The sequence below is a fragment of the Orcinus orca genome, chromosome 1 (genome assembly GCF_937001465.1).
Source record: "Orcinus orca chromosome 1, mOrcOrc1.1, whole genome shotgun sequence".
In the NCBI taxonomy this organism is placed as follows: domain Eukaryota; kingdom Metazoa; phylum Chordata; class Mammalia; order Artiodactyla; family Delphinidae; genus Orcinus; species Orcinus orca.
In genome coordinates this window covers 101,771,212-101,915,390 of record NC_064559.1, presented here as the reverse complement: position 1 = coordinate 101,915,390, position 144,179 = coordinate 101,771,212, and the positions used below count along the sequence as shown (strand labels likewise).

General features: G+C 39.0%; 2 protein-coding genes across 2 annotated transcripts; one reads left to right on the top strand and one right to left on the bottom strand.

Annotated features, from left to right (window-relative positions):
* Positions 1–82,522: 82,522 nt before the first annotated feature.
* LOC105748877 (small proline-rich protein 2E-like) lies at positions 82,523–126,803 on the bottom strand. Its single transcript, XM_049702717.1, is given in 3 exon segments — positions 82,523–82,921; positions 82,924–83,100; positions 124,668–126,803. Coding segments are annotated over 2 exon segments (240 nt in total). The 5' UTR covers positions 83,080–83,100; positions 124,668–126,803; the 3' UTR covers positions 82,523–82,837.
* A 12,695-nt stretch (positions 126,804–139,498) lies between these two features.
* Positions 139,499–141,282, top strand: LELP1 (late cornified envelope like proline rich 1). The gene is given in 3 exon segments (XM_012539013.2): positions 139,499–139,660; positions 140,862–141,055; positions 141,057–141,282. Coding segments are annotated over 2 exon segments (291 nt in total). The 5' UTR covers positions 139,499–139,660; positions 140,862–140,882; the 3' UTR covers positions 141,175–141,282.
* The last annotated feature ends 2,897 nt before the right edge of the window (positions 141,283–144,179 follow it).

Here is a 144,179-nt window from a genome sequence, read left to right as displayed (position 1 = left end):
TTTACAATATTGTGTTACTTTATACTGTACGACAAAGTGAATCATCTATATGTATACATATATCCTCTATCTTTTGGATTTCCTTTTCATTTAGGTCACCACAGAGCACTGAGTAGAGTTCCCTGTGCTATACAGTAGGTTCTCATTAGTTATCTATTTTATACATAGATGTTAATCCCAATCTCCCAATTCATCCCACCACCACCCTTTTCCCCCTTGGTATCCATACATTTGCTCTTTACATCCGTGTCTCTATTTCTGCTTTTGAAATAAGACTGTCTATACAAACGTTTTTCAGGTTCAACATATGTGTGTTAATATACAATATTTGTTTTTCTCTTTCTGACTTACTTCACTCTGTATGACAGTCTCTAGATACATCCATGTCTCTACAAATGACCCAATTTGATTCTTTTTATGACTGAGTAACATTCCATTGTATATATGTACCACATCTTCTTTATCCATTCCTCTGTTGATGGAAATTTAGGTTGCTTCCATGTATTGGTTACTGTAAATAGTACTGCACAGAACATTGGCGTGCATTTTTGAATTATCGTTTTCTCAGGGTATATGCCCACTAGTTGGCTTGCTGGGTGATATGGTAGTTCTATTTTTAGTTTTTTAAGGAATCTCCATATTGTTCTCCATAGTGGCTTTATCAATTTACATTCCCACCAACAATGCAGGAGGGTTCCCTGTTCTCCACACCCTCTCCAACATTTATTATATGTAGAGTTTTTGATAATGGCCATTCTGACCAATGTGAGGTGATACCTCACTGTAGCTTTGATTTGCATTTCTCTAATAGTTAGCAATGTTGACCATATTCTCATATGCTTTTTGACCATCTGTATGTCTTCTTTAGAGAAATGTCTATTTAGATCTTCCACCCATTTTTTGATTGGGTTTTTTGTTGTTGTTTTGGGTTTCTTTTATATTGAGCTGTATGAGCTGTTTGTATATTTTGGAGTTTAATCCTTTTTCTGTTTCTTTCTTTGCAAATATTTTCTCTCATCCTGAGGGTTGTCTTTTCATCTTGTTTATGGTTTCCTTTGCTGTGCAAAAGCTTTTACATTTCATTCAGTCCCATTTGTTTATTTTTGGTTTTACTCTCATTACTCTAGGAGGTGGGTCAAAAAAGATCTTGCTGCAATTTATGTCAAAGAGTGTTCTGTCTATGCTTTCCTCTAAGAGTTTTATAGTGTCTGGCCTCACATTTAGGTCTTTAATCCATTTTGAGTTTATTTTTGTTTATGTTGTTAGAGAGTGTTCTGAGAAACAAAAGTGGAGTTGAAGGAATGAGTCTCCCTGACTTCAGACTATACTACAAAGCTACAGTAATCAAGACAGTATGGTATTGGCACAAAAACTGAAACGTTGATCAATGGAACAGGATAGAAAGCCCTGAGACAAACCCAGGAACCTATGGTCACCTAATCTATGACAAAGGAAGCCAGAATACACAATGGAGCAAAGACAGCCTCTTCAATAAGTGGTGCTGGGAAATCTGGACAGCTACATGTAAAATAATGAAATTAGAACAGTCCCTAACACCATGCTTCATTTTTAAAAAGAATTTTTATATCAATTCTATTTTAAGTCACTTCCAAAAGTTTTAAGGAGAAAGCTAATAAGAACACCCAACTTGAATTAGGTATAAAGAAATAATAAAATGGACTATCATAGACAGTTATTTTTATGTGGTGAAATGAGAGTTAATCTAAGCAGAAATTTAGAACATAGTATAGAAACAGGACAATATAATTGTTACTAGGTATTTGGACTCAAGCCTTCCTCTGAATATTGTTAAATACCAAAAAAATCCCAATCCAATAAAATCTAACATGTTAATTTTGTTGGTGGAAAAAATAACATTTATAAATATTTATTATTCTGTATTAAAAATATGATATAATCTCTGGTTCCTTTTACTAACACTATGGTTAGCTGTTTAAGACAATAGGAAAATCTCTGGTTTAAATATCACATTCCTCCTTGTGGCAGTTTACCCAAATGTCAGGCTAAGTCCTTATAAGAAAATGAATAGCCATCAGCACTAACTTTTCAGTTGCAAATAGGGTTTATAAATCCTAGCTTTGTATTCCCTAAATGTGAGATCAGAATATTTAAAGGAGTGATTTCAAGGGCTGACAAAAATATGAACTGATCCCATGTGGTGTGTGCTAGTGAGAGTAAGAAGAACATGAGGTAAAAAATGAAATGAATCATACACTTCTCATAGCAGTCTTTCCAAGACAGTGAAAGTACATGGGCTGTTAGGTCACTTCACAAAAAGTCATCAAGAAAAATAAAGAAACTTAGGTTAAAATGTGGGAAATTCTGAGGAGAAAAACTGTTTGGACTTTAGCATGGGAGGAGCAGGTGACTGCTTCCTGGACAGACAGGGCTGACAGAGCTGACAGCACAATAAGAGGATTACTTACAGAAAAGATAAGTGAAATATAAAAATTCTTATAGGGGGTGATCGGGAAGATGGTGAAAGAGTAAGGAATGGAGATCACCTTCCAACCCACAGATACACCAGAAATACATCTACACGTGGAACAACTCCTACAGAACACCTACTGAACGCTGGCAGAAGACCTCAGACCTCCCAAAAGGCAAGAAAGTTCCCACGTACCTGCGCAGGGCAAAAGAATAAACAGAGACAAAAGAATAGGGATGGGACGTGCACCAGTGGGAGGGATCTGTGAAGAAGGAAAGGTTTCCACACACTAGGAACCCCATTCGCAGGCGGAGACTGCGGGAGGTGGAGGGGGAAAGCTTTGGAGTCGCGGAGGAGAGCACAGCAACAGGGGTGCGGAGGGCAAAGCGGAGAGATTCCCGCACAGAGGATTGGTGCCAACCAGCACTCACCAACCCGAGAGGCTTGTCTGCTCACCCGCCGGGACGGGCGGGGCTGGGAGCTGAGGCTCGGGCTTTGGTTGGAGTGCAGGGAGAGGACTGGGGTTGGCGGCATGAACACAGCCTGCACGGGGTTAGTGCGCCATGGCTAGCCAGGAGGGAGTCCGGGGAAAAGTCTGGACCTGCCAAAGAGGCAAGAGACTTTTTCTTCCCTCTGTGTTTCCTGGTGCGCGAGGAGAGGGGATTAAAAGCGCTGCTTAAAGGAGCTCCAGAGATGGGCGCGAGCCGCGGTTAAAAGCGTGGACAACAAAGACGGGCATGAGACGCTAAGGCTGCTGCTGCCGCCACCAAGAAGCCTGTGTGCAAGCACAGGTCACTATCCACAACCCCCTTCCAGGGAGCCTGTGCAGCCCGCCACTGCCAGGGACCCGGAATCAGGGACAACTTCCCCGGGAGAACGGACGGCATGCCTCAGGCTGGTGCAACGTCCCACCGGCCTCTGATGCCGCAGGCTTGCCCCTCATCTGTAACCTTCCCTCCCACAGCCTCAGTGAGCCAGAGTCCCCGAAGCAGCTTCTCCTTTAACCCCGTCCTGTCTGAGCAAAGAACAGACACCCTCCAGCGACCTACACGCAGAGGCAGGGCCAAATCCAAAGCTGAGCCCCTGGAGCTCTGCCAACAAAGAAGAGAAAGGGAAATCGCTCCCAGCAGCCTCAGAGAAAGCACATTAAAGCTCCATAATCATCTTAATATACCCTGCATCTGTGTAATACCTGAATAGACAATGAATCATCCCAAATTGAGGAGGTGGACTTTGAGAGCAAGATTTATTATTTTTTCCCCTTTTCCTCTTTTTGTGAAGTGTGTATGTGTATGCTTCTGTGTGAGATTTTGTCTGTATAGCTTTGCCTCCACCATTTGTCCTAGCGTTCTCTCCGTCCGTTTTTGTTTTTTCTCTCTTTAAAAATTTTTTTTCTTAATAATTATTTTTTATTTTAATTATTTTATTTTATTTTATCTTACTTTATATAATTTTATTTTATCTTCCTTCTTTCTTTCCTTCCTTGCCTCCTTCCTTCCTTCCTTCCTTCCTCCATTCCTCCCTCCCTCCTCCCTCCCTCGCCCCCTCCTTCCTTCCTTTCTATCTATCTTTCTTTCTTTCTTTCCATATTTTCTCCCTTTTATTCTGAGCGTGTGGATGAAGGCTTTTGGTGCTGCAGCCAGGAGTCACTGCTGTGCCTCTGACGTGGGAGAGCCAACTTCAGGACACTTCTCCACAAGAGACCTCCCAGCTCCACATAATATCAAATAGTGAAAATCTCCCAGAGATCTCCATCTCAACACCAGCAACCAGCTTCACTCAACGACCAGCAAGATACAATGCTGGACACCCTATGCCAAAAAACTAGCAAGATAGGAACACAACACCACCCATTAGCAGAGAGGCTGCCTAAAATCATAATAAGACCACAGACACCACAAAACACACCCCCAGACTTGGACCTGCACAACACAAAGACAAGATCCAGCCTCATCCACCAGAACACAGGCACTAGTCCCCTCCACCAGGAAGCCTACACAACCCAGTGAGCCAAAGTTAGCCACTGGGGATGGACACCAAAAATAACGGGAACTATGAACCTGCAGCCTGCAAAAAGGAAACCCCAAACACAGTAAGATAAGCAAAATGAGAAAACACACAGCAGGCGAAGCAGCAAGATAAAAACCCATCAGACCTAACAAATGAAGAGGAAATAGGAAGTCTACCTGAAAAAGAATTCAGAATAATGATAGTAAAGATGATCCAAAATCTTGGAAATAGAATAGACAAAATGCAAAAAACATTTAACAAGGACCTAGAAGAACTAAAGAGGAAACAAGCGATGATGAACAACACAATAAATGAAATGAAAAATACTCTAGATGGGATCAATAGAAGAATAACTGAGGCAGAAGAACGGATAAGTGACCTGGAATATAAAATAGTGGAAATAACTACTGCAGAGCAGAATAAAGAAAAAAGAATGAAAAGAAATGAGGACAGTCTCAGAGCCTTCTGGAACAACAATAATGCACCAACATTCGAATTACAGGGGTCCCAGAAGAAGAAGATAAAAAGAAAGGGACTGAGAAAATATTTGAAGAGATTATAGTTGAAAACTTCCCTAATATGGGAAAGAAAATAGTTAATCAAGTCCAGGAAGCACAGAGAGTCCCATACAGGATAAATCCAAGGAGAAATACGCCAAAACACATATTAATCAAATTGTCAAAAATTAAATACAAAGAAAACATATTAAAAGCAGTAAGGGAAAAACAACAAATAACACACAAGGGAATCCCCATAAAGTTAAGAGCTGATCTTTCAGCAGAAACTATTCAAGCCAGAAGGGAGTGGCAGGACATATTGAAAGTGATGAAGGAGAAAAACCTACAACCAAGATTACTCTACTCAGCAAGCATCTCATTCAGATTTGATGGAGAAATTAAAACCTTTACAGACAAGCAAAAGCTGAGAGAGTTCAACACCACCAAATGAGCTGTACAACAAATGCTAATGGAACTTCTCTAGGAAGAAACACAAGAGAAGGAAAAGACTTAAAATAACAAACCCAGAACAATTTAGAAAATGGGAATAGGAACATACATATCGATAATAACCTTAAATGTAAATGGACTAAATTCTCCCACCAAAAGACACAGACTGGTTGAATGGACACAAAAACAAGACCCGTATATATGCTGTCTACAAGAGACCCACTTCAGATCTAGAGACACATACAGACTGAAAGTAAGGGAATGGAAAAAGATATTTCATGCAAATGTAAACCAAAAGAAAGCTGGAGTAGCAATTCTCATATCAGACAAAAGAGACTTTAAAATAAAGACTATTAGAAGAGACAAAGAAGGACACTACATAATGATCAAGGGATCAATCCAAGAAGAATATATAACAATTGTAAAGATTTATGCACCCAACATAGAAGCACCTCAAAACATATGGCAAATACTAACAGCCAGAAAGGGGGAAATCGACAGTAACACATTTATAGTAGGGGACTTTAACATCTCACATTCACCAATGGAGCAATCATCCAAAATGAAAATAAATAAGGAAACACAGGCTTTAAATGATACATTAAACAAGATGGACTTAATTGATATTTATAAGACATTCCATCCAAAAACAACAGAATACACATTTTTCTAAAGTGCTCATGGAACATTCTCCAGGATAGATCATATCTTGGGTCACAAATCAAGCCTTGGTAAATTTAAGAAAATTGAAATTGTATCAAGTATCTTTTCCGACCACAAGGCTATGGGACTAGATATCAATTACAGGAAACGATCTGTAAAAAATACAAACACATGGAGGCTAAAAAATACACTACTTAATAACGAAGTGATCACTGAAGAAATCAAAGAGGAAATAAAAAAATACCTAGAAACAAATGACAATGGAGATAGGGTGATCAAAAACCTATGGGATGCAGCAAAAGCAATTCTAAGAGGGAAGTTTATAGCAATACAATCTTACCTTAAGAAACAGGAAACATCTCAAATAAACAACCTAACCTTGCACCTAAAGCAATTAGAGAAAGAAGAACAAAAAATCCCCCATAGTTAGCAGAAAGAAAGAAATCATAAAGATCAGATCAGAAATAAATGAAAAAGAAATGAAGGACACGATACCAAAGATCAAAAAAACTAAAAGCTCATTCTTTGACAAGATAAACAAAATTGATAAACCATTAGCCAGACTCATCAAGGAAATAAGGGAGAACACTCAAATCAATAGAATTAGAAATGAAAAAGGAGAAGTAACAACTGACACTGCAGAAATACAAAAGATCATGAGAGATGACTACGAGCAACTCTATGCCAATAAAATGGACAACCTGGAAGAAATGGACAAATTCTTAGAAATGGACAGCCTGCCAAGACTGAATCAGGAAGAAATAGAAAATATGAACAGACCAATCACAAGCACTGAAAATGAAACTGTGATTAAAAATCTTCCAACAAACAAAAGCCCAGGATGAGATAGCATCAGAGGCGAATTCTATCAAATATTTAGAGAAGAGCTAACACCTATACTTCTCAAACTCTTCCAAAATATAGCAGAGGGAAGAACACTCCCTAATGCATTCTACGAGGCCACCATCACCCTGATACCAAAACCAGACAAGGATGTCACAAAGAAAGAAAACTACAGGCCAAAAGCACTGATAAGCATAGATGCAAAACTCCTCAACAAAATACTAGCAAACAGAATCCAACAGCACATTAAAAGGATCATACACCATGATCAAGTGGGGTTTATTCCAGGAATGCAAGGATTCTTCAATATGCGCAAATCAATAAACGTGATACACCATATTAAATTGAAGGAGAAAAACCATATGATCATCACAACAGATGCAGGGAAAGCTTTTGACAAAATTCAACACTGATTTATGTTAAAAACCTGACAGAAAGTAGGCATAGAGGGAACTTCCTCAACATAATAAAGGCCATATATGACAAACTCACAGCCAAAATTCCCCTCAATGGTTAAAAACTAAAAGCCTTTCCACTGACATCAGGAACAAGACAAGGTGGCTCACTCTCACCACTCTTATTCAACATAGTTTTGGAAGTTTTAGCCACAGCAATCAGAGAAAAAAAGGAAATAAAAGGAATCCAAATCGGAAAAGAAGAAATAAAACTGTCAGTATTTGCAGATGACATGATACTATACACAGAGAATCCTAAAGATGCTACCAGAACACTACTAGAGCTAATCAGTGAATTTGGTAAAGTAGCAGGATACAAAATTAATGCACAGAAATCTCTGGCATTCCTATACACTAATGATGAAAAATCTGAAAGTGAAATCAAGAAAACACTCCTATTTACCACTGCAACAAAAAGAATAAAATATCTAGGAATAAACCTACCTAAGGAGACAAAAGACCTGTAGGCAGAAAATTGTAAGACACACATGAAAGAAATTAAAGATGATACAAATAGATGAAGAGATATACCATGTTCTTGGATTGGAAGAATCAACATTGTGAAAATGACTCTACTACCCAAAGCAATCTACAGATTCAAAGCAATCCCCATCAAACTACCACTGGCATTTTTCACAGAACTAGAACAAAAAATTTCACAATTTGTATGGACACAAAAGACCCCGAAGAGCCAAAGCAATCTTGAGAACAATAAATGGAGCTGGAAGAATCAGGCTCCCTGACTTTAGACTACACTACAAAGCTACAGTAATCAAGACAGTATGGTACTGGCACAAAACCAGACATATAGATCTATGGAACAGGATAGAAAGCCCAGAGATAAACCCATGCACATATGGCCACCTTATCTTTGATAAAGGAGGCAGGAATATACAGTGCAGAAAGGACAGCCTCTTCAGTAAGTGGTGCTAGGAAAACTGGACAGGTACATGTAAAAGTATGAGATTAGATCACTCCCCAACACCATACAGAAAAATAAACTCAAAATGAATAAAAGACCTAAATGTAAGACAGAAACTATCAAACTCTTAGAGGAAAACATAGGCAGAACACTCTATGACATAAATCACAGCAAGATCCTTTCTGACCCACCTCCTAAAGTAATGGAAATAAAAACAAAAATAAACAAATGGGACCTAATGAAACTTCAAAGCTTTTGCACAGCAAAGGAAACCATAAACAAGACCAAAAGACAACCCTCAGAATGGGAGAAAATATTTGCAAATGAAGCAACCGACAAAGGATTAATCTCCAAAATTACAAGCAGCTCATGCAGCTCAATAACAAGAAAACAAACAACCCAATCCAAAAATGAGCAGAAGACCTAAATAGACATTTCTCCAAAGAAGATATACAGACTGCCAACAAACACATGAAAGAATGCTCAACATCATTAATCATTAGAGAAATGCAAATCAAAACTACAATGAGATATCATCTCACACCAGTCAGGATGGCCATCATCAAAAAATCTAGAAACAATAAATGCTGGAGAGGGTGTGGAGAAAAGGGAACACTCTTGCACTGCTGGTGGGAATGTGAATTGGTTCAGCCACTATGGAGAACAGTATGGAGGTTCCTTAAAAAACTACAAATAGAACTACCATATGACCCAGCAATCCCACTACTGGGCATATACCCTGAGAAAACCAAAATTCAAAAAGAGTCATGTACCAAAATGTTCATTGCAGTTCTATTTACAATAGCCCAGAGATGGAAACAACCTAAGTGCCCATCATCGGATGAATGGATAAAGAAGATGTGGCACATATATACAATGGAATATTACTCAGCCATAAAAAGAAACGAAATTGAGCTATTTGTAATGAGGTGGATAGACCTAGATTCTGTCATACAGAGTGAAGTAAGTCAGAAAGAAAAAGACAAATACCGTATGCTAACACATATATATGGAATTTAAGAAAAAAATGTCATGAAGAACCTAGGGGTAAAGCAGGAATAAAGATGTGGACCTCCTAGAGAAGGGACTTAAGGTTATGGGGAGGGGGAAGGGTGAGCTGTGACAGGGCGAGAGAGAGTCATGGGCATATACACACTAACAAACGTAGTAAGGTAAATAGCTAGTGGGAAGCAGCTGCATGGCACAGGCATATTGGCTCGGTGCTTTGTGACAGCCTGGAGGGGTGGGATAGGGAGGGTGGGAGGGAGGGAGACGCAAGAGGGAAGACATATGGGAACATATGTTTATGTATGACTGATTCACTTTGTTATAAAGCAGAAACTAACACACCATTGTAAAGCAATTATACCCCAATAAAGATGTTTAAAAAAAAAAAAACTGAGTCAAGAACTTACAGAGCTAAATATAATTTTACCATATGATCTCGTTATAGCCCTCCTAGAAATTTACCCCACGGCTTTCAAAATATGCCCACACAAAAATCTGCAAAGTAATGTTTATAGCAGCTGTATTTGTAATTTCCAAGAACTGGCAGCAACCAAGATGCCTTTCAATAGATGAATCAGTTAATAAATTGTGGTGGACCCACACAATGGAATACTATTCTGTGATAAAAAGGAATTAACTATCAAGGCACACAAAGATTTAGTTGAATATTAAATGAAAATTGCTAAGTAAAAGAAGTCATTCTGAAAGGCTACATACTGTATGATTCTATTTATCTGACTTCTGGAAAAAGCAGAACTACACATCCAAGAAACTCAACAAATCCATGTCAGTTAAATCCAAAGAAACCCACATCATAATCAAACAGTAAAAAGAGAGAATCTTGAAATCAAGAAGAAATGAGTAGACTCTAATGTACAAGGGATCCTCAATAAAACTGTCAGCCAATTTCTCCTCAGAACTTTGGAGACCAAGAGGCAGTGAGATATGATATATTTAAAGTGCTGAAAGAAAAACTCTGTCAACCTAGAATTCTATATCTGACAAAACTGTCCTTTAAAAACAGGGAGAGTATATGCCCAGTAGTGGGATTGCTGGGTCATATGGTACTTCTAGTTGTAGTTTTTTTAAGGAACCTCCATACTGTTTTCCATAGTGGCTGTATCAACTTACCTTCCCACCAACAGTGCAAGAGGGTTCCCTTTTCTCCACACCCTCTCCAGCACTTATTGTTTGTAGATTTTTTGATGACAGCCATTCTGACCGGTGTGAGATGATATCTCATTGTAGTTTTCATTTGCATTTATCTAATGATTAATGATGTTGAGCATTCTTTCATGTGTTTGTTGGCAATCCGTATATCTTCTTTGGAGAAATTTCTATTTAGGTCTTCTGCCCATTTTTGGATTGGATTGTTTGTTATTGAGCTGAATGAGCTGCTTGTAAATTTTGGAGATTAATCCTTTGTCAGTTGCTTCATTTGCAAATATTTTCTCCCATTCTGAGTGTTGTCTTTTGTTCTTGTTTATGGTTTCCTTTGCTGTGCAAAAGCTTTAAAGTTTCATTAGGTTCCATTTGTTTATTTTTGTTTTTATTTTCATTTCTGTAGGAGGTGGTTCAAAAAGGATCTTGCTGTGATTTATGTCATAGAGCATTCTGCCTATGTTTTCCTCTAAGAGTTTGATAGTGTCTGGCCTTACATTTAGGTTTTTAATCTATTTTAAGTTTATTTTTGTGTATGGTGTTAGAGAGTGTTCTAATTTCATAATTCAAAAAGAGTCATCTACCAAAATGTTCATTCCAGATCTATTATATTAACAAATTCACCAAAATAGCTCGATACAAAATCCAGCTATTTGTAGGATACAAAATCAGTTGTATTTCCATGTTCTAATAATAACATCTAAAAAGAAAATTAAGATAAGAGTTCTATTTACAAGAGCATCAAAAAGAATAAAATACTTAGGAATAAATTTAATCTAAGATGTGAAATACACATACAGTAAAAACTAAAAAATACTGATAAAAAATTAAAGATGTAAATAATTGGAAAGACATCTCAAATTCATAGATTAAAATACAATACTGTTAAAATAATAGTAATATCCAAAAGCTCTACATTTTCAATGCAATCCTTATTAAAATCCCAAATGTGTATCTTGCAGAAGCAGAAAATCTCATTCTCAAATTCATATGGAACTTAATTGAATCCCAAATTGCTAAATAATTCTTGAAAAAGAAGAGCACATAGGGAGGTCTCATGCTTCCTGACTCAAAACTTTGTACAAATCTACAGTAATCAAAACCCTATAGTGTTTGTTGGTGGGAATGTAAATTGATACAGTCACTATGGAGAACACTATGGAGGTTCCTTTAAAAAATGAAAATAGAACTACCATACGAACTAGCAATCCCACTACTGGGCATATATCCTGAGAAAACCATAATTCAAAAAAGTCATGTACCACAATGTTCATTGCAGCTCTATTTACAATAGGCAGGGCATGGAAGCAACCTAAGTGTCCATCGACAGATGAATGGATAAAGAAGATGTGGCACATATATACAATGGAATATTACTCAGCCATAAAAAGAAACAAAATTGAGTTATTTGTAGTGAGGTGGATGGACCTACAGTCTGTCATACGGAGCGAAGTGAGTCAGAAAGAGAAAAACAAATACTGTATGCTAACACATATATAAGGAATCTAAAAAAAAAAATGGTCATGAAGAACCTAGGGGCAAGACGGGAATAAAGAGGCAGACCTACTAGGGAATGGACTTGAGTACAAGGGGAGGGGGAAGGGTAAGCTGTGACAAAGTGAGAGAGTGACATGGACATATATACACTACGAAACATAAAATAGATAGCTAGTGGGAAGAAGCTGCATAGCACAGGGAGATCAGCTAGGTGGTTTGTGACCACCTAGAGGGGTGGGATATGGAGGGTGGGAGGGAGGGAGACACAAGAGGGAAGAGATATGGGGATATATGTATATGCATAACTGATTCACTTTGTTATAAAGCAGAAACTAACACACCATTGTAAAGCAATTATACTCCAATAAAGATGTTAAAAAAAAAAAAAAGACAGACATGGCTGAACAAGGTGACACTGTAAATTTACCTTGGTATTATTTTAATACACTCCAAAACACCAAAAGTTTGGTCATATTTTCTATTCATTAATAAAATAGCATTCCAATTTAATAATGAAACAGGTTATTGTGAAATAAACAATAAAACCATCATAGATTAGGAAAAGAAAAACCTATGGTACTGACATAAAGGCAGCCATATACATCAATGAAATAAACTAGAGAATCTGGAAGTAAATCTTTCCATATATAGTCACTTGACTTTTGACAAGGATGCCAAGACCATTCAGTGGGGAAAGGGACAGTGTTTTCCACAAATGGTTTTGGGAAATCTTGATATCCCCAAGCAAAAGAATTAATTTGGACCCACACCTTACACCATATGCAAAAATTAACTCAAGATGCATTAAATACTTAAATTTGAGAGACAAAACTGCAAATTCCTTAGTAATGAATATCTACAGAACGTTACATCAAAACATACACACTCTTTTCACATGCACATTGAATGTTCTCCAGGATGGATCACATGCCAGGCCACAAAACAACTCTCAACAAACTTAAGATGATATAAATTATATCAAGCATCTTTGCCAACTACAACAATATGAAACTAGAAATCAATTACAGAAGGAAAAATGGAAGAAACTAAAACACATGGAAACTAAACAACATGCAACTAAAAACCAATAGGGCAACAAACATATCAAAGAGAAAATCAGAAAATTCCTTGAGACAAATGAAAACAAAAACACAACATTCCAAAATCTGTAGGATGCAGCAAAATCAGTTCTAAGGGGGAAGTTTATAGCAATACAGGTCTACTTCAAGAAACAAGAAGCATCTCAAATGAACAAACTAACCCACTATCTAAAAGAATTTTTAAAAAGAACAAACAAAGCTGAAAGGCAGAAGGAAGGAAATAATAAAGATCAGAGGGTAATAAATAAAATAGAGGTCAAAAAATAGAAAATATTGGGCTTCCCTGGTGGCGCAGTGGTTGAGAGTCTGCCTGCCGATGCAGGGGACACAGGTTTGTGCCCCGGTCCGGGAAGATCCCACGTGCCTCGGAGCGACTGGGCCCGTGAGCCATGGCCACTGAGCCTGCGCGTCCGGAGCCTGTGCTCCACAGCAGGAGAGGCCACAACAGTGAGAGGCCCACATACTGCAAAAAAAAAAAAAAGAAAAAGAAAGAAAATATTGATGAAACCAAGAGGTTGTTTTTTGAAAAAATAAAAATTGTTAAGCTTCTAGTCAGGCTTATTAAGAAAAAACAAGAGAGAGAGGATCCAAATTAATAAAATAAGAAATAAAAGAGTTGATATTCTAGAAATACAAACAATCATAAGAGAATACTGTGAACAGTTATATGCCGACAAATTGGACAACCTAGAAGAAATGGATAAATTCCTAGAAACATACAACCTTCCAAGACTGAAACAGGAAGACATAATTTGAACAGACTAATTACTAGTATTGAAATTCAATCAGTAATCCAAAAACTCCCAGCAAACAAAACAGAATAGTACAGCTTCACAGAGGAATTCTACCAAAAATATAAAGAAGAGTTAATACCTATTCTTCTCAAGCTACTCCAAAAATTGAAGAGGAGGGAACATTCCCAAACTCATTCTATGAGGCCACAATATGCCTGATTCCAAAACCAAACAAAGACATTATGAAAAAAAGAAAATTACAGGTCAATATCACTAATGAACATAGATGCAAAATTCCTCAATAAAATATTAACAAAAGGAATTCAGCAATATGTAAAAAGGATCATACTTCCTGATCAAGTGGGATTTATTTCAGGGATGCAAGGATAGTTCAATACTCACAAATCAATCAATGTGATACCCTACATTAACAAACGGAGAGATAAACTCACATGATCATCTCAACAGATGCAGAAAAAGCATTTGACAAAATTCAACACCAATTCATGATAAAGACTCTCAACAAACTAGATATAGAGTGAATGTATCTCAACATAATAAGGGCCATTTATGACAAAACTACAGCTAACATCATACTCAGTGGTGAAAAATTAAAAGCTTTTCCTCTAAAATTAGGAAAAAGACAAGATTGCCCGCTCTCACCATTTCTATTTAACATAGAATTTGAAGTTTTAGCCATAGCAATCAGACCAAAAAAAAAGAAAAGAAATAAAAGGCATCCAAATTGGAAGGGAAGAAGTAAAACTGTCACTACTTGCAGACAGCATGATAGTATATATATAAATATATATATATATATGTATATATATATATATAAAATCATATATATATATATATATGACTCAAAAGTCTCCACCAAAAACTATTGGAACTAATAAATGAATTCAGTATAGTTACAGGATTCAAGATTAATATACAGAAATCTGTTGCTTTTCTATACACTAGTAATGGACTATCAGAAAAAGAAAGCAAGAAAACAATCCAGTTTAAAACTGCATCAAAAAGAAGAAAATGCCACAGAATAAACTTAACCAAGGTGGTGAAAGGCCTATACTCTGAAAACTATAACATGTTGATGAAGGAAATTGGTTGATGCAAAGAAATGGAAAGATGTCCCATGTTCATGGATTAGAAGAATTAATTTTCTTAAAATGTCCATACTACCCAAAGCAATCTTCAGATTTAATGCTATCCTTATCAAAATACCCTTGACATTTTTCCAGAACTAGAACAAATAATCCTAAAATTTGTATTGAATCACAAAAGACACCAAGTAACCAAAACAATCGAGAAAAAAAACAAAGCTGGAGGTATCATGCTCCCTGGCTACAGACTATACACAAAAGTACAGTATGGTACTGGCACAGAAACAGACATATAGATCAGTGGAGCAGAAAAGAGAGCCTAGAAATAAACCCATGTCCATACAGTCAATTAATCTACCACAAACAAGGCAAAAATAAACAATGAGTAAAAGACAGTCCCTTCGATAAGTGGTGTTGGAGAAACTGGACAACTGCATGTAAAAGAATGAAATTAGAACATTTTATATACAAGAATTCACTCAAATGGATTAAAGACCTAAATGTAAGACTGGACACCATAAAACTCCTAGACGAAAACATACAAAAAACAGTACACTCTTTGACATAGTTTTACAACATTTGGGGGAGATCTGTCTGCTCAGCCAAGAGAAACAGAAGCAAAGAATAAACAAATGTGACCTAATCAAACTTAAAAGCTTTTGCACAGTGAAGGAAACTATCAAAAAAATGAAAAAAAATACCCTACTGAATGGGAGAAGATATTTGCAAATGATATGTCTGATAAGGGGATATATCAAAATACATAAAGGGCTCATACAATTGAATATAAAGAAACACAATGAGAAAAGGTTATTTTAAAAAGTGAGTAGAGGGGGAAAAAGATATCTAGAACATTAAGAATTTTTCACTAATAATTTTTATTCCAGAAGCTTATTTGTGTTATATAGATTTTACTTAGGCTGGATTTTTTAAGTAAAATTAAACTATATTGTAAAAAAAAAAACTTACTTTAGAAACAATAATACTTTTATTACCTTTAAAATTATTAAAGAAATCAGAACAGTATTTTAAAATATCCCAGCAGGACTCATAAGGGATGTAAGTATTTAGTAGAATATGAATTTGAAACAATTAAGATATACTCTTTTACCCATTGTATCAGTTCCAATTTAAGCAAGATTCATGAAACATTTTATTGTAAGAGTCTGTAAGAGCCTAAAACCCTGGATCAAATGGGAAAAAAGATAAAAGATTCACACACACACACATACACACACACACACACACACACACACACACACCCCACTACTATCTCCCTCTCCACCATAACAAAAACATTGATCAACTATAGTTACCAAAAGCAAGTTTTAAAAAATAACCAAAAAAGAGAGAAAGAAACTAAATTTACATTTGACCATGAATTATATCCTTTATTCATGATGCTGAAAGGAATATACATTGCTGGAAGATTGGTATCCCACCTATATCATAGGCAGAAGGCACGCAATAGGGTTTGATCTTGCTCCTCTTTCTGAGGTCTCAGGAAGCTTGGAATCAGGGGTGGTTCTTGGTCAGAGAGAAGCTTTCTACCACTTCAGAAAAGTCACTTGTCTGTCACATATTATTCCAGGCAGAGCAGGGGCAAAGATGAGTAAGGGTACAAAAAAGACACAATAGTAGGATTTAGAACTCATGAATTACAATGTCACATTTGATCTTATTTCATGGTCCTGAAAGTTTGGGAGCTGAAACTGATGTTGGTGGGCCTTTCTTCTGGCAGGATGAGGGTTACGAAACAGAAGGGCCCTTCTCCTGGCACTGCACAGGTGGGTGCTGTATAGGTGGGCATTTGGAGGTGGGCATGGTTCAGGACTCTTGAGGAGAAGACAGGAGGAGGTTCTCAGGGCTGCCATGTCACAGGGAAAGGGTGTGGAATCCAAACAGTCATCAAGAAGGTATTAAGAAATCAAAGCAGATCCTTGAAAATCAAAAGGATAATTACACAATTCTTTACACGAGCTTTGGCTTATATGCCTATAGGAGTGTCCCTCTACAGTCATCTTATTATTTGGGACAGTTGCCTCTTTCTCTGCAACTGATGCAATCAATTTTTCTTTAAGAGTTGCCAATGAGCATACATGAGAAAAAAAAAGTTCTACTGACAAGAGAGAAGTTGTCTTAAGAGAAGAAAATGTCAGCTTCATGTGTCTCCTTGAACGCAGGAACCACCCCAACTTGTTTTTTAAATCGTATCTCTAGATACTCCTAAAATGATTATGGGAAAGGGAAGAGTCCTCTGTCTCTCACTCATTTTTATTTCCCATTCATTTATTTTCTCCTGTGATCTTTAATACAATTCTCAAAAAAGGCATGGGGGGTCGGGGGGAGGCAGAAAGAAATGTATCATCCTGCAACTTCCAGTGACCAAATGAATGACATTAAACACAATTTGGGGGCTTCCCTGGTGGTGCAGTGGTTGAGAGTCTGCCTGCCGATGCAGGGGACACGGGTTCATGCGCCGGTCCGGGAAGATCCCACATGCCGCGGAGCGGCTGGGCCCGTGAGCCATGGCTGCTGAGCCTGCGCGTCCGGAGACTGTGCTCTGCAACGGTAGAGGCCACGACAGTGAGAGGCCCACGTACAGGAAAAAAAAAAAATTGGGGAGCTTCCCTGGTGGCGCAGTGGTTAAGAATCCACCTGCCAATGCAGGGGACACAGCTTCGAGCCCTTATCCAAGAAGATCTCACATACCGCAGAGCAACTAAGCCTGAGTGCCACAACTACTGAAGCCGGCGCGCCTACAGCCCATGCTCTGCAGCAAGAGAAGTCACTGCAATGAGAGGCCTGCACACCTCAACAAAGAGCAGCCCCTGCTCACCACAATTAGAGAAGACCCGCGTGCAGCAACGAAGACCCAACGCAGCCAAAAATAAATAAAATTAAATAAATAAATTTATTTAAAAAAAACATTTTGGGCCCCCATATTAAATAAAACACTTTGGGGCACCTGAAGCATGATATGACCCCTCCACCTCACCCCACCAATCAGACTCTGTAGATTACCCAAAGCTGATCAGGAACTGAGATGGAGGCTATATTGCAGAGAACCCTAATGAAAACGAGAACAGCCCAGGCCTGGGCAGCTCCAAAACTGCACAGCTCAATTCAATTCACCTGAAATTCTAAAAAGGACTTGACACGTACCCTGTTACTGGAAGCATTCTGCACCAAGATCCTCTTCCCTGGGGCACATGCTTAGTGTGGAGTTTACCTTAACTGGAACCCTGCCTTGCCCGGCACTTTTAGGTCCTTGTCCCAATTTGAGGGTAGGGAAGTTCTCTAATTGGCAACTAATGGAGTGTTCGAATGAATGGGGTTAGTACCCATTTCACATCATCTCAGATTACCTGCATCATAAGCCTGGCCACTCTTTTTAGCTCTCCTTGCCCATATAATTGGATACCTGGCCCCATCCTAGACATCTCTCCAAGTCACACTTGTAATATATTCCTCTCCGTTCTACTCCCCTTTAGTCTCAATACTCTTTTAATGATCCCAAAGAATTTATGTGACATTGAAAATATTCTTAAATATTTTTTAATATTAGAGACATATGAATATCCCCCAACAGTGATTACTGGGGCCATATTTTCACAGGCCACATTCCTCTGAATAGAAAACAGACATGCTCTGAGCTTGGCATTGAAGTTTTAGTAAAGCCTGCACCACTGTGGATATTTGAAATTCACCAGGAACTCCAAGACCTTCTGCATTTCGGGTCTCCAATCCGCAGCCTCTGGGTCTGCCCCAGGAATAAATTTTCCTCATAGTTCTCCCCTCATTTTCCATTTTGTTTTCTCCTACCGAATTACTCCCAGGAAATCTCCTTCCACTTCTTCAACTTTTGAAGGGCAAACATACATTTTGACTCCCTGTGTCATCTCTGAAAAATTCAGTCTCCAAATTACCTCTTAAGTCAGCCACTCAAAGGACTAATATGTTTATTATTTTAATTAATCTATGTACTTAAATGACAATGTGATTGTCAGGGAAACCAGGCATAAATTCAGGAAAATGTTTATGTCAAATTATTCATAATTTGGTCATTATTACTAACTGCCATTTTATTTAAGAACATTTTAGTCATGAATTATTGCTAAATTATTGTTATTGTGACTTTCAACACTTCCTAGTGATGATATTCCTCAAAGAGACTTATCACCATCTGTTTCTAGTTCCTCTGTTTCATATACTCTGGCAATGTGGCTGAGTGGACAAGAGCCCTGGGGTGAGATCACATTGAGCCTGCCTTTGACACAGCTCAAATCCTAACTACCTCCTGGGTCTGCTTGCTTGCTAAAAGACATTGGACGCTCCTTTAGTGATGCTGCTTCCAGTCTCATCCCTGGAGGCTTGTCTCTCCCCAGAACTGCCTGTGGTACCCCAGTTCCTCAGCTTGCTCCATCTTTACTTTCCTCCAGAAAGATTACTTAGGTCTTTTCCTTTTAGTAATTTTACTGCTTATAATTAGTATAAAGGAAACATTTTTAAATATTTATTTAATAATTCCTTATAGAAACATGAATGCATGCTTTATTAGGAGCAGAACCTGCCTTCCAACAGTTACAGGCTAGTGGAGGGGCCAGGTAGACAACAACCTGGGCCTTCTTGTACAGTGCCCCTGGTGTACCCTGCGAGACCATAGCCAGAAGCCCTTCTCCATGCCTCCCTTCCTGCAGCCCCCAATAACTTCTACTGTCCCTTACTCTTCCCTGTTCCTCCTCCCATTGCTTCAGCCTGTAAATTTAATCTGGGAAGAACAGGCCTAACCCACCCCTCTTCTGGTACCCCCTTGAAATGTGCATTCCCCTGTCTTTCATTTCTACCACACACTGCAAGTGTCACCTTAAGAGAAAGGATCAAAGAAGTGAGTGACAGTTTTTTGGAAAGAGAAGAATCTCCTAGGAAGGCAAACCTCCATTTTAATTTAATTTTATTTTTATAATAGCCACCATTTGTAAACACAAATTCCTGTTGCAGCATTTCCCAATGTTTGCAATAGTATGACTTGTTACAGAAGGCAATCCCACATGGCAAACAATGTCTTACATCTTAAGTATAATCTACCTTAATCTATATTTGAAAAGTTCATAAGTTGAATTTCAAACTTATATAATATATAATACTGCCTAAAATTACTATGTTTTAAGGTCTATTGATTTGAAGGTAATTTCAATGAAAACTGTTAAGTATGTAATAATGTTGGTAACATGCAGAAATAGGAAAATCAGTATGGAATTTCGTGAAGTTTGGGAAATACCTCCCTAATATATCCTCAGGTCCTTCCAGAATAACCGAATTTCTGCTTACTCAGAGATTTACCTCCCATAAAAATCCGTGCCACAAAAAGCCCTGGTAGTTTCCTACCTTATCCTGGCTCAGAAATTCACCACTGTTGCTGTTCCATTTTTGACCTGAATGGTTGAGGATCCCTAGCTTGTTTATGAAAGTGCAGAAAGGGGGCCACCTCTATCACTGAATCTCAAGATACCTTCTGCATACCCCATGCCCTATACATCCTAAACTCAGGAAATAAAACAAGGTTCAACATGCACAAAACCTAAGAAAAGTGTAAGGTAATATTTGTTTGCACACAGACACATGTATGACTGACTGTAGATTTAAAAGGGGAGCAGGTACAGCAGAGTACAAGAGGCCTAATGCCTGTAGGACTGGTGTATGTGTTTTCACTTTCCAAACCTAGGCTCTAAGTCCCACAAAGTGAGGAATTTCATGTTTGATATTATACACTTGTTTAATATCTATCTTTTCTTTATATTCCCCACCAATCATATACACAGAGCCTGTACCACAACCTCCAAGCTAAAGCTCCAGGAGGACAGAGCTGAGACCTTGGTTACCTCTTACTAATATATCCAGATGATCGAGAATAGAGTCTGGTAAGTAGTAGACCATGAATAAAGGTTTAGTGAATTGATTCTATTAGTCTATATTTCTCTCCTCAATCTCAAAGGTAACCCTATTTGAACTTACTTGATTTAGTGAGATCATCGAAAATCTTTCCTAGCATGTAGTTTTCCAACGGGAGAAGAAGTATGGGCAGGAGAGGGCAAAGAAAGAACACCTGTGCCCCCTTGCTCTCCAGGGGAGCTCTAGGTAGGGCAGAAACACTGAATCATCTAAGCTCCCACTCAGGGGAGCAGGTACCTGACCTCATAGGAAACACAGAGTTTTGTGTGAGGTCACCATTGGTCATGACAACTGGGAATAAGGCCTCCACCCTCAACAACTTAAGAACAGGTATCTGCAAACTGAGTCATTTCCACTGAGTCCACGATTACTGGGACACACTCTTGGTTACACCAAGGGACTTTCCCTAACAGAAAGTGACTCCTCATTTCCTCATAACACACCCAAAACATAATTTTTTTAACAAAAATGTAGGGCTATATTTTAAAACTCATCTGAGAGTATGAGAGTTAGATTACTAGAAACCACTATGTTCAATCATAGGTCTGTTATTCATACTCTGCCTGGAAAATCTCATCATCATGGTTTTTTGTGGGGTTGTTTTTTTACATCTTTATTGGAGTATAATCGCTTTACAATGGTGTGTTAGTTTCTGCTTTATAACAAAGTGAATCAGTTATACATATACATATGTTCCTATATCTCTTCCCTCTTGCGTCTCCCTCCCTCCCACCCTCCCTATCCCACCCCTCCAGGCGGTCACAAAGCACCGAGCTGATCTCCCTGTGCTATGCAGCTGCTTCCCACTAGCTAACTCCCTTACGTTTGGTAGTGTATATATGTCCATGACTCTCTCTCGCTTTGTCACAGCTTACCCTTCCCCTTCCCCATATCCTCAAGTCCATTCTCTAGTAGGTCTGTGTCTTTATTCCTGTCTTACCCCTAGGTTCTTCATGACATATTTTTTTCTTAAATTCCATACATATGTGTTAGCATACGGTATTTGTCTTTCTCTTTCTGACTTACTTCACTCCGTATGACAGACTCTAGTTCTATCCACCTCATTACAAATAGCTCAATTTCGTTTCTTTTTATGGCTGAGTAATATTCCATTGTATATATGTGCCACATCTTCTTTATCCATTCATCCAATGATGGACACTTAGGTTGTTTCCATCTCTGGGCTATTGTAAATAGAGCTGCAATGAACATTCTGCTACATGACTCTTTTTGAATTATGGTTTTCTCAGAGTATATGCCCAGCAGTGGGATTGCTGTGTCGTATGATAGTTCTATTTGTAGTTTTTTAAGGAACCTCCATACTGTTCTCCATAGTGGCTGTACCAATTCACATTCCCACCAGCAGTGCAAGAGTGTTCCCTTTTCTCCACACCCTCTCCAGCATTTATTGTTTAGAAAGACAAATACCGTATGCTAACACATATATATGGAATTTAAGAAAAACAAAAATGTCATGAAGAACCTAGGGGTAAGACAGGAATAAAGACACAGACCTACTAGAGAATGGACTTGAGGATATGGGGAGGGGGAAGGGTAAGCTGTGACAAAGCGAGAGAGAGGCATGGACATATATACACTACCAAACTTAAGGTAGATAGCTAGTGGGAAAAAGCCGCATAGCACAGGGAGATCAGCTCAGTGCTTTGTGACTGCCTGGAGGGTTGGGATAGGGAGGGTGGGAGGGAGGGAGATACAAGAGGGAAGAGATATGGGAACATATGTATATGTATAACTGATTCACTTTGTTATAAAGCAGAAACTAACACACCATTGTAAAGCAATTATACTCCAATAAAGATGTAAAAAAAAAAAACCATTTACCTCAGACATAAAAATGGATATTTCCAAAATAAGAAAAAAGTCAATCGATCAGTAAGTATAACAAATCTAAGTTTGCATGACCCATATAACATAACTTAAAATATGTAAAAAACTGACAGAAATAAATGAAGACATAGATGAATCCACAATCATAGTGGGAAACTCTAACACACCTTTTTCAATAACTGATAAGATAAATAGATATAAATCAGTAAGGATTTGAAAAATATAGTTAGCACACTTGACCTAGTTGACAGGTCAAGAACATCACACACAACATTTTAAAAAGGCACATTCTTCCTTTTCTTTTTTCTTTTTTTTCACCATCACCACCCACCTCCACTTTCCCCCTTTGCTGTCCATACGCTTGTTCTCTACATCTGTGGCTCTATTTCTGCTTGCAAACCAATTCATCTATACCATTTTTCTAGATTCCACACATATGCATTAATATATGATATTTGTTTTTCTCTTTCTGACTGACTTCACTCTGTATGACAGTCTCTAGATTCATCCACGTCTCTACAAGTGACCCAGTTTCGTTCCTTATTATGGCTGAGTAATATTCCATTGTATATATGTGCCACATCTTCTTTATCCATTCATCTCTAGATGGGCATATAGATTGTTTCCATGAGCTGGCTATTATAAATAGTGCTGCAATGAACATTGGATGCATGTGTTTTTTGAATTATGGTTTTCTCTGGATATATGCCCAGTGGTGGGATTGTTGTGCCATATGCTAATTCTATTTTAAGTTTTTTAAGACACCTCCATACTGTTCTCCAAAGTGGCTGTATCAATTTACATTCCCACCAACAGTGAAAGAGGGTTCCCTCTTCTCTCCAGGATTCTCTCCAGGATTTGTTGTTTGTAGATTTTTCTGATGATGCCCATTCTAACTGGTGTGAAGTGATACCTCATTGTAATTTTGATTTGCATTTCACTGATAATTAGTGATGCTGAGCAGCTTTTCATGTACCTCTTGGCCATCTGTATGTCCTCTTTGGAGAGATGTCTATTGATGTCTTCTGACTGTTTTTTGATTGGGTTTTTTATTTTTTTAATATTGAGCTGCATGAGCTGTTGGTATATTTTGGAGATTAATCCTTTGTCTATTGATTCATTTGCAAATATTTTCTCCCATTCTGAGGGCTGTCTTTTCATCTTGTTTATAGTTTCCTTTGCTGTGCAAAAGCTTTTAAGTTTCATTAGGTCCCATTTGTTTATTTTTGTAATTATTTCCATTATATTAAGAGGTGAGTAAAAAAAGACCTTCCTGTGATTTATGTCATAAAGTGTTCTTCCTGTTTTCCTCTAAGAGTTTTACAGTGTCCAGTCTTAAATTTAGGTCTTTAATCCGTTTTTTAACATCTTTATTGGAGTATAATTGCTTTACAATGGTGTGTTAGTTTCTGCTTTATAACAACGTGAATCAGCTATACAGATACATATATATCCCCATATCTCCTCCCTCTTGTGTCTCCCTCCCATCACCCCATCCCAACCCTCTAGGTGGTCACAAAGCACCATGCTGATCTCCCTGTGCTATGCAGCTGATTCCCACTAGCTCTCTATTTTACATTTGGTAATATTTATGTGTCCATGCCACTCTCTCACTTCATCACAGCTTACCCTTCCCCCTCCCTGTTTCCTCAAGTTCATTCTCTACATCTGCTTCTTTATCCATGTTCTGCCCCTAGGTTCTTCAGAAAGGTTATTTTTAATTCCATATATATGTGTTAGTATATGGTTTTTGTTTCTCTAATTCTGACTCACTTCACTCCATATGACAGACTCTAGGTCTATCCACCTCACTACAAATAACTCAATTTCGTTTCTTTTTATGGCTGAGTAATATTCCATTGTACATATATGCCACATTTTCTTTATCCATTCATCTGTCGATGGACACTTAGGTTGCTTCCATGGCATGGCTATTGTATATAGAGCTGCAATGAACATTGTGGTACATGACTGTTTTTTGTTTGTTTGTTTGCAGTATGTGGGCCTCTCACTGCTGTGGTCTCTCCCGTTGCAGAGCACAGGCTTCAGACCCACAGGCTCAGCGGCCATGGCTCACAGGCCCAGCCGCTCCGTGGCATGTGGGATCTTCCCAGACCGGGGCACAAACCCACGTCCCTGCATCGGCAGGGAGACTCTCAACCACAGTGCCACCCGGGAAGCCCACATGACGGTTTTTGAATTATGGTTTTCTCATGGTATATGCCTAGTAGTGGGATTGCTGGGTTGTATGGTAGCTCTATGTTTAGTTTTTTAAAGGACCTCCATACTGTTCTCCATAATGGTTGTATCAACTTACATTCCCACCAACAGTGCAAGAGAGTTCCCTTTTCTCCACACCTTCTCCAGCATTTATTTTTCGTAGATTTTTTCATCATGGCCATTCTGACTGGTGTGAGGTCATACCTCATTGTAGTTTTGATTTGCATTTCTCTAATGATTAGTGATGTTGAGCATTCTTTCATGTTTATTGGCAATCTGTATATCTTCTTTGGCAGAATGTGTGTTTAGGTCTTCTGCCCATTCTTGGATTTGGTTTTTGTTTTTTTGATATTGAGCTGCATAAGCTGCTTGTAAATTTTGGAGGTTAATCCTTTGTCAGTTGCTTCATTTGCAAATATTTTCTCCCATTCTGATGATTGTCTTTTCATCTTGTTTATGGTTACCTTTGCTGTGCAAAAGCTTTGAAGTTTCATTAGGTACCATTTGTTTATTTTTGTTTTTATTTCCATTTCTCTAGGAGGTGGGTCAAAAGGATCTTGCTATGATTTATGTCAAAGAGTGTTCTTCCTATGTTTTCCTCTGAGAGGTTTATAGTGTCCAGTCTTACATTTAGATCTCTAATCCATTTTGAGTTTATTTTTGTGTATGGTGTTAGGGAGTGTTCTAATTTCATTCTTTTACATGTACCTGTCCAGTTTTCCCAGCACCACTTATTGAAGAGGCTGTCTTTTCTCGATTGTATATCCTTGCCTCCTTTGTCATAGATTAGTTGACCATAGGTACATGGGTTTATCTCTGGGCTTTCTATCTTGTTCCATTAATCTATGGTTCTGTTTTTGTGCCAGTACCATATTGTCTTGATTTGTAGTATAGGCTTTGTAGTATAGGCTGAAGTCAGAGAGTCTGATTCCTCCAGCTCCATTTTTTTCCCTCACGACTGCTTTGGCTATTCGGGGTCTTTCGTGTCTCCATGTAAATTTTAAGATTTTTTGTTCTAGTTCCGTAAAAAATGCCTTTGGTAATTTGATACTGATTGCATTGAGTCTGTAGATTGCTTTGGGTAGTAGAGTCATTTTCACAATATTGCTTCTTCCAATCCAAGAACCTGGTATTTCTCTGTATCTGTTGGTGTCATCTTTGATTATTTTCATCAATGTTTTATCGTTTTCAGAGTACAGGACCTTTACCTCCTTAGGTAGGTTTATTCCTAGGTATTTTATTCTTTTTGTTGAAGTGGTGAACGGAATAGTTTCCTTAATTTCTCTTTCTGATGTTTTATTGTTAGTGTATAGGAATGGAAGAAATTTCTGTGTTAATTATGTATCCAGCTACTTTACCAAATACATTGATTAGCTCTATAGTTTTCTGGTGGCATTTTTAGGATACTTTATGTGTAGTATCATGTCATCTGCAAACATTGACAGTATTACTTCTTTTCCAATTTCTATTCTTTTGTTTCTTTTTCTTCTCTGATTGCCATGGCTATGACTCCCATAACTATGTTGAATAATCGTGGTGAGAGGGGACATCATTGTCTTGTCCTAATCTTAGAGGAAATGCTTTCAGTTTTTCACCATTGAGAATGATGTTTGCTTTGGGCTTGTCATATATGGCCTTTATTATGTTGAGTTAAGTTCCCTCTATGCCCACTTCAAAGAAAGTTTTTATCATAAATTGGTGTTGAAATTTCTCAAAAGCATTTTCTGCATCTATTGAGATGATCTTATGGTGTTTATTCTTCACTTTTTTAATATGGCGTATCACATTGTTTGATTTGCATATATTGAAGAATCCTTTCATCCCTGGGATAAATCCCACTTGATCATGGTGTATGATCTTTTCAATGTGTTGTTGGATTCTGTTTGCTAGTATTTTATTGATGATTTCTGCATCATATTCATCAGTGATATTGGTCTGTACTTTTCTTTTTTTGTAGTATCTCTGCCTGGTTTTGATATCAGGGTGATGGTGGCCTCATAGAATGACTCTGGGAGTGTTCCTTACTCTGCAAATTTTTGGAAGTGTTTGAGAAGGATGGGTATTAGCTCTTCTCTAAACGTTTGATAGAATTCACCTGTGAAGCCCTCTGGTCCTGGACTTTTGTTTGCTGGAAAATTTTTAATAAAGTTTTAATTTCATTACTTGTGATTTGTCTGTTCATATTTTCTATTTCTTCCTTGTTCACTCTTGGAAGTTTGTACTTTTCTAAGAATTTTTCCATTTCTTCCAGGTTGTCCATTTTATTGGCATAGAGTTGCTTGCAGTAGTCTTTTAAGATGCTTTGTATTTCTGCAGTGTCTGTTGTAACTTCTCTTTTTTAATTCTAATTTTATTGATCCGAGTCTTCTCCCTTTTTTTCTTGACAAGCCTGACTAAATGTTTATCAATTTTGTTTATCTTCTCAAAAAACCAGCTTTTAGTTTTATTGATCTTTGCTATTGTTTTCTTTGTTTCTATTTCATTTATTTCTGCTCTGATCTTTATGATTTCTTTCCTTCTCCTAACTTCGAGTTTTGTTTGTTCTTCTTTCTCTATTTCCTTTAGGTGTATAGTTAGATCGTTTATTTGAGATTTTTCTTGTTTCTTGAGGTAGCATTGTATTACTATAAACTTCCCTCTTAGAACTGATTTTGCTGCATCCCATAGGTCTTTTATCGTCGTGTTTTCATTGTCATTTGTCTCTAAGCAATTTTTCATTTCCTGTTTGATTTCTTCAGTGATCTCTTGTTTATTTAGTAGTGTATTGTTTAGCCTCCATGTGTTTGTGTTTTTTACGTTTCTTCCCCTGTAATTGATTTCTAATCTCATAGCGTTGTGGTCGGAAAAGATGCTTGATATGTTTTCTTAAATTTATCAAGGATTTTCTGGTGGAATGTCCTATAAATATCACTTAAATTTTCAGATGGAATGTCTTATAAATTTTTCAGATGGAATGTCCTATAAATATCACTTAAATCTTTCAGATCTATTGTGTCATTTAAAACTTCTGGTTTCCTTATTAATTTTCTATCTGCATGATCTGTCCATTGGTGTAAGTGAGGTGTTAAAATTCCCCACTATTATTGTGTTACTGCCAATTTCCTCTTTTATAGCTTTTACCAGTTGCCTTATGTATTGAGGTACTCCTATGTTGGGTGCATATATGTTTATAATTCTTATTTCTTCTTCATTGATCGCTTGATCATTATGGTGTCCTTCCTTGTGTCTTCTAACATTCTTTATTTTAAGATCTATTTTGTCTGATATGAGTATTGCTACTCCAGCTTTCTTTTGATCTCCATTTCCATAGAATATCTTTTTCTACCCCCTAATTTTCCATTTTTATTTTTCCCTAGGTCTGAAGTGGGTCCCTTATAGACAGTATATATATGGGTCTTATTTTTGTATCCATTCAGTGAGCCTGTGTCTTTTGGTAAGAGCATTTAATCCATTCACCTTTAAGGTAATTATCGATATGTATGTTTATTACAATTTTCTTAATTGTTTTTGGTTTGTTTTTGTAGGTCCTTTTCTTCTCTTGCATTTCCCACTTAGAGAAGTTCCTTTAGCATTTGTTGTAGAGCTGGTTTTGTGGTGCTGAATTCTCTTAGCTCTTGCTTCTCTGTAAAGCTTTTGATTTCTCCATCGAATATGAATGAGATCCTTGCCGGGGAGAGTATTCTTGGCTATAGTTTCTTCCCTTTCATCATTTTAAGTATATCATGCCACTCCCTTCTGGCTTGCAGAGTTTCTGCTGAGAAATCAGCTGTTAACCTTATGGGAGTTCCCTTGTATGTTATTTGTCATTTTTTTCCTTGTTGCATTCAATAATTTTTCTATGTCTTTAATTTTTGTCAGTTTGATTACTATCTGTCTTGGCATGTTTCTCCCTGGGTTTATCCTGCCTGGGACTCTCTGTGCTTCCTGGAGTTGGGCTATTTCCTTTCCCATGTTAGGAACGTTTTCAACTATAATCACTTCAAATATTTTCTCTCATCCTTTCTTTCTCTCTTCTCCTTCTGGGATCCCTATAATGCAAATGTTGTTGTGTTTAATGTTGTCCCAGAAGTCGCTGAAACTGTCCTCAATTATTTTCATTCTTTTTTCATTATTCTGTCCCATGGCAGTGAATTCCACCATTCTGTCTTCCAGGTCACTTATCTGTTTCTCTGTCTCAGTTATTCTGCTATTGATTCCTTCTACTGCACTTTTCATTTCAATTATTGTATTGTTCATCTCTCTTTGTCTTTAATTCTTCTAGGTGTTTGTTCTTTAATTATTCTAGGTTTTTGTTAAACATTTCTTGCATCTTCTCGATCGTTGCCTCCATTCTTTTTTCAAGGTCCTGGATCATCTTCACTATCATTTTTCTGAATTCATTTTCTGGAAGGTTGCCTATCTCCACATCATTTAGTTGTTTTTCTGGGGTTTTATCTTTTTCCTTTGTCTGGTACATAGTCCTCTGCCTTTTCATTTTGTCTATCTTTCTGTGAATATGGTTTTCATTCCACAAGCAGAACAATTGTTGTTTTTCTTGTTTCTGCTGTCTGTCCTCTGTTGGATGAAAATATCTAGGCACATTCTTTTAAAATGCATGTGGGGAGGAGCTTCAAGATGGCAGAAGAGTAAGAAGTGGAGATAAACCTCGTCCCCACAAATACATCAGAAACATATCTACATGTGGAACAACTCCTACAGAACACCTACTGAATGCTGGCAGAAGACCAAGACCTCCCAAAAGGCAAAAACTACCCACATACATGGTAGGGCAAAAAAAAAAAAAAAACAGAGGCAAAGAATAGGGATGGGACCTGCACCAGTGGGAGGGAGCTGTGAAGGAGGAAAGGTTTCCACACACTAGGAAGCCCCTTTGTGGGTGGAGACTGTCGGTGGTGGAGGAAGGAAGCTTTGGATCCATGGAGGAGAGCACAGAAATAGGGGTGTGGAGGGCAAAATGGAGAGATTCCCACACAGAAGATTGGTGCCGATGAGCACTCACCAGCCGGAGAGGCTTTTCTGCTCACCTGCCAGGACAGGAGGGGCTGGGAGCTGAGGCTTGCTTGGGCTTCAGAGGTCAGATCCCAGGGAAAGGACTGGAGTTGGCTGTGTGAACAGAGCCCGAAGAGGCTAGTGCACCACAGCTATCCGGGAGGGAGCCCAGAAAAATGTCTGGAGCTGCTGAAGAGACAAGAGACTTTTTCTTGCCTCTTTGTTTTCTGGTGCGTGAGAAGAGGGGATTAAGAGCTCTGCTTAAAGGAGCTCCAGAGACAGGCGCGAGCTGTGGTTACCAGCGAAGACCCCAGAGACAGACATGAGACACTAAGGCTGCTGCTGCAGCCACCAAGAAACCTGTGTGCAAGCACAGGTCACTATCAACTCCTCCCCTCCCAGAAGCTTGTGCAGCCTGCCACTGCCAGGGTCCTGTGATCCAGGGAGAACTTCCCAGGGAGAACCCACAGTGCATCTCAGGCTGTGGCAAAGTCACGCCGGCCTCTGCTGCCACAGACTTGGCCCACAGCCGTAATCTTCCCTCCCCCTGGCCTGAGTGAGCCAGAGCCCCAGCATCAGCTGCTCCTTTAACCTCATCCTGTCTGAGCAAAGAACAGATGACCTCAGGTGACCTACACGCAGAGGCAGGCAGAATCCAAAGCTGAAACCCAGGAGCTGTGCGAGCAAAGAAGAGAAAGGAAAATTTCTCCCAGCAGCCTCAGGAGCAGGGGATTAAATCTACACAATCAACTTTATGTACCCTGCATCTGTGGAATACTTGAATAGGCAATGAATCATTCCAAATTGAGGAAGTGGATTTTGGGAGCAACGAAGTATTTTTTTTTCCCTTTTTCTCTTTTTGTGAGTGTGTATGTGTATGCTTCTGAGTGTGATTTTGTCTGTATAGCTTTGCTTCTACCATTTGTCCTAGAGTCCTGTCTGTCCATATTTTCTTTGTTTTGTTTTTTTTACTTTAAAAATTTTGCTAAATAATTATTTTTAATTTTAATAACTTTTTAATTTTAATTTATTTTACTTTATCTTCTCTCTTTCTTTTCTCCCTTTTATCTGAGCTGTGTGGAGGACAGGCTCATGGTGCTTCACCCTGGCACTAGGCTGTGCCTCTGAGGTGGGTGAGCCACGTTCGGGACACTGGAGCACAAGAGACCTCGCAGCTCCATGTAATATGAAAAGGCAAAAATCACCCAGATATCTCCACCTCAATGCCAAGGCCCAGCTCCACTCAACGACCAGCAAGCTACAGTGCTCAACACCTTATGCCAAACAACCAGCAGAAAAGGAACACAACCCCATCCACTAGTAGAGTGGCTGCCTAAAAACATAATAAGGCCACAGACATCCAAAAACACACCACCAGACCTCGACCTCCCAACCACAAACACAAGATCCAGCCTCATCCACCAAAACACAGGCACTAGTCCCATCCACCAGAAAGCCTACACAACTCACTGAACCAGCCTTAGCCACTGGAGACAGACACCTAAAACAATGGGAACTACAAACCTGCAGCTTGTGAAAAGGAGACCCCAAACACAGCAAGTTAAGTAAAATGAGAAGACAGAGAAACACACAGCAGATGAAGGAGCAAAGCAAAAGCTCACCAGGCCTAAAAAATGAAGGGGAAATAGGCAGTCTACCTGAAAAAGAATTCAGAATAATGATAGTAAAGATGATCGACAATCTTGGAAATAGAATGGAAAAAAATACAATAAACGTTTAACTAGGACAGAGAAGAACTAAAGAGCAAACACACAGTGATGAACAACACAATAAATGAAATTAAAAATTCTCTAGATGGGCTCAATAGTGGAATAACTGTGGCAGAAAAAAGGATAAGTGACCTGGGAGGTAAAATAGTGGAAATAACTACTGTAGAGCAGAATAAAGAAAAAGAATGAAAAGAATTGAGGACAGTCTCAGAGACCCCTGAAACATTAAATGTACCAACCAACATTTGAATTAAAGGGATCATAGAAGAAGAGAAAAAGAAAGGGACTGAGAAAATATTTGAAGAGATTATAGTTGAAAACTTCCCTAATATGGGAAAGGAAATATTTATTCAAGTCCAGGAAGCACAGAGATTCCATACAGGATAAATCCAAGGAGAAACACGCCAAGACACATATTAATCAAACTATCAAAAATTAAATACAAAGAAAACATATTAAAAGCAACAAGGGAAAAACAACAAATAACACACAAGGGAATCCCCATAAGGTTAACAGCTGATCTTTCAGCAGAAACTTTGCAAACCAGAAGGGACTGGCAGGACATATTTAAACTGATGAAGGAGAAGAACCTACAACCAAGATGACACTACCCAGTAAGGAACTCTTTCAGATTTGACAGAGAAATTAAAATCTTTACAGACAAGCAAAAGCTAAGAGAATTCCGCACCACCATACCAGCTTTACAACAAATGCTAATGGTATTTCTCTAGACAGGAAACACAAGAGAAGGAAAAGACCTACAAAAACAAACCAAAACAATTAAGAAAATGGTAATAGGAACATACATATCAATGATTACCTTAAATGTAGATGGATTAAATACTCCAACCAAAAGACCTAGATTGGCTGAATGAATACAAAAACAAGACCCGTATATATGCTGTTTACAAAAAACCCACTTCAGACCTAGGGACACATACATACTGAAAGTGAGGGGATGGAAAAAGATATTCAATGCGAAGGGAAATCAAAAGAAAGCTGGAGTAGCAATTCTCATATCAGACAAAATAGTATTTAAAACAAAGACTCTTAGAAGAGACAAAAAAGGACACTACATAATGATGAAGTGATCAATCCAAGAAGAAGATATAACCATTGAAAATATTTATGCACCCCACATACGAGCACCTCAATACATAAGGCAAATACTAACAGCAATAAAAGGGGAAATTGACAGTAACACAATCATAGTAGGGGATTTTAACACCCCACTTTCACCAATGGACAGATCATCTAAACTAAAAATAAATAAGGAAACACAAGTTTTAAATAAGGAAACACAAGTTGTTTAATTTAAAACACAGGTTTTAAATGTGTTTCCTTATTTATTTCTAAAACACAAGTTCTAAAAATAAATAAGGAAACACAAGTTTTAAACAAGATGGACTTAACTGATATTTACAGGACATCTATAAAAAACAACAGAATACACATTCTTCTCAAGTGCTCATGGAACATTCTCCAGTATAGATAATATCTTGGGTCACAAATCAAGCCTTGGTAAATTTAAGAAAATTGAAATAGTATCAAGTATCTTTTCCAACCACAGCACTATGAGACTAGATGTCAATTACAGGGAAAATTCTGTAAAAAATACAAACAGATGGAGGCTAAACAACACTCTACTTAATAACCAAGAGATCACTGAAGAAACCAAAGAGGAAATCAAAAAAATACCTAGAAACAAATGACAATGAAAACACAACGACCCAAAACCTATGGGATGCAGCAAAAGCACTTCCAAGAGGGAAGTTTATAGCAATACAAACCTACCTTAAGAAACAAGAAACATCTCAAATAAAAAACCTAAACTTACACGTAAAACAGTTAGAGAAAGAAGAACAAAATAACTCCAAAGTTAGCCGAAGGAAAGAAATCATAAAGATCAGAAATAAATGAAAAAGAAATGAAGGAAATGTTAGAAAAGATTAATAAAACTAAAAGGTGGTTCTTTCAGAAGGAAAACAAAATATATAAACCATTAGCCAACCTTATCAACAAAACAAGGGAGAAGACTCAAATCAATAGAATTAGAAATGAAAAAGGAGAAGTAACAACTGACACTGCAGAAATCCAAAGGATCATGAGAGATTACTACAAGCAATTATATACCAATAAAATGGAAACCTGGAGGAAATGGACAAATTCTTAGAAACGCACAACCTTCTGAGACTGAACCAGGAAGAAATAGAAAATATAAACAGACCAATCACAAGCACTGAAATTGAAACTGTGGTTAAAAATCTTCCAACAAACAAAAGCCCAGGACCAGATGGCTTCACAGGCGAATTCTATCAAACATTTAGAGAAGAGCTAACACCTATCCTTCTCAAACTCTTCCAAAATATAGCAGAGGGAGGAACACTCCCGAACTCATTGTACAAGGCCACCATCACCCTGATACCAAAACCAGACAAAAATGTCACAAAGAAAGAAAACTACAGGCCAATATCACAGATGAACATACATGCAAAACTCCTCAGCAAAATACTAGCAAACAGAATCCAACAGCACATTAAAAGGATCATACACCATGATCAAGTGGGGTTTATCCAGGAATGCAAGGATTCTTCAATATACGCAAATCAATAAACGTGACACAAATTAACAAATTGAATGAGAAAAACCATATGATCATCTCAATAGATGCAGTAAAAGCTTTTGACAAAATTCAACACCAATTTATGATTAAAACCCTGCAGAAAGTATGCATAAAGGGAACTTTCCTCATCTTAATAAAGGCCATATATGACAAACCCACAGCCAACATTGTCCTCAATTATCAAAAAATGAAACCATTTCCACTAAGATCAGGAACAAGACAAGGTTGACCACTCTCACCACTATTATTCAACCTAGTTTTGGAAGCTTTATCCACAGCAATCAGAGAAGAAAAGGAAATAAAAGGAATACAAATTGGAAAAGAAGAAGTAGAGCTGTCACTGTTTGCAGATGACATGATACTATACATAGAGGATCCTAAAGTTGTTACCAGAAAACTACTAGAGCTAATCAATGAATTTCGTAAAGTAGCAGGATACAGAACTAATGCAGAAAAATACCTTGCATTCCTCTACACTAATGATGAAAAATCTTAAAGTGAAATTAAGAAAACACTCCCCAAAATAATAAAATATCTAGGAATAAACTTACCTAAGGACACAAACACCTGTATGCAGAAAATTATAAGACACTGATGAATGAATTTAAAGATGTTACAAATAGTTGTAGAGATTTACCATGTTCTTGGATTGAAAGAATCAACAATGTGAAAATGACTTTACTACCCAAAGCAATCTACAGATTCAATGCAATCCCTATCAAACTACCACTGGCATTTTTCACAGAATTAGAACAAAAAATTTCGCAATTTGTATGGAAACACAAAAGACCCCGAATAGCCAAAGCAATCTTGAGAGGGATAAACGGAGCTGAGGAAATCAGGATCCCTGACTTCAGATTACACTACAAAGCTACAGGAATCAATACAGTATAGTACTGGCACAAAAACAGAAATATACATCAATGGAACAGCGTAGAAATCCCAGAGATAAACCCACGCACATATGGTCAACTTATCTTTGATAAAGGAGGCAAGAACATACAGTGGAGAAAAGACAGCCTCTTCAATAAGTGGTGCTAGGAAAACTGGACAGCTACATATAAAAGAATGAAATTAGAACACTCCCTAACACCATACACAAAAATAAACTAAAATGGATTAAAGACCTAAACGTAAGGCCAGAAACCATCAAACTCTTAGAGGAAAACATAGGCTGAACACTCTATGACATACATCACAGCAAGATCCTTTTTGACCCACCTACTACAGAAATAGAAATAAAAACAAAAATAAACAAATGGGACCTAATGAAACTTCAAAGCTTTTGCACAGCAAAGGAAACCATAAACAAGACCAAAAGACAACCCTCAGAATGGGAGAAAATATTTGCAAATGAAGCAACTGACAAAGGATTAATCTCCAAAATTTGCAAGCAGCACATGCAGCTCAATATCAAAAAAACAAACAACTCAATCCAAAAATGGGCAGAAGACCTACATAGACATTTCTCTAAAGAAGATATACAGATTGCCAACAAACACATGAATGTTGCTCAACATCACTAAACATTAGACAAATGCATATCAAAACTACAATGAGATATCTCACACCAGTCAGAATGGCCATCATCAAAAAATCTACAAACAATAAATGCTTCGGAGGGTTTGGAGAAAAGGGGATCCTCTTACACTGTTGGTGGGAATGTAAATTGATACAGCTACTATGGATAACAGTATGGAGGTTCCTTAAAAAACTAAAAATAGAACTAACATACGACCCACCAATCCCACTACTGGGAATATACCCTGAGAAAACCATAATTCAAAAAGAGTCATGTACCGAAATGTTCATTGCAGCTCTATTTACAATAGCCAGGGCATGGAAGCAATCTAAGTGTCCACTGACAGATGAATGGATAAAGAAGATGTGGCACATATATACAATGGAATATTACTCAGCCATAAAAAGAAACGAAATTGAGTTATTTGTAGTGAGGTGGATGGACCTAGAGTCTGTCATACGGAGTGAAGTAAGTCAGAAAGAGAAAAACAAATACTGTATGCTAACACATATATATGGAATCTAAAAAAAAAAAAAATGGTCATGAAGAACCTAGGGGCAAGACGGGAGGAAAGACCCAGCCCTACTAGAGTATGGATTTGAGGATACGGTGAGGGGGAAGGTAAGCTGGGACAAAGTGAGAGAGTGGCATGGACATATGTACACTACCAAATGTAAAATAGATAGCTAGTGGGAAGCAGCCGCATAGCACAGGGATATTAGCTCGGTGCTTTGTGACCACCTAGATGGGTGGGATAGGGAGGGTGGGAGGGAGGGAGATGCAAGTGGGAAGAGATATGGGAACATATGTATTTGTATAACTGATTCACTTTGTTATATAGCAGAAACTAACACACCATTGTAAAGCAATTATACTCCAATAAAGATGTTTAAAAATAATTAATTAATTAATTAAATAAAATGCAAGTGGAACATTTTTTTAATGACCACCTGACTGGCATAAAGTAAGTTTCAAAAATGTTAAAGTTTGAATCATTCAGAATTTATATGACCATGTAAAGTAAAGCTAGGCTTTAAAAAATAAAATGTAGCAAGAAAATCCTCAAGTGTTTGAAATTTCAACAATACACTTCTAAATAACCCTTGCATCAAAGAGGAAATCACAATGGAACTGTTTTTTTTAATTTTAGTTGAATCACTAAAATTAAAATACATCAAATACATCAAAATTTATTAAATAAGGCTAAGAACTCTTTAGAGAGAAATGTATAGCAATAAGTACGTACTTTAGATAGACTTTCTGAAGCTGGTAAAAGAACAGCACGGTTAAACCTCAACAGAGAAAAAAGAACGCAAATTCTTTCTTTGTAAGGCCAGCGTAAATAATAGACTTCTACGGAAACTAATCAGTAAAAGCGGGAGAAAGCACACATTGTTAATATTGGGAATGAAAGTAAAACACACATTAGCAACACAAGAAGAAGATATTTTACAGCTTCTGCCACATCCAGCATGCCACCTGTTTTCTACAATTTATAAAAAGTATTTTTATAAAGTTCCCTTGGGACACAGCCACAGCTATGCCCACTCATTTATGTATTCTCCATGGCTGTTTTCTTGCTAAGAACAATTAAATAGTCTCAACAGAGTCTATATTGCCTTCAAAACATACAATATTACTCCCCAGTCCTTTGTAGAAAGTTTGTTGAAAGTGTTATAAAAAATAACATCTGACGGAAAAAAAAATAATGTTTAAGGCAGGACAAGGAAATGTAAGCATAACATACTCCTGCCCATATTGAACACTCCTTAATGTGCAATGTGCATTTGCATTGTATATTAATCAGATCTCCTCTAAGGTGGCAATGCCTGCACGACCATAAAGATCAATGTAATCAGCTCGGTGCTTTGTGACCACCTAGTGGGGAGGGATACGGAAGGTGGGAGGGAGGGAGATGCAAGAGGGACGAGATATGGGGATATAGGTATATGTATAACTGATTCACTTTGTTATAAAGCAGAAACTAACACACCATTGTAAAGCAATTATACTCCAATAAAGATGTTAAAACAAATCAATGTATTTTTCCTTATGCTGATCCCAGCAATGTAACTCCTGAGAAGATTAATTTTTCTTTCCTAATTCTGTAAGTGGTCATTGTGACCTACCACTCACCTTGTACATGCAGATCTGGACTATGCATCATTAGTGAACTTTATGTAAAATATCAGTGTGTCATTTTGATGTACAATCCTTTCGTTCAAAAATGGATATGACTGTGTCTTCAACTTCTAAAAATAGAACAGTCTTCAGAATTTTCTGAAAGACTCTCTCCTGGGTTACAATCCTCAGATTGGCTAGAATAAATTTCTCTATTTCTCCTTTAAATTGGAGATATATATATATATATATATATATATATATATATATATATATTCAATTTCTATGTAAACATAAAATTTCTTTTCTCTTTTTTCTTTATCTTACCAGATAGCCAGCTTTTTTACTGCTTTTTCAAAGAATGAGTTTTTGGCACTTTGGTTTTTCACAGTTATATATTTATTGTCCATATTATCAATTCCTGATCATATTTGAATTGTGTTCCCTCTTCCTATTTTATGTTTTACTTTTCAAAAATATCTCGAGATAGATATTTAATTTATTACCTTTTCTAACTTCCTAATTTTATAATAAAAGCAATTATGTCCATAAATTTGACTGGAAACATAGCTTTCGCTGTATTTCCCTAATTCATAATGTTGTGTTTTCATTATTATTCAGTTCTACGGTGCTTTTTCCATTTTTTCTTTTTCTTTAACATCTTTATTGGAATATTATTGCTTTACAATGTTGTGTTAGTTTCTGTTGTATATCAAAGTGAATCAGCTATTTGTATACATACATCCCCATATCTCCTTCCTCTTGCATCTCCCTTTCACCCTCCCATTCCAGCCACTCTAGGTGGACACAAAGCTCCGAGCTGATCTTCCTGTGCTATGTGGCTGCTTCCCACTAGCTATCTATTTTATATTTGGTAGTGTATATATGTCTATGCCACTCTCTGACTTCATCCCAGCTTACCGTTCCCCCTCCCGTGTCCTCAGGACCATTCTCTATGTCTGAGTCTTTATTCCTGTCCTGCCCCTAGGTTCTTCAGACCATTTTTTTTCGTAGATTCCATATATAAGTGTTAGCATACGGTATATGTTTTTCTCTTTCTGACTTACTCCACTCCGTATGACAGTCTCAAGGTCCATCCACCTCACTACAATAACTCAATTTCGTTTCTTTTTATGGTTGAATAATATTCCATTGTACATATGGACCACATCTTTTTATGCATTCATCTATCAATGGACACTTTGTTGCTTCCAATCCTGGCTATTGTAAATAGAGCTGCAATGAACATTGTGGTATATGACTCTTTTTGAATTATGGTTTTCTCAGAGTATATGTCCAGTACTGGGATTGCTGGGTTGTGTGGTAGTTCTATTTTTAGTTTTCTAAGGAAACTCCATATGGTTCTCCATAGTGGCTGTATCAGTTTACCTTCCCACAAACAGTGCAAAAGTGCTCTCCTTTCTCACACCCTCTCCAGCTTTACAAAGGGCTCTCCTTTCTCACACTCTCTCCAGCATTTATTGTTTGTAGATTTTTTGATGATGGACATTCTGACTGGTGTTAGTTGATACCTCATTGCAGTTTTGATTTGCATTTCTCTAATGATTAGTGATGTTGAACATCCTTTCATGTGTTTGTTGGCAATTATATATCTTCTCTGGAGAAATATCAATTTAGGTCTTCTGCCCATTTTTGGATTGGGTTATTTGTTTTTTAGATTTGAGCTGAATGAACAGCTTGTATATTTTGGATATTAATCCTGTGTCAGTCGCTTCATTTGCCAATATTTTCTCCCATTCTGAGGGTTCTCTTTTCATCTTGTTTATGGTTTCCTTTGCTGTGCAAAAGCTTTTAAGTTTCATTAGATCCCATTTGTTTATTCTTGTTTTTATTTCCTGTTCTCTAGGAGGTGGTTCAAAAAGGATCTTGCTGTGATTTATGTCAAAGAGTGTTCTGCCTTTGTTTTCCTCTAAGACTTTTATAGTGTCTGGCCTTACATTTAAGTCTTTACTCCATTTTTTGTTTATTTTTGTGTATGGACTTAGTGAGTCTTCTAATTTCATTCTTTTCTATGCAGCTGTCCAGTTTTCCCAGCACCACTTATTAAAGAGGTTCTCTTTTCTCCATTGTATATTCTTGCTTCCTTTATCAAAGATAAGATGACCATATGTGAGTGGGTTTATCTCTGGTCTTTCTATCCTGTTCTATTGAACTATATTTCTCTTTTTGTGCCAGTACCTTACTGTCTTGATTACTGTAGCTTTGCAGTATAGTCTGAAGTTAGGACATCTGATTCCTCTAGCTCCGTTTTTCTTTCTCAAGATTGCTTTGGCTATTCGAGGTCATTAGTCTTCCCATACAAATTGTACAATTTTTTGTTCTAGTTCTGAGAAAAATGCCATTGCTACTTTGATAGAGATTGCATTGAATCTGTAGGTTGCTTTGGTTAATATAGTCATTTTCACAATGTTGACTCTTCCAATCCAAGAATATGGTGTATCTCTCCATCTGTTTGTATCATCTTTTTTAAATTTCTTTCATCAATTTCTTATAGTTGTCTGCACACAGATCTTTTGTTTGCTTAGGTAGGTTTATTCCTAGGTATTTTACTATCTCTGTTGCAGTTGTAAATGGGACTCGTTCCTTAATTTCTTTCAGATTTTTCATCATTAGTGTATAGGGTTGGAAGAGATTTATGTGCATCAATTTTTTATCCTGTTACTTTACCAAATTCATTGATTAGCTCTAGTAGTTTTCTGATAGCATCTTTAGGATCCTCTATATATAGTATCATGTCATCTGCAAACAGTGACAGCTTTACTTCTTCTTTTCTGATTTGGATTCCTTTTATTTCTTTTTCTTCTCTGATTGCTGTGGCTAAAACTTCCAAAACTATGTTGAATAATAGTGCTAAGAATGGGCAACCTTATCTTGTTCCCGATCTTAGTGAAATAGTTTCAGTTTTTCACCATTGAGAACGATGTTGGCTGTGAGTTTGTCATATATGGCCTTTATTATGTTGATGTTAATTCCCTCCATACCTACTTTCTGCAGGGTTTTTATCATAAATAGGTGTTGAATTTTGTTGTAAGATTTTCTGCATCTATTGAGATGATCATATGGTGTTCTCCTTCAATTTTTTAATATGGTGTATCACATTGATTGATTAGTGTATCTTCAAGAATCCTTGTATTCCTAGGATAAACCCCACTTGATCATGGTGTATGATTCATTTAATGTTCTATTCGATTCTGTGTGCTAGCATTTTGTTGAGGATTTTTGCATCTATGTTCATCAGTGATATTGGCCTGTAGTTTTCTTTCTTTGTGACATCCTTGTCTGGTTTTGGTATCAGGGTGATGGTGGCCTCGTAGAATGAGTTTGGGGGTGTTTCTCCCTCTGCTATATTTTGGAAGAGTTTGAGAAGGATAGGTGTTAGCTGTTCTCTAAATGTTTGAGAGAATTGGCCTGTCCAGCCATCTGATCCTGGGCTTTGGTTTGTTGGAAGATTTTAAATCATAGTTTCAACCTCAGTGCTTGTGATTTGTCTGTTTATATTTCCTGTTTCTTCCTGATTCAGTATCAGAAGGTTGTGCATTTCTAAGAATTTGTCCATTTCTTCCAGATTGTCTATTTTTTTGGCATAGATTTGCTTGCCGTAATCTCTCATGATCTTTTGTATTTCTGCAGTGTCAGCTATACTTCTTTTTTCATTTCTAATTCTATTGGTTTGAGTCTTATCCCTATTTCTCTTGGTGAGTCTGACTAATGGTTACCATTTTTGTTTATCTTCTCAATGAACCAACTTCTTTTTATTGATCTTTGCTATCATTTCCTTCATTTCTTTTTCATTTATTTCTCATCTGATTTTTATGATTTCTTTCCTTCTGAGAACTTTGGGGTTCTTTTGTTCTTTCTCTAATTCCTTTAGGTTTAAGGTTAAGTTGTTTATTTGAGATGTTTCTTGTTTCTTGAGCTAGGATTATGTTGCTATAAACTTCCCTCTCAGAAGTGCTTTTGCTGTATCTCATAGGATTGCATCATCGTGTTTTCATTGTCATTTGTTTCTAGGGTTTTTTTTAATTTCCTCTTTGATTTCTTCAGTGATCTCTTGGTTATTAAGTAGCGTATTGTTTAGCCTCCATGTGCTTGTATTTTTTTACAGATTTTTTCCTGTAATTGATATCTAGTCTCATAGTGCTGTTGTTGGAAAAGATACTTGGTACTATTTCAATTTTCTTAAATTTATCAAGGCTTGATTTGTGACCCAGGATATGATCTATCCTGCAGAATGTTCCATGGGTGCTTGAGAAGGATGTGTATTCTGTTGTTTTTGGATGGAATGTCCTATAAATATCAATTAAGTCCATCTTGTTTAATGTATCATTTAAAGCTTGTGTTTCCTTATTTATTTTCATTTTGGATGATCTGTCCATGGGTGAAAGTAGGGTGTTAAAATCCCCTACTATGGTTGTGTTACTGTCAATTTCCCCTTTTATGACTGTTAGCATTTGCCTTATGTATTGATGTGCTCCTATGTTGGGTGCATAATATTTACAATTGTTATATCTTCTTCTTGGATCGATCCCTTGATCATTATGTAGTGTCCTTCTTTGTCTCTTGTAATAGTCTTTATTTTTAAGTCTATTTTGTCTGATATAAGAATTGCTACTCTAGCTTTCTTTTGATTTCCATTTGTATGGAATATCTTTTTCCATACCCACACTTTCAGTCTGTATGTGTTCCTAGGTCTGAAGTGGGTCTCTTGTATACAGCATATATATGGGTCTTGTTCTTGTATCAATTCAGCCAGTCTGTGTCTTTTGGTTGGAGCATTTAATCCATTTATATTTAAGGTAGTTATCAATATGTATGCTCCTATTACTTGTTCTGTAATTGTTTTGGGTTTGTTATGGTAGATCTTTTGCTTCTCTTGTGTTTCTTGTCTAGAGGAGTTCCTTTAGCATTTGTTGTAAAGCTGGTTTGGTGGTGATGAATTCTCTTAGCTTTTGCTTGTCTGTAAAGCCCTTATTTTCTCCATCGAATCTGAATGAGATCCTTGCTGGGTAGAGTATTCTTGGTTGTAGGTTCTTCCCTTTCATCACTTTAAGTATATCATGCCACTCCCTTCTGGCTTGCAGAGTTTCTGCTGAAAGATCAGCTGTCAACCTTATGGGGATTCCCTTGTGTGTTATTTCTTGTTTTTCCCTTGCTGCTTTTAATATTTTTTCTTTGTGTTTAATTTTTGATAGTTTGGTAAATATGTGTGTTGGCATGTTTCTCCTTGGATTTGTCGTTTATGTGACTCTCTATGCTTCCTGGTCCTGATTGACTATTTCCTTTCCCATATTAGGGAAGTTTTCAACTATAATCCTTTGAAATATTTTCTCAGTCCCTTTCTTTTTCTCTTCCTCTTATGAGACCCCTATAATTTGAATGTTGGTGCGTTTAATGTGGTCCCAGAAGTCTCTGAGACTGTCCTCATTTCTTTTCATTCTTTTCTCTTTATTCTGCTCTGCAGTAGTTATTTCTACTATTTTATCATACAGGTCACTCATCCGTTCTTCTGCCTCAGTTATTCTGCTTATGATTCCTTCTGAAGAATTTTTAATTTCATTTATTGTGTTGTTCATCATTGGTTTTTTGCCCTTTAGTTCTTCTAAGTCCTCGTTAAACATTTCTTGTATTTTCTCCATTCTATTTCCAAGATTTTTGACCATGATTACTATTATTTCTCTGAATTCTTTTTCAGGTAGACTACCAATTTCCTTTTCATTTGTTTGGTCTGGTGAGTTTTTACCTTGCTCCTTCATCTGCTGCCAATTTCTCTGTCTTTTCATTATTCTTAACTTACTTTGTTTGGGGTCTCCTTTTCTCAAGCTGTAGTTTCGTCTTTTCCATTGTTTCTGGTGTCTGCCTACAGTGGGTAAAGTTGGTTCAGTGGGTTGTGTAGGCCTCCTTCTGAAGGGGTCTGTTGCCTGTGTTCTGGTGTATGAGGATGGATCTTGTCTCTTTGGTGGCCAAACTGCGTCAGGTGTTGTGTTTTGTGGTGTCTGTGAACTTATTATGATTTTAGGTAGCCTCTCTGCTAATGGGTAAGTTTGTGTTTCTGTCTTCCTATTTGTTTGGCATCGGGTGTCCAGCACTGGAGCTTTCTGGACACACCACTGGTCGTTGAGTGGAGCAGGCTCTTAGCATTGAGACAGAGATCTCTTTGAGAGCTCTCACTGACTGATATTAAGTGAGACCTGGTGGTCTCTGGTGGTCCAATGTCCTGAACTCAGCTCTCCCACCTCAGAGGCTCAGGCCTGACACCCAGCCGGAGCACCAAGACCCTGTGAGCCACATGGCTCAGAAGAAAAGGGAGGAAAAAAGGAAAGAAAGAAAAAATAAATAAAATAAGGAAATTAAAATTTTAAAATATTTTTATTATTAAAATTAAAAAATAATTAAAAAGAAGAAGAGAGCAGCCAAACCAATAAGCAAATCCACTAATGATAACAAGTACTAAAAACTAAACTAAGGTAACCATATAAATCAGATACTAGTCAGCTGCATACAGCAAACCCCAAGTCTACATTCTTCCAAAGTCCACTGCTTCAATTTTTGGATAATTTGTTGTCTATTCAGGTATTCCACAGATGTAGGGTACTTAAAGATGACTGTGGAGATTTAATCTGATGTTCCTGAGGCTGCACGGAGAAATTTGCCTTTCTCTTCTTTTTTTGCACAACTCCTGGGTTTCATCTTTGGATTTGTCCCTGCCTCTGCATGTAGGTTGCCCTCTGGTGTCTGTTCTTCACCCAGACAGGAGGGGGTTAAAGGAGCAGCTGATTAGAGGGCTCTGGATCACTCACGCCAGGGGGGAGTTAGGGGTACAGAATGCTGGGCAAGCCTGCAGCAGCAGACACCATCATGATACTGCAACAGCCTGGGGCATGCCGTGTGTTCTCCCAGGGAGGTTGTCCCTGGATCAGGGGACCCTGGCAGAGGCAGGCTGCATAGGCTCCTTGGAGGTCAGGTGTGTTTAGTGACCTGCGTTTGAACACAGGTTCCTTGGTGGCTGCAGCAGCAGCCTTATCATTTCATGCCTGTCTCTGGTGTCTGCGCTTATAACCGTGGCTCGCGCTTGTCTCTGGAGCTCATTTAGGCAGTGCTCTGAATCCCCTCTCCTCGCGCATCCCGAAACAATGGTCTTTTGCCTCTTAGGCAGGTCCAGACTTTTTCGCAGACTCCTTCCTGGCTACCTGTGGTGCACTAGCCCCCTACAGGCTGTACCCAATGCAGCCTGTGATCTCACCGATCCCAGGTGAGATACCTGGGATCTCACCACCGAAGCCGGAGACTCAGCTCCCGGCCCCCACTCACACCGAAGGATGAGCAGACAAGCCTCTCAGGCTGGTGAGTGCTGGTCGGCACAGATACTCTGTGAGGGAATCACAGCTTTGCCCTCTGCACCCGTTGCTGTTCTCTCCTCCGTGTCTCCGAAACTTCCCCCCTTCCCACCGCCATCTCCACCACTGAAGGGGCTGCTTAGTGTGTGGAAACGTTTCCTCCTTCACAGCTCCCTCCCAGAGATGCAATCCTATCCCTGTTCTTTTGTCTCTCTTTTTCTTTTTTCTTTTGCCCTACCGAGGTACGTGGGGATTTTCTTGCCTTTTGGGAAGTGTGAGATCTTCTGCCAGCATTCAATAGGTGTTCTGTAGGAGTTCTTCCACATGTAGAAGTATTTTGATGTATTTGTGGGGAGGAGGGTGATCTCCACGTCTTACTCCTCCACGATTTGAAGGTCCTCCTGTTTTTCACATTTTTAAAAAATTACTTACTAATCTGTATTTAAATTTTCAAATAAATGACTTTGCACTTATCTTATTTTTTAACATCCTTATTGGAGTATAATTGCTTTACAATGGTGTGTTATTTTCTGCTTTATAACAAAGTGATTCAGTTATACATATACATATGTTCCCATATCTCTTATTCTTGCATCTCACTCCCTCCCACCATCCCTATCCCACCCCTCTAGGTGGTCACAAACCACTGAGCTGATCTCCTTATGCTATGCGGTTGCTTCCCACTAGCTATCTATTTTACGTTTGGTAGTGTATATATGTCCATGCCTCTCTCTCACTTTGTCACAGCTTACCCTTCCCCCTCCATATATCCTCAAGTCTATTCTCTAGTAGGTCTGTGTCTTTATTCCCTTCTAACCCCTAGGTTCTTCATTACCTTTTTTTTTTTCTTAGATTCCATATATATGTGTTAGCATACAGTATTTGTTTTTTTTTTTCTGACTTATTTCACTCTGTATAACAGACTCTGCATCCATCCACCTCATTACAAATATTTCAATTTCCTTTCATTTTACGGCTGAGTAATATTCCATTGTATATATGTGCCACATCTTCTTTATCCATTCATTCGATGATGGACACTTAGGTTGCTTCCATGTCCTGGCTATTGTAAATAGAGCTGCAATGAACATTCTGCTACATGACTCTTTTTGAATTATGGTTTTCTCAGGGTATATGCCCAGTAGTGGGATTGCTCGGTGGTATGGTAGTTCTATTTTTAGTTTTTTAAGGAACCTCCATAGTGTTCTCCATAGTGGCTGTATCAATTTACATTCCCACCAACAGTGCAAGAGTGTTCCCTGTTCTCCATACCTTCCCAGCATTTATTGTTTCTAGATTTTTTTGATGATGGACATTCTGACGGTTGTTAGATGATATCTCATTGTAGTTTTGATTTCCATTTCACTAATAATTACTGATGTGTTTATTGGCAATCTGTATATCTTTTCTGGAGAAATGTCTACTTATGTCTTCTGCCCATTTATAGATTGGGTTGTTTGTTTTTCTGATATCGAACTGCATGAGCTGCTTTTAAATCTTGGAGACTAATCCTTTGTCAGTTGCTTCATTTGCAAATATATTCTCCCGTTCTGACGGTTGTCTTTTGGTCTTGTTTATGGTTTCCTTTGCTGTTCAAAAGCTTTTAAGTTTCATTAAGTCCCATTTGTTTATTTTTATTTCCATTTCTCTAGGAGGTGGGTCAAAAGAATCTTGCTGTGATTTATGTCATATAGTGTTCTGTTTATGTTTTCCTCTAAGAGTTTGATAGTGTCTGGCCTTACATTTAGGGATTTAATCCATTTTGAGTTTGTTTTTGTGTATGGTGTTAGGGAGTGTTCTAATTTCATACTTCTACATGTACTTGTCCAGTTTTCCCAGCATCACTTATTGAAGAGGCTGTCTTTTCTCCACTGTAAATTCTTGCCTGCTTTATCAAGGATAAGGTGAGCATATGTGTGTGGCTTTATCTCTGGGCTTTCTATCCTGTTCCATTGACCTATATTACTGTTTTTCTGCCAGTACCATACTGTCTTGATTACTGTAGCTTTGTAGTATACTCTGAAATCAGGTAGCCTGATTCCTCCAGCTCCATTTTTCGCTCTCAAGATAGCTTTGGCTATTCGGGGTCTTTTGTGTTTCCATACAAATTGTGAAATTTTTTCTAATGCTGAGAAAAATGCCAGTGGTAGTTTGATAGGGATTGCATTGAATCTGTAGATTGCTTTGGGTAGTAGAGTCATTTTCACAATGTTGATTCTTCCAATCAAAGAACAAGGTATATCTCTCCATCTATTTGTATCATCTTTAATTTCTTTCATGTGTGTCTTACAATTTTCTGCATACAGGTCTTTTGTCTCCTTAGGTAGGTTTATTCCTAGATATTTTATTCTTTTTGTTACAATGGTAAATGGGAGTGTTTTCTTGATTTCACTTTCAGATTTTTCATCATTAGTGTATAGGAATGCCAGAGATTTATGTGCATTAATTTTGTATCCTGCTACTTTACCAAATTCATTGATTAGCTCTAGTAGTTTTCTGGTAGCTTCTTTAGGATTCTCTATATAGAGAATCATGTCATCTCCAAAGAGTGACCATTTTACTTCTTCCTTTCTGATTTGGATTCCTTTTATTTCTTTTTCTTCTCTGATTGCTGTGGCTAAATCTTCCAAAACTATGTTGAATAAGAGGGGTGAGAGTGGGCAACCTTGTCTTGTTCCTGATCTTAGTGGAAATGCTTTCAGTTTTTCACCATTAAGAATGATGTTGGCTGTTGGTTTGTCATATATAGCCTTTATTATGTTGAAGAAAGTTCCCTCTATTCATACTTTCTGCAGGGTTTTTATCATAAATCGGTGTTGAATTTTGTCGAAAGCTTTCTCTGCAACTATTGAGATGATCATTGGTTTTTCTCCTTTAGTTTGATAATATGGTGTATCACGTTGATTTATTTTCGTATATTGAAGAATCCTTGCATTCCTGGAATAAACCCCATTTAATCACGGTGTACGATCCTTTTAATGTGCTCTTGGATTCTCTTTGCTAGTATTTGCTTGAAGATTTTTGCATCTATGTTCATCAGTGATATTGGCCTGTAGTTTTCTTTCTTTGTGACATCTTTGTCTGGTTTTGGTAACAGGGTGATGGTGGCCTTTGAAAAAGAGTTAAGGATAGCTCCTCCCTCTGCCATATTTTGGAAGTGTTTGAGAAGGATAGGTGTTAACTCTTCTCTAAATACTTGATATATTTCGCCTGTGAAGCCATCTCGTCCTGGGCTTTTTTTTTGTTGGAAGATTTTTAATCACAGTGTCAATTTCAGTGCTTGTGATTGTTCTGGTCATATATTCTATTTCTTCCTGGTTCAGTCTCGGGAAGTTGTGCATTTGGAAGAATTTGTCCATTTCTTCCAGGTTGTCCATTTTATTGGCATAGAGTTGCTTGTAGTAATCTCTCATGATCCTTTGTATTACTGCAGTGTCAGTTGTTACTTCTCCTGTTTCATTTCTAATTCTATTGATTTGAGTTTTCTCTCTTTTTTTCTTGATGTGTTTGGCTAATGGTTTATCAATTTTGTTCATCTTCTCAAAGAATCAGCTTTTAGTCTTATTGATCTTTGTTATCATGTCCTTCATTTCTTTTTCATTTATTTCTGATCTGATCTTTATGATTTCTTTCTTTCTGCTAACATTGGCGGTTTTTTGTTTTTCTTTCTCTAATTGCTTTAGGTGCAATGTTTGGTTGTTTATTTGAGGCGTTTCCTGTTTCTTAACGTAGGATTTTATTGCTATAAACTTCCCTCTTAGAACTGCCTTTGCTGCTTCCCATAGGTTTTGGATCGTTGTGTCTCCATTGTCATTTGTTTCTAGGTATATTTTATTTCCTCTTTGATTTCTTCAGTGACCACTTCGCTATTAAGTAGTGTATTGTTTAGCCTCCATGTGTTTGTATTTTTTACAGGTCTTCTCCTGTAATTCATATCTAGTCTGATAGCATTGTTGTCGGAAAAGATACTTGATACGATTTCAGTTTTCCTAAATTTACCAAGGCTTGATTTGTGACCCAAGATATGATCTATCCTGGAGAATCTTCCATGAGCACTTCAGAAAAATGTGTATTGTATTGTTTTTGAATGGAATGTCCTATAAGTGTCAATTAAGTCCATCTTGTTTAATGTATCATTTAAAGTTAGTGTTTCCTTATTTACCTTCATTTTGGATGATCTGTCCATTGGTGAAAGTCGGTTGTTAAAGTCCCCTATTATGATTATGTTACTGTCGATTTCCACATTTATTGCTGTTAGTATTTGCCTTATGTGTTGCAGTGCTCCTATGTTGGATGCATAAATATTTACAATTGTTATATCCTCTTCTTGGATCAATCCCTTGATCATTATGCAGTGTCCTTCTTTGTCTCTTGTAATAGTCTATATTTTAAAGTATATTTTGTCTGATATGAGAATTGCTACTCCAGCTTTCTTTTTATTTCCCTTTGCATAGAATATCTTTTTCCATCCCCTCACTTTCAGTCTGTATGTGTCCCAAGGTCTGAAGTGCATCTCGTGTAGACAGCATATATATGGGTCTTGTTTTTGTATCCATTCAGCCAGTCTGTGTCTTTTGGTGGGAGCATTTAATCCATTTACATTTAGGGTAATTATCCATATGTATGTTCCTAGTCCCATTTTCTTAATTGCTTTGTGTTTGTTATTGGAGGTCTTTTCCTTCCCTTGTGTTTCTTGCCTAGAGAAGTTCCTTTAGCATTTGTTGTAAAGCTGGTTTGGTGGTGCTGAACTCTCTCAGGTTTTGCTTGTCTGCAAAGGTTTTCATTTCTCCATCAAATCTGAATGAGACCCTTGCTGGGTAGTGTAATCTTGATTGTAGTTTTATCTCCTTCATCACTTTAAATATGTCTTGCCAGTCCCTTCTGGCTTACAGAGTTTCTGCTGACAGATCAGCTGTTAACCTTACGGGGATTCCCTTGTATGTTATTTCTTGTTTTTCCCTTGCTGCTTTTAATATATTTTCTTTGTATGTAATTTTTGATAGTTTGATTAATATGTGTCTATGCATGTTTCTCCTTGGATTTATCCTGTATGGGACTCTCTGTGCTTCCTGGACTTGATTAACTATTTCCTTTCCCATATTAGGGAAGTTTTCAACTATAATCTCTTCAAATATTTTCTCAGTCCCTTTCTTTTTATCTTCTTCTTCTGGGAACCCTACAATTCGAATGTTGGTGAATTTCATGTTGTTTCAGAGGTCTCTGAGACTGTCCTCAGTTCTTTTCATTCTTTTTTCTTTTTCTGCTCTGCAGTAGTTATTTCCACTATTTTATATTCCAGGTCACTTATCCGTTCTTCTGCCTCAGTTATTCCACTATTGATGCCTTCTAGAGTATTTTTGATTTCATTTATTTTGTTATTCATCGTTGCTTGTTTCCTCTTTAGTTCTTCTAGGTCCTTGTTAAATGTTTCTTGCATTTTCTCTATTCTATTTCCAATATTTTGGATCATCTTTACTATCATTATTCTGAATTCTTTTTCAGGTAGACTGCCTATTTCCTCTTCATTTGTTAGGTCTGGTGGGTTTTTATCTTGCTCCTTCATCTGCTGTGTGTTTTTCTGTCCTTTCATTTTGCTTATCTTACTGTGTTTGGGGTCTCCTTTTTGCAGGCTGAAGGTTCGTAGTTCCTGTTGTTTTTGGTGTCTGTCCCCAGTTGCTAAGGTTGGTTCAGTGTGTTATGTAGGCTTCCTGGTGGACGGGACTAGTGCCTGTGTTCTGGTGGATGCAGCTGGATCTTGTCTTTCTGGTGTGCAGTTTCATGTCTGGTAGTGTGTTTTGGGGTGTCTGTGGACTTATTATGATTTCAGGCAGCCTCCCTGCTAATAGGTGGAGTTGTGTTCCTGTCTTGCTAGTTGTGTGGCATAGGATGTCCAGCACTGTAGCTTGCTGGTCGTTGAGTGAAGCTGGGTGCTGGTGTTGAGATGGAGATCTCTGGGATACTTTTACTGTTTGATATTATGTGGAGCTGGGAGGTCTCTTGTGGACCAGTGTCCTGAAGTTGGCTCTCCCACCTCAGAGGCACAGCACTGACTCCTGGCTGGAGTCCCAAGAGCCTTTCATCCACATGGCTCAAAATAAAAGGGAGAAAAAATAGAAAGAGTGAAAGAGTATAACATAAAGTTATTAAAATAAAAATAATTATTAAGAAAAAAAATTTTTAAGTAAAAAAAGAAATGGACAGAACCCTAGGATGAATGGTGAAAGCAAAGCTATACAGACAAAATCTCACACAGAAGCATACATGTACACACTCACAAAAAGAGAAAAATGGGAGAAAATAATATATCTTGCTACAAAGTTCACCTCCTCAATTTGGAATGATTCGTTGTCTATTCATGTATCCCACAGATGCAGGGTACATCAATTTAACTGTGGATATTTAATCTGCTGCTCCTCAGGCTGCTGGGAGGGATTTCCCTTTCTCTTCTTTGTTCGCACCGCTCCCAGGGTACAGCTTTGGATTTGGCCCGGCCTCTGCATGTAGGTCGCCTGAGGGCGTCTGTTCTTTGCTCAGACAGGACGGGGTTAAAGGAGCAGCTGATTCGGGGGCTCTGGATCACTCAGGCCAGGGAAAGGGAGGGGTACGGATGCGCGGTGAGCCTGAGGTGGCAGAGGCTGGTGTGACATTACAGCAGTCTGAGGCAAGCCGTACGTTCTCCCAGGGAAGTTGTCCCTGTATCACGGGACTCTGCCAGTGGCGGGCTGCACAGGCTCCCGGAAGAGAGATGTGGGTAGTGTCCTGTGCTTGCACACAGGCTTCTTGGTGGCAGCAGCAGCAGCCTTAGCATCTCATGCCCATCTCTGGGGTCCTCGCTGATAGCCGCGGCTCGCGCCCGTCTCTGGAGCTCCTTTAATCAGTGCTCTTAATCCCTTCTCCTCACGCACCAGGAAACAAAGAGGGAAGAAAAAGTCTCTTGCGTCTTCAGCAGCTCCAGAATTTTTCCTGGACTCCTTCCCGGCTAGCCGTGGTGCACTATGCCCTTCAGGCTGTGTTCACGCCGCCAACACCAGTCCTCTCCCTGTGATCCGACCAAAGGCTGAGCCTCAGCTTCCAGCTCCCGCCCTCCCCGGCGGGTGAGCAGGCAAGTCTCTCGGGATGGTTAGTGCTGGTTGGCACCGATCCTCTGTGTGGGAATCTCTCCACTTTGCCCTCTGAACCCTTGTTGCTGCTCTCTGCTCCGTGGCTCCAAAGCTTCCCCACTCTGCCACCCACAGTCTCCGCCCACGAAGGGGCTTCCTAGTGTGTGGAAACCTTTCCTCCTTCACAACTCCCTCCCACTGGTGTAGGTCCCGTCCTTATTCTTTTGTCTCTGTTTTTTCTTTTTTCTTTTGCCCTACCCAGGTACGTGGGGAGTTTCTTGCCTTTTGGGAGGTCTGAGGTCTTCTGCCAGTGTTCAGTGGGTGTTCTATAGGAGCAGTTCCACGTGTAGATGTATTTCTGATGTAACTTTGGGGAGGAAGGTGCTCTCCACATCTTGCTTTTCCGTCATCTTCCTCAACTCCCCCTGCATTTATCTTTTTTACTTTTACTTCTAATTTAATTGTGTTTTGATTAGTGAATCTGCTCTGTATGACATTATTCTTTGAAATTTATTGACACTTGCTTTGTGACTGCATATGTCAGTAGGTTTTCTGAGTACTCCATATTTGTTTGAGAAAAATGTTTATGCTCTAATTTTTGAATGCACAATTTAATACATACCCCCAAAGTTTAAAGTTATTAAAACTGTTTCTATTTTTGCTTGTTTCCTTCATCTACCAAAATTAAGAAATTGAAATTCAAATCTCTTGTTAGAGTACTGAATTAATATATTTGACTGATATTACATCATTTTTTGGTTTTTCGTGATTTAGAGCAATTTTTAGGTGTAAAGGTAAATATTCTGTACCAAAATCCTGCATAATGGGCTTTGGCGGGGGTTCCCCAAACCACCAAGCAATTCTTGAACACTAGTTGGGTGTCCTACAATTCAACTTAATTCTGACACAATTATGTGCCGATAGCACCAGATTCCACAGGTTAAGGGCTCAGTCCTTCAAGAATGCCCCACCACCACTTCAGACACCAGTCGAAAGTTCAGGTTGTCACCCATGCTTCCGACCAACTAGTTATGGATCAGAGGTTTTGACGACCCCCTCCTTGGGATAGATTACTTGGCTAGAGTGGCTCACAGAACCTAAGAAAATAGTTTACATACATTTACTGCTCTACTATAAAAGGATATGAGAGGGCTTCCCTGGTGGCGCAGTGGTTGAGAGTCTGCCTGCCGATGCAGGGGACATGGGTTCGTGCTCCCGTCCGGGAAGATCCCCCATGCAGCTGAGAGACTGGGCCCATGAGCCATGGCCACTGAGCCTGCACGTCTGGAGCCTGTGCTCTGCAGCGGGAGAGGCCACAACAGTGAGAGGCCCGTGCACCACAAAAATACAAACAAACAAGCAAACAAAAAGGATATGATAAAGGATACAAATGAACATCCAAACAGAAGAAACGTACAGGGCAAGGTTTTTGGCAAAGGACATGGAGCTTCCATGCCATCTCTAGGAGTGCCTCTTCTTGTACCTCCAACTGTTCACCAACCTGGAAGACCTCCAAAACCCCAAACTACTGGGCTTTTTATAGTGGCTATATTTTCAGCCCATCTCTCTTCTCAAGAATATTGGAGGCAGGGCTGAAAATTCAAAGCTTCTAATCATGGCTTGGTCTTTTCTAGTAACCAGTCCTCAATCAGGAGCCCACCCAGAGTTGCCTCATTAAAACAAAAAACACTCTTATCACCCAGGAAATTACAAGGATTTCAGAAGCCCTGTGTCAGGACCCAGGGTCAAAGTGTAAGTATCAGAACAAAAGATGGACCTAGTGATTTTCAACATATAAATATCAAATCGACAAATAAATAAATACACACTTATACTTACATAAAAGGAAGGTCATCCTAAACCAGTGATGACAGTGACATCAACGGACGATTAAATTCTGTGCATCTAAGATCCAACTATGGAGAAGTTAGGACAAAGTAGTTTATTCTGTACCTGGCAATCATTGTCCCTCTTTCTCTCCTACCCACATTTCAAAATCTAGTATGTGTCTACACAGGATAAACTTCTAAACACCAACACCTATTTTTTTTGCAGTGGACCAAGGAATATATACTAGATTTCAAAGGAAAGGGAACAGGTACGCTGTGAAAGACCAACTAAGGTTAAGAACTTTTGATGATTTTTTAAATTTCATATCTTAGCTTTTCTTGTGTAGTCTTGAACAATTCAATAATAATAATGATTTCAACTATCATTTGGTGAATGTTAATTATATGACAGGCACTGTGGAAAACATATCACATACATTTTCTTATTAAATAGCCAAGGTGAATCTTTCAATAATACTTTTCATGGAATTATTAGTCCAATTTTGAAGTCGAAGAAACTGAACATCAGAAGGGTTAAGAAACATGCCCAAGTTTACAAAGCAAGTATATAGTAGCAGATGGATATGAAGCAATGCAGAATTCTTTAGTATATGCCACACATCTGTCCCAATTCAAAGATCCTTGCTGTATTATTTGTGAATCAAGTAATCAAACAGTGGGGGTAGAGAGAGAAGGAGAAGGAAGTGGAGAAGGATGAGGAAATAAAGGAAAAGATAAAGGGAAAAAAGAGGGACACAGGAATTCAGAACTACCAAGGCTAAAAAAGGTAGGTTAAAATGAAGAAGGTATATTTGGATTTCATCATGGAACACGTGCTTTACTTAGGAAGCTGAAGGGAAGTCCAAGAGCTCAGGTAATGGAATTGTTGCCCAGGTCACAGACACAAAGAAACACCATAGGCCAGCCAACACTCTAGGGGCAAGATGCACCTGACCTTACTGCCCTTTCTTCAGAGACTCTGAGAAGCTCTAATCACCAAGGTGGTACTTGTCAGCTGTTTCCTCCCTACCAAGTAACAGTATAATGACTGCAAAATGAAAGACTTCTCTCTCTAATAACATTCTAAGCAGACAAAGGCCATGAATTAGTGAAGATGTCATTGTGAAAGTGTTCAAAGAGAGGTGATGAGTCCTGGGACAGAATCATTTTTCATGACATTTCATGATCCTGAAGGCTTTTGAGGTTGCTACTTGCTTGGGGGTGTTCATTTCTGCTTGCAGGGCTGGAATGACTGCACAGGTGGGCATTTCTTCTGGCACAGCTGTGGTGGGCACTGAGAAGGTAGACATGGCTCCAGACACTTAGGAGGTGAGTGTGGCTCAAGAGACAGGTGGACACACAGGAGGTGGTAGGCAGGACTGTTTGCGCTTCTCCTGTCACTGATAGGACATCATTCCTGTGTCTTGGGGAATCAGAAAGAACCATACCTTCATCTCTCCTATCTCCAATAATCTACTTCGATCTTTTAATACCCCACTCTTGTATTTATGTTTATGTTTTCTTTCCTCCCTGTTTATAAATCCTGATCAACAAAATGGAAGATTCTGGCAAGACCCTTCTTTTTCTTTTGCCTGTGTATCAAGAAATTTCCATGATCTGAATAAATAAGAACAACATTATAAGGAATGCAGTAAAAATTTCTCAATTTCTGTCCAAACCTACGGAAAACATCTATCATAATTATGTCTCATGATATCAGTGGTGAAGGTTTCATTAGGTTGGTATAGGCACAGAAAGAAATACTCTTCAGGATCAATTGTCAACAGTAAGATTCCACCTGAAAGGGGCTCCTCTTCTAAGACACATGCTATTAAAACCACAGCAAGAGATATATTTTTTTAAGAGTTGTTGGACAAGGGGGAATTTCGTGTTTCTCACTGTCCTTTAATTTTAAGTTACAATTCTATTTTCTCATTCAGACTTCAAAACAATTCATCAAAATCAAGTCAAAATAATCCAACAGGGACTTTCCTAGAGTTAACCACTGCACTTTCCAGTGGTTAAGACTCCAAGCTTCCACTGCAGGGGGCCTGGGTTCGATCCTTGGTTGGGGACTAAGATCCCACACACCATGCAGTGTGGCCGATGATAATAATAATGATAATCAAACAAAATTCTCCAGTCCTCATATTCTATTCAATCATACTTGCTACAACCCAATTAAATTCCGACACCTCTGAGACACATACCCTCTACAAGGCATAAAGAAATCAACTCACCGGGGGCTTCCGGGAAGATGGAAGAAGAGTAAGACACGGAGATCACCTTCCTCCCCACAAATACACCAGAAATACATCTACACGTGGAACAACTCCTACAGAACACCTACTGAATGCTGGCAGAAGACCTCAGACCTCCCAAAAGACAAGAAACTCCCCACGTACCTGGGTAGGGCAAAAGAAAAAAGAATAAACACAGACAAAAGGATAGGGACAGGACCTGCACCAGTGGGAGGGAGCTGTGAAGGAGGAAAGGTTTCCACACACTAGGAAGCCCCTTCGCGGGTGGAGAAGGCAGGTGGCGGAGAGGGAAAGCTTCGGAGCCACAGAGGACACCACAGCAACAGGGGTGCAGAGGGCAAAGTGGAGAGATTCCCGCACAGAGGATCAGGGCCGACCAGCACTCACCAGCCCGAGAGGCTTGTCTGCTCACCCACCGGGACGGGCAGGGCTGGGAGTTGAGGCTCGGGCTTCGGTCGGAGCACCGGCAGAGGACTGGGGTTGGCGGCGTGAACACAGCCTGCAGGGGGTTAGTGCACCACGGCTAGCTGGGAGGGATTCCGAGGAAAAGTCTGACCTGCCAAAGAGGCAAGAGACTTTTTCTTCCCTCTTTGTTTCCTGGTACGCAAGGAGAGGGGATTAAGGGCGCTGCTTAAAGGACCTCCAGAAACAGGCACGAGCCGCGGCTAAAAGCGCGGACCGCAGAGACGGGCATGAGACGCTAAGGCTGCTGCTGCCGCCACCAAGAACCCTGTGTGGGAGCACAGGTCACTATTCACACACCTCTTCCGGGGAGTCTGTGCAGCCCGCCACTGCCAGGGTCCCAGCATTCAGGGACAACTCCCCCGGGAGAACGCACGGTGCGCCTCAGGCTGGTGCAAAGTCACGCCAGCCTCTGCCGCCGCAGGCTCGCCCTGTGCTCCGTGCCCCTCCCTCCCCCCGGCCTGAGTGAGCCAGAGCCCCCGAATCAGCGGCTCCTTTAACCCGTCCTGTCTGAGCGAAGAACAGACGTCCTCCGGTAACCTACACGCAGAGGTGGGGCCAAATCCAAAGCTGAGCCCCTGTGAGCTGTGAGAACAAAGGAGAGAAAGGGAAATCTCTCCCAGCAGTCTCAGAAGAAGCGGATTAAAGCTGCACAATCAACTTGATATACCCTGCATCTGTGGAATACATGAATAGACAACGAATCATCCCAAATTGAGGAGGTGGACTTTGAGAGCAAGATTTATGATTTTTTCCCCTTTTCCTCTTTCTGTGACTGTGTATGTGTACCCTTCTGTGTGAGATTTTGTCTGTATAGCTTTGCTTCCACCATTTGTCCTAGGGTTCTATCCGTTTGTTATTGTTTTTTAATTTTTTTCCTAGTAATTATTTTTTATTTTAATAACTTTATTTTATTTTACTTTATCTTCTTTCCTTCTTTCCTTCCTTCCCTTCTTTAGACAATGAATCATCCCAGATTGAGGAGGTGGACTTTGAGAGCAAGATTTATAATTTTTTCCCCTTTTCCTCTTTTTGTCAGTGTGTATGCGTATGGTTCTGTATGAGATTTTGTCTGTATAGCTTTGTTTCCACCATTTGTCCGAGGGTTCTATCTGTCCGTTTTTTTTTTAATTTTTTTCTCTTAGTAATTATTTTTTTATTTTAATAACTTTATTATATTTTACCTTACTTTATTTTATTTTACTTTGTCTTCTTTCTTTATTTTTTTCTTCCTTCCCTCCTTCCTTCCTTCCTTCCTCCCTCCCTCTCTCCCTCCTCCCCTTCTTTCTTTCTTTCTTTCATTCTCTCTTTCTTTCTACTTCTACTAATTCTTTCTTTCTACTTTTTCTCCCTTTTATTCTGAGCCATGTGGATGAAAGGCTCTTGAGGCTGCAGGCAGGAGTCAGTGCTGTGCCTCTGAGGTGGGAGAGCCAACTTCAGGACACAAGTCCACAAGAGACCTCCCAACTCCATATAATATCAAACAGTGAAAGTATCCCAGAGATCTCCATCTCAACACCAGCACCCAGCTTCACTCAACGACCAGCAAGCTACAGTGCTGGACATCCTATGCCACACAACTAGCAAGACAGGAACACAAACCCACCCATTAGCAGCGAGGCTTCCTAAAATCATAATAAGTCCACAGACACCCCAAAACACACCACCAGATACAGACCTGCCCACCAGAGAAACAAGATCCAGCCTCATCCACCAGAACACAGGCACTAGTCCTCTCCACCAGGAAGCCTACACAACCCACTGAACCAACCTTAGCCACTGGGGACAGACACCAAAAACAACGGGAACTACAAACCTGCAGCCTGCAGAAAGGAGACCACAAACACAGTAAGATAAGAAAAATGAGAAAACAGAAAAACACAGAGCAGATGAAGGAGCAAGATAAAAACCCACCAGACCTAACAAATGAAGAGGAAATAGGCAGTCTACCTGAAAAAGAATTCAGAATAATGATAGTAAAGATGATCCAAAATCTTAGAAATAGAATAGACAAAATGCAAGAAACATTTAACAAGGATCTAGAAGAACTAAAGATGAAAAAAACAGCGATGAACAACACAATAAATGTAATGAAAAATACTCTAATTGGGATCAAAGCAGAATAACTGAGGCAGAAGAATGGATAAGTGACCTCGAAGATAAAATAGTGGAAATAGCTACTGCAGAGCAGAATAAAGGAAACAGAATGAAAACAACTGAGGACAGTCTCAGAGACTTCTCGGACAACATTAAGTGCACCAACATTCGAATTATAGGGGTTCCAGAAGACGAAGAGAAAAAGAAAGAGACTGAGAAAATATTTGAAGAGATTATAGTTGAAAACTTCCCTAATATGGGAAAGGAAATAGTTAGTCAAGTTCAGGAAGCACAGAGAGTCCCATACAGGATAAATCCAAGGAGAAATATGCCAAGACACATATTAATCAAACTGTCAAAAATTAAATACAAAGAAAGTACATTAAAAGCAGTAAGGGAAAAATAACAAATAACATACAAGGGAATCCCCTTAAGGATAACAGCTGATCTGTCAGCAGAAACTCTGCAAGCCAGAAGTGACTGGCAGGACATATTTAAAATGATAAAGAAGAAAAACCTGCAACCAAAATTACTCTACCCAGCAAGGATCTCATTCAGATTTGATGGAGAAATTAAAACCTTTACAGACAAGCAAAAGCTGTGAGAGTTCAGCACCACCAAAGCAGCTTTACAACAACTGCTAAAGGAACTTCTCCAGACAAGAAACACAAGAGAAGGAAAAGACCTACAATAACGAACCCAAAACAATTTAGAAAATGGGAATAGGAACACACATATTGATAATTAACTGTAAATGTACTAAATGGTCCCACCAAAAGACACAGATTGGCTGAATGGATGCAAAAACAAGACATATATTTGCTGTCTACAAGAGACTCACTTCAGACCTAGAGACACATACAGACAAAAGTAAGGGGACGGAAAAAGATATTTCATGCATATGGAAACCAAAAGAAAGCTGTTGTAGCAATTCTCATATCAGACAAAATAGACTTTAAAATAAAGACTATTATAAGAGACAAAGAAGGGCACTGCATAATGATCAAGGGATTGATCCAAGAAGAAGATATAAGAATTGTAAATATTTAGGCACCCAACATAGGAGCACCTCAATACATAAGGCAAATACTAACAGCCATAAAAGGGGAAATCGACAGTAACATAATCATAGTAGGGGACTTTAACACCCCACTTTCACCAATGGACAGATCATCCAAATGAAAATAATAAGGAAACACAAGCTTCAAATAATACATTAAACAGGATGGACTTAATTGATATTTATAAGACATTCCATCCAAAAACAACAGAATACATATTTTTCTCAAGTGCTCATTGAACATTCTCCAGGATAGATCATATCTTGGGTCACAAATCAAGCCTTGGTAAATTTAAGAAAATTGAAATGGTATCAAGTATGTTTTCTGACCACAACGCTATGAGACTAGATATCAATTACAGGAAAAGATCTGTAAAAAATACAAACACATGGAGGCTAAATAATACACTACTTAATAACGAAGTGATCACTGAAGAAATCAAAGAGGAAATAAAAAAATACCTAGAAACAAATGACAATGGAGACACGATGACCCAAAATCTATGGGATGCAGCAAAAGCAGTTCTAAGAGGGAAGATAATAGCAATACAATCCTACCTTAAGAAACAGCAAACATTTCGAATAAACAACCTAACCTTGCACCTAAAGCAATTAGAAAAGAAGTACAAAAAAAAACCAAAGTTAGCAGAAGGAAAGAAATCATAAAAATCAGATCAGAAATAAATGAAGAAGAAATGAAGGAAACGATAACAAAGATCAATAAAAATAAAAGCTTGTTGTTTGAGAAGATAAACAAAATTGATAAACCATTAGCCAGACTCATCAATAAAAAGAGGGAGAAGAATCAAATCAATAGAATTAGAAATGAAAAAGGAGAAGTAACAACTGACTGCGCAGAAATATAAAAGATAATGAGAGATTACTACAAGCAACTCTATGCCAATAAATAGGACAACCTGGAAGAAATGGACAAATTCTTAGAAATTCACAACCTGCCAAGACTGAATCAGGAAGAAATAGAAAATATGAACAGACCAATCACAAGCACTGAAATTGAAACTGTGATTAAAAATCTTCCAACAAACAAAAGCCCAGGACCAGATGGCTTCACAGGCGAATTCTATCAAACATTTAGAGAAGAGCTATCACCTATCCTTCTCTAACTCTTCCAAAATATAGCAGAGGGAGGAACACTCCCAAACTCATTCTACGAGGCTACCATCACCCTGATATCAAAACCAGACAAGGATGTCACAAAGAAAGAAAACTACAGGCCAATATCACTGATGAACATAGATGCAAAAGTCCTCAACAAAATACTAGCAAACAGAATCCAACAGCACATTAAATGGATCATACACCATGATCAAGTGGGTTTCATTCCAGGAATGCAAGGATTCTTCAATATATGTAAATCAATGTGATACACCATATTAACAAATAGAAGGAGAAAAACCATATGATCATCTCAATAAATGCAGAGAGAGCTTTCGACAAAATTCAACATCCATTTATAATAAAAACCCGGCAGAAAGTATGCATAGAGGGAACTTTCCTCAACATAATAAAGGCCATATATGACAAACCCACAGCCAACATCATCCTCAATGGTGAAAAACTGAAAGAATTTCCAGTAAGATCAGGAACAAGACAAGGTTGCCCACTCTCACCACTATTATTCAACATAGTTTTGGACGTTTTAGCCACAGCAATCAGAGAAGAAAAGGAAATGAAAGAAATCCAAATCGGAAAACAAGAAATAAAGCTGTCACTGTTTGCAGATGACATGATACTATATATAGAGAATCCTAAAGATGCTACCAGAAAACTACTAGAGCTAATCAGTGAATTTGGTAAAGTAGCAGGATACAAAATTAATGCACATAAATCTCTGGCATTCCTATACACTAATGATGAAAAATCTGAAAGAGAAATTAAGAAAACACTCCCATTTATCACTGCAACAAAAAGAATAAAATATCTAGGAATAAACCTACCTAAGGAGACAAAAGACCTGTATGCAGAAAATTATAAGACACTGATGAAAGAAATTTAAAATGATACAAATAGATGGAAAGATGTACCATGTTCTTTGATTGGAAGAATGAACATTGTGAAAATGACTTTACTACCCAAAGCAATCTACAGATTCAATGCAATCCCTATCAAACTACCACTGGCATTTTTCTCAGCATTAGAAGAAAAATTTCACAATTTGTATGGAAACACAAAAGACCCCGAATAGCCAAAGCAATATTGAGAACGAAAAACGGAGCTGGAGGAATCAGGCTCCCTGACTTCAGACTATACTCCAAAGCTACAGTAATTAAGACATTATGGTACTGGCACAAAAAACAGAAATATAGATCAATGGAACAGGATAGAAAGCCCATGCACATATGGTCACCTTATCTTTTATAAAGGAGGCAGGAATGTACAGTGGAGAAAGGACAGCCTCTTCAATAAGTGGTGGTAGGAAAATTGGACAGGTACAAGTAAAAGTATGAGATTAGATCACTCCCTAACACCATACAGAAAAATAAACTCAAAATGGATTAAAGACCTAAATGTAAGGCCAGAATCTGTCAAACTCTTAGAGGAAACCATAGGCAGAACACTCTATGACATAAATCACAGCAAGATCCTTTTTGACTCACCTCCTAGAGAAATTGAAATAAAAACAAAAATAAACAAATGGACCTAATGAAACTTTAAAGCTTTTGCACAGCAAAGGAAACCATAAACAAGACCAAAAGACAACCCTCAGAATATGAGAAAATATTTGCAAATGAAGCAACTGACAAAGGATTAATCTCCAAAATTTATAAGCAGGTCATGCAGCTCAATAACAAAAAAACGAACAACCCTATCCAAAAATGGGCAGAAGACATAAATAGACATTTCTCCAAAGAAGATATACAGACTGCCAACAAACACGTGAATGAGTGTTCAACATCATTAATCATTAGAGAAATGCAAATCAAAACTACAATGAGATATCATCTCACACCAGTCAGAATGGCCATCATCAAAAAATCTAGTAACAATAAATGCTGGAGAGGGTGTGGAGAAAAGGGAACCCTCTTGCACTGTTGGTGGGAATGTAAATTGATACAGCCACTGTGGAGAACATTATTGAGGTTCCTTAAAAAACTACAAATAGAACTACCATATGACCCAGCAATCTCACTACTGGGAATATACCCTGAGAAAACCAAAATTCAAAAAGAGTCATGTACCAAAATGTTCATTGCAGCTCTATTTACAATTCCTCAGAGATGGAAACAACCTAAATGTCCATCATCGGGTAAATGGATAAAGAAGATGTGGCACATATATACAATGGAATATTACTCAGCCATAAAAAGAAATGAAATTGAGCTATTTGTAATGAGGTGGATAGACCTAGAGTCTGTCATACAGAGTGAAGTAAGTCAGAAAGAGAAAGACAAATACCGTATGCTAACACATAGAATTTAACACATTGGAATTTAAGAAAAAAAAATATCATGAAGAGTCTAGGTGTAAGACAGTAATAAAGACAGACCTACTAGAGAATGGACTTGTGGATATGTGGAGCTGGAAGGGTAAGCTGTGACAAAGCATGAGAGAGGCATTTACATATATACACTACCAAGCGTAAGGTAGATAGCTAGTGGGAATCCGCCTCATAGCACAGGGAGATTAGCTCAGTGCTTTGTGACCGCCTGGAGGGGTGGTGTAAGGAGGGTAGGAGGGAGGAAGACACAAGAGGGAAGAGATATGGGAACATATGTGTATGTATAACTGATTCACTTTGTTATAAAGCAGAAACTAACACACCATTGTAAAGCAATTATACTCCAATAAAGATGTAAAAAAAATTTAAAAATAAATAAAAAGCATCTAAATAAAAAAATAAATGAAATAAAATTAAATGTTCAAAAAAAAGAAAAAGAAAGAAATCACACTCACCAAGTCTCCAAAGTACGTCTGCAGTCAAGGCCCGGTCGATGGCAGCCACACAGCAGAGAGCCCCATTACAGAGCCAGCTGCCCCACCAGGGAGAATCATAAGAGCCCAAGATGGGGCTGGTCCAACTGTTTCACAACCAAAATGCAATCCATCTGAAATTCCAAACTGACTTGACATATTCCCTGAATTCTAAGAGTGTTCAACCTTAGTACCCTTATCATTAGGACAAGTATTCAGTGACTCACCTGAGAGCCTCTGTATCTGGAAGGAACAACCACTTGTAGCAGCTGAAAAATTTGGAGTGTACTCTAATTTGCCACCAACTGGCCACTTGAGAGATTTTGGATCCATCCCAGTTCATCTTTTGATGCCTTCCATTCAGCTCTGCATCTGGAAAGAGAGATGCTAAAGCTCATGAAGCCTGTCTACCTGGCTGCCCCCTCAACACTGCTCCCCCTTGTAACCCACTTAGCTTTGGTTTAAAGTCTGCTGGTTTCAAGATTTCTTTAATGATCACAAATGGATTTAGATGAGGTTGAATTTCTTCTGCTTAGCCTGCTGCACAATAATGGGCATAAGGACACCCTGGCAACATTGACCACCAGGACCCTTGTCTCTCTCATAAAAACTGTACCATCTGTACCTCACCCAGGATCTGCTGAAAACTCAAGACATTCTTCCATGAATTAGGTCTGTGAGAGGCTTAGTCTTTGGCTGGCATCATGTAGCAGATTTTCAGCCTATTTCACCCCAAACATGGTACAGTACTAACTCTTCATAGGACTTCTACAAGCTGACTTATTTCCATTTCTCCAAACTTTGAAGGGCAAACAGAGGTCACTTATTACTTCTCGCCTCCTGTCATGGTATCTTCAAAAATTTCAGTCTGTTAATCTCATCATTTAGTTATTTCAAAGAACAATTAAATTCATGTATTTTTATTAACTAACCAATGGATTATTTTTAAATGCATTTTGGTTAACACAGAAACCTTTGATAATTGCTGTATATTATTCATTAGGTTATGAAAATTTTTGCATTATTATTAACTACCATTCACTTAAGAACTTCTTAACTATGAATTATTATTTTTTCATAATTATTATTAATGATCACAATTGTCAACATTGTTTCTAGTGATCACATAATTTGAGGGGACTAAATGTCATCTGTGGCAATGTCCATTTCCTCCATAAAATATCGTAGTAGATAAAACAGAAAATACCAGGCAGATCCTCCAGAGCTCTTAGTTCTGGTCCTAGTCCTATTGCCAAGAATTGAGTATCCTTGGCCATCCATGCCCAGGGTCATCCTCTGAGCAACGGAGATGAAGTTCAGGGGAGACTGCACAGCAGTTTTTATTGACCCTGCTCAAGTCTCCAGGCCCCCTACACATTTTCTTCTTCCCACAGACCCTTCTATTTAGTTTATGTTTCCTTCCCCTTAAATTCCCATTTCTACCTAAACCTTAGGGGTTTCTCTTTTCAAGACTTATTGCAGAGTGAGATTCTGTCCCTTCAGCATTCTTACACTTTGCTGCCAGAGCAAAGGCTAAAGCCCTTTCTTTTTAAAAGGTTTAGCTGTTTCTCATCTCTGTATGGATAAAGAAAGTATGAGCCAAAGTCACAAACATTCATTTATTGACTAGTTGACAAGCTTAAATCCCTGCTTTTTTACTCACCTATAGGCTAGTGAGAGAAACAGACCACAGCACTGGTTACTAGAGTGACTGTCTTTCCCGGGATGACCACTAGCAGACCTCTGCCCTCTGCTTTCATTCTGGAGGGTGTGATTTTCCTGTTTTCATCTCACAACTCCTGCCGACCCCTCCAGCTAAGTGTGCGGTTGCAACTATTGCACAATAATAGGTTCCAACTAATTTCTCCCCAGGCACCAACTTGGAATTTGCACTTATCAGCCTTTTTATTTTCTTACAGCTTGTATCCCACACTTAAAGAGGCATTTTATGAGGTCAAATTAGTCTGCAATAAGTCTTTGGAATGGACAGAGTCCCGACCAGCCAGTGCAGGCTGATCTAATTGTGGATCTGTGTGCACTAGAAATAGAACACAGAGTAAGAATATATGGAATTTAATAAAGTTTTTGACTGAAAGTGGACATGTTCCCATTTCCGTACATTTAACAATCAATTTGTTTAGCTAGGTTTTTGAGTAGGGTCTGGTATGACTCCACAGATCAATTTGGGAGAAAACTGACACGTTTACAACAGTGAGAACTTTAATTCATTTACATGTTTGTCACTCTTTTTCTCACCATGGAAACCTTACATAAATTTTGTTATATTTTTTCAATGTCCTTCACATTGTTATATTATAATTGGAATTTTATTTTCTCTGTGTTTTTTCTAACATATAGGAAGATGATTTGTTTTGTTTCCTGATTTTGTATTTAGCACTTTATTAATTGAAGTATAGTTGATATACAATATTGTTTGTTTCATTGTTAGTTTCAGGTGTACAGCAAAGTGATTCAGTTATACGTATATTTTTTCTGATTCTTTCTCATTATAAGTTATTACAAGTTATTGAATATGGTTAGTTATCTATGCTTTAGAGTAAATCCTTGTTGTTTATCTGTTTTATATATAGTGGTGTGTATATGTTAAGCCCATACTCCTAATTTATCCCCCCCTCTCTTTTCCATTTGGTAACCATAAATTTGTTTGCAATGTCTGTGAGTCTGTTTCTGTTCTATAAATAAGTTCATTTATATTATCTTTTAGATTCTACACATAAGTGATATTACATGTGTTTGTCTTTCTCTGTCTGGTTTGCTTCACTCAGTATGATAATCTCTAGGTCCATCCAAGTTGCTGAAAATGGCATTCTTTCTTTCTTTCTATGGCTTTATATATATATATATATATATATATATGTATATATATATCTCACATCTTTATCCATTCATCTGTGGATGAACACTTAGGTTGCTTCCATGTTTTCGCTATTGTAAATAATGCTTCTGTAAACACTGGGATGCATGTATCTTTTTGAATTAGAGTTTTCACCAAATATATAATATATGCCCAGGAATGGGATTGCTGGATCAAATGGTAGCTCTATTTTTAGTTTTCTAAGTGACCTCCATACTGTTCTCCTTAGTGGCTGCACCAATTTACATTCACACCAACAGTCTAGGATGGTTCCCTTTTTCCCCACATCCTCTCCAACATTTATTATTTGTAGAATTTTTGATGATGGCCATTCTGACCTGTGTGAAGTGATACCTCATTGTAGTTATGATTTGCATGTCTCTAATAATTAGCGACATTGAGCATCTTTTCATGTGCCTGTTGGTCATCTGTATATCTCTTTGGAGAAATGTCTACTTAGGTGTTCAGCCCATTTTTTGATTGGGTTTTTTGTTTTCTCAATATTGAGTTACATATGCTGCTTGTATATTTTGTAAATTAACTCCATGTTGGTCTCATCATTTGCAAATATTTTCTCCCAATCCAGAGGGTTTTTTTCATTTTGTATATGGTTTCCTTTGCTGTGCAAAAGCTTTTAAGTTTAATTGTCTCATTTGTTTATTTTTGTTTTTATTTCTATTGCTTTGGGAGACTGACCTAAGAAAATATTGCTACAATTTATATCAGAGAATGTCTTTCCTATGTTCTCTTCTAGGAGTTTTATGGTGTCGTGTCTTATATTTAAGTCTTTAAGCCATTTTGAGTTTATTTTTGTGTGTGGTGTGAGGGTGTATTCTAACTTCATTGCTTTACATGAGGCTATCTAGCTTTCCTGACACCACTTGCTGAAGAGATTGCCTTTTCTTCATTGTATATTCTTGCCTCCCTTGTCAATGATTATTTGACCATAGGTGTGTGGGTTTACTTCTGGGCTCTTTATTCTGTTCCATTGATCTATATGTCTGTTTTTGTGCCAATACTGAGCTGTTTTGAATATTGTAACTTTGTAGTATTGTCTGAAGTCTGGGAAGGTTATGCCTACAGCTTTGTTCTTTTTCCTCATGACTGCTTTAGGAATTCTGGGTCTTTTGTGGTTCCACATAAATTTTAGGATTATTTGTTCTCATACTGTGAAAACTGCAATGTACAATTTGATAGGGGTATCATTAAATCTGTAGATTACTTTGGGTAGTATGGCCATTTGAACAATATTAATTCTTCCAATCCAAGAGCATGGGACACATTTCCAAACTACCTATTGGACATCTATTGAATTTCTTGATCCCACTTAAGATTTTCTGAGAAGTGGGAGAAGAATAAAAAGAAATAAGGTAGGTTTCAGTAGTGGGTTTCAGTTCATGTTGGGCTTTGTAGATCAATGTAGACTCTTGACTGTTACTCTGATTTATGTGAGGGGTTTGACCCAGAGAAATGACATAATCTTTGAGAAATTGACTTAGTGGTGAGCACTTGTTGTTGGAGCAAGAATGAAAGCAGGAAGATGATAAGGAGACAATTGAAATAATCAGATATTCAAGTACTTTCAAGCAGGGTCACAGCAACGGAAAAGGTAAAAGAGGTCACATATAGCAATGAACAATTAGACAATAAAATTTTAAAATGCCGTTTATAATAGCTTCAAAAATAAATACTGGGGGAGACCTTCAAGATGGCGGAGGAGTTAGACGTGGAGATCACCTTCCTCCCAACAAATACATCAGACATACATCTATATGTGGAACAACTCCTACAAAACACCTACTGAATGCTGGCAGGGGACTTGCGACTTCCAAAAGGCAAGAAACTCCCCCACGAAACTGGGTAGGGCAAAAGAAAAAACAGAGACAAAAGTATAGGAATGGGACCTGCACCTCGGGGAGGGAGCTGTGAAGGAGGAAGTTTCCACACACTAGGAAGCCCCTTTACTGATGGAGACGGGGTTGGCGGTGGGGAGGCTTCGGAGCCACGGAGGAGAGCACAGCAGCCGGGCTACAGAGAACAAGGCAGAGAGATTCTTGCATGGAGGATCACTACCAACCAGCACTCACCAACATGAGAGGCTTGTCTGCTCACTGGCCAAGATGGGTGGGGGCTGGGAGCTGAGGCTCTGCCTTCGGAGGTCAGATCCCAGGGAGAGGACTGAGGTTGCCTGAATGAACACAGCCTGGAGTGGGCTAGTGCACCACAGTGGGCTGGGAGGGAGTCTGGGGGAAACTCTGGAACTGTCTGAGAGGCAAGAGACCATTGTTTCAGGGTGTGTGAGGAGAGGGGATTCAGAGCACCACCTGGGCAAGCTCCAGAGATGGGCACGAGCCAAGCCAAGGTTATTAGCATGGATGCCAGAGATGGGCATGAAATGCTAAGGCTGCTGCTGCCGCCACCAAGAAGCCTGTGTGCAAGCACAGGTAACCATCCACACCACCCCTCCAGGGAGCCTGTGCAGCCCGCCACTGCCAGGGTCCCATGATCCAGGGACAACTTCCCAGGGAGAACCCACAGTGCACCTCAATGCTGTTACAATGTTACACATGCCTCTGCCACCACCGGCTCCCCCTGAATCCCATACCCCTCATTCCCCATGGCCTGAGTGAGTCAGAGCCCTGTAATCAGCTGCTCCTTTAACCCCATCCTGTCAGGGCGGGAACAGACTTCCTCAGGTGATCTACAGACTGAGGTGGGGCTAATCCAAAACTGAACCCCAGGAACTGTGTGAACTGAGAAGAGAAAGGGAAATTTTTTCCAGCAACCTCAGGAGCAGCAGATTAAATCTCCACAATCAACTTCATGTACCCTGCATCTCTGGAATACTGGAACAGACAATGAATCATCCCAAAATTGAGGTGGTGGTCTTAGGGAGCAACTGTAGACTTCGGTTTGCTGTACACCACTGTCTAGCTTCTGACTTTAAGTTTCTCTTAGTTTAGTATTTAGAGTTTATTATCATTGGTAGATTTGTCTTTTGATTTAGTTGCTCTCTTAAAATTTTTATATATATACACATTTTATTTTCATTTTTCTCTTTTTGTGAGTGTATATGAGTATGCTTCTTTTGTGATTTTGTCTTTATAGCTTTGTTTTTAGTATTTATCCTAGGGTTCTGTCTGAACTTTTTTTTTTTTGTATATTTGTCTTAATTTTTAGTATAGTTTTTAGTGCTTGTTATCACTGGTGGATTTGTATTTTGGTTTGGTTGCTCTCTTCTTTCTTTCTTTACCTTTTCTTTTTATCTTTATTTTTAATAATTTTTTTTATTTTAAAAAATTTATTTCTTTTTATTTTATATTTTTCTTTCCTTCTTTCTTTCTTTTTTCATCCCTTTTCTCCTGAACTGTGTGGCTGAGAGGGTTTTGGCACTCTGGTGAGGTGTCAGGCCTGTGTCTCTGAGGTGGGAGAGCGGAGGTCAGGACATTGGTCCACAAGACACCTCTGGGATCCATGTACTATCAAACAAAAAAAGCTCTCCAAGAGATCTCCATCTCAAAGCTAAGACCCAGCTCCACTCAACAACCAGAAAGCTACAGTGCTGGACACCCTATGCCAAGCAAATAGCAGCACAGGAACACAACCCCACCCATAGCAGAGGGGCTGCCATAAATCATAATAAGGTCACAGACACCCCAAAACACACCACCAAATATGGTCCTGCCCACCAGAAAGACAAGATCCAGCCTCATCCACCAGAACACAGCACTAATCCCCTCCACAAGGAAGCCTACACAACACACTGAACAAACATTACCCACTGGGGGTAGACACCAAAAACAATGGGAACTATGAACCTGCTGCTTGTGAAAGCAAGATGCCAAACACAGTAAGTTAAGCAAAATGAGAAGACAGAGAAACACACAGGAGAAAAAGGAGTAAGGTAAAAAGCCACCAGACCAAACAAATGAAGAGGAAATAGGCAGTCTACCTGACAAAGAATTCAGAGTATTGATAGTAAAGATGATATAAAATCTTGGAAATAGAATGGAGAAAATACAAGAAACAGTTAACAAGGACCTAGAAGAACTAAACAGCAAACAAACAATGATGAACAACACAAAAAATGAAATTTTAAATTCTCTAGAACGAGTCAATAGCACAATAACTAAAGCAGAAGAATGGACAGGTGATCTGGAAGAAAAAATAGTGGAAATAGCTACTGCAGAGCAGAATAAAAAAGAAAGAATGAAAAGAATTGAGGACAGTCTCAGAGACTTATGGAACAACAGTAAATGCAACAACATTCAAATTATAGGGGTCACAGAAGAAGAAGAGAAAAGGAAACAGACTGAGAAAATATTAGAAGAGATTACAGCTGAAAACTTCTCTAATATGGGAAAGGAAATAGTCAATCAAGTCCAGGAAGTGCTGAGAGTCCCATAAAGGAAAAATCCAAGGAGAAACACGCCAAGACACATATTAATCAAACTATCAAAAATTAAACACAAAGAAAAGATATTAAAAGCAGCAAGGGAAAAAACAACAAATAACATACAAGGGAATCCCCATAAGGGGACCTTTCAGCAGAATTGCTACAAGCCAGACAGGAGTGGTAAGACATATTTAAAGTGATGAAAAAGAAAACCTACAACTAAGATTACTCTACCCAGCAAGGATCTCATTCAGATTTGTGGGAGAAATTAAAACCTTTACAGAAAAGCAAAAGCTAAGAGAATTCAGTGCCACCAAACCAGCTTTATAACGAATGCTATGGAACTTCTCTAGGCAGGAAACACAAGAGAAGGAAAAGACCTACAATAACAAACCCAAAATAATTAAGCAAATGGTAATAGAAACATACATATCGTTAATTACCATAAAGGAAAAATGGATTAAATGCTCCAACCAAAAGACACAGACTGGCTGAATGGATACAAATTTTATATATATATATATATATATATATATATATGCTGTCCACAAGAGACCCACTTCAGACCTAAGGACACATACAGACTGAAAGTTAGGGGATGGAAAAGATATTCCATGCAAATGGAAATCAAAAGAAGGCTGGAGTAGCAATTCTCATATCAGACAAAATATACTTTAAAATAAAGACTATTACAAGAGACAAAGAAAGACACTACATAATGATCAAGGGATCAAACCAAGAAGATATAACAATTGTAAATAATTATGCACCCAACGAAGGAGCACCTCAATACATAAGGCAAATGCTAACAGCCATAAAAGGGGAAATCGACACAAGCACAATAAGAGTAGGGGACATTAACACCCCACTTTCACCAAAGAACAGATCATCCAAAATGAAAAAAGTAAGGAAACTCAAGCTTTAAATGATACACTAAACAATATGGACTTAATTGATGTTTATAGGATATTCCATCCAAGAAAAAAGAATACACTTTCTTCTCTAGTGCTTATGGAACATTCTCCAGGATAGATCATATTGTGGGTAACAAAGCAAGTCTTGGTAAATTTAGGAAAATTTAAATCATAACAAGTATCTTTTCTGACCACAACGCAATGAGATTAGATATCAATTACAGGAAGAAATCTGTTAAAAAAAAATACAAACATGTGATGGCTAAACAATACACTACTTAACCAAGAGATTGCTGAAGAAATCAAAGAGGAAACCAAAAAATACCTAGAAACAAATGACAATGAGAACACAACAACCCAAAACCTATGGGATGCAGTAAAAGCAGTTCTAAGAGGGAAGTTTATAGCAATACAATCCTACCTCAATAAACAAGAAACATCTCAAATAAACAACTAATGTACACCTGAAGCAATTAGAGAAAGAAGAACAAAAGAAACCCCCAAACTGAGAAGAAGGAAAGAAATCATAAAGATTCAAGCAGAAAGAAATGAAAAATAAATGAAAAAAACAATAGCAAACATCAATAACACTAAAAGCTAGTTCCTTGAGAAGAAAAATACAATTGACAAACCATTAGGCAAACTCATAAAGAAAAAAAGGGAGAAGACTCAAATCGATAGAATTAGAAATAAAAAAGGAAAAGTAACACCTGCATTGCAGAAATACAAAGGATCATGAGAGATTACTGCAAGCAACTCTATGCCAATAAAAAGGAAAACCTGGAAGAAATGGATAAATTCTTAGAAAAGCACAATCTTCTGAGGCCGAACCAGGAAGAAATAGAAAATAAAAACAGACAAAATGCAAGAACTGAAATTGAGACTGTCATTAAAAATCTTCCAACAAACAAAAGCTCAGGACCAGATGGCTTCACAGGCAAATTCTATCAAACATTTAGAGAAGAGCTAACACCTATCCTTCTCTAACTCTTCCAAAATATAACAGAGGGAGGAACCCTCCCAAATCATTCTACGAGGCCAACATCACCCTGGTACCAAAACCAGACAAGGATGTCACAAAGAAAGAAAACTACAGGCCAATATTACTGATGAACATAGATGCAAAAATCCTCAACAAAATACTAGCAAACAGAATCCAACAGCACATTAAAAGGATCATACACCATGATCAAGTGGGGTTTATCTCAGGAATGCAAGGATTCTTCAATATATACAAATCCATCAATGTGATACCACATATTAACAAGTTGAAGGGGAAAAAACATATGATCATTTCAATAGATGCCGAAAAAGCTTTCAAAATTCAACAGCTATTTCTGACAAACCCCCCCCAGAAAATAGGTATATAGGGAACTTACCTCAAGATAATAAAGGCCACATATGACAAACTCACAGCTAACATCGTTCTCAATGGTGAAACTCTGAAAGCATTTCCACTTAGATCAGCAACAAGACAACGTTGTCCACTCTAACCACTATTGTTCAACATAGTTTTGGAAATTTTAGCCACAGCAAACAGAGAAGAAGAAGAAATAAAAGGATTACAAATCAGAAAAGAAGAACTAAAGCTGTCACTGATGCACATGACATGATACTATACATAGAGAATCCTAAAGAAGCTACCAGAAAACTATTAGAGCTTATCAATGAATTTGGTAAAGTAGCAGGATACAGAATTAATGCACAGTAATTTCTTGCATTCCTATATAGTAATGATGAATATTCTGAAAGAGAATTAAAGAAACACTCCAATTTACCATTGCAAAAAAAAGAGTAACATACCTAGGAATAAACCTACCTAAGGAGACAAAAACCTGTATGCCAAAATCTATAAGACACTGATGAAAGAAATTAAAGATGATACAAACAGATGGAGATATATATCATGTTCTTGGATTGGAAGATTAACATTATGAAAATGACTATACTACCCAAAGCAACCTACAGATTCAATGAAATCCCGATCAAACAACCAGTGGCATTTTCACAGAACTAGAACAAAAAATTTCACAATTTGTATGGAAACACAAAAGACCCAGAATACCCAAAACAATCTTGAGAAAGAAAAACAAAGCTGGAGGAATCAGACTCCCTGACTTCAGACTACACTACAAAACTACAGTAATCAAGACATTATGGTACATGCACAAAAACAGAAATATAGATCAATGGAACAGGATAGAAAGCCCAGAGATAAAACCATGCACAAATTATTTCTTAACATCTTTATTGGAGTATATTGCTTTACAATGGTTTGTTAGTTTCTGCTTTATAACAAAGTGAATCAGTTATACATATACATATGTTCCCATATCTCTTCCCTCTTGCATATCCCTCTCTCCCACCCTCCCTATCCCACCCCTCTAGATGGTCACAAAGCACCGAGCTGATCTCCCTGTGCTATGAGGCTGCTTCCCACTAGCTATCTATTTTACGTTTGGTAGTTTATATATGTCCATACCACTCTCTTACTTTGCTTACCCTTCCCCCTCCTCATACCCTCAAGTCCATTCTCTAGTAGGTCTGTGTCTTTATTCCTATCTTACCCCTAGGTTCTTCATGACCTTTTTAAAAAAAAAAAACTCTTAGAGGAAAACATAGGCAGAATACTCTATGAAATAAATCACAGCAAGATCCTTTTAGACCCACCTCCTAGAGAAATGGAAATAAAAACAAAAATAAACAAATGGGACCTAATGAAACTTTAAAGCTTCTGCACAGCAAAGGAAACCATAAACAAGACCAAAAGACAACCCTCCGAATGGGAGAATATATTTGCTAATGAAGCAACTGACAAAACATTAATCTCCAAAATTTACAAGCAGCTCATGCAGCTCAATAACAAAAGAAACAAACAACCCAATCCAAAAATGGGCAGAAGACCTAAATAGACATTTCTCCAAAGAAGATATACGGATTGCCAACAAACACATGACAGAATGCACAGCATCATTAATCACTAGAGAAATGCAAATCAAAACTACAATGAGATATCATCTCACACCAGTTAGTATGGCCATCATCAAAAAATCTAGAAACAATAAAGGCTGGAGAAGATGTGGAGAAAAGTGAACCCTCCTGCACTGTTGCTGGGAATGTAAAGTGATACAGCCACTATGGAGAACAGTATGGAGGTTCCTTAAAAGACTACAAATAGAGCTACCATACGACCCAGCCATTCCACTACTGGGCATATACCCTGAGAAAACCATAATTCAAAGAGTCATGTACCAAAATGTTCATTGCAGCTCTATTTACAATAGGCAGGACATGGAAGCAACCTTAGTATCCATCAACAGTTGCATGGATAAAGAAGATGTAGCACATATATACAATGGAATATTACTCAGCCATAAAAAATACCGAAATTGAGTTATTTGTAGTAAGGTGGATGGACCTAGAGTCTGTCATACAGAATGAAGTAAGTCAGAAAGAGAAAAACAAATACCATATGCTAACACACATATATGGAATTATTTTTGATAAAGGAGGCAAGAATATACAATGGAGAAAAGACAGCTTCTTCAATAAGTGGTGCTGGGGAAACTGGACAGCTACATGTGAAAGAATGAAATTAGAAAACTCCCTAACTCCATGCACAAAAATAAACTCAAAATGGATTAAACACCTAAGTGTAATGTCAGACACTATGAAATCCTTAAAACAAAACCTAGGCAGAACACTCTATGACATAAAGCACAGCACGAAACTTTTTGACTCACCTCCTAGAGAAATGGAAATAAAAACAAAAATAAATGGGACCTAATGAAATTTAAAATCTTTTTCACTGCAAAGCAAACCATAAACAAGACGAAAAGACAACCCTCAGAATGGGAGAAAATATTTGCCAATGAAGCACCTGACAAAGGATTAATCTCCAAATTTTACAAGCGGCTCATGCAGCTCAATATCAAGAAAATAAACAACCCAATCCAAAAATGGGCAGAGGACCTAAATAGACACTTCTCCAAAGAAGATATACAGATTGCCAACAAACACATGAAAAGATGCTCAGCATCGCTAATCATTAGATAAAAGCAAATCAAAACTACAATGAAGTATCACCTCACACCAGTCAGAATGGCCATCATCAAATAATCTACAAACAATAAATACAGAGAGGGTGTGGAGAAAATGAACACTCTTGCACTCTTGGTGGGAATGTAAATTGATACAGCCACTATGGAGAACAGTTTAGAAGTTCCTTTAAAAACTAAAAGTAGAACGACCATACAACCCAGCAATCCCACTCTGGGCACATACACTGAGAAAAACATAATTCAAAAAGAGTCATGTACCACAATATTCAGTGCAGCACTATTTACAATAGCCAGGACATGGAAGCAACCTAAGTGTCCATCAACAGAAGAATGGATAAAGAAGATGTGGCACATATATACAATGGAATTTTACTCGGCCATAGTTAGGTGGATGGACCTAGGGAGTGTCATACACAGTGAAGTAAGTCAGAAAGAGAAAAATAAATACTGTATACTAACACATATATATATGGAATCTAAAAAAAAATGGTTCTGAAGAACCTAGGGGCAGGACAGGAATAAAGACCCAGACGTAGGGAATGGACTGAGGACATGGGGAGGGGGAAGGGTAAGATGGGACGAAGTGAGAGAGTGGCATGGACTTATATATACTACCAAATGTAAAATAGATAGCTAGTGAAAAGCAGCCACATAGCACAGGGAAATCAGCTCAGTGCTTTGTCACTACCTAAAGGGGTGGGATATAGAGGGTGGGAGGGAAACACAAGATGGAGGAGATATGGGGATATATGTATATGTATAGCTGATTCACTTTGTTATAAAGAAGAAACTAACACACTATTGTAAAGCAATTATGCTCCAATAAAGTTGTTTAGGAAAAAAAAAGGAAAGACTAAAAAAAATAAAAGGGTGAAGAAATAATATTTCCCATTAGAGTGATATTTCCATAAGACTCATATGTTTTTTTAAATATTTTATTTAATCTTCATATTAGATTTTTGAGTTAGATATTTTTTTCACTTACTAGCTGAGAAAATGAGTTTCGTGGATTTAAGTAATTTTCCAAAAGTTATGGCTATTAAATGATACTTAAGGTCCTAATAGAATTATCTTTCAAATCTAGTTATTTTATAGATAAATAGATAGGGAGAGAGAGAGGGGGAGAGAGAGAGAGAGATGTGTGTGTATTTTTTTAAAAGGACGGTGAGTTTAGTGTGGTACGCCGAAAGAAACATGAATGTGACATGAATATTGGTTGTGACAGAGGAAATGAAAGAATGAGATGACTCCAAGTGTTTTTTTGAAAGAAAACTCAGTCAGCAAGATCTATTCGCTTGTTAGCTATCAGGAGAAAAAGCTATGGACTAATCAATGCCAATAACACCTTTTTAGTCTGGGTGAATTAGGAAATGGTCAGTCAATTAACAGAACTTTAATAATCAAAGTTTAGGGTTAGTGAGAGGAGAAATACAAAATTACTTGTAGAATGCTGATTTTAAGGTCATTTCAGGACCTCTCAATGGAAATTCACAACAGGAGTTCTGGGGAGATGAGAAGAGAAATAACATTGATGTTATTGATATATTACTGTTAGAAGTTTAAAAATGTGTGTTTGGGAAGTTTTATTGACCATAAATTTATAAGGTGTTATATTGGCTTCAAATCAAAGACAGTTAATGCAGTGGGAAAAAAAGCAGGTTGGAGCCAGGGTTGTGACTACATGTTCTTTTACTTTAAATAATAATAGAAAATACACATGCAGTCCATCTATACTAACTTCAAACACTTGTAATGTATGAATGAATTTGTGCGTAAATATTTTATAATCTAACAAAAGAATAAAATACATTGTTTTTGTGAAAAAATGAATAAATAAATAAATACTGAAAGCTTCAACAAAAGATGTGCAAGACCTTTACACTGATCACTATAAACTTGCTGCTGAGAGAAAATAAATAATTGGCGAAATATCCCTTGTTCATGGATCAAAATACTCAGTATTGCTGAGTTATCATTTCTTCCCAAATTGATCTAGAGATTTAATGTAACTCCAATCAAACTGCCAGTGGGATTTTTAAAGAAATTGACAAGCTAATATAAAATGTACATAACAATGAATACTACTTGGAACAGCCAAGATGATTTTAATAAGGAACATCAAAGTTGGAGAATTAATTTTAGGATTGCATTATAGAGCTACACTAATTAAGACAGTATGCTCTCAGCATAAGAATAGACAAGAGATCAATAGACAATAATAGAAAATCCAGAAATAGACCCACAACATATATGGTCAATTGATTTTCAACAAAAATCCTAAGATAATTCAACGGACAAAAAAAATAATCTTGTCAACAAATGGTACCCTTACAGTTGGATACTGATACAGAAATTAATGAAGCTTTGACCTTTGCTTCACACCATACAAAAATCAATTGAAATGTATCACAGACTAAAATGTAAGATCTAAGACTCTACAATTCCTGGAGGAAAATAGGAGAAAATCTTAGTTACAGTGGGGTAGGCAAATTGTTTTTAAAAATCAGTATCCAGGGGCTTCCCTGGTGGCGCAGTGGTTGAGAGTCCGCCTGCCGATGCAGGGGACACGGGTTTGTGCGCCGGTCCGGGAAGATCCCACATGCCGCGGAGTGGCTGGGCCCGTGAGCCACGGCCGCTGAGCCTGCACGTCCAGAGCCTGTGCTCCGCAACGGGAGAGGCCACAACAGTGAGAGGCCCGTGTACAGCAAAAAAAAAAAAAAATCAGTATCCAGGAGTAGTATTGTTGGGTCACATGGTAGTTCTATTTTTAGTTGTTTTTTTTTAAGGAATCTCCATACTGTTCTCCATAATGGCCGTATCAATTTACATTCCCACCAAGAGTGTAGAAGTGTTCCCTTTTCTCCACACCTTCTCCAGCATTTATTGTTTGTAGATTTTTGATGATGACCATACTCTCCTATGTGAAGTGATAGCTCATTTTAGTTTTGATTTGCACTTCTCTAGTAATTAGTGATGTGGAGCATCTTTTCATGTGCCAGCAATCCCACTTCTGGGCATATGCCCAGAGAAAACCATAATACCAAAAGGTAAATTCACTCCAATATTCATTGCAGTAGTATTTACAATAGCCAGGACATGGAAACCACCTAAATGTCCATCAACAGGGGAATGGATAAAGAAAAGGTGGTACATATATACAATGGAATATTACTCAGCCATAAAAAGGAACAAAATAATGACATTTGCAGCGACATGGATAGGCCTAGGGATTGTCATACAGAGTGAGGTAAGTCAGAAAGAGAAAGACAAATATTGTATAATATTGCTTATATGTGGAATCTAGAAAAATGATCCAGATGAACCCATTTGCAAAGCAGAAAGAGTGACACAGACATAGAGAACAAATGCATGGATAACAAGGGAGTAAAGGGGGGGTGGGATGAATTGGGGGATTGGGATTGACATATTTACACTACTATGTATAAAATAGATAACTAATGAGAACCTACTGTATATCACAGGGAACCCTACCCAATGCTCTGTTGTAACTTAAATGAGAAGGAAATCCAAAAAGGAGGATATATATGTATATGTATAGCCAATTTGCTTTACTGTAAAGCAGAAACTAACACAACATTGTAAAGCAACTATACTCCAATAAAAATTATTTTTAGAAAAACAAAAGTACAAAGAAATATATAGATTTGAGTTGAGAAAATACAGTATCATGTTACATTGCAAATGAACAAATTGATAAGTAAAGATATAAAAGGTTTTGTTCAGTGTTAGGGCAAGAAAATGCTGAAATCAAACTTTGAGCATGGGTCTATCTCCTAATTCATTTCTTTTTATCTTATCATATTGCCAGATATTTACTTAATAAAATGAAATATATGTTTGAAAAAATCAGTATCCAAAATTTATAAAGTCAGTCATAAAAAGACAGACAGCCCAATAGAAACATGGGCAACAGACACTGCACACAGAAAAAAAATGATGCATCCAAATGGCCAATAAAAGTACTTTCAAAGCTTCTAAAAGTCATTAATACTTAATAAACAGTTTATTCAAAACACAAGGATAGATCACTACTCACAATGTACACCAGATGTGTAAAACGTTCAACAGTGTGGAAATGATCAACTAATTTAAAGAAATAACATAAACAGCAAATACAGTACACCACTGCTAGGGGGTTTAAATTGGTCCAAGTATTTTGGAAAACAGTTTGGCATTATCTATCAAAGTACAAGATGCATATACTTCTGGGAATATACCCTAGAGAAATGTGTGAACAGGTGCACTAGCAGGTATGAAGAAAATGTCACAGTATCCCTAATAGCTCCAAATAGGAAACGACTTAAAGGTCAACCAAGAGTAGAACAAAGAGAGAAAAGAAGTGTTGTATAGCCATACAATGATATTCTAAAATACACCAGTGAATAAACTAAAACTATATAGTGTTAATTGAAAGAGACAAAAAGATGGCATGCAGTATAATTCCTTTTTTATAAAGTTCAAAAACTGAAAAACTTAACTATAGCTTTTAGAGATGCCTCTATACTGGTGGTTAAAAAACATAAAGAAGAACAGGAAAGTGATTATTAGGAGTCAGGATTGTGGTTACTTCTAGTGGAGAAGGTATAGGATGTAATTTAACAAGGAAACGTGTCTTTTGAAGGATTGGTAATGTTATTTTTCTTGACTTTGTATTTCTTGACTAACAATAAAAGCGTGATCAGTTTATAATTATCCACTCTCAGTTATACAGCTAAAGTTTATGAACTTTCTAAATGTGTCCATCATGTGCCCCCAAAAAACGAAGGGCTTTTATTTTTTGTTTTTCTTAAAGACAAAAGAGAGGGGGAAATCTATCCACTATAATATTAGGTCAGAGCCCTTTTCAAGAGTGTAAAGTCAACCCTCCTAAAAAGAAAATCAATTCTTTTAGCATTGGCTGCACAAGAGTAAACTTTCCTATACATTTTGTTACCTATAAGGTGATGGAAATTAATGGGGTCAACTTCCCTATAAGATGGGAAACTGGACTTCCCTGGTGGCGCAGTGGTTGAGAGTCCGCCTGCCGATGCAGGGGACGCGGGTTCGTGCCCCGGTTCGGGAAGATCCCACATGCCGCGGAGCAGCTGGGCTCGTGAGCTATGGCCACTGAGCCTGCGCGTCCGGAGCCTGTGCTCTGCAACGGGAGAGGCCACAACAGTGAGAGGCCCGCGTACCACAAAAAAAAAAAGATGGGAAACTAATAGACTGACATGTCACCTAGTGACCCTCTCAAAATAAATTTTCATCTTGCAAAAGAGTTTTAATTTATTCCTCAGTTCTTTTAACCTTTTTTGAAAATGTCTTTGAAAGGCCATATGTACTTTTAATTAAAAGAAATAATATATGATAATTGAAAATTACACAGTTATAAGATTTTAGACCTTTGACCCTCTGCATAATATGGCTGTCAAACTGTGAATAAATTATCAAAATCTTTATTACGTCTTCAAGATCCAACCTCTCGGACCTCAATTGGGAATAGTGTCTCCTTGATCACTGTTCTCTCTGCTGTTACTTTGCTCTGCCTTAGCACTTGCCATCCCCTTTCACTGGTACAGTACACCCCAGATATGCTTACCTACCCACAGTTTACTCTTCTGTTCATTCAGGTCTTTGCCCAAAGAGCCACTTTGGAAGAGCTTTTCTAAACAATTTTCTCTAACCCATGTCTAACTATTATTTGTCGTGTGTGTTTGTGTGTGTGTGTAAAATTCCCTCAAGAATTTAGGTGGACAAGGACTTTGGTCACCATCATAATATCCCTAGCACACAAGAGACTAGCTGGCACTTGTTATATAATTAGGAAAAATTTGTGAATAAATTAATTAATTTCTATTAGTCCACTGAGTGGAATACATTCTTTCCTACTTTTTACAGATAAGAAAACTGAGGCTGAGAGAGTTCAATTTTTTTCAGGGTCACACAAGGTATGAGGAGGTAGAAATGAGTTTGAAACCAATAAAAGAATTATTTGATGTGTCCAATCCTAAAGGCATATTTCAGGCAAAACTGAACTCACTGATGGAATAAGTCTAACTCTAATAATTCAATAGGAATGAAAAAGAATGCTCAGAAGAGTAGTTGTAGTTGACAGAAGAGATTAAAAACACTAAATGCAAAAATTAAAAAAGAAGAAGAGAAGAAGAAGAACAACAACAAGAAAAAGAACAAGAAGAACAAGAAGGACAAGAACAAGAAGAAGAACAAGAAGAAGAAGAAGAAGAAGAAGAAGGAGAAGGAGAAGAAGGAGAAGAAATGTGGGCTCAACCATGAAATCTGCTTTATTGGAGAAGTAAAAGAATATACACACTAAGTGCTCACAGGGTAGAGATCACAGCCCAATTACAGACAAGCAGATGGCAAAGCAAGATCAGGTGATGATCCTGCTGCTCTTCTTCCAACAACATGGTGTCTTCTTCAGGAACCAGGCCTTTTCTCTGTCAGCTGTCAATCCAGGAGGGAGGTTAAGGAAGAAGCAGTCCATCACCATGGCTGAAGGGAGGATGATGGAGTCCTAGGACTAAGAAAAGCTTAGATCTTGTTGTTTCATGGTCCTGATGAAATCTGGTGCTGTTACTTGTACTTGGGTGGACACTTCTGCTGGCAGGGTGTGCATGGATGCACAGGAGGACATTTCTGCTGGCACAGTGGATGTGGCACTGCACAGGTGGGCATGGAGGACAGGGACATGGCTCCAGACAGTTTAGAGGTGGGCAAGGTTCAGGGCACTTATGTGGGCAAGGCTCAGGGCACTTAGGTATGAAAACAGGAGGTGACTGGCAGGGCTGCTTGCACTGATGCTGCTTGTAAGTCATCTTTCCTGGGTCTCAAGGAATCTGAAATACAAACAGACAACACTGTTCATAACAGAGACAGTCCTACTGGTAGAACAATTAGCTGGGCACACAACCCTTCCGTCTCCAAGGACTTTCTTTGATCCCTTATAGAGTCTTTATAGTTTTGTGTAACTTCTTCACCATTCTTTTTTAGCACCTCTTGCCCTCAGATCTTCAGTTTTTTCTGGTTAATCTCTCATTCTACCACTTTCTAAAGACAAAATTTCCTATGCAGGTGTTGTGTGAATACAAACACTATCTGGAGAAGAACCCGGAAATAAATTGTAGCCAATCCCAAAACAAATCTCTACTTATATCTCCCATGAGGCCCTGGTTGCTGGTCTAACTGACGTGACTGTGGGCTTTTAAGGAGAAATGCAGAGGTCCAAACCCAGCACTCAATGGGATTGAACTCTGAGAGGGATGCATTTGGAATTAATGTAGGGTGGGCTACAGCACAGCATTTCATCTCTCTTACTCTCCTTCAGTTTAAGATCATAGCTCTGACTACATTTCTCTCATCACATTCAGGATCACCTACCAAATACCAGTTAAAATTTACCCCTAAAACCTCATTATCTTCTTTTCCGCATATGTAGCACTAATTGGTTAAAATAAAGTCACCTACACCTCCAGGTTCAATCTTACCACTCAAGTGCCAAAAAGACCTCTAAGATTTGTACTCACCGCAGGCTCCAAAGAAAACCTATCACTGAGTGTCACGAAGATAGCACCACTGAGATGGAGACTCCTTTTATAAGGGCCAGGCAGCCCCACACAGGGAGAACAGCCCAGGACTGACATGATGCACTTATTTCCCAACCCAAATACCATCTGCTGGCAATCTCAAAAATGACTTGCCACACTCATGCTGATATCACAAAACTTCTTTGTCCACGATCTTCCTCACCCTTCACTGAGGAAGTGCACAGTGATTCACTCGAGACCTTGTCTCATATTTCCTGTGCCAGTGTTATGTGCCAATTAGGAAATAGGAGAAAATCTTTGACAGCATGTTGCTCTTCCATAGTCAGAGATGGTGCTTCCCCCACTCCCCAGCTCCCAAGCATCTGGTATGTAAAACTCACTGCCTCATTCAATTTCGCCTGCCCAGCACCCAGCTTTGTTTCCCCTGGTGGTAGAGACCAGGGTTTGCTAAACCCACATATTTTAACCCCTACCCGCAGTTTTTCTAAACTCCCCTTTTACCATGTTCTACTGGTCTCTTGGCTTTTCTTGACAATTAAATGACTTAAACAGAGCCACAAAATCTTATCTTGATTTCCTAGTGCTGACAGTCCCATGTTGGGTGTGTTTTCAGATAGCTCCCTAAATGAGCTTGAACAGGACTGCATGATCCCTCAGTTTCCTAGGCCATAAGATTACAGGCTGGGGCCACTTCCTAAAGCTCTACATTTGCATATTTACACACTGATCTGGTCTCTGGGGCCCCCACGACCATGAGTGACTTGTGGTCTACTAGAAACCCAAATTCCTCTCTTCTCATTACCTTCAAAACTGATTCAATGTCTGGGATGTACCCATTTAGAAGTTTTCCACTCATACTCCCAAAATATCTTCTGCTACTTTCCCCTACAAAAGTTAATTCAATGGACTCTATCAGGCCCTCTCTTTTGAAATGACAGTGCATTTTCAGATATTCTTAGTACACTCAGGGAATGAAACTCCAGGAGTCATTGATCCCACCATTCAATTCATGGGTATTTTTCCCTAAATAAATAAAATATGGCTGACAGAGAACCCTGTGATAATTTATTAGTATAATTTGCTGAACCACAGTAACACTTCAGCTAATATTATGCACTACGCCCTCCAGGGGAAAACTTGAGTGCCTTGGCTATGTAGAAATCTATAGGCAACAGTACTGTGTGACATCAAATATTTCCCACCTTCCTTGAAGATCAGTTTACCTACACAGCTGTAAATTAGAGATAAAAAAATACCCGCCTCAAATTTTTGCTACAAAAACTCAACAAAATGCTTAATATAATTTCTTTTGCTTTAAGCTGATGAGTTTATAGTAACTTGTTACAGCAGCAGTAGGAAATGAATACAAAACTGTAACATTCCTTTTCTGTTTAAGTCTTTATCATTTCAGAGTATTTAAATAATGTGCAAATTAAGAAATGGGATTATTGAGTCAAAAACAAAACTATCAATATATTTAAAATGTATGGCATTAATTTCCAAAATGTTTTGATCAAATGACACTCCCACCAATAGTATGTGATAGTGCCTAATTCACTTTCTTTTTAATAAATTTTCAGTGTGGGTCTATCGATCTCATATTTCACTTATAGTTAGCAAGCAAGTTTCAGTCTGACTGTCCTTGATAACTGTTTCACTTCCTATCACATTATGGAAAAATCTGTTACAAGCACTTTAAGACTGCCAGCAGCTCCTATATAGCCTTTAAGTCTCTGTTAGGAACCAGGTATGACAAGAGTATTGGCTGCATACAAAGATTCCTGGTTATTTTGACTAAGAAAATCTGCACTTTGACACTTCTTCAAGAATCAGGATGTACAGAATAATATTCATGGGTGGTGAGTATAATATTGTGTTTATGAAAAACCCTCCCAACCCTTTCTTAGTTGTATCTAAAACATTTGAACTTCCTCTAAAATGAACTGGATGTATGTCTCTGTATATAGATATTCACCCACACAGTAATGGCATATTTCTGTAAAGAGACACAAAGAGATGCCCCTGTAGATGGTATCTGGCTCATTACTAACCCTACAAATTTTTTTTAATCTTTGACATGCATTCTCTCAAATTCACTTGGCTTAAATTAGATTGTTCCATATATGAAGATGCTTATCAGTAATCTGGAGTCTATTTTGTTGGCTAAAGTAGTCTACATTTTAAAAACCTCAAGATAATATCTTGCTGCCAATTTTTCTAAGAAAGGATATTGCAAGGAGTACCTGCTTACAATCAGATAAGCCAAGGAAGCATTGCTCTGCTATTATCATGGCTAGACAGTTGAAAGAATAGTGTCTGCCTTGAAAACTTCCCAGTATAAAATGATGTCTGTTGTGCTTTGCAGAGTGAGTTACTCTGGGTTCAGTTAAGCACTTGATAATACATAGTTCAGGAGCGTGAAGGAAACCCAGGCTTTGCCTACAGGTACCCTAGACACACCTCCAAGCAGGGAGTGGCAACCCTTCTTCTAATTGTAAAGAGAAACCCAATTTCAGAGGGGGATTGACATATATACACTAATATGTATAAAACAGATAACTGACCTTCAAGAAGGCAGAGGAGTAAGACGTGGAGATCACCTTCCTCCCCACAGATACATCAGAAATACATGTACGTGTGGAACAACACCTACGGAACACCTACTGAATGCTGGCAGAAGACCTCAGACTTCCGAAAAGGTAAGAAACTCCCCCACATACCTGGGTAAGGCAAAAGGAAAGAGAAAAAAAAAGGAGACAAAAGACTAGAGACAGGACCTGCACTTTGGGGAGGGAGCTGTAAAGGAGGAAAATTTTCCACACGCTAGGAAGCCCCTTCACTGGTGGAGATGGGGACTTGCACGGCAGGGTGGGAAGCTTCAGAGCCATGGAGGAGAGCACAGCGACAGAGGGCAAAGCGGAGAGATTCCCGCACAGATGATCAGTGCTGACCAGCACTCACCAGCCTGAGAGGCTTGTCTGCTCACTCTCCTGGGCGGGTGGGGGGTTGGAGCTGAGGCTCTGGCTTCAGAGGTCAGATCCCAGGGAGAGGACCGGGGTTGGCTGCGTGAACACAGCCTTAAGGAGGCTACTGCACCACAGCTAGCCAGGAGGGAGTCCGGTAAAATGTCTGGCTCAGCCTAAGAGGCAAGACACCATTGTTTCATGGTTCACGAGGAGGAGCGATTTAGAGCACCGCCTAAATGAGCTCCAGAGACAAGCGTGAGCTGTGGCTATCAGGGCAGAAACCAGAGATGGGCATGAAATGCTAAGGCTGTTGCTGCAACCACCAAGAAGCCTGTGTGCAAGTAAAGGTCACTATCCACACCTCTCGTCCCAAGAGCCTGTGCAGCCTGCCTCTGCCTGGGTCCCGTGATCCAGGGACAACTTCCCCGGGAGAAAACATGGTGCACCTCAGGCTGTGGCAATGTTACGTTGGTCTCTGCAGCCATAGGCTCACCCTGCATTCTGTACCCTTCCCCAACCCCGGCCTGAGTGAGCCAGAGCTCCCTAATCAGCTGCTACTTTAACACTGTCCTCTCTGAGTGAAGAAAAGACGCCCTCAGGAGACCTACAGGCAGAGGTGTGGCCAAATCCAAAACTGAAGCCCAGGAGCTGTGCGAACAAAAAACAGAAAGTGAAATTTCTCCCAGCAGCCTCAGGAAAAGAGGATTAAATCTCCACAATCAACTTGAGGTACCCTGCATCTCTGGAATACCTGAATGAACAATGAATCATCCCAAAATTGAGGTGGTGGACGTTGGGAGCAACTGTAAACTTGGAGTTTGCTTTCTGCATCTAATCTGTTTCTGGTTTTATGTTTATCATACTTTAGTATTTAGAGTTTATTATCATTAGTAGATTTTTTATGGATTTCATTGTTCTCTTCCTTTTTTTCTTTTTCTATATAGATTTTTTTCCCTTTTTCTCTTATTGTGAGTGTGTAGGTGTATGCTTCTTAGTGAGATTTTGTCTGTGTAGCTTTGCTTTTACCATTTGTCCTAAAGTTCTGTCGGTCCGTTTTTCTTCTTTTGTTTTGTTTTAGTTTTCCTAGTATAGTTTTTAGCACTTATTATCATTGGTGGATTTGTGTCCTGTTTTTGTTGCTCTCTTCTTCCTTTCTATCTTTTTCTCTTTTTTATTTTTACTTTACAATTTTTTTATTTTAATAACTTTATTTTATTTTATTTTTTCACCCTTTTCTTCTGATCCATGCAGCTGACAAGGTCTTGGTGCTCCAACCAGGTGTCAGGCCTGTGCCTCAGAAGTGAGAGAGACAGCTCAGGACATTTATCCAAGAGACACCTCCAAGCTCCACATAATATCAAATGGCAAAAGCTCTCTCAGAGAACTCCATCTCAACGCTAAAACCCAGCTCCACTCAACGACCAGCAAGCTCCAGTGCTGGACACCCTTTGCCAAACAACTAGCAAGACAGGAACACAAAACCACCCATTATCATACAGGCTGCCTAAAATCATAATAAGGTCAGAGATACACCAAAACACACCACTGGATGCAGTCCTGCTGACAAGAAAGACAAGATCCAGCATCATCCACCAGAACACAGGCACCAGTCTCCTCCACCAGGAAGCCTACACAGCCAACTGAACAAACCTTACCCACTGGAGGCAGACACCAAAAACAATGGAACTATTACCCTGCAGCCTGTGAAAAAGAGACCCCAAATACAATAAGTTAAGCAAAATGACAAGACAGAGAAATACACATTAGATGAAGGAGTAAGGTAAAAACCCACCAGACCAAACAAATGAGAAGGAAATAGGCAGTCTATGTGAAAAAGAATTCAGAACAATGAGAGTAAAAATGTTCCAAAATTGTGGAAATATAATGGAGAATATACAAGAAACGTTTAAGAAGGAGCTAGAAGAACTAAAGAGCAAATAAACAATGATAAACAACACAATAAATGAAATTTAAAATTCTTTAGAAGGAATCAATAGCAGAATAACTGAAGCACAAGAATGGATAAGTGACCTGGAAGATAAAATAGGGGAAATAACTACCACAGACTAGAATAAGGAAAAAAGGAATGAAAAGAATTGAGGACAGTCTCAAACCTCTGGGACAACATTAAATGCACCAACTTTAGAATTATAGGGGTCCCAGAAGACGAAGAGAAAAAGAAAGGGACTGAGAAAATATTTGAGAGATTATACTTGAAAACTTCCCTAATATGGGAAAGGAAATAGTCAATCAAGTCCAGGAAGCACAGAGAGTCCCATACAGGATAAATCCAAGGAGAAACACACCAAGACACATATTAATCAAATTCTCAAAAATTAAATACAATAAAATATTAAAAGTATCAAGGGAAAAACAACAAATAACATAAAAGGGAATCCCCAAAAGGCTAACAGCTGATCTTTCAGCAGAAACTCTGAAGGCCAGAAGGGAGTGGCAGGACATATACAAAGTGATGAAAGGGAAATACATACAACCAAGATTACTCTACTCAGCAAGCATCTCATTCAGATTTGATGGAGAAATTAAAATCCTTACAGACAAGCAAAAGCTAAGAGAATTCCGCACCACCATACCAGCTTTACAACAAATGCTAATGGAACTTCTCTAGTTAGGAAACACAAGAGAAGGAAAAGACCTACAATAACAAACCCAAAACAACGAAGAAAATGGTAATAGGAACATACATGTCAATAATTACCTTAAATGTAAATGGAATAAATGATCTCACCAAAAGATATAGACTGGCAGAATAGATACGAACACAAGACCCATATATATGCAGTCTACAAGAGACCCACTTCAGACCTAGGGACACATACAGACTGAAAGAAAGGGGATGGAAAAAGATATTCCATGCAAATGGAAATCAAAAAGCTGGAGTAGCAATTCTCATGTCACATAAAATAAACTGTAAAATAAAGACTATTACAAGACACACAGAAGGACACTTCATAATAATCAAGGGATCGATCCAGGAAGAAGATATAACAATTGTAAATATTTATGCACCCAACAAAGGAGCACCTCAATACATAAGGCAAATGCTAACAGCCATAAACGGGGAAATCGACAGTAACAAAATAATATTAGGCCCCTTTAACACCCCACTTTCACCAATTGACAGATCAACCAAAATGAAAATAAAGAAACACAAGCTTTAAATGATACATTAAACAAGATACACTTAATTGATATTTATAGGACATTCCATCCAAAAACAACAGAATACACATTTTTCTCAAGTGCTCATGGAATGTTCTCCAGGATAGATCATATCTTGGGTCACAAATCAAGTATTGATAAGTTTAAGAAAATTGAAGTCGTATCAGGAATATTTTTCTGACCACAATGCTATGAGACTAAATATCAGTTACAGGAAAAAATCTGTAAAAATACAGACAAGTGGAGGCTAAACAATACGCTGCTAAATATCCAAAAGATCACTGAAGAAATCAAAGAGGAAATCAAAAAATACATAGAAACAAATGGCAATGAAAACACAATGACCCAAAATCTATGGGATGCAGCATACCAGTTCTAAGAGGGAAGTATATAGCAAGATAATCCTACCTCAAGTAACAAGAAACATCTCAAATAAACAACCTAACATTAACCTAAAGGAATTGGAGAAATAAGAATTAAGAAAACTCCAAAGTTAGCAGAAGGAAAGAAATCATAAAGATCACAACAGAAATAAATGAAAAAGAAATGAAGGAAACAATAGCAAAGGTCAATAAAACTAAAAGCTGGTTCTTTGAGAAAATAAAGAAAATTGATAAACCATTAGCCAGACTCATCACGAGAAAAAGGGAGAAGACTCAAATCAGTAGAATTAGAAATGAAAAAGGAGAAGTAACACCTACACGGCAGAAATACAAAGGATCATGAGAGATTACTACAAGGAACTATGGGCCAATAAAATGGAAAGCCTGGAAAAAATGGACAAATTCTTAGAAAAGCACAAACTTCCATGACTTATCAAGGAAGAAATAGAAAACATAAACAGATCAATCACCAGCATTGAAATTGAAACTGTGATTAAAAATCTTCCAACAAACAAAAGCTCAGGACCACATGGATTCACAGGTGAATTCTATCAAACATTTAGAGGAGAGGTAACACCTATCCTTCTCAAACTCTGCCAAAATATAGCAGAGGGAGAAACACTCCCAAACTCAGTCTACGAGGCCAGCATCACCCTGACACCAGAACCAGACAAAGATGTCACAAGTAAAGAAAACTACAGCCCAATATCACTGATGAACATCGATGGAAAAAACCTCAATGAACTACTAGCAAACAGAATCCAACAGCACATTAAAAGGGTCATACACCATGATCAAGTGGGTTTTATCTCAGGAATGTATGGATTCTTCAATATACTCAAATCAATCAATGTGATACAACATATTATCAAATTGAAGGAGAAAAACCATATGATCATCTCAATAGATGCAGAAAAAGCTTTTGATAAAATTCAACACCCATTATGATAAAAATCCTTCAGAAATTAGGCAGAGAGGGAACTTTCCTCAACATAATAAAGGGCACATATAACAATCCCACAGCCAACATCGTCCTCAATGGTGAAAAAATAAAACTATTTCCACTAAGATCAGGAACGAGACAAGGTTGCCCACTCTCACCACAATTATTCAACATAGACTTGGAAGTTTTAGCCACAGCAATCAGAGAAGAAAAAGAAATAAAGGATTTCAAACCAGAAAAGAAGAAGTAAAGCTGTTACCATTTGCAGATGACAGGACACTATACGTAGAGAATCCTAAATATGCTATCAGAAAACTACTAAGGCTAATCAATGAATTTGGTAAAGTAGCAGGATACAAAATTAATGCACAGAAATCTCTTGCATTCCTATACACTGATGATGAAATATCTGAAAGAGAAATTTAGGAAACATTCCCATTTACCACTGCAACAAAATGAATAAAATACCTAGGAATAAACCTACCTAAGGAGCCAAAAGACCTGCATGCAGGAAACTATAAGACAGTGATGAAAGAAATTAAAGATGATACAAACAGATGGAGAGATATACCATGTTCTTGGATTGGAAAAATCAACTTGTGAAAATTACTATACTACCCAAAGCAGTCAACAGATTCAATGCAATCTCTATCAAATTACCAATGGTATTTTTCACAGAACTAGAACAAAATATTTGACAATATTTTTGGAAACATAAAAGACCCCGTATAGCCAAAGCAATACTGAGAAAGAAAAACGGAGCTGGAGGAATCAGCCCCCCTGATTTCAGACTATACTACAATGCTGCAGTAATCAGCACAGTATGGACTGGCACAAAACAGAAATAAATATCAATGGAACATGATAGAAAGCCCACAGATAAACCCCCACACATACAGTCACCTTATCTTTGATAAAGGAGGCAAGAATATACAATGGAGAAAAGACAGCTTCTTCAATAAGTGGTGCTGGGAAACCTGGACAGCTACATGTAAAAGAATTAAATTAGAAAACTCCCTAACACCGCACACAAAAATAAATTCAAAATGGATTAAAGACCTAAATGTAAGCCTGACACTAAAAAACTCTTTGAGGAAACCATAGGCAGAACACTCTATGATAAAAATCACTGCAAAATTTTTTTTGACCCACCTTCTAGAGAAATGGAAATAAAAACATATAAACAAATGGGACCTTATGAAATAGAAAAGCTTTTGCACAGCAAAGGAAACCATTAAAGAAATGAAAAGACCACCCTCAGAATGAGAGGAAATATTTGCCAATAAAGCAACTGACAAAGGATTAATCTCCAAAATTTACAAGCAGCTCAGTATCAAAAAAACAAACAACCCACTCCAAAAATGGGCAAAAGATCTAAATAGACATTTCTCCAAAGAAGATATACAGATTGCCAACAAACACATCAAAGGATGCTCAACATCACTAATCATTACAGAAATGCAAATCAAAACTACAATAAGGTATCACCTCACACCAGTCAGAATGGCCATCATCAAAAAATCTACAAATAGTAAATCCTGGAGAGGGTGTGGAGAAAAGGGAACCCTCATGCACTCTTGGTGGGAATGTGAATTGATATAACCACTATGGAGAACAGTATGGAGGTTCCTTAAAAAACTAAAAATAGAACTACCATACGACCCAGCAATCCTACTACTGGGCATATACCCTGAGAAAACCATAATTCAAAAAGAGTCATGTACCAAAATGTTCATTGCAGCTCTATTTACAATAGCCAGGACATGGAAGCAAGCTAAGTGTCCATCAACAGGTGAATGGATAAAGAAGATGTGGCACATATATACAATGGAATATTACTCAGCCATAAAAGGAAACGAAATTGAGTTATTTGTAGTGTGATGGATGGACTTAGAGTCTGTCATACAGAGTGAAGTAAGTCAGAAAGTGAAAAACACATACCGTATGCTAACACATATAAATGGAATCTAAGAAGAAATAAAAAAGGTAATGAAGTACCTAGGAGTAAGACGGGAATAAAGGCACACACAGACCTACTAGTGCATGGACTTGAGGATATGGGGAGGGGGAAGGGTAAGCTGTGACAAAGTGAGAGAGTGGCATGGACATATATGCACTACCAAACGTAAACTAAATAGCTAGTGGGAAGCAGCCACATAGCACAGGGAGATCAGCTAGGTGGTTTGTGACCACCTAGAGGGGTGGGATAGGGAGGGTGGGAGGGAGGGAGATGCAAGAGGGAAGAGATATGGGAACATATGTATATGTATAACTGATTCACTTTGTAATAAGGCAGAAACTACACACCATTGTAAAGCAATTATACTCCAATAAAGATGTTAAAAAGAAAAAAGAGTCATATACCACAATGTTCATTGCAGCTCTATTTACAATAGCCAAGACATGGAAACATCCTAAGTGTCCATCGACAGATGAGTGGATAAAGAAGATGTGGCACATATATACAATGGAATATTACTCAGTCATAAAAAGAAATGAAATTGCTCTATCTACCCCCTGAGAAATCATTGAATGTGGCTCACCCTACACTGGTGTGCTCTTGAAAGATGCAGCTCTCTGAAGCTGAAGCCAACCTTGAGGATGATGATGGCTCCCAAGAGCTGGAACAGAAAATCATTTTTTTAATGGAAATCTGGGCAGCATGTCTTTTTTTTTTTTTTTAATATTTTATTGGAATAATTATTCAATTGTTAGCATGATATTCACGATAACATTATTCATAGGGTGATTCTTTCCACTTTAAGGAGATCTATTTTTATTTTATTTATTTATTTTTGGCTGTGTTGGGTCTTCGTTTCTGTGCGAGGGCTTTCTCTAGTTGTGGCAAGCGGGGACCACTCTTCATCGCGGTGCGCGGGCCTCTCACTATCGCGGCCTCTCTTGTTGTGGAGCACAAGCTCCAGACGCGCAGGCTCAGTAGTTGTGGCTCACGGGCCTAGTTGCTCCGCGGCATGTGGGATCTTCCCAGACCAGGGCTCGAACCCGTGTCCCCTGCATTGGCAGGCAGATTCTCAACCACTGCGCCACCAGGGAAGCCCGGCAGCATGTCTTTTTTTCACCCCTCTCATCTCCTAGTAGATAAAGATGTTTGTGATTAAATTATGATAAAGATTTCACAGTTTTATGAACCAGATAATCAGATAATGCTTGACTGAGTAATCCTTTTGCTCCATCTGGCATTAACTGGGACTACTTGGTGGTATTCACCTGGTAGCTGATCTGCTCTGGAAGGTTCAAGATAGATTCATCCACATTCACCCTGCCTGATGCCTTGACAGGGACGATGTAAGGCTAGACTCAGTTCCGCTCCTCTCCTTCCCCAGGTAATTTCAAGGTCTCTTCAGGAGAGTGGCCAGATTCTTGCACTATGTCTCAAGACATCAAAAGAAAGAAGAGGGAAATTGACCTAGTGTCACTTCTGCAATAAAAAAGCAGTCATACGACTGCCCATTTTCAAGAACCCATATTCCCCTCACCACACACACATAACTCTCAATAGAGAAATATTAAATAAACTATGCCCATCTTTAATATCACAGCTTTTCACCCTACAACCCCAAACCCTACTGTCTCCACATTTCTGAACCCTGTCTCCCATAATCAGATTTTTGGCTTCCACACACCTTTCAACCCAGTCCCTTACAAACCCTTGATCTATGCAAAACACACATTCCTGATCCTTGTCTTCACCAAACCTCATAACTCTGCCCTCTACATAACCCTCTCCCCATTGCTTTCCCAAGAATTCCAGACTCTACATTTCCTGAAACCCAAATTTTGCCATCCATACATTCCTGAGCCCTACCCTCCCAAAGACCTGTACCAGTTATCAATTTACTGTCTCTCTTCTCCAAAGCCAGCCTTCTTTGCCTGTACTGTGATAAGGGATCTGGGCTTTATAAATATTCCTCTTTTTCCAGTTGTTAGGTGTTAAGCTTTGTCAGTAGAAGGCACTGGAGGGACATTAGAAGAGGGTTTTTCTCTTTCTGGTTCTGGTGTATCTCACTTGCAAAGTGGAAAAAGAGGAATAATAATTTGATACTACAATCTATCCATCTCTTAAAGCCAAAAACAGTATGTGTCATGGATTTCAGACTTTTTTTACTCCCTACCATATAATCAACAACAAGTCCATAGGTTCTACCTCCATTACTGGGGTTTTCCTTTTTTTTTCTTTTCTTTTTTTTTTTTTTTTTTTTTTACAGAATATTGTCTTAACTAAAATCTTACATAGAACTGCAACATACAAAAGAGTAAACGGGCTACTCTGTTTCAAATTCATAGAAGGGAGATGTAGACCTGTTCTATTAGCCTGTGAATATCTCTGAAAAATCTTACGTTCTTTAGAACATGGATTGGAAGCAAATACTCTGAAATATGACTCTATTTTGTCTACTTTCCTCCATTTTCACTGTCAAAACCCTAAGGCAAGCCACCATCATCTCTAACTTGAACTAATGAAATAGCCTCCAGAGTAGTTCTGCAGCTTCCATGTCTGCCTCCAAATAATTTAATCTTTATTCAGAATCCATGATAATCTCTTTAAATGTAATTTAGAGGATACCATTTCAATGATTTAAAAGGCTCTACATAATCTGTCCCTACCTCTTCTTCCATCTCTTGTCTTCCCCCAACCCATATATACCACTCATTATATTCCACCACACTGCCTCATTTCCACTTCTCCAATAGAACAAGCTCTTTCTCTTTGCATTGCCTTCTGCCTGGAACATTCTTCCCTGAATGATGCTTCTCATCACTCAGGTCTTGGCTCACATGTATCATTAAGGAGATTATTAAGCACAAGTAACAGAAACACATTTCACATTGACTTAATTAATTAAAATTTAATTTCATAGTATTCTTAGTAGAATGGAGTGGCTTACGGCAAACAACACTCTCACCAGGAACAAATAGAAAAATTTGTTATAATTTTAAAGCCAGTTGTTTAAAGAATTCAGAGAGTTCCTAGAGAAATGAAGACTAGAGAGACTAATATCATAAAGAGGAGAAAATCTTAGAAAGAAGAGCTGACTTTTGCAGCTGCTGCTTTTTCTCTGGGAGCATTTACAAGTTCTGACAAAAAACAAGAGACTGATATTCTGAGCTTTCCCAGACATTCAGCTTTTGAGAGACAGAGAAGCTTTTGATCATCTCACTGGGATAGTGTGACACATGGCTGATTGTTCAGAAAATATTTGGCAAAATCTAAAGCTGCATGAGGTGAGGTGATAAAAAGTTAAGTATTCAAGGGAATGTTAAGAGTAATAATATGAAAATTTGCATTATACTCTAATAAGCTAAATATTCATTATCTACAGTAACACTAAAAGAATATAAAACTAAGAAATTAATCAAAGGAAAATAAAATATAAAGAAATATTAATTCAAAAAAGGGCAAGAGAAAATGAACATAAAACATGTAGTAAGATGGTAGATATTAGTAATTAATTAAATGTTATTAGGCTAAATACACCAATATTACACCAAGATTGTCACACTGGATTTCTTTAAACTATATGTTGTTATAAGAGACACACCAAATTAAAAGGAGCAGAAAAGTTGAATGTAAAAGTACGGAAAAGATAGAGTTTGTAAGAAATAGCCATAAGAAACCTGGTGTAGCTATACTAATACCAAACAGAGTAAAATTTAAGTAAAATTTAAGTCAAGAAGCCTTTCTAAAGATAAAAAATGGCATTTCGTAAGAATGAAATGATCAATGCAACAAGAAGGTTTAGTAATTCTAAATCTGGATGTATCTCAAAACATGGTTTCAAAATGCATAAAGAAAATATTGACAGAACAAAAATAGAGGCAAATCAAAATCACATTCCAGTTCCAAAAGTTAATACAACAAGCAGACAAAAAAATCAATAAGGAAAGAGAATTTCTCCCTATTGCAATTAACAAACTTGACCTTATTGTAATATATAGAATATCATACCAAATAAAATATACCTATGGAATATTTACCAAAACAGATCACATGCTTGTCATAATATGTCTCAACAAATTTTAAAGGATTAAAATTATACAGAATGTATGCTTCAACTTCATTGGAATAAAGCTGTAAATTTATAACAGATGGGTAATTAGAAAATCACAAACTAATTAGAAATTAAATAATATAATTCAAAATAACCCATGGGTCATATCAAATTCCTATGAGAATTATAAAATATTTTAAGTGAATTATAATCAAAATGTGACATATCAACACTCATTTGATGCAGTGCTATTGAGAGAGAAATTTAGAGTCCCAAGTACATATAATAGAAAAGAAAAAAACTGAAAATCAATTATTTAAACTTCCATCTCAAGAAACTAGAAATAGAACAAATTTAACTTAAAGAAAGTAGAAGAAAATAATAAAGAATAGAAATAAGCAAAATATAAAACAAACAGAAAAATGAACAAAGCCAAAAGATGGTTTTAAAATGTATTAGTAACAATAATTTCCTAGACAACTGGCCAAGAAATAAAAGGAGAAAAATAAATAACCAATATTAGGAATGGAAAAAGTGGTATCACTACAGATCCTAGAGGCATTCAAAAAATAATAATAGAACATTATGAATAACTTTAAGCAAATAAATTTTAAAATTGAATTAGACAAACCATAAAAATACAACTTACAAGAACTAATACAAAAATAAATTTAAAAGCTGAATAGTTCCATAAAGTAGATGAATCAGCTATTAAAAACTTTTCCACAAAGAATACTGATCCAGTAGTCTTCACTGTGAATTCTTCCAAAATTTTTTATTTAAAAGTTGTATTATAAAAAAATGTATCATAATTTAGAAAAGTATATGAATACATATAGGAGAAAAGTATATGCATCCTTTTTTTAAAATAACAAAGTGAGCACCCATATATCCACCACACAGGTTGAGAACTAGAATTTGACTAGTATCTTAGAGTTCCAAATTTTTAAGGAAGTAATGAGACCAATTCTATGCAAATTCTTCCAGAGAATGAAAAACAGTGGGACAGTTTTCAATTCAGGAGGCAAGTAATCATAATTGTTTTAAATACATAACTGTCTTGATTAATATTAAAAGTTTTTGATAAAATTCAGCTTTTATTTCTGATAAATATGCTTCACAAATTAGGAATAAAAGGTTCTTCCCTAATCTAACGGAGTGTCTGCAAAAATATCTACAGGAAACATCATACTTAATAGTGAAATATTGAAAGTTCCCCTCTGAGATCAGGAATGAGATCAAGGAGCCCATTATTATCATTTTTACTCAGCCTTCCTGGAGTTCTTGACAATGCAACAAGGTGAAAAAAAGAAAGGAGGCATAAATATTTGAAATTGTATATCAGAAAAACTAGATTTGTGGGGGGGGAGTTGTTTTGTTCGATTTACTGTGACTGTTGCTTGCTTATACATAGGATGAAGGAAAAAATATGTTTAAGGAAATCTTTTCAGAGAAGAACAGGAAATGTTGAAAATTCTGTCAATTAACTATTTGTATATTTGTATAAAACTATGTTTTGAAATTTCCTATATTATTTCATTATTTACAAACTTGTACTGACTACCAACCATTTGCCTGATCTTGGGGTTGGTGCTGAAAATAAAGGAACAGTGTCTGTCCCTGGGGATTTCAGTGTCTAATATTAGGAAGAAAACAATACGGCAAAGTAGACTATAGCAAAGGAAGAGTAACTCATTAAATACCCTTTTTCCTTCAACTATCCCTTTTATGAAATCTTTTTCAAAATATTCACCATTCTGATGAAAGGTGATGTGTAGGGAAAAAAATAATTTGGCAACCCCTCTCACTTGCCTGTGGTTTGCTTTTGGAGGAGTTCCTTCACGGCTCTGAAGCTAGGTTTTCTAACACAAACAAAAAGAATGCAAAATAAACAAGAGATAGTTGAGTTGAAAGAGAACAAAGTTAACACACATGAAATGTCAGCATTTCTGGGGCCATTGTGGAGCCTTCTCTTGCTCATTGGTCTAGTGTGGGCCACTGATTGCAGTCTCAAGACACCAGACATCCTATTACTTGGCAAGCAGGTTTTAACTTTGCAGTATGGGATTGCATCAGCACTCCTGGCTAGAGGACTTCAAGGCTGAAAAGATCAGGGATTCTCATCTATAGTAAAAGGAACTTTACTTCAAAATTGGGAAGATGTGATGTCTGAACATTTTTGTCTCCTGTATCTTATAGGTTTACTTAGATCCAAGAAAGACATCCTTTCAGCAGCAGTAACAAAGTAAGGTCCCCAGATACATGAGCCTTGTCCACACCCAAGGACCCTGAATTCTGCACTCACCTCACAGCCAGCTGAAGCATGCCCCACATCAGGAGGAATGCCCACCTTAGCAGAAGTGACATCCTCATTAGTAATTGCAAAGCAAACCAAAGTGCAGTTGATCATTTTTCTTGGGAGCATCTCCCATAAGTAACAGAATTAACATACTTTCAAGATCTTTCCCGAAAGAGCGCTGCCTTTATCTTATCTGCAATGGTCAAGACAGTGTCAGTTCTTCCAGCTTCTGGATAGGAAAGATCTTCAGGACATAGGTTTAATTCCCTTCTCTAGATCTCTTCCCATTTGAACAAAATTGTCCTGAAGTGTGGACAACTCAATAAAAGGTTATGCATATTAAGTCCCTTCCCCCACCTTCATAGAGGGCTAAATCCATCCTTTGCATACTCTCCACTTCCTCGACCAGCTGGTCCAGAGACAACACAGCTGGCTCCTTCTCTGCTTTCTCCAATAAAACTTTGTTCCCTAAGAGGGCCATCCTCCTGTTCACTTGGCATCCATCCCCAGCATGGTTTCTTGTGGGAGAGTGGAATTTGAGACTAGGAAGGGTAGAAACTAATGCAAAGAGGAGTGAGTGCCCAGCCAGGGAAGAGAGATGAAGAAGTGACAAAGGAGGGACCATAGGAGACTCTGGAGATCCAGACAGTTAAAAAGAAGGAGGGGCTTCCCTGGCGGTCCAGTGAGCAAGATTCTGCGCTTCCAATGCAGGGGGCACGGTTTCAACCCCTGGTCAGGGAACTAAGATCCCACATGCCTGTGCAGCACAGCCATAAATAAATAATTAATTAAATATACAAACAAGCAAATAAACAAATAATTTTTTTAAAAAAAAAGAAGACAGAGAAGGAGGAAGTGGAGGAGGAAGAGGACTTGTGGAGATAGAATTGAAACTTTGATGGAAGCACTTCTTCTGACTGCAAGGTAGGGCAGGGCTCAAGTCTTGAGTGGACAGATTCGAGGATGTGGAGAGAAGTATGGCAAGTCACTTTGTATTGCTGCTGCTACTACTGATAAAGCATCTTCCCCCAGGATTAAGAAACCTGCAAGAAATTATGAATACCTTTTCTATTTCAATTAATGCTTTCTCATTTAAACTGTATTACTATAAAGTTTAAGCTTGAATGTAAAGGGCACTCTGTCCTCTCACCTCCTTTTTCAGTCTCAGGGACTAAAACCTCTCTGTCATGACCATTAGCCTCCTAGGAACTACCACATTCTGGGAATAACAACGATATGATTTTTGGAGCACTTTCTCTGAGCCAAGTCTTTACTTGTGTTAAATAATTTAATCTTCACAGTCACTAACAACTGGTCCTTTAAATGATTTATGGCTAGGTATTAAATAATTTAAGATCAATTACACAAGTAGAAAATGTAGACTCAAGATGTGAATCAAGTCATGTGGACTGGGAGTGCATTGCCTTTATAATAAATGCAATTATCTCAGAGATTAAGTAACTTGCCCCTGGTTATGCATCTAGTAAATAATATAGAGTCTGTCTGACTCCAACTCTGTCAACACTGTCTCCATGGGAGGAGAGAAAGGACATCAGACTGGGTCGTATGTGGAAACGCAGAGGCAACAGAATTGCTTAACCTGAATAAGAGAAGGTTTTGATGGGAAAGACAAGAGAGATTGATGCCTAAAGGCACTGTAGGAGGATGCACAAGTTGTTAATGAGGTTCAAGTGGTAGACATAGGGAGAGTGAGTAGAAGTTATATGAGGCAGGTTTCAGTTTGGTACAAGACAGACATTTCTCAAAGCAGATCTTCTCCCAGGAGAGTGGCTTCCTTAAAAAGCAGTTACAGCTTGTCACTAGAGGTGGTTTAGCAGAGGTTAGAAGTCCTGAGTCTGAGATGTTCCAGAGGGCTTCTTTCCTGGACCTGGGAGTGCCTGGACTTCTCTCCTTCGCTTCTAGAAGTGTTTATGCCTTGGATCTTTCCCACCGGGGCCACTCTCTCACCTGCTCATGGCTTCCTCAGGAAATTTCACAGCACCTTCCTCACCATACACCACACACACACACACACACAGACACACACACAGGAAAGATTCAATCAGTAATTCAGAGATGTGTACATTTTTTATTTTGCTATATTTTGATTTCTAGCAGGTAGGTTCAGAAATTCATCTATATGATGACCCTGTGAAATACTTTCTTTGGACTATTATAGAAGTATGCATTACTCTTATTTGTTGATCAATGTTTGTCATAACCCTGATGTAAGCCACATATGAACAGAAGCTTTGATCAGGCCTGTTTTTCTTGTTCAATCATACTTCTGAGAACTTCAATTTCATGATGTCATTTCAGGGAACAATTTCATACTGTGTAATTAATAACGTCTAGTTTTATATCCTCTCAGCCAGTTCACTCTGGCTGACTAAGCTTATTAAAGAGTTTATTAAAAGGCTATTAAAAGGCTATTGGGTGGAACTGCTGGGAGAGCTAAAGAACCAGGTTTGAAGCTAAGTATCGAGGAACTATGCCCAAAACCACACCACAGAACTGGCCTGGTGAGGAAGCTGCTGCCACCACCGCCTCCACTCCACCAATGCAACATTTGTGCCAGGAGCACACCCTTGCATCCTCAGCCAACAGCAAAAGAGAGCCACCACCCTTGCCAGCAAAATGTATTCTACAAGGAGACCCTCTTCCCACTGCTTCCTTCTGGAGCAATTCTGATTGGTAGAGCCCAAGCTGTAAAAGACACTGTGAGACTGATTTTCTGGGTTCTACTTTGGGAAGAAAGGATGCATAAGTCTATAAGATAGCCCATACATAGTAAGGTGTTCAAAGGGTATTGGAAAATGAGGAGGGAAATTACATATATTTGCCACAAGCTCAAATTAATACTGAATTTATATCCAGGCCAGTTGAGATGAAAACTGACAACATTAGATATTTGAAATATCTGTCAGGGGGTTCAGTTTTGCTAGCTGTAAATGACCTGGATGCTCATTTAAAATCAAAAATGGAACACTATACATCTCAGGGAGGCTGCACCCAAGTAGGGCAGACTTAACTGTATTTATCAGCTGTGTTATAATTTTGACTACATAGGCATTATCACAGGTACCAGACTCAAGGAATTATTAGAATAATTGGAGCTAATATTGTGAGCTTAACAGTTCCACCTGATAGTGCCTCTATTTCTTCCATTTATCTTTCTCCATCCCACCCATGCTGCCTTCATCCAAGTACCATCAGTTCTCACCTGGCCTAATTGTAAGAGCCTCTCAACTGGTCTTCTTCAACCCCTGATGCCCTATAAGCCATTCACCACTGCAGCCAAACTACAAGTGAGACTATGTTATTTGCTTAATACCCATCAGTGGCTTCCTGTTACACTTAAAAACATAACTGACCTCCTTAACATTGGGCCATAAGGCTATGATGGTTTGGCTATCCCCACATATCTAATCCCATGAAGCATGGGTCACAACGTGCTCCCCTGGCTTGGCTTATGAGCTCTGGTCACACTGGCCTTTCTGCTCCTCATATGTTCCACGTTCCTTCCCTCCCACCCAAAACACATGCCAGTCTCTCAGCCAGGAGCTATCTTTCCCTAGTTGATTTTCATGTACTGTAGAGTGTTCAGGCTAACTCTGATTGATTATTCTACACAAGGTTAGTTCCTCCTGTTTTATCCTCTTATGACCCTGAACTGCTCTTTCATGACATATATAGAATTATTAAAGAATTATTCATGTAACCATTTGTTTAATGTCCACTGACCTTGATGGATTTAAGTTTCATGTATTACTCACTGCTATATGCCCAACACCAAACAGTTTCCAGGACAAATGAGGTCCTCAATAAAAGTTCACGGAATGACTCTTCTCCTCTTCCCTTCCCTCTGGAAACTAAGATTTGGCCAAGCATGAGATGAGAGCTGATAATGTCTCAGAAAGAATAGGGCACTGTCAAGCAGGTTATTGGGTTCCAGTATTCACTGTGTGACCCTAGACACATTATTTTATATTTCTAGACCTCAGTTCAGCAGTGGGAACACAGAAAACAAACTTTAAATTCTTACTTGAACTTCCTCTATGCTCTATTAGTTTATTGCCCACACATACATTTATCCATCTATCAATGTGTGCTTATCAGTCTTAATTATCCACCAGCCCCATACTTGACCAGACAGAATCACTCCATCCATTGTTCTGTCCAAGCTGTTCTTGTCCTCAGAAGATCCCAGTGCCATGAAGAGGACTGACTTGGGACCTCTCAGCCTACATGTAGCTGGGGTCTGGAGCAAATATCAAGTCTTTTCCCAGCAGGTCTAATTCATGTCAGTTCCTGAAAACTAACTCCTGACTTTCAAAGAAAATTCCACAGTTTGGCAGCTGTATGGATACTAACATTTTCCTTTCACCTGGAAGAGCAACCATGAAGAAGAAATAACATACCCTTGACTGTATGAGTATAATAAAGACTACTTTTATCAGAACATCTGGAGCTTTCCAAGAAAGCACTTGTCGATGGCCAAGAAAGCTGATTCAGATTTTATACAACAAGGTTTTGTAGCCACTGCAAGTAAAAGTGAAAGAGTAAAGCAGGGGTGAAGTGAGAGTAGCATCGACATATATACACTACCAACTGTAAAATAGATAGCTAGTGGGAAGCAGCAGCATAGCATAGGGAGATCAGCTCAGTGCTTTGCGACAACCTAGAGGGGTGGGATAAGGAGGGTGGGAGGGAGGTTCAAGAGGAGGGGGTATGGGGATATATGTATACATATGGCTGATTCACTTTGTTGTACAACAGAAACTAACACAGCATTGTGAAGCAATTATACTCCAATAAAAATGTATAAAAAGAAACATGTAAATCAGAAAAAAAATAATACGTCTTTTTATTATGCCTAATGTGGATAATATAACTCAAGCATGTAGACTTCTAGGAGAATAATTTTAGAACTTAGGTGATGAGTTAAGTGGATAGATACCATGATCCTATCATAACAGTTCCTGTAATATCTGAGCACAAGGAGGATATAGAGTATTTCCAATACCCCTTTCTACTTAATTCCCTCCCAAAGGCATCCACAGTTCAGATTCCTATCACCGAGGGTGAGTTTTGCTTATTCCAGAACATCATACATACGGAATCATACAGAACTCACTCTGCTGTATTTGACTTTTTTTGCCGAACATAATGTTTTGATATCCATCATGCTGTTGCTTTTATCAATAGTTTTTAAAGGTTTTTTTTTATTGCTAGGGTATTCCGCTGTGTGAATTATCTACAATTTATTCATCCATTTATATGCTGATAAACATTTGGATTGTTTCAATTTGGAGCTACTCAAAAAAAGTTACTATGAATATTTATGTACAAGTCTTTTATGGATATATGTTTTTATTTCTCTTAAATAAATATTTAGAAATGAAGCTTCTTGGTCATAACAGAGATGTATGTTTAACATTATAAGAAACTGTCAGATTGTTTTGTAAACTGGTTGTGCCATTTCGCACTCTCACCAGCATTGCGTGAGAGTTCCAAGTGTTCCACATCCTTGCCACACTTGTTTAAGTCACTTACTTTAATCTTAGCCATTTTCATGATCTGAAATGGTATCTCATGGGGTTTTTAACTTCACTTCCCTGATTAGTAATGTTGTTAAGCATTTTTTCACATGTTTTTTGGTCATTTACACATTTTACTTGACCATAAATGTTGGTTCTATTTCTGGATTCTTTTTTTCTTTTTTTCTTTTTTTTTTTTTTTGCGGTACGTGGGCCTCTCACTGTTGTGCTCTCTCCCGTTGCGGAGCACAGGCTCCGGACGCGCAGGCTCAGCGGCCATGGCTCACGGGCCCAGCCGCTCCACGGCATGTGGGATCTTCCCAGACAGGGGCACGAACCCATGTCCCCTGCAGCGGCATGCGGACTCTCAACCACTGCGCCACTGGGGAAGCCCTATTTCTGGATTCTTTATACTGTTCCATTGATCTGTATGTCTATCATATACCAAAGCCACACATTCTTGATGGATGAATATCTTAGACTTCAAGTCTAAGTCTTGAAATCAGATAGTGTGGGACCCACAATTTTGTTCTTTGCCCAGATTATTTGGATTAGTCTAGATTCTTTCCATTTCCATATAAATTTGGCCTGTTAATTTCTCCCCAAAAAAGCCAGCCAGGATTTTTATTGGGATTACAAGGAATCAATAGATTAATTTAAGAGGGCTGATATATTTTAAGTAGTGTGATATCCAATGTATGAATTCTGAATATCAGTTCATTTATTTATATCTTCTTGAATTTTTCTCTGGATTGTTTTATAAAAGTTTTCAGTATAGAAGTCTTGCACATTTTTGTTAAATATAGTTCTAATACTTTATGATTTCTATGCTGTTGTTAATTTATTTTTATTTTATTTATAATTGTTTGGTGATGGTATACAGAAATATAATTGATTTTTATATATTGGCCTTATATTCTGTGGCATTGCTAAAGTCACTTAATTCCAATATATGTTTGTGTAATTTCCTTAGAAATCAGTTATCTGTTAATAAAGACATGTCATCTGTTAATAAAGACATATCATCAGTCATCTGTTAATAAAGATATATTTGCTTCATTTTTTCCAATTCATGCTTTTATTTTTTTAATTTTTCTTACCCTATTGCACTAGCTAGAACCTCCAGTAAATGTGGAATAGAAGTAATGAGTTGAGATATACTTGCCTTGCTCCTGATATTAGGGGGAAAATATTTCACAATTAGCACAATGTTAGCTGTAGGTTTTTCATAGGTGAACTTCATCAAACAGAGATAATTCCATTCAATTACTATTCTGCAGAAACTTTTATCATGAATATGTGTTGAATTCTGTCAAATGCTTTCTCTACATCTTTTGAAATAATAGTGTGATTCTTCTCCTCTATTCAGTTAATTTTGGTGAATTGCATTGACTTATTTTTAGAATAATTAAATAAATATTGCATTCTTGTGATAAATCTGCTTAATATATTGCAGGACTTAATTTACTAATATTTTGTTAAAGATTTTTGCTTCTGTGTTCATGATGGATACTGGTCCGTAATTTTACTTTTTGGAATGTTCTTGTCAAATTTCGTTATCAGAGCTATATTATCCCTGACTAGACTTGACGAGTATTCATTCCCTCTTCCTCTGTTTTCTGAAAGAGATTATGTATGATTAATATTTTTTCTCCCTTAAGTGTTTTTGATACAGTTCACTAGTTAACCAATTTGACCACAGAATTTTCTAAATGTGGAGGCTTTAAATTATGAGTTAAATGTCTCTAATAATTATAGGGGCTGTATTACTCAAGGTTCAACCGGAGAAACAGAACCAGTAGAAGATATACATTAAGAGATATATTGCAAGGACTTGTCAGCTGAGCAAGTCAAAAATCCATAGGGCGGACTGCCAGGAATGGCAGGCTGAAACTATCTGTCATGGGCTGAAGTTACTGTAGATGCATAGGATTGCTTCAGGCATGCTTCATTTCTACTCTTAAGGCCTTTCAACTATTGAATCAGACCAACCCAGATTATCTAGTATATTCTCCCTTACTCATAGTCATTTGATTATGAACATTAATCGCATCTACCTTTATGCAACACCTAGAACAGTGTTAGAATAACTAGGGATTGTAGCCTAGCCAAGCTGACACATCAGAAGATAATTACAGAGCTATCTAAATTTTCTTTACATGTTAGTTCTTGTTACTTGATTTTCAATGAGTTTGTACTTTTCATATAAGTTGTAGAACTTATTGTTATGAAGTTGTTTAAAACATCTGCTCATTATCTTTTTTATGTAACATTGTCACATCTATCATTTATGGAATATTTTCTATCCACTCAATATATACAACAATGTCACCATGTATGAAAAGATGCTCAAGCCACAAACTAAATAATAATTTTTAAATAATAATAAATTTTAAACCCTAGGATTCATCTCTGATTTCTCATGTCCTCCCCTCGCACATATAATTTCTCCCCAAAATTCAGTACTAAGAATAGAATCACTTCTCATCTTCTCATTATTTCCAGTGTTCTTATCCTGGTTGGAGTCAGTATTATCCTTCCTCTGAACCACTGCAAAAGTCACCTATCTTGTCTCTTTCTTCCAAATTTGTGCCACAATCCCTTATCAGAAAAACTGCAGAAATCATATCAAGACATTAATATTATTCACTGTCTTTTCTGAAATTATCAAATATCTTCCCATGTCGAATAAAATCCAAAGTGCTTACTGTCCTAAAAACATTCTAAGTTCCTACAACAAATGCTAAAGGAAATTCTCTAGGCAAGATATACAACAGAAGGAAAAGACCTACAATAACAAACCTGAAAAAATTAAGAAAATGGGAATAGGAACATACATATCAATAATTACCTTAAATGTAAATGGATTAAATGCTCCCACCAAAAGACACAGACTGGCTGAATGGATACAAAAACAAGACCCATATATATGCTATCTACAAGAGACACACTTCACACCTAGGGACACATACAGGCTGAAAGTGAGGAGATGGAAAAAGGTATTCCATGCAAACGGAAATGAAAAGAAAGCTGGGGTAGCATTTCTCATATCAGACAAAATTGACTTTAAAATAAAGACTATTACAAGAGACAAGGAAGGACACTACATAATAATCAAGGGATCGACCCAAGAAGAAGATATAACAATTGTAAATAGTTATGCACCCAACATAGGAGCACCTCAATACATAAGGCAAATACTAACAGCCATAAAAGGCAAAATCGACAGTAACATAATCATAGTAGGGGACTTTAACATCCCACTTTCACCAATGGACAGATCATCAAAAATGAGAATAAATAAGGAAACACAAGCTTTAAATGATACATTAAACAAGATGGACTTAATTGATATTTATAGGTCATTCCATCCAAAAACAACAAAATACACATTTTTCTCAAGTGCTCATGGAACATTCTCCAGGATACATCATATCTTGGGTCACAAATCAAGGCTTGGTAAATTTAAGAAAATTGAAATCGTATCAAGTACCTTTTCTGACCACAACGCTATGAGACTAGATATCAATTACAGGAAAAGATATGTAAAAAATATAAACACATGGAGGCTAAACAATACACTATTTAATAACAAACAGATCACTGAAGAAATCAAAGAGGAAATCAAAAAATACCTAGAAACAAATGACAATGACAACACGATGACCCAAAATCTATAGGATGCAGAAAAAGCAGTTCTAAAAGGGGTTTATAGCAATAAAACCCTACCTGAAGAAACAGGAAACATCTCAAGTAAACAATGTAACATTGCACCTAAAGCAATTAGAGAAAGAAGAACACAAAAACCCCAAAGTTAGCAGAATGAAAGAAATCATAAAGATCAGATCAGAAATAAATGAAAAAGAAATGAAGGAAACAATAGCAAAGATCAATAAAACTAAAAGCTGGTTCTTTGAGAAAATAAAGAAAATTGATAACCCATTAGCCACACTCATCAAGAAGAAAAGGGAGAAGACTCAAATCTATAGAATTAGAAATGAAAAAGGAGAAGTAACAACTGACACTGCAGAAATACAAAGGATCATGAGAGATCACTACAAGTACTTCTAAGCCAATAAAATGGACAATCTGGAAGAAATGGACACATTCTTAGAAATGCACAATGTGCCGAGACTAAACCAGGAAGAAATAGAAAATATGAACAGACCAATCACAAGCACTGAAATTAAAACTGTGATTAAAAGTCTTCCAACAAACAAAAGCCGAGGACCAGATGGCTTCACAGGCGAATTCTATCAAACATTGAGAGAAGAGCTAACACCTATCCCTCTCAAACTCTTCCAAAATATAGCAGAGGGAGGAACACTCCCAAATCATTCTACAAGGCCAACATCACCCTGATATCAAAACCAGACAAGGATGTCACAAAGAAACAAAACTACAGGCCAATATCACTGATGAACATCGATGCAAAAATCCTCAACAAAATACTAGCAAACAGAATCCAACAGCACATTAAAAGGATCATACACCATGATCAAGTGGGGTTTATTCAAGGAATGCAAGGATTCTTCAATATACACAAATCAAACAGCGTGATACACCATATTAACAAATTGAAGGAGAAAAAACATATGATCGTCTCAATAGATGCAGAGAAAGCTTTCGACAAAATTCAACACCCATTTATGATAAAAACCCGACAGAAAGTAGGCATACAGGGAACTTTCCTCAACATAATAAAGGACATATATGACAAATCCACAGTCAACATGATCCTCAAAGGTGAAAAAATGAAACCATTTCCACTAAGATCAGGAAGAAGACATGGTTGCCCATTCTCACCACACTTATTCTACATAGTTTTGGAAGTTTTAGCCACAGCAATCAGAGAAGAAAAGGAAATAAAAGGAATCCAAATCGGAAAGGAAGAAGTAAAGCTGTCACTCTTTGCAGGTGACATGATACTAAACATAGAGAATCCTAAAGATGCTACCAGAAAACTACTAGAGCTAATCAATGAATTTGGTAAAGTAATAGGATACAAAATCAATGCACAGAATTCTCTGGCATACCTATACACTAATGATGAAAAATCTGAAAGTGAAATTAAGAAAACACTCCCACTTACCATTGCAACAAATACAATAAAATATCTAGGAATAAACCTGCCTAAGTAAACAAAAGACCTGTATGCAGAAAATTATAAGACACAGATGAAAGAAATTAAAAATGATACAAATAGATGGAGAGATATACCATGTTCTTGGATTGGAAGAATCAACACTGTGAAAATGATTCTACTACCCAAAGCAATCTACAGATTCAATGCAATCCCTATCACACTACCACTGGCATTTTTCACAGAACTAGAACAAAAAATTTCACAATTTGCATGGAAACACAAAAGACCCCGAATAGACAAAGCAACCTTGAGAACAAAAAACGGAGCTGGAGCAATCAGGCTCCCTGACTTCAGACTATACTACAAAGCTGGAATAATCAAGACAGTATGGCACTGGCACAAAAACAGAAATATAGATCAATGGAACAGGATAGAAAGCTCAGAGATAAACCCACGCACATATGGTCACCTTATCTTTGATAAAGGAGGCAAGAATATAGAGTGGAGAAAAGACAGCCTCTTCAATAAGTGGTGCTGGGAAAACTGGACAAGTACACGTAAAAGTATGAAATTAGAACAGTCCCTAACACCATACACAGAAATAAACTCAAAATGGATTAAAGACCTAAATGTAAGGCCAGTCACTATAAAACTCTTCGAGGAAATCATAGGCAGAATACTTTATGACATAAATCACAGTGAGATCCTTTTAACCCACCTCCTAGAGAAATGGAAATATAAACATAAATAAACAAATGGCACACCATTAAACTGTAAAGCTTTTGCACAAAAAAGACAACCATAAACAAGACCAAAAGACAACCCTCAGAATGGGAGAAAGTATTTGCAAATGAAGCAACTGACAAAGGATTAATCTCCAAAATTTACAAGCAGCTCATGCAGCTCAATAACAAAAAAACGAACAATCCAATCCAAAAATGGGCAGAAGACCTAAATAGACATTTCTCCAAAGAAGATATACAGATTCCCAACAAACACATGAAAGAATGCTCAACATCATTAATCATTAGAGAAATGCAAATCAAAACTACAATGAGATATCATCTCACACCAGTCAGAATGGCCTTCATCAAAAAATCTAGAAATAGTAAATGTTGGAGAGGGTGTGGAGAAAAGGGAACACTCTTGCACTGTTGGTGGGAATGTAAATTGATACAGCCACTATGGAGAACAGCATGGAGCTTCCTTAAAAAACTAAAAATAGAACTACCATATGACCCAGCAATCCCACTACTGGGCATATACCCTGAGAAAACCATAATTCAAAAAGAGTCATGTACCAAAATGTTCATTGCAGCTCTATTTACAATAGCCAGGACATGGAAGCAACCTAAGTGTCCATCGACAGATGAATGGATAAAGAAGATGTGATACATATGTACAATGGAATATTACTCAGCCATAAAAAGAAACGATATTGAGTTATTTGTAGTGAGGTGGATGGACCTAGAGTCTGTCATACAGAGTGAAGTAAGTCAGAAAGCAAAAAACAGGGCTTCCCTGGTGGCACAGTGGTTGAGAATCTGCCTGCTAATGCAGGGGACAGGGATTCAAACAATGCTCTGGGAAGATCCCACATGCTGCGGAGCAACTAGCCCCGTGAGCCACAACTACTGAGCCTGCACGTCTGAAGCCTTTGCTCCACAACAAGAGAGGCTGCGATAGTGAGAGGCCCTCGCACAGCAATGAAGAGCGGCACCCACTTGCCACAACTAGAGAAAGCCCTCGCACAGAAATGAAGACCCAACACAGCCAAAAGTAGATGTATAAATAAATAAATAAATAAGCGTAAAACAAAGACCATATGCTAACACATATATGCAGAACCAAAAAAAGAAAAATGTCATGAAGAACCTAGGGGTAAGATGGGAAGAAAGACACAGACCTAGTAGAGAATGGACTTGAGGATATGGGGAGGGGGAAGGGTAAGCTGTGACAAAGTGAGAGAGTGGTATGGACATATATACATTACCAAATATAAAATAGATAGCAAGTGGGAAGCAGCCGCATAGCACAGGGAGATCAGCTCGGTGGTTTGTGACCACCTAGAGGGGTGGGATAGGGAGGGTGGGAGGGAGGGAGATGCAAGAGCGTAGAGGTATGGGAACATATGTATATGTATAACTGAAATGCTTTGTTGTGGAGCAGAAACTGACACACCGTTGTAGGGCAATTATACTCCAATAAAGATCTAAAAACAAAACAAAAAGGACAATAAACTTTCACTAGCTGAAACCATATAACCAATCTACAGATGAAGAAATAGCATGTTGCCAACATTCCAGTGACCCATCGTTTTGTGTCTCCTCCCAGACACTACCCACCCCTAAATAGCACCAGTATCCTGACATCTAACACCACAGATCAGATTTTCTTATTTTGAAATTCATAAAAAGGAAATCATACAGGAGAAATTCTTTATTGCCTGGATTTTTCCTTCAAAATTGTGCTTATAAGATTCATTCATTTCCTAGTGTGTAATTGTGGATCGTAGTTGTAGTTCATTCTCATTTTATAGTATTTCTTTCTCGGAATATACCACTATTTATGTATCCACTTTACTGTTGGCAGGCATTTTAGCAGTTTTCAATTTAAAAAATTTTTAATGGTGCTACTGTGAACATTTGCATTCATATATTTTTGTTACTATATGTATATACCTCTGTTGGGTACATACCTAGGAGTATAATGACTGGATCAGAGGATAGAAAGTTCTGTTCTAGTGGATGCTGCTAATTTTTCCAAATTTTTAATACAATTTTTATTACCATCAGAAGTATATAAAAGTTTTAACTGTTCCACACACTAAGCAATCTTGGTGTTGTCTTTTTCACATTAGCCATTTCAGTGGTGATGTGGAGATAATACATTATGGTTTCAATTTTCATTTCTCTTGTGACTGTTGAGATTGAGCACTTTATTACATGTTTATTGGAAATTTAGAAATACCCTTCCGTAAACTACCTGTTAAATTTGTTTGGACATTTTTCTATTTTTGTTTCTTGTTTTCTTGTTGATCTGTAGGAGTGTGTGTGTGAGTGTGTGTGTTCTGGACACAAGTCCTTTGTGAGATATATGTATTGCAAATAGCTTCTCCATCTCTGTGGCTTGCACTTTTATAATCATAGTGGTGTCTTTTAACAACCAGAAGTTCTTAATTTTAATGAAATCTAATTGATCATTTACCCCTTATAATTATGTTTTTTAGTCACTGTTTGAGGAGTTCTTGCTATTGTCAGGATCATGAAGATATTCGCTCCCTTTTTTTAAGTTCTTTCATTTTACCATTAAAATGTAGATCTATAATCCACCCAGAACTAATTTTTTTTAAAATATAAGGTAGGGGTCTGGGACTTCCCTGGTGGCGCAGTGGTTAAGAATACGCCTGCCAGTGCAGGGGACATGGGTTCGATCCCTGGTCAGGGAAGATCCCACATGCCGCGGAGTAACTAAGCCCTCGAGCCACAACTACTGAGCCCATGCACCACAACTACTGAAGCCCGCACGCCTAGACCCCATGCTCCACAACAAGAGAAGCCACCGCAATGAGAAGCCTGCCCATCACAACAAAGAGTAGCCCCCTCTCGCCGCAACTAGAGAAAGCCTGCGTGCAGCAATGAAGACCAAACACAGCCAAAAATAAATAAAGTATAAATTTTTAAAAAAGATATAAGGTAGAGGTCAAGATATATTCACCCAAACTCCACTGCAGGAGCAAGTACATTTGAAGAAAATGCATTTATTCCTATATCCCTCTGCCTCACCACAAACTAAATCCTTCCAGAGGTAATAGAAATGTTTTCGGTTTTTTGTTTTCTTTTGTTTTGGTTTTTTTTTTTGCGGTATGCGGGCCTTTCACTGTTGTGGCCTCTCCCTTTGTGGAGCACAGGCTCCGGACGCGCAGGCTCCGCGGCCATGGCTCACCGGCCCAGCCGCGCCGCGGCATGAGGGATCTTCCCGGACCGGGGCACGAACCCGTGTCCCCTGCATCGGCAGGCAGACTCTCAACCACTGTGCCACCAGGGAAGCCTAATAGAAATGTTTTTATTCACCCCAAAGCTACCAAACTAGAGTTTTTATTGCAAAGAGGGTATATGGCGAGTGTTTTCAAGAACTGAGTGAGACATTGTGACATCAGGAAAAGGTGGGAAAAACCCTCTGGTTTCTTCCTGCTAGGCTGAGCCCAGGGTAAAAGGACCCCGCTCCAAGCTTCTTCAAGCCACTTGAGTCCCAGAGGCTGAGAACAGCCCAGAGAGGCAGGTGAGAGAAAGGAAGCCCCCAAGGAGGCCTTCGATAAGTCCTCGTAGGAGAGAATAAGAAGGCTGAGTAGAGTTATGGTTGAGGTGGAATACAGAAAAAGAAAGACAGATGATCAGAAACAGCAATTGGAACAGATAAATGAAACAGACCAGAAACACCAGGTGCGAGAGACCTCAAGCAGGGAGAAGTGAGACGGAGTGCGATGCAGAAAGTCGGGGACTGAATCAGGTGTCAGTAAACTACAGCCCACCTGTTTTTGTAAACAACATTTTGTTGGAACACACTCATGCCCATCTGTTTACATATTGCCTATGCCTGCTTTTAGTTTTAATATTTTTTCTCAAAGTATAGTTGATTTACAATGCTGTGTTAATTTCTGCTGTACAGCAAAGTGATTCAGTTATACATATGTATACATTCTTTTTCTTATATTCTTTTCCATTATGGTTTCTCATAGTATATTGAATACATTTTTCTGCATTATACAGTTGGACCTTGTTGTTTATCCATTCTACATGTAATAGCTTACATCTGCTAACCCCAACCTCTCACTCCACCCCTTCCCCAACCCCCTCCCCCTTGGCAACCACCAGTCTATTCTCTATGTCCCTGATTCTGTTTCTGTTATATAGATAGGTTCACTTGTGTCATGACTGGCCACATCTCTGTTCTCTTGCTGGAGCTGACAGAAAGACAGAGAGGGACAATGCAGGGCCTGAGGAAAGAAGCAGAGACTGAGTGGGAGTCGTTGGGACGTCTAGAGAGTCACTGAGCGGCAGACCTGTGGGGTCGCTGAACCAGAGACAACACAATAACTCAGGTAAGGAAACACGAAGGAAGTTCTCCTTGGGGTTTAGCCTCAGCTTGCTGGTGTGGTTATTTTTTCTATCGTTTAACTACCTTGCTAAATCGACCTCTGTACTTTCACTCAATAAACATTGATTAGAGCCAATAAAGTGTCTGGAACTGATAAAACTTGGAGAAAAAGAGGAGACTGAGGTTTTCTGAAGAAGCCTTCTCAGTGGTCTGCTAGGTGGGCACAGATGCGTGCCACGTGGAGCATTAGCTTGCATCTGACAAGGCCGTACTTCAGAGCAGGGGGCACACTGGGGTGATGTATGGAACACACAGAAGGTGAACAGCAAAGTACAGTGGAGGATGACTCCTTGATTTCTTACCTGGACTCCACCCTGGCTTCCTACGTGACACAGGCAAGAGCTTCCTTAGGAGCAAATCATATTCAGTGATTATGGAACTTGGAGTCTAATCATAGTCCGTGAATATCCCAAATTTCATTTTCAGACCAACAACACAGTAGAGTCTCTCTTACTGCCATGAAGGTAAAATCAGGTCATAGCCCACTGAAAAATATACCTGAAGGGTAAGAAATTTTAAAAACCAAGAGTAGGAGTAGAAGAGAGAGGAAAAAACTAATTTTTGCCTACAGTAGGATTGGAAAAGGTTGTGGGACTTCCCCAATCTCTACCCATTTCCCTTTCTCCTAGTGGACTGTAGGTTCCAGTGTTGTAGGTTCCATTCACTCTCCTAACTAGTTGATTTCAGATTCTGAAATAGGCCAAAGGCAAATTCTGGTTCTTCTTCTAAACATTATTATTAATCTCTTCTCCTGAGCCTAAATTTTTCTCAGGCTACCTCTGCTTTGTAGGTACACTGTGTTTTCTCCACAATTTCAAAAGATTGGAGTCTTTTCTTTAAAATCTTCATTTGAGTATAATTGCTTTACAATGGTGTGTTAGTTTCTGCTTTATAACAAAGTGAATCAGTTAAACATATACATATGTTCCCATATCTCTATGCTCTTGCATCTCCCTCCCTCCCACCCTCCCTATCCCACCCCTCTAGGTGGTCACAAACCACCGAGCTGATCTCCCTGTGCTATGCGGCTGCTTCCCACTTGCTATCTATTTTATATTTGGTAATGTATATATGTCCATACCACTCTCTCACTTTGTCACAGCTTACCCTTCCCCCTCCCCATATCCTCAAGTCCATTCTCTACTAGGTCTGTGTCTTTCTTCCCATCTTACCCCTAGGTTCTTCACGATGTTTTTTGTTTGTTTGCTTTTCTCTTAGATTCCATATATATGTGTTAGCATACGGTATTTGTCTTTCTCTTTCTGACTTACTTCACTCTGTATGACAGACTCTAGGTCCATCCACCTCATTACAAATATCTCAATTTCATTTCCTTTTATGGCTGAGTAATATTCCATTGTATATATGTGCCACATCTTCTTTATCCATTCATCTGTTGATGGACACTTAGGTTGCTTCCATGTCCTGGCTATTGTAAATAGAGCTGCAATGAACATTCTGCTACATGACTCTTTTTGAATTATCATTTTCTCGGGGTATGTGCCCAGTAGTGCGATTGCTGGGTGGTATGACAGTTCTATTTTAAGTTTTTAAAGGAACCTCCATACTGTTCTCCATATTGGATGTATCAATTTACATTCCCACCAACAGTGCAAGAGTGTTCCCTTTTCTCCACACCCTCTCCAGCACTTATTGTTTGTAGATTTTTTGATGATGGCCATTCTGACAGGTGTGAGATGATATCTCATTGTAGTTATGATATGCATTTCTCTAATGATTAATGATGTTGAGCATCCTTTCACGTGTTTGTTGGCAATCTGTATATCTTCTTTGGAGAAATGTTTATTTAGGTCTTCTGCCCATTTTTGGATTGGGTTGTTTGTTTTTTTGATATTGAGCTGCATGAGCTGATTGTATATTTTGGAGATTAATCCTTTGTCAGTTGCTTCATTTGCAAATACTTTCTCCCATTCTGAGGGTGCTCTTTTGGTCTTGTTTATGGTTTCCTTTGCGTGCAAAAGCATTTAAGTTTGATTAGGTCCCATTTCTTTATTTTTGTTTTTATTTCCATTTCTCTAGGAGGTGGGTCAAAAAGGATCTTGCTGTGATTTATGTCATAGTGTGTTCTGCCTATGTTTTCCTCTAAGAGTTTGGTAGTGTCTGGCATTACATTTAGGTCTGTAATCCACTTTGAGGGGTTTTTTTGTGTATAGTGTTAGGGACTGCTCTAATTTCATACTTTTATATGTACCTGTCCAGTTTTCCCAGCACCATTTATTGAAGAGGCTGCCTTTTCTCCACTGTATATTCTTGCCTCCTTTATCAAAGATAAGGTGTCCATATGTGCATGGATTTATCATGTGTGTGGATTTATCTCTGAGTTTCCTATCCTGTTCCATTGATCTATATTTCTGTTTTTGTGCCAGTTCCATAATTCCTTGATTACTGTAGCTTTGTAGTATAGTCTGAAGACAGGGAGCCTGATTCCTCCAGCTCCATTTTTTGTTCTTAAGATTGCTTTGGCTACTGGGGGTATTTTGTGTTTCCATACAAATTGAGAAATTTTTTCTTCTACTTCTGTGAAAATGCCAGTGACAGTTTGACAGAGATTGCTTTGAATCTGTAAATTGCTTTGGGTAGTAGAGTCATAATCACAATGTTGATTCTTCCAATCCAAGAACACAGTAAATCTCTCAATGTGTTTGTATCATCTTTAATTTCTTTCATCACTGTCTTATAAGTTTCTACATACAGGTCTTTGTTTCCTTAGGTAAGTTTATCCTAGATATTTTATTCTTTTCATTGCAATGGTAAATGCGGGTGTTTTCTTAATTTCACTTTCAGATTTTTCATCAGTAGTGTATAAGAATACCACATTTCTGTGCATTAATTTTGTATCCTGCTACCTTACCAAATTCATTGATTAGCTCTAGAAGTTTTCTGGTAGCATCTTTAGGATTCTCTATGTATATTATCATGTCATCTGCAAACAGTGACAGCTTTACTTCTTCTTTTCTGATTTGGATTCCTTTTATTTCTTTTTCTTCTCTGATTGCTGTGGCTAAAACTTCCAAAACTATGTAGAATAAGAGTGGTAAGAGTGGGTAACCTTGTCTTGTTCCTGATCTTAGTGGAAATGATTTCAGTTTTTCACCATTGAGGACGATGTTGGCTGTGGGTTTGTCATATATGGCCTTTATTATGTTGAGGAAAGTTCCCTCTATGCCTACTTTCTGCAGGGTTTTTATCATAAATCGGTGTTGAATTTTGTCAAAAGCTTTCTCTGCATCTATTGAGATGATCATATGGTTTTACTCCTTCAATCTGTTAATATGGTGTATCACCTTGATTGATTTGCATATATGAAGAGTCCTTGCATTCCTGTAATAAACCCCACTTGATCATGGTGTATGATCCTTTTAATGTGCTGTTGGATTCTGTTTCCTAGTATTTTGTTGAGGATTTTTGCATCTATGTTCATCAGTAATATTGGCCTGTAGTTTTCTTTCTTTGTGACATCCTTGTCTGGTTTTGGTACCAGGGTGATGTTGGCCTCGTAGAATGATTTGGGAGGGTTCCTCCCTCTGCTATATTTTGGAAGAGTTAGAGAAGGATAGGTGATAGCTCTTCTAAATGTTTGATAGAATTTGCCTGTGAAGCCATCTGGCCGTGGGTTTTTGTTTGTTGGGAGATTTTTAATCACAGTTTCAATTTCAGAGCTTGTGATTGGTCTGCTCATATTTTCTATTTCTACCTGGTTCAGTCTCTCAATGTTGTGCATTTCTAAGAATGTGTCCATTACTTCCAGGTTATCCATTTTATTGGCATAGAGTGGCTTGTAGTAATCTCTCATGATCCTTTGTATTTCTGCAGTGTCAGTTTTTACTTCTCCTTTTTCATTTCTAATTCTATTGATTTGAGTCTGCTCCCTTTTTTTCTTGATGAGGCTAGCTAATGTTTCATCAATTGTGTTTATCTTCTCAAAGAACCAGCTTTTAGTTTTATTGACCTTTGCTATTGTTTCCTTCAGTTCTTTTTCACTTACTTCTGATCTGAACTTTATGATTTCTTTCCTTCTGCTAATTGCTTTAGGGGTAAGGTTAGGTTGTTTATTTGAGATGTTTCTTGTTTCTTAACGTAGGATTTTATTGGTATAAACTTCCCCTGTAGAACTGCTTTTGCTACATCCCATAGGTTATCAGTCGTCGTGTATTCATTCTTATTTGTTTCTAGGTATTTTTTTATTTCCTCTTTGATTTCTTCAGTGACCTCTTGATTATTAAGTAGTGCATTGTTTAGCCTCCATGTGCGTGTATTTTTTACATAATTTTTCCTGTAATTGATACCTAGTCTCATACCGTTGTGGTCGGAAAAGGTACTTGATACAATTTCAGTTTTCTTAAATTTACCAAGGCTTGATTTGTGACCCAAGATATGATGTATCCTGGAGAATGTTCCATGACACTTGAGGAAAATGTGTATTCTGTAGTTTTGGGATGATTTGTCCTATAAATATCAATTAAGTCCATCTTGTTTAATGTATCATTTAAAGCTTGTGTTTTCTTATTTATTTTCATTTTGGATGATCTGTCCATTGGTGAAAGTCAGTGTTAACAGCCCCTATGATTGTGTTACCGTCGATCTCCCATTTTATGGCTGTTAGTATTTGCCTTATGCATTGTGGTGCTCCTATGTTGGGTGCATAAATATTTACAATTGTTATATCTTCTTCTAGCATTGATCCCTTGATCATTATGTAGTTTCCTTCTTTGTCTCTTGTAATAGTCTTTATTTTAATGTCAATTTTTTCTGATATGAGAATTGCTACCCCAGCTTTCTTTTGATTTTTATTTGCATGGAATATCTTTTTCCAACCCCTCACTTTCAGTCTGTATGTGTCCCTAGGTCTGAAGTGGGTCTCTTGTAGAGAGCATAAACACCAGTTTTGTTTTTGTATCCATTCAGCCAGTCTTTTGGTTGGAGCATTTAATCCATTTACATTTAAGGTAATTATCGATATGTATATTCCTATTCCCATTTTCTAAATTGTTTTAGGATTGTTATTGTAGGTCTTTCCTTCTGTTGTGTATCTTGCCTAGAGAACTTCCTTTAGCATTTGTTGTAAAGCTGGTTTCATGGTGCTGAATTCTCTTAGCTTTGGCTTGTCTGTAAAGGTTTTAATTTCTCCATCAAATCTGAATGAGATCCTTGCTGGGTAGAGTAATCTTGGTTGTAGGTTTTTCTCCTTCATCACTTTAAATATGTCCTGCCCCTCCCTTCTGGCTTGCAGAGTTTCTGCTGAAAAAGCAGCTGTTAACCTTATGGGGATTCCCTTGTTTGTTATTTGTTGTTTTTCCCTTACTGCTTTTAATATGTTTTCTTTGTATTTAATTTTTGATAGTTTGATTAATATGTGTCTTGGTGTGTTTCTCCTTGGATTTATCCTCTATGGGACTCTCTGTGCTTCCTGGACTTGAATAACTATTTCCTTTCCCATATTAGGGAAGTTCTCAACTATAATCTCTTCAAATATTTTCTCAGTCCCTTTCTTTTTCTCTTCTTCTTCTTGGACCCCTATAATTCGAATGTTGGTGCGTTTAGTGTTGTCCCAGAAGTCTCTGAGACTGTCCTCAATTCTTTTCATTCTTTTTTCTTTATTCTGCTCTTCAGTAGTTATTTCCACTATTTTATCTTCCAGGTCACTTATCCGTTCTTTTGCCTCAGTTATTTAACTATTGATCCCTTCTAGAGAATTTTAAATTTCATGTATTTTGTTGTTCATCATTGTTTGTTTGCTCTTTAGTTCTTCTAGGTCCTTGTTAAACGTTTCTTGTATTTTCTCTATTCTATTTCCAAGACTTTGGATCACCTTTACTATCATTATTCTGAATTCTTTTTCAGGTAGACTGCCTATTTCCTCTTCATTTATTAGTTCTGGTGGGTTTTTACCTGGATTCTTCATCTGCTGTGTTTTTTTCTGTCTTCTCATTTTGCTTAACTTACTGTGTTTGGGGTCTCCTTTTTGCAGGCTGCAGATTCGTAGTTACCATTGTTTTTGGTGTCTGTCCCCAGTGGTTAAAGTTTGTTCAGTGGGTTGCGTAGGCTTGCTGTTGGAGGGGACTAGTGCCTGTGTTCTGGTGGTTGATGCTGGATCTTGTCTTTCTGGTGGGCAGGTCCACATCTGGTGGTGTGTTTTGGGGTGTCTGCAACCTTATTATGATTTTAGGCAGCCTCTCTGGTAATGGATGTGGCTGTGTTCCTGTCTTGCTAGTTGTTTGGCATAGGGTGTCCAGCACTGTAGCTTGCTGGTCGTTGAATGGAGTCTTGGCATTGAGATGGAGATCTCTGGCAGATTTTCGCCATTTGATATTACATGGAGCTTTGAGGTCTCTTGTGGACCAGTATCCTGAAGTTGGCTCTCCCACCTCAGAGGCACAGCCCTGATGCCTGGTTGCAGCAACAAGAGCCTTTCATCCACATGGCTCAAATTAAAAGGGAGAAAAATTAGAAAGAAAGAAGATAAAAGAAAATAAAATAAAAAGTTATTAAAATTAAAAATAATTATTAAGTAAAAAAATTTCTTAAGTGAAAAAGAAAAAAACAGACGTACAGATCCCTAGGACAAATGGTAAAAGTAAAGCTATACAGACAAAATCACACACAGAAGCATACACATACACACTCACAAAAATAGAAAAAGGGGGCAAAAATTATACCTTTGCTTCCAAAGTCCACCTCCTCAATCTGGGATGGTACGTTGTCTATTCACGTATTCCACAGATGCAGGGTACATCAAGTTGATTGTGGAGATTTAATCCGCTTCTCCTGAGGCCGCTGGGAGAAATTTCCCTTTCTCTTCTTTGTTCGTACAGCTCTGGGGGTTCAGCTTTGGATTTGGACCTGCCTCTGCATGTAGGTCGCCTGAGGTCGTCTGTTCTTTGCTCAGACAGGACGGGGTTAAAGGAGCAGCTGATTCGGGGGCTCTGGCTCACAGGCCGGGAGGAGGGAGGGGTACGGATGCGGGGCAAGCCTGCGGCGGCAAAGGTCAGCATGACGTTGCAGCAGGCTGAGGCACGCCGTGCGTTCTCCCGGGGAAGTTGTCTCTGGATCCCGGGACCCTGGCAGTGGCGGGCTGCACAGGCTCCCAGGAGGGGAGGTGGGGATAGTGACCTGTGTTTGCACACAGGCTTCTTGGTGGCTGCAGCAGCAGCCTTAGTGTCCCATGCCCATCTGTGGGGTCAGCGCTGATAGCCACAGCTCACACCCGTCTCTGGAGATCCTTTAAGTGGCACTCTTAATCCCCTCTCCTCGCACACCAGGAAACAAAGAGGCAGGAAAAAGTCTCTTGCCTCTTCGGCAGCTCCAGACTTTTTACCGGACTTCCTCCCGGCTAGCTGTGGTGCACTAACCCCTTCAGGCTGTGTTCCCACAGCCAACACCAGTCCTCTCCCTGTGCTCCAACCAAACCCCAAGCCTCAGCTCCCCACCCCGCCCACCCCGGTGGGCGAGGAGACAAGCCTCTCGGGCTGGTGAGTGCCTGTCGGCACCATTCTTCTGTGCGGGAATCTCTCCGCTTTGCCCTCCGCACCCCTGTTGCTGCGCTCTCCTCCGTGTCTCTGAAGCTTCCCCTTCTGCCGCCCACAGTCTCCGCCCACGAAGGGGCTTCCTAGTGTGTGGAAACCTTTCCTCCTTCACAGCTCCCTCCCAGAGGTGCAGGTCCCATCCCTATCCTTTTGTCTCTGTTTTTTCTTTTTTGTTTTGCTGTACCCAGGTTCTTGGGGAGTTTCTTGCCTATTGGGAGGTCTGAGGTCTTCTGCCAGCATTCAATAGGTGTTCTATAGGAGCTGTTCCACATGTGGATGTATTTCTGATGTATTTGTGGAGAGGAAGGTGATATCCGCGTCTTACTCTTCTGCCATCTTGAAGCTCCTCCAGTATTTGTTTTACTCTTTCTGACTTACTGCACTCTGTATGACAGACTCTAGGTCCATCCACCTCACTACAAATAACTCAATTTCGTTTCTTTTTATGGCTGAGTAATATTCCATTGTATATATGTGCCACATCTTCTTTATCCATTCATCTGTTGATGGACACTTAGGTTCGAGTCTTTTTTAAAATATTAGCAGGCAGGGACTTCCCTTGTGGCTCAGCAGTTAAGAATCTGCCTGCCAATACGGGTGACATGGGTTAGATCCCTGGTCTAGGAAGATCCCACATGCCACAGAGCAACAAAGCCTGTGCGCCACAACTACTGAAGTCCATGCACCTAGAGCCCATGCTCCACAATAAGAGAAGCCACACAGTGAGAAGCCCATGCACCACAAGGAAGAGTAGCCCTCACTCGTCGCAACTAAAGAAAGCCTGTGTGCAACAACAGAGACCTAATGGAGAAATAAATAAATAAATAAAATTTATTAAATATAATATTAGCAGGCAGAATATCTTAAATAAATTTTAGCTAAAACTATTGGCCTGTAAGTAAAGACCTCCATTCATTCACTTCCTTGCCCAAACCATGGAGGTGTTTCACCAACTGGGGACTAGTAATATCAAAAGATCAGAGACTCCTGGGCTATGCCTAGGTAAGGAGCGCAAGGTGAGTGCCTTTTTTTGAAGAAGACTAGGATGAGATTTACGTTTCTTTATGTTGAGTTATTGGGCATAAGAAACCTTCTCCTGGCCCCCTGTCCAGTCTCAGAATCCTTCATGGTGAAGTGAAAAAAAGGATGCATTGTCCATCCATGAAGATAGTTGGAGAATGGAAGACTGACTAAACTTCTATGAGAGGATCAACACATAAGACAGTTTGAGAAAGAGACAGAATCCCCTCTCAATCATCCCTGGAGGATTTCTGTGACCCACCCACCCCTACCCAGTTGGGCTTCCTGTGCATGTTAATCATTAGCCTTTGAGTAAAACATGATCCTCCATCACGTGAGTGGACCTCACCCTATCAGCTGAAAGCCTGAATAGAAAAAAAAAAAAGACTGACCTCTCCCAAGGGAATTCTATGACAAGGCTGCCTGTGTGCTCAAACTGCAAATCTTCCTGGGTCTCCAGGCTGCCTGCCTGTTCTGCAGATTTTGGATGTGCCGGCCTCCATGATCACATGAGCCAATTTCTTAAAAATATATATATTTGCATCCTGTCTGTTCTATTTCTCTGGACATTCCTACCTAATACATTTGTTCAAAATACAAGGTGGAGAGGCAGATGTTTGTCAAGGGCTTTAAAGGGAACCTTGGTCATGGCACAAAAGTAGAGAGTTGAAGAAACTGAATGATGTGGCCCAACCTCCCAGACCCCGCCCCCATTATGGCCCTTCACCTTCGGTTTTCACAGTCAGTTGACTGCTCTGTTGAAGCATGAGGACAAGATGGTGAACTGACAAGCACATGAAACATCTGTCTCATACTGAGCTCTCTTTCCTGCAGAGAAGGAAATGCCATTACATACCGGGTAGTGACAAAGTAGGATTTTCTGTACAAAGAAGGAGTTTGGCAAGTGCTTCAGGAACTGGGGAACTACACCTGGAGCCAGGAAGGCAGGAGGGTATTCCAGGTATTGTACCAGCTTAGGCTTAATCCACAATAAAAGGGGTGGGGCTGGAGTCTCCTCAGGTGGATTTATCCTCACAGGTCAGGTTCACTTGGATTTGCAGGTGAGTGAATGGCTCTGCTGGATGTGAAGAACATTACATGCTGGCCCAGGCTCCCTCTGGGGTTGCAGACAGGGGATGACCAAGAGTGACGCCCTCAGGGAAGAGAGAGGGGTTTATCGCGGAAAGAAACTCCTACAGTCCTTACTTAGTAGCTGCTGCAAGTGCAGGGTCCTGTGATATGGCAGATGTGTCAGAACATCTGATGGGAAGGTTGCCTCTGAGGGTGGATGGTAGAGCTGTGGTGATTTCATTGAGAAAGTGCCAGTAAAAACAAAACTACCTCCTCCTTCTTACAGATTCTTTTCAAATAAGAACGATGTCTTAGCAGCAGTGGCAACAATGCAAAGTCCCCTGCCAGCCCCCTCCCCAGGTTCCTGAGCCCTGCCTTCCCAAGATGTCCCCTCCACCTCCCAGCCAGCAGAAGTGTCCCCCTGTGAAGTGCACTTCCTGGCAGTAGGAATACCTGCCAAAGCAGAAGTGACACCTCTGAAGCCACCCTCCACCACCTGATCATGAAGACACTGCATCCCTTGCCCAGTGCCATCCCCTCACCTCCAGCAACATCAGGGAACACAAACAGCTGAGAAGATGCTGCCTCTCTTCAGACTCAAGGAGAAAGATATCATCATAGTGTATTGGGTTTTCCTCTCCAAATTCACCCCTCCCAGCTCTTCTCCCAGGAGACTGCATGGTGTAGACAGAAGTTCCATGTTCTCAAACTTTTCCCCACCCTCATCCAACAGATGTGCTGCCCTGTGCAGCATTCCCCATGCCAGCAGGAATACACACCAAAGCCACCCTCCCCAAACGGATCATGAAGTAGCTGGATTATCTTCCCTATCACCATGGATTCTATTTTTATCCAAAAACATGAACTACATTCAGCCCCAAAAGAGTCTACTTCCCCCAAACTCAAGGTGGATCATGAAACTCCACAGTTAACCCAAACAGACAGCCAAGGGTGGTCGGATGTGACATATTCTCCGGGAGCTCCTTGGAACCTGCGCAGGCATGTGGTTCTCTAGTACTATAACCTTAGCTGGCAAAACAAGGCCATTCTCCCACCACTATGCCCTCTACCCACAATGCTCTTGGTCTATCCCTGATAACTTTCACCTCTGAAGGCCAAAGAAGAGTCCCACATTAACTTTTCTTCTGATTTCAGAAAGAAAAACAGGATTCTCCTAAATGATCTTAAAGTCATATGAGAATCCACTCTCCTCTCCATGCCACAAAGAAGTAGTTGAAGCCAACTGCCTTCCCCACTGTGCCCTCCCCCATCTCTTATTGCTAGTTAGACCCTTCCCAGGACTGACACTGGCTCCGCAGCCCCCATTCCTACTGACTCATGACCAGTCTTTCTGTCTAATCCATTAAAAATATTGTCACTGAAGAAGTCAGGAAGCCAAAAACAGTACCACATGATATCACTTCTATGTGGAATCTAAAATATGACACAAATGAACCTATCTATGAAACAGAAACAGAAAATCAGGGACGTAGAATAGACTGGTAGTTGCCAAGGGGAAGTGGGGTAGGAGAGGGTAGGGTTGAGAGTTTGGGATCAACAGATACAAACTGTTGTATATAGAAGGGTGTATATGGAAGGGATAAACAACGAGGTCCTACTGTATAGCACAGGGAACTATATTCAATATCCTGTGATACACCATAATGGAAAAGAACATGAAAAAGAATGTATATATATGTATAACTGAGTCGCTTTCCTGTACAGCAGTGATTAACACAATATTGTAATTCAACTGTACTTCAATTTAAAAAAAAATTTTAAAAAAATTTAAAAAAAATTTAAATTTAAAAAAAAGACAATTTTTTTACATATTGTCACTGAAGCATCTTGATTTTTGCTCAGTTAATGCCCAGACCACCATGGGTGTGGACAAGTAAGTCTGGGGGTCCAGATTCTTCATTGAAGCCTCCAGAAGGAACACGGCCCTGCCAACACCTTGACTTTAGACTTCCGACCTCTAAAACTCTAAGAGAATAAAATCTTGTTGTTTCAAACCAAGTTTGTGGTAATCTGTTATACCAAATAGGAAACCAAAAAGACCTCATTCCCTCTGCTTAAAATTCCCAAAGAAGACATGAGGTGGGAGGACTAGGCAGGAGAAGGGGCATAAAGGGCATTAGTCCATCAACCCTGGAGCCCCTGGACTGGGCCCAGTAGCATGTTGGAAATGATACCCAGGAAAGCTGACTGTTCAATATTCAGAAACTTAGCAAGCCAGTTGTTAAAACATTGGTAGCTTGCAATTGTTCACAGTGGGAGGATTTTGAAAAACAGCAAATGTTACATACAAATCAGGGCTTTCCCACCCCTCCCTTCAGCAGGTTTACCAGACACCATTGGTTAGACCCAGCCTGGGAGACCGACAAATTCAGCAGTTCTTTGACATGAACGGTCTATGGAGAGGGCCAGGTGTCAGGGAAATGTCAGTGCCCTCTATGGACTGAGAACTTCAGACTTACAACTGGAAGGAACTAAATCATGCCAATGACAGGGTGAGCTTGGAAGAGGACCCCAAGCTCCAGAAAGGCACACAGGAGCCAACACATTGGTTAGAGCCTTGTGAGACCCTGAGCAGAGGGCCCAGCTAAGCCATGCCCAGACCCTGAACTCATGGAAACAATGAGATAATAAACACCTATTGTTTAAGCTGCTAAATTGTGTGACTTGTTATGCAGCAACACAAAACTAATACAGATTCCATAAATAGTTCCTTACCCTCCCAAATATTCTCTTCTTCAGGTTAGCCATCCCTAGTAACCCTGTTTTTTAAGCATTTTTTGCATGACCCAATTTCCTGGTTCTGCCCCATCTTCATCTCTTTCATTTTGAGTCCAGAATGACAATATTCCTCTTCCTGTAAGCAGTCCACAAAAAAAAAGTGGACCTGACAGGACAAACACAATGATAAGCACCTCCAAGGATGAACACAGGATCCACACTCTGAATTGGATTTTTGGTAGTTGTGACTATGGTGGTTCCTGTGTTTGTGGCCAAATCCAATGGAAAGATGGTAATCACAGAGGGTAAAGAAACATGTGAGCAGACAAGATGCCACCCTCTTCCTCTCTGGATCCTTGGGCTTAGTCTCCTTTGTGGATATTGTTTAAATGGTGAGTTCCTAGCCTACAAATGAAGGACTCCTCTTTCTTGCAGGGTTGCCTTAGAACTGAAAGAGAGGTCTTATCACTGTAGCAACAAAGGAAAGCCCTCCACCCACCCCTTTCCCAGGTCCCTGAGCCCAGCCCACCCTCCCCAGCCAGCATGGATGCCCCAAGTGCAGTGCCCACAGAGCCAGCAGGAATGCCCACTGAGGAAGATATGGCAGCATCTGAAGACAACACCCTCCAAATCCAGACGAGGCTCACCTCCTGCATCTCTTTGCCCAACTCCATACTAGAAGCACCCCCTGACCCCACAAAATTCCAACACTCATGAGCTCCAAACCTGCACAGTCCACTGGCTTTCAACTGGTGGTTGAGTGACTCTTCCCAGATCCTTCCTAGGAAACAACAGGGATTAAACAAAAGTACTCTCGGCATCATCCCAGGAGCCAGATGTGCACTTCCTTCCTCTCCTCCTGTCCTCTGACCAGGAAGGACTGGCTCTCCCCACTGCTGTCCCAACCCGTGCTGCCTCCTGGTGGTAGAAGAAGATCATTAAGAAAATGAGTTCTATGTTTCCTCCATTTTATTAAAAAATATGAAGAACTTGTAAAGCAAATCTGGTTCAGGAATTGACAAGAACTGTCTTAAATCATCTGAAAATCCCCCCAGATTTTCCTGACTTTGCAGTCCCACATTTAGTGAAGGAAACTCATCCTCAGTCTTTTATTCCATGCCCAGAGATTGAACCTGCAGGGGGCACTCACAGCACACAGAGGAGTTTTCTCTTCATCTCTCCATTAAAACATCTGTCCCAGTGAGACCCAAGTTATCCCCACTTGCAGGGAGCTGGGAAGGCGATAGAGCCACGGGAGCACACAGGAAACAGAAGCTGGTTGGAGGGCCTTAGGAAGAGCCCTGAGGAGAATTCAGGTCACAGTGGAGGGAGCTGGAGGTTTCCCTCAAGAGAATTACTCCCACCTACCCACTATTTCACAGCCCACATGCCTTCCAATTCTACCCAATCCCGTGTCCTCCCATTACTCCTGAAGAAGGTCTCACCAGGCAGGGGATTTTTGTGTGTATTGGGGGGTTGGGGGGAGGTTCAGGGCAAGGGAGACACCAGCTGCAGGGAAGAGATGATTGAGACTTAAGGCTGGAGCCTGATATGTGAGCATCTCTGCGTGGACCCCTCAACAAGATGGGGGTTTGTCCTGGAGCAATCTGGATGGTCTGGGATATCCAGCGCATAAGGCCCTATGGTGCCTACCTCCTGGGGTCTCTGGGACTGATACAGCTATATTGATCTTGGAAGCCGACATTTAGAGACAGATCTCCTCATTACAATCTCCACCCACATGAAGCTGGATCTTCCTCCTCTGACAGAGAGTTCACTTCAGTCTTAACTCCCCTGCTAGATTTTGTGTTGTATGTCCTTTCATTTATTCTCCAAACATTCATTGAGTGTCTATTATATACCAGCCCTGAGCCAGCAGTAAAATAAAAAGAATAACAAGACAGCCCTTCCATGAAGCAGGGCATTCTGTGAGTCAGGAGACAGAAATATACATAGCCATTATCTCCCAGCAGAACAGGTGAGGACCTCAAGCTTTTGGGAGTGCACTGGGGAAGTCACTATACTCTCATGACTATAGTGGGGGGTGGGGGAGGACAGGGAGGTCTGCATGGAAGGTAAGGTTTTCAAGATGAGTCCAGAGGTGACAAAAAAATAAATATTAACCAGACAAGAAGGGGGAGGACATTCCAGTTTGAGAGAAGAGCAGTGGCAAAACTATCGAAATAATGTAACTGCATCTCTTCACCGACAATAAGCATTGTTTACTGAGTGACTAAGATTTGCTGGGCCTTGCACTAGGGGTACAGATATAAAAATAAGTGGTTGGGCTTCCCTGGTGGCGCAGTAGTTGAGAGTCCGCCTGCCGGTGCAGGGGACACGGGTTCGTGCCCTGGCCCAGGGGTGTCCCACAAGCCGCGGAGCAGCTGGGCCCGTGAGCCATGGCCGCTGGGCCTGTGCGTCTGGAGCCTGTGCGTCTGGAGCCTGTGCTCCGCGGCAGGAGAGGCCACAGCGGTGAGAGGCTCGCGTACCACAAAGAAATAAAAAAATAAAATAAATAAATAAGTGGTTCCTGAACTCTGGACTAGCCCATCATTTGAGGGGAATTGGGAAATAAATAATTACAAAATACAGAGGGAATTCCCTGGCAGTCCAGTGGTTAGAACTCCACACTTCCACTGCCAAGTGGAAGGTTCAATCCCTGGTCACAGAACTAAGATCCCACAAGCCACGCAGCACAGCCAAAAAAATAAATGAATAAATAACTACAAAATAGAGGGATAAAATCTCATCATGAGCTTGGCTCAGGCAACTAACAGCCTGGGAGAGTCAGGTAAATCACACTCTGTGAGTTCAAGGTTGGAGGAGGGCCGAGGGAGGAGATGACTGGAAGAGAAAAAGCACAGAGTCAGAAAGGTCCAACACATTTGGGGAACCGCAAGCAGTTTAGCTCCAGAATCTATGGTAAGTATAAAAGACTGAGCTGAAAGAATCTTGCAGAGACAACTGACAATCTGGGACCTCATCTTGAATTCAGTTGTAAAATTAGACTTCGGTTTTATAAAATTCACTGTGACAGTGCTGTAGAGTATGAATTTGAGGTGGGCACTCTGGGAGACCTGTGACAATGACAACCTCGGTGAAGGCAACAGCAGTGACTGTGAGGGTGATGGGGGACTGACTCGAGAGAGATATTCACTGGGGCTCCCAAACACTGGCCTGGGTCAGGAACCTGTGGTTTTGGAAATAGAACTGGCAGATCCCAGTGGCACATTTTGTGTAAGGTTGAGTGGGAGGCAAGAGGCTGGGATGACCCCAAGTTTCTGGCTTAGAGGTCTTGGTGAATAGGGATGCTATTCACAGATTTGGAGCACACAAGAAGAGCATGTTAGAAAAGATGCAGAAGGTGATGAATTCTGATTTTATGACAGCAGTTGGAAGCACCACAGTACATCCAATGGATGTTAACATTTGGACCTGGAGAAGAGGGAAGACTGAGGTTTTGGAATTCTTTGAGGTAGAGGTGGTAGTTATAGCAATGGTGGGAAATGAGATCAACAGCAAATATGTAAAGTGAAAGGAGTCAGGTGACATTGAAAGGATTCAGCAGAGGAAGAACAGGTTGTGGAGGAGGGTAGAAGAGGCCAGAGAAATGGGACACCATCCAGGTAATAGAGGAATCCAAGGGGAGAGGGGTAAAAAGGAGGACAACAGTATCAAATACTGCAGTAAAGACAAATTGGATAAGTACCGAACTGTGTCCACGAGGACATCATGGAACTTCCCTCACCTAATTCATAATGAAGAAGCAAAACTACATAAACATCAGGAGAAAATCACCAATGGTAATTGATGCACAGTGAAAGGGGAGGATTGTGAGTGTTTCACACGGGCCACAGAGGAAGAGCTGGATATCCAGGCTGTGGAAAATCCCATACAAGAGGGCTACCTGCAGGTAAAATCCCATCAGAGATAATCTGGAGAACTGCCCAATGCCCAGGTGCTGCAGGAGCAGGTCGCTGGTATGTTTGCCAATATTGAAGGATGCTGCAATCAAAACCGCAACAAGGTGAGGGTCAGAAGGGGCTGAAGAACATATTCAAGTTTCCCACCACAGAAAAGTTCAGCTTTAACCACCTGCCAAACCTAGAGAGCCCCTATGTCAGTGCAGAACAGTATCAGTCAGGTAAGAACCTTCCTCTTCCTCCTCTCTTCTCCATTTGCAGGCCCTCCTCCCAAAACCAGAGGCAGTCAGGTGAGTGAGGAAGAGGAGACACTCCAAATAGCACATAAAGAAGATGCTCTCCTTTCTGGTCCCAAGTGGGAAACAGAAGGAAATATAATATTCTAGGAAACACACCTTCTGATTACTGAAATAAGATTGTTTATGAAAACAGGAACTAGAGAACTCCTTTTTTTTTTAACATCTTCATTGGAGTATAATTGATTTACATTGTTGTGTTAGTTGCTGCTGTACAACAAAGTGAATCAGCTATATGTATACATATATCACCATATCCCCTCCCTCTTGTGTCTCCCTCCCACCCTCCCTATCCCACCTCTCTAGGTGGTCACAAAGCACTGAGCTGATCTCCCTGTGCTATGTGACTGCTTCCCACTAGCCATCTATTTTACATTTGGTAGTGTATATATGTCCATGCCACTCTCTCACTTCATCCCAGCTTGCCCTTCCCCTTCCAGTGTCTTCAAGTCCTTTCTCTAGTAGGTCTGCGTCTTTATTCCTGTCCTGCCCCTACGTTCTTCAGAACCCTTTTTTCTTTTTTTACATTCCATATATATGTGTTAGCATACGGTATTTGTTTTTCTCTTTCTGACTTACTTCACTCTGTATGATAGGCTCTAGGTCCATCCACCTCACTACAAATAACTCAATTACATTTCTTTTTCTGGCTGAGTAATATTCCATTGTATATATGTCTCACATCTTCTTTATCCATTCATTTCTTAATGGGCATTTAGGTTGCTTGCATGTCCTGACCATTGTAAATAGTGCTGCAATGAACATTGTGGTACATGACTCTTTTTGAATTATGGTTTTGTCAGGGCATATGCCCAGTAGTGGTATTGCTGGGTCGTATGGTAGTTCTATTTTTAGATTTTTAAGGAACCTCCATACTGTTCTCCATAGTGGCTGTATCAATTCACATTCCCACCAACAGTGCAAGAGAGTTCCCTTTTCTCCACACCCTCTCCAGCATTTATTGTTTCTAGATTTTTGATGATGGCCATCCTGACCCGTGTGAGGTGATACCTTACTGTAGTTTTGTTTTGCATTTCTGTAATGATTAGTGATGTTAAGCATCCTTTCATGTATTTGCTGGCAATCTGTATATCTTCTTTGGAGAAATGTCTACTTAGGTCTTCTGCCCATCTTTGGATTGGGTTGTTTGGGGGTTTTTTTGATATTGACCGGCATGAGCTCCTTGTATTTTTTGGAGATTAATTTAATCCTTTGTCCATTGCTTCATTTGCAAATATTTCCCCCATTCTGAGGGTTGTCTTTTCATCTTGCTTATGGTTTCCCTTGCTGTTCAAAAGCTTTCAAGTTTCATTAGGTCCCATTTGTTTATTTTGGGGTTTTTTTCCCCTTACTCTAGGAGGTGGGTCTAAAAGGATCCTGCTGTGATTTATGTCATAGAGTGTTCTGCCTATGTTTTCCTCTAAGAGTTTTTTGGGACTGGCCTTACATTTAGGTCTTAACTCATTTTGAATTTATTTTTGTGTATGGTGTTAGGGAGTGTTCTAATTTCAATCTTTTACATGTAGCTGTTCACTTTGCCCAGCACCACTTATTGAAGAGACTGTCTTTTCTCCATTGGATATTCTTGCCTCCTTTATCAAAGATAAGGTGACCGTGTGTGTGTGGGTTTATCTCTGGGCTTTCTATCCTGTTCCATTGATCTATATTTCTGTTTTTGTGTCAGTACCATACTGTCTTGATTACTATAGCTTTGTAGTATAGTCTGAAGACAGGGAGACTGATTCCTCCAGATCCGATTTTCTTTCTCAAGATTGCTTTAGCTATTTGGGGTCTTTTGTGCTTCCATAAAAATTGTGCAATTTTTTGTTCTACTTCTGTGAAAACTGCCATTGGTAATTTGATAGAGATTGCATTGAATCTGTAGATTGCTTTGGGTGATAGAGTCATTTTCACAATATTGATTCTTCCAATCCAAGAACCTGGTATTTCTCTCTATCTGTTGGAGTCATCTTTGATTATTTTCATCAATGTTTTATCGTTTTCAGAGTACAGGACTTTTACCGCCTTAGGCAAGTTTATTCCTAGGTATTTTATTCTTTTAGTTGCAGTGGTAAATGGGAATGTGTCCTTAATTTCTCTTTCAGGTTTTTCAGCATTAGTGTATAGGAATGCAAGAGATTGCTGTGCATTAATTTTGTATCCTGCAACTGTACCAAATTCATTGATTAGCTCTAGTAGTTTTCTGGTAGCATCTTTAGAATTCTCTATGTATATTATCATGTCATCTGCAAACAGTGACAGTTTTACTTCTTTTCTGATTTGGATTCCTTTTATTTCTTTTTCTTCTCTGATTGCTGTGGCTAAAACTTCCAAAACTATGTTGAATAATAGTTGTGAGAGTGGGCAACCTTGTCTTGTTTCTGATCTCAGTGGAAATGGTTTCAGTTTTTCACCATTGAGAATGATGTTGGCTGTGAGTTTGTCATATATGGCGCTTATTATGTTGAGGTAAGTTCCATCTGTGCCCACTTTCTGGGGCGTTTTTATCATAAATGGCTGTTGAATTTTGTCAAAAGTTTTTTCTGCATCTATTGAGATGATCATATGGTTTTTCTCCTTCAGTCTGTTGATATGGTTTCTCACATTTATTGATTTGCGTGTATTGAAGAATCCTTGCATTCCTGGGATAAACTCCACTTGATCATGGTGTATGATTCTTTTAATGTGCTGTGGGATTCTGTTTGCTAGTATTTTGTTGAGGATTTTTGCATGCTTATCAGTGATATTGGTCTATAGTTTTCTTTCTTTGTGACATCCTTGTCTGGTTTTGGTATCAGGGTGATGGTGGCCTCGTAGAATGAGTTTGAGAGTGTTCCTCCCTCTGCTATGTTTTGGAAGAGTTTGAGAAGGATAAGTGTTAGCTCTTCTCTAAATGTTTGATAGAATTCGCCTGTGAAGCCATCTGGTCCTGGGCTTTTGTTTGTTGGAAGACTTTTAATCACAGTTTCAATTTCAGTGCTTGTGTTTGGTCTGTTTATATTTCCTATTTCTTCCTAGTTCTGTCTCAGAAGGCTGTGCTTTTCTAAGAGTGTGTCCATTTCTTCCAGGTTGTCCATTTTATTGGCATATCGTTGCTTGTAATAATCTCTCATGATCCCTTGTATTTCCGCGGTGTCAGTTGTTACGTCTCCTTTTTCATTTCTAATTATGTTGATCTGGGTCTTCTCCCTTTTTTTCTTGCTGAGTGTGGCTAATGGTTTATCAATTGTGTTTATCTTCTCAAAGAACCAGCTTTTAGTTTTACTGATCTTTGCTATTGTTTCCTTCATTTCTTTTTCATTTATTTCTGATCTGATCTTTATGATTTCTTTCATTCTGCTAACTTCAGCGTTTTTTTGTTCTTCTTTCTCTAATTGCTTTAGGTATAAGGTTAGGTTGTTTATTTGAGGTGTTTCTTGTTTCTTGAGGTAGGATTGTGTTGCTATAAACTTCCCTCTTAGAACTGCTTTTGCTTCATCCCATATGTTTTGGGCCATCCTGTTTTCATTGTTATTTGTTTCTAGGTATTTCTTGATTTCCTCTTTGATATCTTCAGTTATCTCTCCGTTATTTAGTAGTGTATTGTTTAGCCTCCATGTGTTTCTATATTTTACAGGGTTTTTTTCCTGTAATTGATATCTAGTCTCATAGTGTTGTGGTCAGAAAAGATATTTGATAGGATTTCAATTTTCTTAAATTTACCAATACTTGTTTTATGACCCAGGATATGATCTATCCTGGAGAATGTTCCATGAGAACCCTAGTAGAAAGTGTATTCTGTTGTTTTTGGATGGAATGTCCTATAAATATCAATTAAGTCCATTTTGTTAAATGTGTCATTTAAAGCTTGTGTTTTCTTATTTATTTTCATTTTGGTTATTCTGCCCATTGGTGAAAGTGGGTTGTTAAAATTCCCTACTATTATTGTGTTTGTATCGAATTCCCCTTTTATGGCTGTTAGCATTAGCCTTATGTATTGAGGTGCTCCTAAGTTGAGTGCATAAATATTTACAATTGTTATATCTTCTTCTTGGAAGAACTCCTTATTGTCTAAGCAGGATCCTAAAAGTCAATGGCATCTGCTAGAGATTACATCCCAAGAGGAAGGAAAGAGCCAGCCCCACAAAGAGTGTTTGAAGAGGCACCAATGGAAGGAATAGAGTTTTTTTCTGACTTTTTCCTATGAGTCCTGCTTATTCAACAAGAATCACACAGAGAGACAGAAAAAGACAGGGGAAAAAAATGACTTCACCTAAAAAGCAGAGAAAGGGAATGCGAGTGAGGTTAAAATTTCTGACACATAGAATTCCCTGGCCTGGTAAAATATACAGAACTACAGGACCTGCAGTTTCACAAGGAGAAACCACTGAATGGTTCACTGAATTTTTGGGCCATAGGAATGCTTAAAATACTTTCTTTTTTCAATAACATTTATGTCAACTCTCCTTACTCAAAAATGAAATCATCCATTAACAGCTAGTATTGAAATATCTAATCTTCCTGGATTAGACCACCAGGAACTTTGGCTGGAAGGCACGCAAAAATGATATGGAGAAGTGGGATTTCAGGGCCAAGATCAGGAGGTAAAAGAGATAGGTCGAAGACAGAGGCAGAGAGAGATCCTACAAGTCAAGAGAAGACAAAGCCAGGAAAGCAATGAAAAATAATAACTCATATGTATAGTGAACATTTATTGGGGGCTGTTCAAACATAGAATCTCATTCAGTCTTCACAACAACCTACAAGTACGGTGAGACAGGAGGATGGATGGAAGTGTAGGCTTTGCACTTAGAAACATCCCTGGCATCTTATAAGCACTCAATATAAATTACATATTATCTTAAAATGGGTGCTATTATTATCACATTTTACTGTTGAAGGAATTGAAACTTAGAAAGTTTAAGTCAGGTACTAGGGGTCATTTGGTAAGTAAGGATAAAGGCAGGACCTGAACCCGGAGATCTGACTCCAGAGTCCTCTCTCTCAACCTGGGAGCCGTGACACCCACTCCTCTCCCCTTCCAGTGTCTCTTCTTCTGAGACCCAGCCACTCAAGCAGCCTGTTCTGTGTTTCATCTCAGTCGTGCCTTGCTGCCAGCTAGCTGCCAACCAAATCCTAAGCCGAACATAAGTGGATAGCTGTTACTAAATGTAACCCTTTAAAGAAGGGTTTTAAAGATGCTGTCCTGTTGACAGTCCAATGAGTGGTAGACTTTCACTTAGTGTGAATTTCTTAAGGGAGAAATAGGAGAGGGGAGAAAGGAGAGAGAGAAAGATGAAAACAGCCAGACAACAGTCAGTAGAAATCACTACATCCTTTGACATCACTGTCACAAATGACTACCTTCTCCATAACCAGATTGCTAACTTCGGTCCAGAGCAGAACAGCAGGTGGATCTGGGACTCCTGAAATGAGTGTAAGAACTGCTTTTCAACAGCTTTGAAGAGATAGTGCTCTTGAATAAAATGACGGAAGGAAGAAAATGAGAGGATTGGGCTGCACCAAGACAATGGATCTAACACCAATTATCCCAGGGACAGGGGGGTCAGTTCTGGTTACCGTCACCTTTCATTTAGGTTCATTTGGGTTTTATGACATTCTTTATCCACTGTGAATACCAAATAAACCCTGCATTGGGATACCCCATCCTCCCCATTACCTTTTCTCTTCTCTCCCCCAGTCCTCTCTCTCTGGACCAGCTCACTCTCATCCACTCATAAACATGTGTTGGGCTGAAGTGAACTCAGGATCTCAGGTCTGCCCAGCAGCACAAGGATCCATCTTTCTAATAACCATTAAAGATGCTTCACTGAAAACACAAAATTCTCAGACTCAAAATCCTCTTCTTCTAACACAAACCTGTTCTGTTTCCTCAGTGCCCATTAACAATAGCACCTGGGAGTCCTCTGAGTTCTTAATTTTCTTCTTAACTTTCCACTAACCAGATACCATAAATTTGTTTCTCTGATGATGTTTCTCTCATTGGTACCCTCTTTCTCCCAACGCCACTGCCTTCTTCAGACTTGGATATTTTTATAATTTCTTTGAACAGCTTAGTTCAACTTACACTCCATCACTCCATCCTTCAAACCATCCTGCACTTTTTTTTTAACATCTTTATTGGAGTATAATTGCTTTACAATCGTGTGTTACTTTCTGCTTTATAACAAAGTGAATCAGTTATACATATACATATGTTCCCATATCTCTTCCCTCTTGCGTCTCCCTCCCTCCCACCCTCCCTATTCCACCCCTCTAGGTGGTCACAAACCACCGAGCTGATCTCCCTGTGCTATGCAGCTGCTTCCCACTAGCTATCTATTTTACGTTTGGTAGTGTATATATGTCCATGTCACTCTCTCACTTTGTCACAACACCTTAGACATGATCATATCACAATTTTAACCAAAAGTCACTCATGATTCAGCAGTGAATGACTGCCAAGATGAATATCTTGGACCAGAGTTCAAGGCACCATGTGTCTCTGAGGCCCAATTGACTTTCCACTCCTATTACCACCTCAGACACACCCCTATTGCAACCACAAAGACCCACTGGCCAGGTCTTTGAAAAAACAAGGAAGGAACTTTCACAGAGGCAGACCTTTCTACTCTAAGACAAAATCTGGGGTTAGCCCAACAGGTCAGGACTGGTCAGGAGCATCAAACTCAATTTCTTAGGAATAAGCAGCATCTACCTTAGATATCAAGGGTTGGCCACACCCTGATTGAAAAAAACAATCACAGAATCCAACAAACAGTGAATTTTAGGCAGAGTCATTGAAAAAAAGAGCTAAAATAATCCTTTGATTTGAGCCAGGGAGTGTGGAGTGGTAAAAAGAGGTTTCAGAATCTCATGTTAAAAACATAGTGGGGCGACTTCCCTGGTGGCACAGTGGTTAAGAATCCGCCTGCCAACGCAAGGAACACGGGTTTGAGACCTGGTCCAGGAAGATCCCACATGCCACGGAGCAAATAAGCCTGTGTGCCACAACAGTAGCTGCAGAACCTGTGTACCTAGAGCTCATGCCCTGCAACAAGAGAAGCCACTGCAATGAGAAACCCGCGCACTGCTACAAACGGTAGCCCCCGCTCGCCGAAACTAGGGAAAACCTGCACATAGCAATGAAGGCCCAACACAGCCAAAAATTAATTAATTAACTAATTCATTAATTGATTAATTTTAAAAAACATAGTGGGGACAGGAGCATCAAAATGGCTGTGATCAATCAGGGGAGCTCTCCTAGAAAGATGAAGAACAGGCAAGTTCAAAGGAGTTAAAATTTGGGAGACTGGGGGAGGAAAGAGAGATCAGGTATAAACAGAGCTTTTCTGCTCCTAGCAACAATGAGCCTCCCTATCCTTAGAGTTTAGTTCCCTTCATGGTAGCCTGATTTCGCCAGCATGAATTTTGAGGGACCTGGGAGGGGACAGGACAGCAAAGGAGGTATTAATCATAGCCTATTCTTCTGTTCAAGGGCTTGAGTTGAGCTGGAAGCTCTGGAGTCACACAACAATTGCGATTTGATGATGCAGTGATGAGGTCACAAGTGGGGCTCCCCCTTTCCCCCACTCTGTCTTCCTCAGAGCTGGGCAGAAGAACCAGAGGGGAAAATCCACCTTCCCGGGCACAGCCATAAATAACATCCACCTCACTCAACTACTTGTCAAGTTCAATACCAACACAAAGGGGTGAGTTGCATGTGGACAACTGGAAATGCCCCCTCTTTTACCTCTTCTTTCTGGGGGATGACCCACAGCACCCCAGGCATTGAGCAGGGTTGAAATGATGGCTATATTTGGGTGAAAGTTTCCTCTCATTTTCAGTAGCAGGATCTAGCTACACCTCATTTGAAAGAGTAATTCTTAACCATTTTGGAGTTCAATGTAATGATCTGTCTCTCCAGAGAGCCATACTGACTTTAAAACAAAATTAGATTTAAAAATTTTATTTTTATATTGTTAAAGGAAATCAAAGATGTGCCAATTAGATCCAACTTGCAAGTATTGTCAGAGACTGAAAAGTCCTGTCCATATCCAGAAGTCAAACAGTCTATAGAGGAAGACCTAGCTCAGGGCAAAACTCAACAGAAGGGAAAAGGATTTACTCCCTAAAATCATAGTTTGTGGCTCCAACATTCATATTTTCAGAGAAACTAGAATTTCCCAGTTTATCTCCTCTTCTCTTAACTTCTTTCCTTACCCTAATCACCAGGGGGAGGAGTTCCTAGAGTGGTCCATGGGAGCCCAGCCGTGGTAGGAATTCAACTCTTTTCCATGCTCAGTCCTCAAGTGACAAAAGCAGTTCTCAAGGTTTTGAGGGCTTAGGCAAGACATAGAATTGGAAGAAGTGTCATAGGTCCCCAAGCCCACTAACATATCCTCCCATTCCATCTCCAGAGGGATAGGGAGGTGCCCTTACAGGAGTTCTTTAAAACTGTTGTCGTGCCATGGATGCATTTAGAAGTCTGATCAAGCTTAAGGACTCTTCAGAATAATGTTTTAAAATGAATGAAATAAAATACATGGGGTTACAGAAGATACCAATTATATTGATAAATATATGGTTAAATATGGTTGGGTTGTGGGGGGCGGTCCAAGGACCCTAAGGTTAAGAGCTCCTGCTAGGGGCTATGGAATGGAGACAAGAATAAGTGAAAAGAAATCATAGCAATGGTGGAGAGATCAAGAAATGTTGTCACCAATGCACTGCAAGGACAAGAGGACAGACCTTAGATGAGAATTTATTCTAGAGCCTGAACACATCCCAGGAAAGGCTTTCTTAAGAACAAGAATGGGCAGAGCAGGAGGTGTGTGTGAGAAGGCTGTACTGGTCCTCTCCCACCTTGCAATGTGGTCTCTCACACATAACCTGTCACGTATTTCTTTGCAGGTTTCAGAAAATCAAGAAGGAATGTCGAGTGATGATAAAAACAAACCTAGTGAACCCAAGAATGAGCCCAAGCAATGTGATCCCAGGTGTGAACAAAGGTGTGAGACTAAATGCCAGCCCAGCTGTTTAAAGAAGCTGCTGCAACGGTGCTCTGAAAAGTGCCCACAGGAAAAGTGCCCAGCACCACCAAAGTGTCCCATGTCCCCCATGCCCCCCACTCTGCCCTCCACCATGCCCCTGCCCAGCTCCCTGTCCTCCCAAGACATGTTCCTGTCTTCCTAAATGCCCACAGCCCTGCCCACCCCCAGAGTGAGGCACCAAGGGCACTACCCAGACCACTACATCCACCATCTCCACCATATTCACCACTATGGGGCTGAGAGCTGAAGCCATGAACTGACAAGTAAATGCGTTCCTCTGCTGTGCAGGACTTTCTTCTCTTGGTTTCTTGGTAGTTTTTGGTTTGTTTCTTGTTTTCCAGCATTATGCCACCAAGAAGCAACCCCCTGAGTGTGAGGCTAGGACCCTGGCCCTCCACACTCAACAACCTTGGAAGATGGCCAGGTCTCTAACCTCACATGCTGCATAGAGGGACGTGGCATCTTCTGAGAGGTGCACCCAGGGAATGCATTCCTGCTAGAGCACAGCCTGAGAGAGTGATAAACATGGCTATTGAAGTGGCTAACCCCGGGAACCCAATGAGCACAAGGGGGGAAGAGTGTGTGAGGGGAAACAGGAATGACGCTGGGGAAAGTTCCACAAAGACTCAGGGAAAGAATTCTACCCTTGGCTATTAGTCCCATTGCATAATGCTTGGGCAGAACACTCTGAAAATAGGCTTCATGGGTTTAAACTCTAGCTCTGCTCCCCAAAATTTTGTGACCTTAAGCCAGTTGGTTACCTTCCCTGAGCCCTAGTTTCCTTCTCTCTGTAAAAGGAATGAGGATACTAATAGTATTGGTGTTACCTGGTGGTTGTGTGGCTTAAGGAGTTAACAAATGCCAAGTGCCTGGTTTGCTGGGACACAGTGAGGGGAGCACGCTGTACCTGCCCAGGTGTGACACAACACACCTGAACTTGACTGCCTTGTGCTTCACTTCCTCATCAGGCTGTAAATCTCCTGAGTGCAATAATCAGGTTCTAACTCATACCAGTAAGCACAGCTAAGCATTCTTCTAAAAAATAAGAAATAAAAGAGGAGTTTGTGGATTACACCAATGTCAGTTGGCTGACTTTGATCCTGGAGTATAGTTATGCAACATGTCACCATGTCACCCTTGAGAGAATTCCAGTGAAGGGGACATGGGATCTCTATTTTTGCAACTTTCTGTGAATCTATATACAATTTCCAAAGAAATAGTTAAGTACAAAAAAATAGAAAAGGATAAATCTGGGAGGACCTCAACTAGGAATGAACCAGAAAAGTTTTCACAGCTGATATGTTAGTGTACAAGTAGCTACAGGGAGTACACATCAAAGTGGATTAATTCACAAGTTATCAGTTCATATTGCTGGGAAGGATATTAGGATGAGGAGGGGGCATGTAGAATTGAAAAAGAACTATAAGAACGAGGACTTCAGGGTCTGAGAGCATGGATTCACTGCCACTGTTTCAATCTCTCTCATCCCCACCAGTCTCCACTCCTCTTCAGGATGGGTATCCTCACCTCTTAGACCTCTCCATGTGGTAAGGTCCTTGGCCAAGTGGACCCACATTGTTGATGGCTTGGGTATGAGGTATTCCTGTTATTTCAGGAAAGAAACCTGATTGGTTCTTTCCAAAAACGCAGGCTATCATCACAGCTCACAACATCCAAGCAGAAGTAGGTTTAGTATTCTTTGCTGTCACAAAGGTAATGAAAGAGGTCAGGTCATGTTATAAGTGGGAGTGATTCTACCAACCTGCTTCCTTACCTGCTGTTCTGTGATTTAGAACTTGAAACATCCAGAACTGCATCCTGTTCACTCATTCGCAGGTAATATTTTATGTGCTTCCTTAAGATTGGATTGTGAAAGAGACTGAAAAGGATCATAAATCTTCACAGCTGAGTTTCTTTTAATTGAAATATAATTTACTTATTCTGAAATGGACAGATCTTAAACCTCAATCAGGATACGAAAAATAACAATCACTTCAGAAGGTGCCCTTGTGCCTTGGCCAATGAATCCATACCAAAAAGCTGTGTGGCTGACAGGGTCTTGGTGCTCTGGCTGCGTGTCACGCCTGAGCCTCTGAGGTGGGAGAGTCGACTTCAGGACGTTGGTCCACCAGAGACACCCCCGGCCCCTCATAATATCAATCGGCGAGAGCTCTCCCAGATATCTCCATCTCAACACTAAGACCCACCTCCACACAACAACCAGCAAGCTCCAGTGATGGACACACCAGGCAAAACAACTAGCAAGACAGGAACACAGCCCCACCCATTAGCAGAGAGGCTTCCTAAAATAATAATAAGTTCACAGACATCACAAAACACACCACCAGACGTGGCACTGCCCACCAGAAGGACAACAGCCTCATCCATCTGAACAGAGGCACCAGTCCCCTCCACCAGGAAGCCTACACAACCCACTGAGCCAACCTTAGCTACTGCAGGAAAACACGAAAAACAATAGGAACGAAGAACCTGAAGCCTGCAAAAAGGAGACCCGAAACACAGTAAGTTATGCAAAATGAGAATACAGAGAAACACACAGCACATGAAGGAGCAAGGTCAAACCCACCAGAACAAACAAATGAAGAAGAAATGGGCAGTCTACCTGAAAAAGAATTCAGAGTAATAATAGCAAAGATGATCCAAAATCTTGGAAACAGAATAGAGAAAATACAAGAAATGTTTAACAAGGACCTAGAAGAACTAAAGAGCAAAAAAACAAAGAAGAACAACACAATAAATGAAATTAAAAATTCTCAGGAAGGAATCAATAGCAGAATACTGAGGCAGAAGAGTGGATAACTAACCTGGAAAATATAATAGTGGAAATAACTAGCACAGAGCAGAATAAAGAAAAAAGAATGGAGGACATTCTTAGAGACCTCTGGGACAACATTAAACACACCAATATTCGAACTATAGGGGTCCCAGAAGAAGAAGAGAAAAAGAAAGGGTCTGAAAAATATTAAACAGATTATAGTTGAAAACTTCCCTAATATGGAAAAGGAAATTGTCAATCAAGTCCAAGAAGTGCAGAGTCACATACTGCATAACCCCAAGGAGAAACAAACCAAGACACATATTTACCAAACTATTAAAAATTAAATACAAAGAAAAAATATTAAAAGCAGCAAGGAAAACGCAACAAATAACATACAAG